The following is a 118,118-nucleotide window of genomic DNA, read 5'->3' on the forward strand; positions in this document are numbered from 1 at the left end:
AGATGAACAATAGCGATCGCCTGGTGAAGCGCTCACTCGCGACTTAACTCACAAGACCTAGAGAGAGAAGGAGACTGATAGAGTCCTTCTCACTTCTGCTCGAACAAGCGCGGAGTAGGTCGTGGAAAAAGCCGCAGCTGCACGATGCCAGGCAGAACTGAAAAAAAAAAAGGTGGCACTGGTTTTTACCATGACCCCAGCAGATATCACACCCCATACTCCTATTGATCGATCTGCCAAAACACTACAGTGCGGAACCAGTGCTCTGGCTAATTCACTATCGATCCAGACATCGGGCAATCTTCCCTTTGCTTTTCTTGTAACTGAGTATCTGTCATGGTTCAACTCACTTAAGGGGATAGAAGGAGAGGTATCCTGCAGTGGGACTCTCAGAAGGAAGAACTGACTCAGAAAAGTTTCAGTCAAACCTGAAGTTGATCAAGTTAAGAGATAACGGAAAGAAAGACAATCCACAGTAGGCAAAACAGGAATTCCGCTCGTGACAAAGATTCTCTTTCATGTTTTAATGATCTACATGCGTACGTATTTTAAAACGAACAGGTTTGCCAGATACTGCAAAGAGACTTAGCACTGCGCAAAAAGGGAAAGCTCGTCTTAGCCACTAAAAAATTATGAAAAGACACAAATTCATCATTGTTTTAAGCAAGCGCTCTGAAAAGGAAGCACATCTCGTTTTTGATTCCACTCATGCTTACACACACGATATTGTCCGATGTAACCTGTCAGGTCAGACGTCCACAGGTATGACAGGCATGCCTCCATCTGATACAGTAATCACTGTAATTGTAACCAAATGGAAAAGGAAGGTAAACAGTGGAGCTGTGAGATTGAGAATGTTTTTTGTTGGTTTTTTTTGTTGTTTGTTGTGAGGGGGTCACCAACTGGGGCTCTGTCTGTATGATGAGGTGACACACTTGTTCCGATTAATTAGAATTGTGTCACTAAGTAAATGTGGGCTGACCCCGGCCACTGACACCCGCTGTCCTCAGAAGGGGGTGGGGGGGGCGGGGGGGGGGGGGGGGGGGGGGGGGGGGGGTTGAGGGAGGTAGTCAGCCAATCTCCAGGAGCTCTTAAACATGAAGACAGCCTCTCCCCTCTGAGACAGCTCCTGCAGATTGTTGTTTGTAGGGGTATTGCTTTTATAGCAGAATGTCCAGCGGTCACACCAGCAATTGTGTTTAGAGGAAGCGTCGCTGGTTTTGAAGTTTGTGGAACGTTTTGCGGAGCGGTTATAAAAAGTTTATTTTACCGTATATCGGCCATTAATCCACTGGCGATTTGTTAAATTGGTTTCCACGTAACTTATTTAGTCAGCTGTACATATGACAAAGAAATCAATGTGTTACACACCTTTTTCATGTTCTTTGCATTATATCTGTTTTCAGAAGTCCACTGGCCATTCAGTGGAATGGTTAAATTATTTACATCTTCCCACAGTTCACACCAGACTTTGTCGTATCCTTACCTGAGTACCTGCGTGTTCCTATTGGTTAGAGGTGATTTTTTTTTCCCTTAAACTGAGTGTCTGCAGTTGGGCACAGTTGCGACAGCAACCTCTCTCTCTTTCTCTATCTCTCTCCCTCTCTCCCTCTCTCTTTTGGTCTGTCTTCTCACCTCTCCCTCTCCCTTCTCTGTCACACCGCCATTCTACAGACTAATTGGAATTCTGTCACTAAGTAAATGCTTTGTGACTAGTTAGTGACAGGTGCGCCAACCTGCCAGAAGATTCCGGGAGACAATCAGCATCACATGGACAGCTGCAGGATGCAGCCATTTGAATCAGTACTGGGTTTGGTTGGCACTGCCCTAACACTCATGTCAACAGCGCAGGGGCAAGAGGAGTCTCACTCTGCACGTCTGGATAATGCACTGTGTGACTGACTTCATACTCACTGCTGCTCATCTCGTTTCCCTGCCAATTAAACAGAGGATATGTGCCGGCCCTCTACACACAATCCCCCCCCCCCCCCCCCTCACCCACCCCAGCCCCCACCACCCACCCCAGCCCCCCGGTCATGTCCTGCTGTGTCCTTGACGTCCATCTTGCTTTGCAGAACTGCTGCACACAGACGGAGAAGAAATCACTGATGTTTTTGTTGAAGCCCACCACAGGTAGAGTGTGAGGTGGGGAAAAAAAAAAAGTAAAAGGAAGATATTTGGAGTGGTGCATTGGAATATGTCCAAAAGTGAGACTGTCAAAACACCTTACCCTAAATATCATCTCATATCAAGCAGAGCACTCTTGTGTGAATGGATACAGAGGCAGAAAAACAATGATCTAAACCATCTGACACAATAAACAAGTATCTGAAACAATCCAGATTATCGAACACTTTTATATACATATATATTAGACTGTCAGGGAGAGTTCTTAAACCAAAATGACTTTCTGCATCTGCATGTTAACCCATCAACCCAACCCCCAAGCCCCACCCCCCCCGCCCCAACCCCACCCCCCCAGCCCCAACCACCCTTGAACCACGGTTTCCAGATATCTAATGTGAGAATACTGCAGTCTAGCAGATTAGCTTGGCGTATGCCACAAGGTTAGTGACAATGTTCATCATGACCCTTTGTGTCCTATTCCCTCTGGGAATTTAGTTTGCTTACTAATTCTGGTTGACATGGGACATGGGCATCATCGCGACGCTTTGGCAGTGGCCAAAGGGTTTATCATGACAGTGAAGTAATGTGTGGCAGCAGCTTGAATGTGCTAATATGCAGATGTCCGCGGCATTGCTCTAATTAGCCAGGAATATCTCGCCCAAGGGGACAAATGCTCCCACTTGACGTTACATGGAGGCTTAAAAAGAACAACGCGGCTCAGATTCCCAGAGGTTCACGCTGCGCGACTTTAAAGGCAAAGTCTTTAAGCTGTTATTTCAGAATATAACAATGAGTCTATGTTGTGAAATTAGCGTCATCTCTCAGTTGCTTCACATTAAAGGTTTCAGTCTTTTTTTTTTTTTTAGTATAACAGTTCAGTCCTATTGATATCAGGTTCGGTTCAGCATCCGTATGACCCGTAACCACACTGATCACAGCGGTATTAGCGAAATGATTTAAATTCGAACTATTTCGTTTCACGAACACATTCTGAGATGCACCGGTAGAATTGTTGGTGTCACAGCGTGGTCTTTAAAGCCAGCACAGGAGTACAGACGTCCGGAGTGTGACCATGCTGCGCTTGAATGGTTTCGGGGTTAAGGTAGGATGAGCAGGGTAATCTGCTGGTGGAGGAATGAGAAGGCCCCCCTGATTAACTCCAACACATCCATCAGTTCTCCTTTCTCCCCTCCACTCACCCACCCACCCACCCCCAGGCTCCAGTCCTATCTCATCTCCCTGTATCACCTGCCTCCTGCCACGCCACACCACGCCGTCCTGCTCCCGGGTCTGATTGCCTTGTGCTGCACGCCTGTAATGATGTCTCTGCTAAAGAGATGGATGGTGAGACGGAGGAAATCGTAGCTGAAATGCGGCTCGCAGGAGGGGCCAAAGGTTAGGCGTCCTCCCGTGACCGGTGCGCCGGCCCCTGTGTGGTGAGAAATTCACACATGCAGATGAAACGCGGGGGGGGGGGGGGCTCAGGAGGTGCTCTAACATAATCAAGCCAGTGTGAGGATGCATAGCCCTCACAGTCCAGAGAGTTATAATCCATAAACACAGCCGTTTGTGAGAGTGTGTTTAGAAGTACAAGGCGGCCTCTCAGCACTGTCCCTTTTTTTTATTATTAAGAAGGGATTTAATGTGAAATTTTTGAGGGGAAGGTTATATTTAAACTGTGAGAGTAATGATTACACTGTGCATGTACCAGAGAGTTAAAGTCCTCGTCAGAAGAATGACAGGCCGTGTCTGTTTAGCTTTAATGACGGGGGAGTGGGCCATCCTGGAACCAAACTAACAAAACAATTTAAATGCCTGTTTTCAAAGCAAATTGTTTGGTCATAAATCTAAATTATCATATGAAGATCTATAGTTAGGGTGGTCAGGTCATGGGAAATCTCTGGCATGTTTACTCACCATGGAACCTAAGAAGAGCCCTGTGCAAAGCCCGCTCTCCATGGGGTACAAAGTGACATTTTCTTCTGTGTGGAAAAGACCAAAAAAGATGAGATGAGTGACGCGTCATGGCATCAGTGAATGTGTTGGAGAATATTTTCTGTACAATAAACAGATCTCAAAAACATCTCTAAGCCTAAAAAGTGCATCCAGACCGCCAAATATGGCCTGAAGGACAACAATGGATCAAGTTCATTTGAAAAGCAGCAGATGTGATAAATTAAAAAATTTATAAACTGTCCTCATTTATTTTAAGGGCCGAAAAGGTGCAGCATCTTGAGAGTGAGGGACAAGGAATTCTCCCACAGAGTGTCGAAGACAGAAAGGAGCCTCTGTTCTCATGGCTGATCATCTCCAGTCTGGGCTTAGGGTGGTAAATTGTGGAGTAGTAAACAGTAAACCTTTAAACTTATGACGTTTTTATTTGTTCTTTACTTAACATGTTTTTGCACATTTTTAAGGTAGTCAGTGTATCAGTGTAAAACACAAACCTGAAATTTTTTTTTTGATGTTATGTATTTTGGTTACTTTAAACAACGATTCAGTGGCTTTTTCTAACGAATTATCAGCTTGAACACTAACATGTATGGGAAAGAGGTGAAGGGAGGATAAAAACGATTCCCTCATACTTGTTTTGAAGGTCAAGGTGATATACATATTCATGCTTTGATCTAGCACACAATCAATGGCATTTAATTGTTTTTCCTAGTTTGTGGAAGGATGTGCCGTTAATTATTGATCCGTCGGACGCGTGGCGGTGACTTGAGACTGAGAGGAGTCTGCCGGCTCGAGCATCAAACAGGACAAGAATGTGATGAGAAACAGGTTCTGTTAACAAGCCATACATCAGTGTCAATCAGAGCAGATGGAGTCAGCAGTCAGCTGCGTATCCCCCGCACACCTGCGAATAAGACGCGTCGCCATGTTCCCCATCATGGCCAGAACACCTGCAAGTCTGAGCTAACGGAGGGAAAAAACCAGAATGTCATTAGTGCCTTGTTAAAAAACACGCCAGGCCGCGAAATTAAGAATAACCAGATGCAGGATTCGTGGATACGCTCCAGCATAAAGAAAATCCACAGGTATTTTTCTTCGGTCTGGTAAAAAAAAGGGGAATCATTTTTCGCCGGGCGTCCCTATTTTTAAGGAGAGGGAGGCAAACTTGACTTTCGCTTGGTTCTTGTATACTAGCAGGAGATGTTGCTGGGGATACCAAAAGGGATTTGAGCGCGAAATGAACACGAAACTGTTTTGATACTGCGTTGTTCTTTTATTGGTCATCGCATCGATCTACACTGGCAGGTTGACCTATGGTACCGCTCTCTCTCTCTCTCTCTCTCTGTCTCCCTCTGTCCCTGTCTCTTTCTCCCCACCCCCCTCCCCTCCCCACCTCCTTGCCCTGGCTCCCCCTCAAAGAGAGTGTAATCAGCGGCAACTCAAGCACGGCAGAAAAACATTTAAGTGAAGTAATGAAAGGAGATTGTGGAGCCACTGAAGAATAACACTGGAGCTGCTTTGCTGCTGTCAAATTGTATCAGACTCCCGGTAATAGATTCTCGGCCAGACACTCAATTCCATTCAAAGGAGAGCCCCTCTTTATCCCACAGCATCAAATATTTAAACACTTGTATTTGAGTCAGTGTCAATCCCTCAACTCTGAGCTTATTGCCCCCGTCCCCCACTTTTATTTTTATTTTTATTTATTTATTTATTTATTTTCCCCTTTCGCTCTCTTTGGCCTTCTTCACGAGATGTTATCTAACTAAAAGCTGCATATACACCGCTATCATTTCATTCTTAACACTCCAAATGGTATTAACTCTTTTTTTTCCCTTTCTTTTTTTTTTTTGAGATATTACGGCCTTTGTTGCTGGCTTGAGTTTTCGATTTGGAGAGGGGACGGCTTAAAGATCACCGGGGGAAAAGACGATAGGAAGAGGCAGAATGAGGGGTGGGGTGGGGGTGGGGGTGGGGGGGTTGGTTGAGGGAGAGCAAAGATTGGAGACAGCAGAGCGTTTGACTGATACTGTTCAGATGCAGTCTAGCTTGTCAAATCTTTAGACGCAAAATGAATTGGCATATCTGGCCTGGGCTCATAGATATCTCTCACTGTGGTTGAGTGAAGCTGTTGCTGCTGACTCTGGGGTGAGCTTGTAAAGGGAGTTCGCGTTCTCTCTCTCTCTCTCTCTCTCTCTCTCTCCCTCTCTCTCTCCCTCTCTCTCTCTCTCTCTCTCTCTCTCTCTCTCTCTCTCTCTCTCTCTCTCTCTCTCTCTCTCCCTCTCTCTCTCTCTCTCCAGCCACAGCCACCTCCACTTTGTTACAAAAAAAAAAAGAAGAAGTTACAGACACCACTCCTCTCTTCCTCTCCCCCATCGTGTCTTCTGCTAGACTCCCTCCCTTCTCGTCTCCATCTATCTCTCTTTTGCTTATTCCTCTCCCATTTCTTCAGCTCACCCCCGCCCCCCTTCTACCCCCCCGCCCCACCTCCTCCTCCTCCTCATCTCCATCTCTCTCCTGCTCGGTGTCTTCTGCGGGGGGACTCAGACAGGGTCCCATTAGTTTAGTGACCAGCGTTGTATGAAAGCCCGCGGTAATACTGTTCCTATTCTCAGCGGACTGTGACAGCCAGCAGTAATGCTGTCCCTGAGTGAATGGAGGGAACTTTTCCATTAGTGGCCTTAACATTTTGACACCCAGCCTAGTCTGCTATTACACTCATACGCTGATTAGGGACTGAAAATTGTGTCGTCGGACCTGGGCTGGAGACTAGCCAATTGTGGCTTAAGAAGAGCTAGAATTGCTTCTGCTACCGCTGCCTACAGGCATCATATGAGTGTTTAATTGGGGGACGGAGAGTACGATTTCTTTAGGGCTGTTTACGTCACCGGTACGGGTTAAAAAGTACTCTGCATGGTATTTAAGAATTCATATTTGAATGAGCTGTTTCATACCCTCAATAAAAGGAAGTTCAATTAAGCCATGGCCTTTATGCCACAGCACAAAGGCAATACTCACAACAATACAAGAGATTTAGCAATAGGATGAAGACGCAGAGAACCCAAGGGTGACTGTAACTAATGAAAATTCTTCCTGCTTGATTTAAGAGTTCTGTCTACAGGCGTGACAGTAAGGTGCCTCTATCACGCAGATTACACCCCATTGCCTGTGATTATTCAACTCTGAAAACCTTCAGCCCGACGGCATTCAGCCCAAACATAATATCCCTCATACATTACCCCAGCCCCCCTCATTATGGAGGATCATTCTGGAATTAGATTCCAGCCCTCCAATATTGGCTCCAAAAGCCCGCCGCTTTGTGCTGTAGTCAAAGGTTAAAATACCAATCAAGATGGCCCTGCCGATGGAGCCAGACATTTTAATATTCGCTTAGCTTGGTAATTGTAAAGGGACGTTATATCCTCTCCTTCGTCCTATTATCCCAAAGGCAACACGTGTTAACGTGGCAGAGGAGAGGAGAAGTCAGGTTGTCTAGGCGGCTTGTGATAGGTGTGCTCGAAAGACACAGAGGTTTTTGAAGCACTGAAGCAGAGGTTCAAACAAAAAGGGATAGAACGACTGTCCATTCGATGTTCTGTGCCACGGCGACTGCGAGAATAATGAAGTTCCACCGCTGTGAGGAATCTTTTTTTTTTTATTTTATTTTATTTCATTTATTTATTCTTTTTTTTTTTTTTTTTTCCAGGAGCTGAAAGCGTCTAAACGAACAAGCAAAGAATCGCGAACTCGTTGTGATTAAAACCAGAGGAACTGTTTCGTGTCACGGATGACAGAGTCGTGAGAAGCGTAGTCAGAAGTAACCCAGATCTCTCCATATACCATTGATAGAGCCCACCGTGTCCCTAGAAGCCCCCCCCCCCCATCTCCTTCTCTGGTGGAGGTGGTGGTGGTGGTGGTGGAGGTGGGAGGTGGGCTAATCACTGGTGACATGCCATTGCGGCGAGAGGCCTGTTTGCAGTCGGCAGTGCGTTTGTTGATAATTATTTTGGGAGTGTCATGTCAATGTCAGCCCAGTGGTTTGGGGAGACAGGGCTCAAAGAGGGAGGCTGCGAGGGAGGTGGGGGGGGGGGGGGGGGGAGGGGGGGAGGTGAAGGAACAGCCTGTCACTGCTTCTCACTGTTAGCCATTTTGCAGCCTCTCCAACCCCCACCACCCCTCCCCTTCACACCACCTCCTCCTGACCCTCCGTCAGTCTGGTGTGGCAGGGAGGTGAAGGTATAGAGGAATGTTTTCTGTTTTCAAAATGTTTATATTTTCGAGGTAGACGAGGGACTTTATAGCTGCTTCCTCTCTGGCTGCATACATTTCCATACGTTGCCTACATCGTTGCACATCTCAAGAAAAACAAGAAAGTGATATGAGAAACATTAAAAAAGTTTTTAACAAATTTATCACAAATGAGGAAATGTATAATATTCAAAGTCTTGTCATTGTCTAAAACCATTTATTAACTGAACACACGTCTGTTAAACTATTAAATGTTGATACTTTCATTACAATGGTGGTTGTTGAGTGGTCTCAGCCAGAAAAGCAAGGATGGAGATTAGTAAATAAATGTGTTACAAAACACTGGTGGAGGAAAGCTGGGTCATATCGGGTTTGAACCCGCTGGCACTGGGGTAGCAGGCACCAAGACTCCTGGGAGGAAGCGATCAATGATAGAGGATGTAATGTGTCTCTCTGTATTCCATGCCACAATCAAGCTGGCTAGCTGTTGTAGGATAACACACACACACACACACATACACACACACACACTGTGATACAGCTACTTCATGTCTCCTACACTCTCTGCTTCTCCGTCTACCTAGACCGTCACTACTCTCTCTCTCTCTCTCTCTCTCTCTCTCAGTCTCTTTCTCTCTCCCTCTCTGTCTCTCTTTTTCTCTCTCTCTCTGTCTGTCTCTCTCTCTCTCTCTCTCTCACACACACACACACACACACACACACAGAGACACACATGCTCTCTCACTCTCACACCACTGCTCTTCCTTTGGCAGCCTGCTCATGCTCCTCTATGTGTTCATATAGCGTGTTTTGTCTCTGTCGACGTATTAGAGTTAACTCACTGCTCTGCTCTGCACTGATGCACTCCATTCTCTCACTCTCTTCATTCTGTGCCACTTCCTGTCACACTGCGCTTAGTCCAGTCCAGTCTTTCTGTTCGCCCCCCCCCCCCCACCCGAAAAGAGGCCGACAGCAAGAGTTCCCAGTGGAAATGATTTATGATTTATGGTTTGATTTTTGAAAAGAATACTTTGAGATATTCTAAATGTTTTTAGCAGCTTTTTTTTTTTTTGGCAACTTAACATTTTGAAACGTTCTCTGTCGAAGGGAAGAGGTTCTCCAAAATGAGGATCTGTTGTGATATGTACATTTTCATCTAGATAATTATGAATCCCTTTATTCCAGTGACACTTTGTTATCACCCAGTGTATCTTTAATAGCTTCTTGAAGCAGAGTCTTATTGTACTGCCATTTGTTCCAATTAAACAGTTTTCCTTGTTGAATGGAATAGAGATCATTTCCAGTCATTACTGATATGTGACTACGAAAGGAAACATCTGTGACAACTGTCTTGTCTAGAGCGCGTCTCACGTCTTTTAAACCTCTGTGACTGCATCGTCCATGACCAAGTCGCAGAGTTCTTAATGCTGCGTCACTTTTTCCTCTCGAAAAACTTAGGACGAGCGATTAGGCTCTTATTACATATAATGGCTCTGTGGAAATAATTGAAGCAATTGGCTTCTCTGCTCTGAAAATGAATTTTAAAAGAGGTAGAGCAAGACTCACTTCTCAGAAAACATGCCTCACAGCTACCAACTGTTTACTTTTTTTTTTCCTTTCATTCCAGCTCTCTAATTATGGAGTGAGAGAGTTAAAAGACTGGATTCATAATCTTAGGCATTGTAATTAGCACATATAGAGCCTCAATTAAACCATGATTTAATTCAGTAGAGCTAACATCCAGTCATTGTATCATCAAAGACTGATGCACAGACCCGCATATCCAGGTCAATCAGTGACAACGAAGCATTAAAATGATACAAATTACTAACTGAGGCCAAAATGGTAAGGAAAAAAGGTTAGCTTAACAGGTTTGAGATTCTGGCTCTTCCAAATAAAGTGACAGTAAATTTGTCCTTTAATATTACAGGGCAGAAGCATTCGTTTTGTGGTGAAACCTTAACGTAAAGATGCAATGCGGGTAGCTAGAGTTTGTTGGAAGCAGGAGAAGCTGCCTGTGACAAGTCACGTTAACGTACAATATGTACATGGTATGTGCGTGTGACATGACTGGTGAAAAGAATGTCAGAATATGATTCATACTTTAACCAAAGAGGAAGACATACAAGGGACATCAAAGCAAATACACATCACTTGCCTAGACAAGCCTGTAATTGGGATTCTATTTGGCTTGAGGAGACAATTTATTCTGAGGCAAGGCGAGCAATGTGGATAAAAATAAGAAAGAAAGAAAGTAACTCCCCTGGCACAGCCTGGCAAAGGGCGAGACATTGTTGACAGTTCAAGCCACGAAAGACTTAAAGATTTGGCAATTGGCTTGTGTAACATATGGCTGGTGCCACACAAGAAGCCAATCAATATATTCCTCATCAGGTACATGATACAAGTTTAAGGCTGTGGAACGTGTGATATGTGTCTCTTTCACAACCCATGATGCATCTGCCAGCACAGATTTTATGCAGTAAAAAAAAAAAAAAAACAAAACAAAAAAAACCCCAAAAAACAAGTAGACAATTATAAAGTGTAGTCAAGATCTGGGCACTAACAGATCGCAGCGTCTCTTGTGTGTCTCTTTCTTTAATTTTAAAAATCAGTTTGATACTTCTGATGTTTTTGTTTGTGCTTATTATATTAAATTCAACTTTACCACAGGGTAAGTTTTTTTTTTTTTCAAGAAGATGTGTAACCACAACATTGTGAAATTCGCTTGTCTGTATTTCTCTGCTAAATAAGACATTTGAGAGAACAAGACCAGAGCAAATGCCAATCTTGTGTCAAGTTACATTAGTGTTGACTGCTTGCTGACTGGTTCAGGGCAATAATGGTTTATTTTATTCAAATGATATCTACAGCTCCAGGGAGAGTAGATTGCTGATAAAATGATTTCCATTGTATAATATTATTATATAATTATGAACTCATGTGGTGAGAGACATTGTTTGTGCAGCTGTATATGCAACATATGCACAGAAAATGTGATGTAGTTAAAAAATTATATATCTTTGTATCATAAAAATACATACTTTATTATTTTTTACTGAAATGTGAATAAAGGTTGAATGGAACAACTCATAAGCATCTCTTGCATTTCAAAATAACTTGAAAAGCTGTATTGAGCATAAATAAGAACACACGTTCTCTCCAGCTAATCATCACATCAGGGTCAGGATTTTATATAAAAATCTCACTTTTTATTCATTCAAACTGACTACAATCTGTCAACAAACTCTCTGATTGTTTGGCTACCTCGAATATTCGTTCATCTATTTCAGGTGCAATTTAATGTTCATCCAGTAGGTGGATGCTTAGAGTTCAACGATCGGGGAAATAAGCAATCAGGGGAAATAAGCAAAGTGCGCTCAACGTTCTGAAGCGTTCATAAAGACCCTTGTCGTCAAACAGTTGCTGTATCTTTAACTGTAGTGTAGCCTATAGTTACTGTATGTCATTGTGCAGTTGCTGTATCTCACGATAAATGAGCCACAGGTCCTTTTAAAACATCGAAATACACGTTCCATCATCGGAAGAATCAACCAACTCACTTGAACCCGTCTGTGTTCAAATGAGACAGTTTTAACTTGGCCTAAGTGTTATTTGAGAGGCGCATGCCAAAAACCCAAGCGAACCGAACTCGAACTGTAGCTTGTGTTCATTTTGCCGGGTATCCAAAGAGGACGCACGTAGATAAGAAATGAAGCGTTCCTAAAACCCAGCGGTAAAGTAAGAAGGAGCGAGAGGGGGAGAGGGGAGAGAGAGAGAGAGAGAGAGATAGAGAGAGAGAGAGAGAGAGAGAGAGAGAGAGAGAGAGAGAGAGAGAGCATTCGGTGAGTAGATCGGGCGCCCGAGACAGCACTGTGCCTGCCACCAGCGAACTACGGATCAGTTCTTAGTTACAGGACTCTCGACCCTTTAATTTTTAAACATAGAACATAGTCGACGTACTCCCTTCCGTTCAAGCAGTGGATATTACGGTTGTTAAAACAACAGAGGGCTTCCACACCTTTTACCCTCAACTAGATCCTCTCATCCGGCAAACCTCGGGCGGCTGTATCACTCGCTGCATCTTTTGGACTTTGTGGGGTTACTGAGCAGAGGTGTAACAGAATTTGATGGTTAAACAAGCTTTTCAGAGTTTCGACACTGTAAGTAGCTTATTTATATTTTGTTTTGTTTTGGTTTTTTTGCCTGTTTGTTTTCTGAAAGAATGGAGTGTTGGTTCCATCTAAGTTAAGTTTTCTCACAGCTTGCAATAAATTTTTAGATATAATAGTCTCCTTAACAGAATATTCAGCAAATTTTCTATTTTCGGAGATTATCACAACTGTCGAACTCACTATTGCTAAACATATCTCTCACATGTCACATCTTTTGATAGAGGAAAACACATGGCTGTTTCATTTTTTGTTGGATCTATTAACTTTTTTCTCTTTAAAGCCTGAAACAATTTCTTAATAATCATATGAATGCAATTAATTTGCCTGTTGAGGTAACCACACGCAAAGGCCAAATATATGTTTCCTCATTGACACTGGCCCGAAAATATTGAACAAATGCGTTTGCTTCATTCCGAATTTCAAACTTTCTTTCGTGCAGTTGAGCAAATCAGTATTTTATAACTGTTGTCATCTAAAAGATCTGGTCGGAAGAGCTGTAGGACATCCGTTCTCCGATTATAAAGTTACAGGATATTGGATAGATACGTGAAAACCAGTGAGGAACTAATTATGACGGACAACTTGGCAAAAAAAGTTTTATGAACTAACAATTCAAAATCAGTTATTTCAACCAGTAACCGGCTGTACTATCTGCAAAATGAAACTAATACACATAATTGTCTCCTGTTATCAAAAAATGTGGCTTTTAAGCTTTCAAACAGAATTTCGGAGAGAGATATGTTGGTGGATGATATAGCCTATACTGAAATAGTTTGTGTATTTTTCCTGATGGGAGAAGATTGTTTACAAATGATCAATCTCCACTCTTGAAATAACTACAATAAAAATAATAAAATAAAAAAACGTATTATTATTATTATTATTATTATTATTATTATTATTATTACTATTGTTATTATTATCATTATTATTATTATTATTATTATTATGTTCTTATCAAGAAAATTGTGAAATAGTGTGCGCGTGATCCACCTTTTCTGTATATTAATACAGTTTGTTGTTGCACTGTTGTTTAAAAAAAGAGAGAAAGAAAAGAAAATTGCAAATATTTTATTCCTGAACTTCTATGTATTTTTAAGCTTCATTGTCACTGGGGCTTGATTTACCTGTAGCTTCATTACACATGGCAGTAATTGAAAATTACTTATATTGCGAGAGAAAGTTCCCGCTCAGGGTTTCTTTTTGACACTCTAATAATTTTGAATCTATGTCATTTCCCTTTAAATTAAGATCGTGTCTTCATCAGGGAAACGTGTCAATAACTGAGGAGCTATCTCTTTAAAAACATTAAAACATATCATAAATATTAAATCCTATAACTATTTTTTATTATTTTTATTATTATTATTATTATTATTATTATCATTATTATCGAGATAGAAACAAACATCTCTTTTTGAATTAGCGGGATAAAATCTCTTTTGACTGTGCTCGTAACCATTAAAACCTCAGTTATTTCTATAATTATAGTTGGAGAGTTGATCTTACGTTGGGTACTGCGGAGAGAACATCTGAGTTGTACTTTTTATTTAAGTGGCCTATTTGTTCCGAAAAGTTCAACTGGCAAACAGACGAGACGAATATAATACACAGATCTTTTATTCCAGCGATTTTAAGAAAGTTCGATTTTGTTGTGAACGTCACAGTCGTCCGTAGCCTACTTAATCAACTTCTTTGCTCAAGCAGTGAGCAAAACATCCATTTGATGCTACTGTCGGCCTCTTTTCTGTGTAAACGTGTAATCATTTTTAATCAACATGTACGGAGAGATATTAGCATGGTGCCAGAATGGTTTTTTTAAGCTCATAAACTGTACCTCTCAGCCTGCCCACTGTCAGCCAAAATTCAAATTCAAATGAGCATTTACCATCTTATGGTCCGGCACATAAATTTATATTTTTAAGTTGTATTTTTTCACTTGGAGAACTGTTTTATGACTGCGTTTTATGAAAACATTGACTTGACATTGATTCGTCAGGTATGGCATGTTGCATAAAATGTTTCATATTAAAAAAAAAAACAAAAAATCTGTCCTTCAGTGTAAAATCAGCAGAAAAAAAAATGCAATCCTCCCATTCACTACTCAAGGTGAAATGTTTTTGTGTCGCTTCTTTCCCCAGCAGATGCAGATGTGAGGATGTCCTGGTTGTAGATCCTTTGAAGTTCCAGAGACATATCTTCAGTATTATTCATCAGCCAATAGGATTCCCCTCGTACAGAGAATGGACCTCCATCGGGCCACTTTCAAGATGGAGAGCACCTCTTACATGCCCAACCCCCTGGCCTCCCCTGCCCTGATGGTCCTGGCCTCCACCGCGGAGGCTGGGCGCGATGCCTCTGTGCCGTGCCCTCCCTCTCGCCCTTTCGGGGTACCGGTCTCCATGGAGAAGGATGCGCACCTGCCGTTCCCCAGCGGCTCCTACACCTTTGCCTCAATGTACCACCGCCAGGGAGCGGTTCCTGGGGGTTTCCCTGGACGAGACTTCCCTGCTTCTGTGCTTCATCTCCATCCCCAGTTCGCCCCACCTAATTTAGACTGCTCCCCGCTTGGCATACTTAACCACGGTGGTGTGGGGGCCTTCCGACCCTTCGCCTCCCCTTCAGAGGAACGTGATGGAGGGGGTTACCAGTCTGCTTTCACTCCTGCCAAAAGACTCAAGGGCTGTCTAGAGCCAGAGGCATCGATCCACCTACGCTACACAGACATCGATGGGAAAGAGTTTGACTTTGCTGGAGCTCATATCCCCTCTGGGTCACCTGGCACACTCAAGACAGGAGAGGATGCTGGGAAGAAGTTGTTTGCCATATCTGGACTGCTGTCTGACCCAGATGCCTCATCCAGCCCAGGGGAGCGCAAAGAGCGCTGTGAGTATCTTTTTGTTTCTTGTCACTCATTTACTTTTTTTTCTTTCTGTTCGAGGTCTGTCTGCCTCTGTATGTGTTGTCCAAACATATGGCTTATGGCGTGTTGTACATGAATCATTGCACACAGGTGTAGTGTGTGTGGTGAACAGTGCATGGTGAACAGTGATCCATCTCAGTGCTTTTCACACCTGCTTTATAAAACAGTGTCATGGTATATTCCCCACCACATACTTGAAAACAGAGTCTTATTGCACTTACCACCAGACTGTGCAGTGTGTATGTGCATTTAGAATTTAGTTCTGTTGAGGAAAGGAAATGAGGAAAGGTAAGGTAGAAATGAATTAAAACGAAATAGAAGGCAGAGGGGCATCCTGAGTAATTTAATATTTTGTTTACACTAAAAGAGTACTAACATAAATTTTTGATACTGTCTTTTTGAATAATATATTGAATTTGTCTAGTGCTTCCACTTTTTGTTTTTGGGGGTAAAGTATAAAAAAATGTGTGTGTGTGTGTGTGTGTGTGTGTGAGAGAGAGAGAGTGTGTGTGCATGTGTGTGTGTGTGTGTGAGAGTGTGTGTTTGCGTGCGTGCGTGTGTGTGTGTGAGTGTGAGAGCGTGGGTGTGCATGTGTGTTTATATGTGTGTGTGTGTGTGTGTGTGTGTGTGTGTGTGTGAGAGAGCGTGCGTGTGCATGTGTGCATGTGTGCGTGTGTGCGTGCGTGTGTTTGTGTTTGCGTTTGTATGTGTTTGCAGTCATGACTGTATTGGGAATTTACTGTAGGCTATGTGAGATACTGTCTTTTTGAATAATGTATTGAATTTGTCGAGTGCTTCCTCTTTTTGTTGTTGGGAATAAAGTATGATAAAATGTGTGTGTGTGTGTGTGTGTGTGTGTCTGTGTGTGTTTGTGTTTGTGCTTGTATGTGTTTGCAGTCATGATTGTATTGGGAATTTACTGTGGGGTATGTAAGCCCTCGGTTCTGGCTTGTGTAAATGCAGTTGTTTGGTACAGTGTCTTTAGTACAGATGTGTGACATTTAAGTTTTTGATATGACTTTTGACCTGCTTTCTTAAAGTTGAACTTGTGCACGCTTTTGGTGGTATAATGCTGCAGTCTGTGGTTCACGTGTACTGACACATGCCACGAGTTCTCCATGCATTAGCTTTATGCATGGAATTACTTTCTCAGCGTCGAAAAAAGAAAGAAATGATGGCGAGATGACAAAGGAGGAGAATGCACGAATCTTTCCGGAGTCAGACAAGCTGTCAATGATAACGAGCAAGAGGAGTCGACAACGCTCTGGGAAGCGCCCTCACAGCGCAGACACCTCCAGCTCAATATCGCCCCCACGCCATCTATCTGATTTGTTGACAAATGAGTGGGAGAGTGTCATTCCGGGGCTGCCTTGGGGAAGACGAGGCTGCTCATTACCCTGTCCTGTAATTGGCCGCCGGTGCGGGGGCCCCCGGCGTTCGCCCCCCTCTCCTGGTGGAGCAGCAGGGTGGGAAACAGGCGGTGGATGCACCAAGGGTACATCAAAAAAAAAAAAAAAAAAAACCCTGGGATGGTGCAGAGGAGATCCTGCGACATGAAAAGCCGCGGAGAAGGGCTGATGAGCGGGCGCCGGATCAGAGGAAGATGCCATGGAAAAATAATGAGTGACAATGACAGGGAGAAGGGGAGGGGCAGCCGAGGGAAAGGAGTCCGCACATCAAGGCTAAAGAGGGGGCGGAATGGAACAATGTGAAAAGTTTGGATTGTTTGCCACACTCGTGCTTAGTAACGCTGATATTATTCTTATATGACTGACAGGCCTTGGATATTGGTGAGCTGGGGGGGGGGGGGGGGGGGGTGGGGGGTGGTGGTGATGGGGGGGGGGTTGTGGAGGATGATACACCATAATAAACCAAGGTGTCTGTGTGTGTGACTTTTGTATGTACGCTTTTGAGTGTGCGAGTGTGTGTACATTGTACATCCATGTGTGCAGCTGTATGTCTGTTACAGAGAGACAATAGAACAGAAGAGAGGAGAAGAGAAAAGATGAGAAATACTTGTTTTTCCTTATATAAATGTGAGTTCTCTGTACTTGAGATATGCTTAGGGTGAAAAAAAAAAACATTGTGAGTGTGGCGAGCAGCTTTTACAGCTTTATCCAATTACAATCCAGCTCAGACTTACCAAAAACTCTAATGCAATTAAACCCCCTGCACTTTTATATAAGAGACTTACATTTGGTTCTCCTTGACTGGCCAACTTGTTATACACTGACAATTCAGGACAAAAATGTCCTATATGCTTAAGCTCCATGTCTTCCCTTTGTAAGGAGTCCTGTCACTGGGTTTCTTCCACAACATGAGTCTCATGACAAGAGTGGAAAACTGAAGGGACAGAACATTGTAGAAACACTGAATAACACAAACGCATTAAAGATGGTTTGCTTTTGATGTGAGTGATTTTAAAGAACATTATATAGCCTATACTTATGCTCACATGATTTGATTTTCATTTGGTTATTTGCTAAATGTCTTTTTTTTTTTTGGTATGTGTCCTACAGAACTTGTTTCTAAATAAATTTAAGAATATCTCCCAAAATGCTCAAAAGCAGGGACTATGATGACAGCTGTACAAACATTCTAGGAGTTTTTTTTTCCCACTGGGCAGATGTCTTCTGTGGGCTGACTCATGTTTGTTTTCCTTTGGGACGTATTTTTAAGTTTTTTGCCAAAGCTTTAGTGAGAATGATGCTGGTGTAACGGCAGTTTAAGCAAAGTCTCCCAGCCTGCAGCTTCTGAAAATTGTACAAAGTGTGTTTGAGTCTGTCTGTCTGTCTGTCTCTCTCGCTCTCTCTCTCTCTCTCTCTCTCTCTCTCTCTTTCTCTCTCTCTATCAGAGTTTGCTCAGCCAAAGTTTTGGGCAGACTCAGAACTATCCGTTACATCATGTGTGACACTGACTTGTGTGTGTGTATTGTGCTCTGTCATAGGGTCACATTATCACATTAGAAGCTCCTAACTATATACATCCAAATATCAACTTTATGCATTTGTACCAGTGAAGCTGTCAAATAAGCTTTAATAAGCAAATATGAACTGGAATGTATTTAAATGTGACATGAGGGTGTGAGAGGGGGGATCTTGAGAAATAGGAATAATATCGTTTATAGTTTCAGGCTGAAGAACAGTCCTGGACTGTAGCTGTATATTACAACTCTATCTATATTACAACTCCCCAACTCTCTGGAACTGGATACGGCTCCGTTGGAAGCCTGGCTAATCGGAACGGGTGGTTGAATCCAATGTTGGGGTAGTTTGCCAGGATAAATGGATAAAAATCAACTTAACTCTCCACAGAGGGGAAGTGAGACCTCCGGGAAGTGAACCACCTTTGCGGCCCAGTCGAGCCCTACAGATGTTATTAGCACTGGATTGCCTGTTAGAGACATGCTGTGATCAGAATACCAAGCTGCCCATGTGGAATCAATATCTTATGGATTCCTCTGGCTTCCCCCCAAAAGAAGCCCTTGAATTTTACAACGTGTTAAAAATATCGAATGCGTTCGTATGATTTTCACATCTTGCAATCCGTCACCTACCATATGTATAGAATTTACAACACGGCCTGTTTCTGCCATAACTGGTAAGGTTTCAATATTCTTGTGGTGCACTACCTTACACATGCACTGCCCTACCGTCCCAATGTTATGAGTTAAATTCTCATACATTTAGTAGACGTCCAGTAAAAGGACAGATGTCAGAGCTGTTGCTATCAAAAGTCATGGGAAAGTGGGAAAGGGACAACAGATTGTATCATAATTTCATCAAAAGCGAAAGTGGATTAGCTTTGTGAGTGGAATGACAATGGAATGGTGATGATTAATGACTGCGAAGACTTCAGTTCTATGACGTCCTTCCTCCTTAGCTGAGATGTAGCCCTCAATATGAAAACCTAGAGCTCAAAGCATAGAGTCAGCCTAATGCATATTGCAATTTCTACCCCAACTACTTTATTTGTTGTGACCCTCTGCTTTTCCTTTCCACATTGAATTTTTTTTTTTTTTTTTTTTGAGCAAGTTATATTTTGGGAGGGTAACAGGTGTAATCATGACTGTTAAGGATAGATTTCATTATTTAAGATTACTGTCAGGTTTTTTTTTTTGTTCGGCGGAGGACGCAGCATGAGCGAGAGACGGCGAGACAGCGTGTTGTACGGGCCTGATTGGCGAGGGAGATTAACCGAGTCATTCACCAGCTGGCTAATGAAAAGGGGACGCTTTGTCGCCGGAAAAGATTCCTTTTATTGTGCTCTTCCGTATTAGAACAAGCCAGGGCTGAAACAAGACAGCAGCAGTCCTGTAATCTGTGGCCTGGGCATTATTTATGGAGCAGTGGGTGTAGAGGAGGTGGTGAAAATCCCTCTCTCACCTGTCATCATCTTCACATCTGGCCATTTCAAAGTCACTGTTGGAAATATGAATGGCGGGGGGGTGGGGGTGGGGGGGCAACACTCTTGCGCACCGATGAAACGTTCACAAACTGTTTCTCCTGAAAAGAGAAACCTATTCATTAACGATGACCACATATGCTGAATGAGCATTGGAGGACAGGGTTTTAATATGAAAGGTGTAAGGGAAGAGGTTGATGCTGAGCTAAAATTATAATGTTGTCATTCTGTGACAGTACCAATGGAGTTAACCACAATAAACATGCATTCACATTATTCAATGCTGAGTCCTGAACCACAAACAGATATTTGACCATTAGAAAGACCACGTCTCCATGGTGATCATTCTGTGGAGCAGAGTGATTGGACACAGCAAACAGCCTCATTAAGGTGGCCTGTTAGGGACAAAAGAGACATACAGGGGCATAGCAGACGAATGCTGTTGGACATGTTCCCGCTTTGAGATCAACAGACTGTGTTTAACTGTCACCAAGGGAGATTTGGTAAATCAGACTAGGTGTGTGCTAACCAGCCACAATGGCCACTATTGATCTGCTGTGTGTTCGCATCCTCATCAGTCCCGTGTCTGTAGGGTTGATGGTGCTATTTCAATATTTAGTCTCCTCCAGTCTTTTCAGTTGTCTGGTAAGTGAGAAGGAGAGATCAATATTTATGGTCAATGCTCATGCATACATATCACCTACACGTTCACCACCCCCATGTCACACACACACAAATAAACACACGTAAGTGCACATACACACACGCACACACACACACACACATGCGCACACACACAAACACATGAAGGAGAGAGTAAGCGAGGGAGGGAGAGCCCCCCGCCATCAAGACCTTTCCTCTTCTTTGTGATCCAAGTGTTCTGCACAAAGACATGGTCTTGCCCTTTTCTCACAGAAAACCCCATATTTACTGCTCCATTCAGACTGTCTATCTCTACACATATCTTTTAAATTTTATAAATGTGTGTTTGTCCTCAATTACAAGATGATTCGTCTTTTCTTCAGGGGAGTTAATTGTCATTTAACCGAACTATGGTATTGCTTTGTAGGCGATGCAGTTTTTCCCTCTGTGTGATTGTTTTTTAAATAATCTGCACACTACCAGAGGGATACTTTAGGAACAAAAAGACAAGTTAGCAGGAAAACCTACATGTTGCAGGAATTAAGGAGGATTAAGTTCTATTTACGTCTTAACTCTTTTATGTGAGATTTTTTTGGGGGTTTTTTGTCCTACTGATACCTTAAATGTTTCTTCGAAATGAGGATTTAATTTTTGTTCGGTATCAGCATTTCAGCATTTTGGGTACAGACATTGTTTCAAAAAAGACAAAAAAAAAAAAGTGAGGTTAGACCATTGGGGTTTTTGTTTGATGTTAAAAGAGCGCAATTTGATTTCTCACCTCCTGTTGAGGAAGTAGTTTGTTCTCCTATTGCGCTCTTAAGTGGAAGAGCTTTCATCTTGGTTGGGGGTTGACTGTTATTATTCTCTTGTTTTCTTCACCCCCTTCATCTTTTCTTTGTGGAAGGAATGTTAAAAGTGAAGGGTGGTCTGTACACCACCCATACACCACGATGGCAGGCACTCATCTCCTGCTATACCTCCAATCTGCCTCACCAAACCAACATCAAATGGAACATAGCACTTTCCCACCACCACCTAGCACACAAACAGCTCAATCAACTCCGTCGAAAGTTATAACAGCCCATTGGCTGTTCAGTGTTCTCTATCTCAATCTTCAAAGATCTTTATTCGGTTTAGGGTTGGAGAAGGTCTGCATTTATCCTGTGAGCTTAAAGCAGAGCGTCCAGTAACCCTTGTCCCTCCCCTCTGCGCTGATAAAACCATTTGGAGGTCTGATTAGGGGTCTGGGAGTTTGAAAAAACAGTGGTGAATTGACCCTATATTTGTGACATTGACCAGTTGACCAATTCCTGTTTGGTAACATTTCACAAATGGCTTGTCATTTTCAAGTTAAATTCAGAATTTACAGCTTAAGTTTGTTTAATAGTGGTCTGAGACCTGTTATTCTGTGAAGCTATTTTGCGACAATATCCATGGTTTAAAAAGAAAAGAAAAAAGAAAAAAGAAAAAGAAAAAAAAAAAGGCACTACACAAGTGAAAGCGAGTTTGATATTGAATAGTGATTTGAGCTGACTTCTGTGCAGATCTCAATCTTGGACATATTAATTCACCCAGAGTTCTGTTGGCCTATTATTGGTGAAATCAGCATGGCAGCCATTTAAGGGTTTCACAGGTATTGAAGGAGGCTCATTAAAATAGGACCCCTCCGCTCTTAGCTTTTATGTATTACTGGCAAAGTGAGGCAAATAAAAAAAGGAAGGTCTTTTTTTTTTTTTTTTTTTTGCCTGTGGGCTCAGCTATAACTGAGGAAACCACTTCCAGCACACCGTTTTACTGAACCAATAGGACAAGCAACTTCAGTGAGTTCACTGGTGTTTATGCATGAGGTAAAGTGAATTGGCATTGAACAGACTTCCCTCACTAAGTTGCGTTATCGTTTTTTGTTGGCCTGTTAATTTCTAAGCCCTGTTGCAGGAGAAAGGGTACATCATTTGCAGTTCAGAGAAGTTTATTAGCAGGCCGCTTATTAAAACAATACACTGCTTAAAGTGTGGCTACGCTGCACCTGATCGACCTGCGCGGTGCGTGCCAAAACGTCCTCTCTCTGATCTCACTTCAAAGCCAGCAGGAAAGAGACTAGAAGCATGTGGGGCAGACCAAGAGCAGAGGTGGGGGGGGAGGGGGGGGGGGGGGGGGGGAGTGGGGAGATGGGATGGGGGGGGGGGTGTCTGTGGATCGCTGGCTCAGTACAAAACAGCACATCCCAGAGTCCCCTGAGCCCACAAATCAGTCAAGCAAATACAAGGGGCAGGAAGGGCAAAGTCTGGGTTTAAACAGTCATTATCGATGGGGCAGCTGAGTCAAAAGACACCAGCCTCTTCGTAACTCTGGACTCAAGCTGGACTCTTGCCAGGAGGGCAACGTTCTTCATCTTCCATTCTGTTTCTTTATTCATGTCTCATAGACCTTTCAGTGCGATCAGTTATTTCTGTGATAAATTATACACCCAAAGGTAGAGGTGTGCATTCATATGTCGCGAACGTTCACGTTGTTCTCTGCTTCAAACGTTAAAAGAGCTTTATTGTTGCCGGAGGATGACAGAAATAGATTTATTACTTCAGGTCCCTTTTCATCTGAAAGCAGAGTCATTATTGAAAATGATTTGAGATGCATGTGTAACATACTGTATCCGGTATATCTGTTTGTAGGGGCCCAAAGGGACCGAGCGAGGGGACGAATTGTTGTTTCTATGAATGACCCGTGAAATAGCATCCTCCTGGAAGCCTCCTCACATCTGGGGCTGTCATTAACCCACAGGGGCAGATGTTTGACTGGTGTTTGACTATAACAATGTCCTAAACTTTTCCTCATAGGTCACACTTAAACGCAAAACAGGCTGTCAGTGCACCAATGTTATTTCACCTGTGTGTGAAAGAACACAGCACCATACCGTATAGTACTTATTCACTGTTAATGGATTTCTATGTCTATGTCTGTGTGTATGTGTATGTGTAATATGTGTATGTGTGATGAGTGTTCTGTACTTTGTCATTGTCCTGGCTGCTATCATTGAATTTATTTTGGTGCCTTTGTGCTCAGTTGGCTGAGGCTCACTGTTGTGCATCTGTAACAGGGAGGAGTTGAGTCACCCGGACACCCCAGATATATGAAAAACGTACTGCTTGAGTGCACGCGCGCGCGCGCGCGCACACACACACACACACACACACACACACAGAAACACCCCCCCCACCCCCACCCCCAGCCAAAGCGCATGATGACTCACTTCATTCTGCCAAATATTCTCTGGCTACACACATAACTAAAACAGGATACCAGCACGGTGTTCTTTCTATGATCCAATGATATCATTACACATCTGAACCAAACAATGCTGTGAGTATCAGCAGGGATGAGGTGAAGGTCAGTGCATGACCCCTCACCTCCCCCTGTTACTAAGCAAGAAGAAACGTGCCTCAAGCTCCCAGAGGAATTCCAATGCATTTCGATCATAAATCAGCACTCTGCTAATTGGTGGGAAAAACAACACTGAAGCAGTATATAACCTTTTATGTGTCTCCTATGTTTTTTATTACGATACTAATGACTGGCTGTATATCTGAGTCAGACAAGAGACCTCTGCAGAGAAGATGAGCACCTGGTAATGGGGCGAACATTTGGATGCGTGTCAGGAAAAAAAAAAAAAAAAAAACTTTAGGGAATCCCCTTGAGTACAAATGCTAATTAGAATGCATGTTACTTTAATTAGCCAAAGGGACCGCGTAAGTACTGCTGCATTAATAGATTTGCTCTCATACTGGCTCCCAGCAGTTTAAGAGGCATGATAATCAAAACGTCATCATATCCTTCAGTGAAACCAGAAATCCATATCACAGCCTCTGCTTTCCCTCCTGAGGTTGGTTATTTCCCTGTTAGCTTATTAAGCGCTGACTCTCTGTTTGTCTGAATGTAAGCGCGAGGCTACGTTGCCATGTGTTTGCCTCATTATTGCAGGGCTCACAATGTCATACAGTGTGTAATACCAAACAGTCCTTTTGCTGAATAATAATTTATACCGGAAAAGAGGATTAGCATTGAATCTAATAAGTTGTAGCACAGCCTCATTCGTTAGCGCTATGCATGTCTACTGACGCTATATCCAGGGGAAGGTTGTGTCTGAAAATGCCCTTAGCAGTGACTCGTCTCATGACCTAAATGAACACGAACAGAGACTTTGGGATCTATATCAACTTTGCTGGCAGTGGCCTTTGTTCCTCTGCATTACTAGACAGGGGAGTATTGGCTCTGGGAATAGCACACGTATTGATGGGGGGGACGACGAGACACACAGGACGATGCTCTCACTAAGGCTACAGGCGCGCGGAGAACCTGGCTGGCGCTGGAGCTGCCGGAGGAGAGGACAGGAGCTATTGTGTTTAGTCACCGCCGTGTGAAGTTTCTGTGTACTTGGCTGCCCTTGACTGGCTGATGGGGTTAGAGCCAGCTCAATACTGACAAAGAACCTGCCAAACTGTTAGCCCTCTATCAAAGAGACTGAAGGACAACAGAAATAAATGAAAGGCTCACAGAAAATGTACCTACAAACATACTGGGGGGGAAAAAAAAGACAGCTTTCCCCTACATCTGCAACATTAATAGCAGTCAACTAATACTTTCACTATAATGAATTGGTTTGAAAGAGTCTTTTCAGTGGGAATGTATACAAAATAGTTGCACAAGTAGGTGTTCAGAAGGTAAACAGACTTTAATTTGCCAGGGTGCAAGAACAAATCTGGCCTTTAATGAGATTTTGAAGCCTCAGTTAACCATCAAGGATATGTGATTGATTTATTTATTTTTTTTCAAATCCTCATTTGTTCTTTACTTTACAAAGCTCCTGTGCTCCATTGGAGACCATGACTTTCACTGTTAACAGCGCTCTGGCATCAAAGAGTCCTGGCAATCCGTACAATTTCTCTGCTTCCTAGACAACCTGTAGTTTAGTGGGGGATCTCTCAGACAACCTCAGAGTGAAAGCCCTCTCGCTGACACTGTGTCCGCCTCTTAACTTGTTAACTGTCTAATTGGCCTTCAGTCCTTAATGAGCTGAACAATACTCAGTTAGCTGAGTGGCAAAGGTAATGTCTTGTTGGAAGATTGAGAGGTGATGGTACTCTGTGGTGGGTATGGCATATTTGTCAGCATAATTTGTTGTTATTGTTTTTTTTTTTTGCTTTTCTTTCTTTGGTGCTTTATACATCTTCAGTTGTCCCATGGCTGAGTTGAAAAAGACTTTTTTTTTTTTTTAGTTCCAGTTTCATTACAAAACAGTGGTAAATCTCAAAGTCAAGTCAAGGTCGTTGTCATTGGACAAGTTGAACAATCCCGAGTGCGCAGTAACACAAACTATGAAGGCCATGGAGCAGATGCTTTGTTCTGGACACGCTAAATTGATCATCCTTGATATAGCTAAGCAAGATCTTTGGTGACGCTAGGGTTCACATTTGCTAGATTTGAAAACAACAATTTTTTTCAGAAAAGTGCAAAGAAATAAAATTCGTGTAAAAAAAAAAGTTGACTGTTTCAGAATAAGGAGCTGACACTGGCCTCAAAGATGGTTCCCTCTCTGTAAAGATTATGGATCACATGCTGTCAAAGATGAAGTCATATTTTTCTTTACTGTGTGAGTTTGTCTGTAAATTCTCTTCAGACTGGGTGGTCTGGTATCCCAGTGGTCTGACTGTAGGTAGAACTGGAGAATCACTGGCAGACAGAGGTCATATAAACAGGTTTTTTCCCCCCATGTTGTTAAAACAGACATGTCTCCAGTTAAACTCAGTGTGATGTTGCTTAGACTGCCAGTACGCAAGTCAATATAGTCTAAATTGCCCAGACTGAATTCTAGAACAGTAGAGATTAAGGCTCCTTTGTTCCCTTGCCCTGGCCGAGGGCTCTGTTAAACAAAGTTTTCATGTGCTACGCCCCAAATCTATGACAGGACTTTTCAGCTTCACAAGGCTAGGCCGTGTAGGTAGACGGTTTCACATTGTTCTAAGCACCTAGATCACATTTTCCAAGTTCTTATCAAATATAGGTGGCTACGATGAATCATTTAAGCAAAGTATTTGGCGCCGCTGTCGATTGCTGAAGTGTTTTACCATCTTGTGTGATGAAAACATCAAATAACCCCCTCGACAGCTGTGAAGCCAAAATTCCAATGAGACATACTGTTAACCTCTTCAAAGAGCCTCTGTTTTAGAAGACACTGTAAAGATAGAGACCCTAACTGAACTAAGATGCTCGCAATGCCTTTTTTTTCCACTCTTCTTTTAATCTAAATTGAGAAACCATAAATAAACTCTTCAAAGGTTTATCGACCGCTGTCGACTGTTTGTTCTGCTCCTGACAGACGATTTGCTTCATGTTTGCCGTGCCCCCTGCCTCCTTCCCTCTCTCTCTCTCTCTCTCTCTCTCTCTCTCTCTCTCTCTCTCTCTCTCTCTCTCTCTCTGAGTCTGGGCTTTTGGCACTGCTGAGACCTCCGGTGTGAAAGCTGTGTGCTTATGCAGGCTGCTGTCTCGCTGGATGGCTCTGAACAAGCCCTGTCCTGTTCTATCTCGGTGGCCTATAAAATGAGAAAATCAGCCACTGTGCCACCAGAGAGGGCCCAGCGGCCGGCTTACCTGATAAATATGTCAGTTTCTCTGTGGCCGTGTGTGTGTGTGTGTGTGTGTGTGTGTGTGTATGCTCTAGTGTTGGAGGGGCTCTGCCTGTGTCTGCAGAAGCTTCACAGATCTTGAGATTACACATAAATGTTAATTTAGAGATTACTTAATGGTATTTATAATAACATCTCTACTGGTTGCAGGTGTGCACATGCCGCTTTCATCATTATTCATTATTATGACTGGACTCTAAAGCTTTCATGTCAGTCAGTAAGCCTTGATCATTAAGTAACACATTCTACATAGCTTGTTTGTATTCCCCATAAAATCGCTGCAAAGTACACTTGGAAAGACCCAAACAATGATGTATGAAAGAATCCAGAATCTTTTATGTTCAGTGAGGTTGACACAGTATGTGTGAGACTGATCTGATCTTATCTGTCTTACGGATATAGAGGCTCTGGCTAATTCTCTCCCATTTTGTGAACCAGAGGAGGAAAGGGAGGATTATGGCTCATTGTAATTTATTGGATTTACCAGCGTGGATCTGTCACACCTGCTCTGTGAGGCCGTATGGGGAAAATGCTAGTCTGAGGTCATATTAAGACAGAAAGAGATCCAAGATGAGGTTTAGTGGCAGAAATTTGTATCTGTGACATTAACATGTTTGTCTGATCTCATCCACATGTTACTCCATCACTCTCTGTGTGAATGTGTGTGTGTGTGTGTGTTTGTGTTTGTGTGTGTGTGTGCGTGTGTGTGTGTGTGTTTGTTTGTGTGTGTGTGTTTGTGTTCTACAGTGGTGCACAGTGCTGCATCAGACCCCAATGCTCAGGGTTTATGAGGTGTTGACCATCACTTCATTGACTCCCAGCTGGACCATTACACCCTTCTGCAGCACAGGGTTAGGGGTTGTCCCATGAACACACACACACACGCGCGCACGCGCACACACATACACAAACAGAGAGAGCAATACAGTTGGTACTTTGTTGTTCCAGAACATCAGCACAGACCCTTTAGGACGTCTAAAACTTTATGTCTGGGGCTTGGTTTATTTGATGTCACTGAGGTCATCTGATGGGAATTCAATACTTCAGTGCTCTGTTTGTTTTAAACCAGGAAGAACACTGAGCAGAGGTTCTTGAAGACTCTTTAAGTTTGGCCATCTCAAGGAGAACATCAGACATCAGCGATGTCACAGCCTTACTCTTGTGTTAAATCATTCAGCTTCTTTTGCTTGAGTTTTGTCCCTGGAGCTGCATCTCTTTTTTTCTCTCATCGCTCTCAGGCCGTGGTCACCAGCACAGGAGAGCAGTTCATTCTATTGATCTGCCTTTACTTTCTTATTTAACATTCTCAGAATGCTTATTAGCTGAGGCTGACTGTGAGGTCGATACAATAATCCTCCACTCCTGCTATCAGCTCTCTACTGCTCTCAATGTCAAAATGATAAGTCCTGTACGCTTACAACCGAGAAAGGGGACAAGGCTTTGCTTTGCCTTTGAACTTTGGCACTGTTTTGAGCGTCCAGTGTTTGGTGCTTCCTTCATTTGGCTGAATTAAGTTTTTCAAGGATGTATGAGTGAGAAATACACATGAACTTATTTTCTGGACTGATGAAACATTACACACTCATCATGCGTCTGTTGGTTGTTGTATGATTCACATTGGCATCTTATAAAATACATTGAATTTGAGTGGGAGGATTCTCAGTTCTTGTGTTTATATATATATATATATATATATATATATATATATATATATATTGTTCTGGCTTTAAAATAAAAGCCATGGGAACTCTTTTAATCTGAACTCTTCTTCCATTGTGCGTCTATCTGGAAGCACCTCATGCTTTTGAACCTGTTGTTACAGGCGGTGCAGGCTAGCCTTATTGATTCTCTCTCTGGGTGAGAACGGGAGAATACGCAGACGTGTCAGGGAAACCACTGGAAGCAGATCCAATCCATTAGACAGATCAATACACCCAAAGTAAAGGGAGAGCACATCCGGAGTGTTGACAAAACAAAATAAATATATAGATGTTCAAGGCAGGAGAAATTAGATTGGCATCAAAAAAAAAAAACCCCAAGTACAACACTTTTAACCTCTGACCGTCAAAGCATTTATTTATTTATTTATGTTTTATTTCGCGGAAAACTAGAACAAAATGGAACGTGTGAAAATGATTCCCCTTGTTTCTCTCTCTGTCATTCTGTGCTTTAGTAATTCGCTAAAAAAACAAAGGGATGTTATATACACACACGGGACTGATATTTTATGAGAACTTTTATAAGTCTTTTATAAGTACATACACTGTATGTATTGTAACGCATGATGAGTGATCCCTTATGCAGTTGCTTTGATGAAACTGACTGTGTCCTAGCACACAGTCTACTGCTGACATATACAGTAGTCAGTTGTATTGGAAGAGACTTTTCCCCTCATTAAGTACTAATTGGCAACCAGGCTGATAGAAAGAAAGAGAGAGAGAGAGAGAGAGAGAGAGAGAAGAAAGAATAGTGGCTGCTGGTCTGTACAGGAAAGCAGTGTGGCTCCTAATGTTTGTTAATCATTGAACCAAGTAATAGTGATGTGTAATTTAGGGCCAATCTAATTAACAGTTAACAAAGGCCTTGATTACTCTATTATTGGTCCCATGTCATGATATTGAAACTCACTCAGGTGGATCAAGATTACATACATTTGCATACTTAAAGAAATTTTTCTTCAGATAATTTTCACACAAAAGTTTGGTTGACTTCAGTTTTTTAATATAACAGAAATGTGGCATTTAAGCTCACTTTTTCGGTACAGACTGATTTTGGCTCAATTTGGGCTAAAGGCCTCTCATTGTACCAGGGTAAAGTTTATCTCTCTCAGAGAGTTATTCTATTAACAAACTGTTTTTGGCTCAATTTGGGCTAAAGGCCTCTCATTGTACCAGGGTAAAGTTTATCTCTCTCAGAGAGTTATTCTATTAACCCCGACATTTTTTTTTTTGGCATGGGATTTCTGACCACTGCTGTCTCTCAATATCTTCCACGATGTCACGTTAGAAACATCTGAAACGTTAGATGGCGAAGGAGCGACAAGTGATTGTCACAGCGTTCCTGGTCTCCTCTCTACGTCGTGACAACTGCTGGCCCATGACTGACGTGGTGCTGTCTCAAAGTGTTATATCTGAGAACCATCACACTTAAAACAAGTGGTCATGTGGACATTCCTGTCATACAAGAGCGGAGAAGACCTTCCTCAGAGACATGCAGTCTAGCGAAGAGAAGAGAAAGAAAAAAAAAAAAAAGAAAAAAAACAAAGCCAATTGTCACCGTCTGACATCTGTCCTCACTCTCTTAATTGACCTTGAGTAAGTCATTCCAGTCAGTGTCTTAAGGGCTAGGCTGAGCTCCAAACAGGCCGTTTGTCCACTCCTGTTGCCTGGGTTTTATTAGAGCTGCACTGAGGCTGAAGTGTCCCTCCAGGGCTGAGCTCCTGGACACTGAGCCCTATTACAAACAGCTATGAGCCCACTGGGGTGAAGAGTGGTAAAACTTAATCAGGCGTCTATGTGAACGTCAATCCGTCATATTTATGGGGATATTTATTGCTGGAGAAATCATTCGGACTCTAATAACTCTTGTGCATAAAGGCTTCAGTGTTGCAAGCACATCCCATTTTCCCAGGTAAGTTAAAGAAAAAAGAACAAATGCATGTTCTTTTTCTATAGGTGAATTCTGTTAAAAAAAAACTGCAAAAAATGAACATGCAAGAACATGCAAGAACAAACAGTAGTGTTGTGGCCACTAGGATTACGTTGTTTTTGCTGGGACAAAGACCCTGTGTGCCAACAGGACACAGTTCTCCTCTTTCCTTTTAGCTCTTCCCTCAAAGCAGTACCATTACATGATTGGACATGAACATGCACCATGGTGTCTGTGGCTGATCAAGTGTGTGAACCTCTGATGAAAGTGTTGACGTGCGGGAAAAAAAACATATTGTGAATAAGTTTGTCTTTTTTTGTCTTATTGATTGAACCTCTGACCAAACATTCATTCTGTTCTGTGCCGTGCTATGAACACAATGTTCAGAGCTGAGGTGTTTCACAATGAATCAATTTGGTGTGAAATAGCGAAGGGATCCAGGAAAATCTCGGTGTGAAGACACACTGTCTTTCAATAGAACTCTCATCATATCTGATTTTTTTTTTTTTTTTTTGATGATTGCTGCCTTTGTCCTCCAGCTGCTAGTGTTCTTTGTCTGGACACAAGCTTGATAAATGGCACATCACACTCAGTGTTCACCAAGTCGTAATACAGTTTTGATTATTCAATAAACCCTAGTCCTAATGAGACATTGATTTGATAGTCAGGCCGCTGAGAGGAGGGGCCAAGGGGAGGATGAATTCATTGATTTGACAGCGACAGTAGTAAAGGGATGAGCATATGATACATTTCTACCAACTGGTCACTGTTTAAACAAGGGGTGATTAAATGATGGTCCTTATTTGAGTGTTGAAGTCGTGATACGTAACGATAAGTGTTATATCACGTTAATGATGCTTTTATTGCCCTGTCGTAATGACCACGTCGAATAAAAATATTAAAACTCCCATTCTGTAGCCGAGCAGAGGTTTTTTAAAGCAGCATTGTAATTTACAGTGAATGGGAATGCCATAACGTGATTGAGTAAATTTGAGCTGATTAAAAAAGAAAGAAAGAGGGGAAAAAAATGAAAGAAGAAAACTGCCTTTGAAAATAAAGGAAATGACTTTCCACAGCAGATGTGTTACTCCATTTCCATTATGATGCTCATTAAATAAGCCTCTCTCAATAGCCTATTATTTCCCCAATAAAAATAGAGTGCAGACTACATACTTTCCCCTTTGCCTTCACTTCGGAAAGCATATTTAAGAAACGATGAAATCCCCAGTATAAAATGAAACATTTGATGTCTTAAATATGAACCAGACTGCTCTGGGTCTGTGATGGTCCCTGATCGCAGGTGTGGAGAGAGCCAATCTTTTTTATAACTGGCCTCTCGTCAGAAAGCTTGCCAAGGAACAAGGCCCCCCGCCACTTGCCTGCCTCCAGTCTGCCCTCTGATTACTCAAAGGTTGCGCCTATTACGACATTATTTAGAGGCGAATTCATGGCAGGAGGCTGGTGACTTCTCCATGCGTGACACCGAATAGTCATGCCCGCCGTTAATCAATAACATTCGAACGTTTCTCAAGTGTTTTTCTTTTGATGTGTTCCAACCAAATTTCAGTGGTGATGTCATTATCAATCAGCAGTAATAAAAATCATGATAGTCATCCATTTCTGATATGTTGGCTGAACTGAACAGTAGAATGTTTAAAATGGTGGGTGGGGGTGTGGGTGGGTGTGGGGGTGTGGGTGAGGGTGGGGGTAAGGTGGGGGGAGGGGTTGGGGCTGGGGCTGGGCTCCAGGCTCTGGATGTGAATCTTCTCTTACACAAAATAACCTAAGTATTATGTCAAGACTCTGAAGCAGAGCGATCTAGACATGCACAAATCTTTATTTTCTTTCTATTTCCACACCCTGGATGTCAGAGCCGCCGGTATTTTGACAGCGTGATATAAAACTATGATAGAACGGACACGTGACTCAAGGTGACCAATCCCGGCGATGTCAATCAGAGTCTCTGAACAGAACACCACGTGCATTTGGCCATGGCTAACGCGACTGGTTTTTTTTTTCCCTTGGTGTATTTTCCTCTGAAAGAGGGGCCTGAAGTGGTCGTGTCTTTTTGTATTCCTGACGTAGGGTTGTAATGTGACAGAAAGATGGGAGGTGACATTTGAAAAAGGTCAGCTCATGCCGCCTCATGCCTCTGTCTGTCTCTCTTTGTGGCGTTGGCAGTTGTCATATGGACGCTGGCATTTGCGATCTCTGTGCTGCACAGCATCAGCACAGCATTTGAACACATCAGCTCTTTTTTTCTTTTTCTTTTTTTTTTTTTTTGCTTCTGTCTGTCATCCTTTCACTTCATGGGGCGGTGGCCCAGATCTTACGGTCAGAGGGAGAGTGCAGCCGATGGTGAAAAGGGGACTTTGAGGTCAATGTGACGTTTAAGAGATTTAGATCGCAAAACGCGGTCACTTTCTTATCAGTAAAGTTTTATTTTGAAAAAAAAAAAAAAATCTTTCACGGAACTACAAAGTGTTCGAGAGAAGATATTTGTTTCACGAGCTCCACTAGATTTGACTGAACTCCATCAATGTTAGTTCAATCTTTTGCTTTGCGGATTTGTCCTCAAAGAGAAATCTGTCCAGCAGGGTAAATGTATCTTTTTTGTTGTATGAAAAGATAGGGAATTGGCAGTATGTGTTGTGTTTGATTGTTCCTCTGGTTCATGTCCCTAGTCTCTCAAGCAGTGTCTCTGATACTGAGTCATATTTACATGCTTAGGAGAGGAGAGGAGAGGAGAGGAGAGGAGAGGAAACAGGCTATGTGAAACCTTAAAAAAAATACCAACCATTAGCTGTTTGTGTGTGTCACATAGTTGTCTGAGACAGAGAAACAAATGGTCACACTGTAATTGAAGCATTATGGGAGCTGAGAAAGGCCCAGTGAGCAGACAGATAGCCTACCTACCCCACCCATATACACCAGGTCATGGCTATGTAATGGGCTATTCATTTGCTTCTCACTCCCATGGGAGGTAAACTCAATTTTTAGTCCCCGCTTACAACGAACAGATAACCAAGTGATTGATTGAACAAATAGCTGTGATTGCTGACTGCTCAAGCCATAGCCACTCGGCTAAAACATGTGTACATACATCTATACGTGCACTCAGTCATCAGCATTTAAAAGAGTTTAAACACTTCCAGTTTTAACAGTCATTTGGAACGTATTCATATCGATGAGGCAATATTTGGTGATAGTTTCATCATCTTTGTATTCTCCCAAAATGTGGTAGAGGGTATGAACTGAATTAACTGAACTGACATCATGATATAACTAAAATAACTAAACTGAATTATGTATTTATGTATGTATATGTGTATGTATGTATGTATGTGTGTATGTGTGTATATTTGTATCTATAGATAGCTAGATAGATAGATAGATTGGTCGAGTCAAACTGACTTTTACAGTAATAGAATGTGTTTTTCAGTGGCAGGAAACACACAAGGAGAAAGTTTTCATGTGCACTGATACATTTTTAAAGTAAAGGGATTGCTTTGAGACAAAGTCATGGGATGAAAGGACCTCCAAAGGTTAGAGTGAAAAATTATACTAACGCTCACCCTCAGAATCCAATTGAATTCCTCTTATCTGGGAATTATTTGGAGACGTTATCTGAGCAGGTAATGCGGTTATAAATTCAATTTCAGTCAAGAGATTTCATTGTTTACTGATGGCAATGCTCAGCAGGCACGGGGAAGGAGGGGGGGTTGGTTGGGGGACAGGCAGAGCGGTAGCACTCCATGCATGTCGGGAAATTCATTTAGGGGAGGCCGAGTGTGATGCAAAAGAGACGGGACACTCAGCGTGGTGAGCCGTCACTTTCTCAAGGGCGCAGAGTAAGGTGACATGCACAGATCCGCCCCCCTCCCTTTTTTTTTTTTAAATCATGCCCATTTGCCCTCATTTGGCTCCTTGTTAGGAACCGTTGACGCCTCTACACAAGGATGGGGCGCAAACCCGAGTTCTCTGATACCCTGTCATGTTTTTCACTGTTACACCATTGACATGTTGCGTCCAGCTAATAGCCTTGTCAGCGTGACCCGTTCAGGGTCGGCTCAAGGTCGCTACGTACTCCCCCAGCTCCTCATCCTCGTTTTTGATGAGGAGCAGTTGAGGTAAGGTAGGAGAACCGCTCCACCAGTGTAATGATCAGTCTTGCCCCCCCCCCCATCACACATCTTCCACCTTCCTCTGTCCATCTTTCGCATCTTCCCATTTTAAGTGATTTCGTTTTCTTCTCTTTCTTTGTTTCATGTTCACCTGTCTCTCGCCGTCTCTTTCCCTCCGTCTCTCTTTCCTTCTCCATCCCTCTCTCCTGGGTCTTAGGAGCGGTGAGTGATAGTGTTGAGAGGGTGTAGAGGTAACTCAGGAGTGTGTTCACCGTGCTTGTCACCTCTGTTAAACATGATAAATGTGGCGTAGCCTTGGAGAGGAAGCACACCACCCACAAGCTCCGGAGACTTTTCCACGTTAATCCTGCTTCGTCTCTCACGCAGCGGGTTAGAGATGGAGGAAGGCGATGAGAGAGAAGAAATCTCAACTGACAAACGGGATAATTCGTTGAAACAGAGAACAGAACGGGTGGAAAGGTGTCGAAATCTCCATGATTTGTACGAGTACAAACGAATGGTCTCTTTGGACCTGCTTTTGATTTTTTTTTTTTTTTTCGAAACAAAATTTCCCAATTCAAATCCTGTCACAACATTTTCGCCTACTTGATCTATGGCTCACGTAATTACATCAAAGACACTGTGATGTCTCCATTCCTACACCTCTGTAATGTCTCAGCTCTATGAATGTCTTTCAGCATCTTTTTTGCTCATTGCATCCTCTTTTTTTCAAACTGTATTCAATCTTAGTATATAGTGTTTTCCCGTCAGGACTGTGATACTAAGTGTCTGCAGATATTTGCTGTTAAAATGATCAAGAGGAAAATCACAGGGATAACGAGGCTTTTAATCTTATTTCTCCATTTCATTCTCTCATTTTCTTCCCTTTTTTTTTCTCTCCAGGCAAAGTCAAAACACTGTATGACAACCAGACACCCGTTTGTCCCATATGTCAGGTGGTACTGAGGCCGGGAGAGCTACAGGAACACATGGAACAGGAGATGGAGCGACTTTCCCAGTTACACTTGAGGTACAGCCCCATCTCCATTCTATTCTATTCTATTCTATTCTATTCTATTCTATTCTATTCTATTCTATCTTTCTTTCTTTCTTTCTTATTTTCTTTCTTTCTTTCTTTCTTTCCCTCCTTTTATCCCCCATCTCTCTCTTTTTGTTTCCTCTTGGTGATCCCCTCTGTCCTCCTCACACCGAGATGATTGGCCAATCAGATGTGTGCAAATCTGATTTCTTTGCCTTGCCTGAGCTGCTCTGCATTGGCTGTTTGAGGCTTGCAGCAAAGTGAAAATGACAGGAAGCATGCTTTTCTGCCACATTCACTCAGATCTTATTGAAACTCATGAAAATGTATATCCAGTTGAGGCAGGCTGCGTCTGAGACAGAGGGAAGCGGAAGCGTACATGAGAGATGGAGGAGAGAGGGTAAACATATTAAAAAGGCAGATGAGACATGTTTGAGTCAGGATAGGAGGGTGACAACAGTTATCGTTCTCTCTCTCTCTCTCTCTCTCTCTCACACACACACACACACGCATGCATGCACGCACACGCACACACACACGCGCGCGCGCGCGCACGCATGCACGCACGCACGCACGCACGCACACACACACACACACGCACACACACACACACACACACATTCCCTCTCTGCCTTTGTTCCTGCAGCCTCACAGGTCCCTCCCTAGGCGTATTAAACTCTTTCAAGCCGTGACAGCGTCTTTATGCTCAGCTGCAGGGCATGAGCAATGCCTCTCTATCCCATCATTTATTGTCTCCTCTATCATTTGACTATAATGTTTACAAGACACTATATTGTTCCTGACATATTTCAAAGTGCCAAGCGCTTCAGGCTATCCTCTGACTAATCATAGCGGGCTAATAATGCATTTTTCTGTATGTTAGCATAAAGAGGGGGAGGGGGAGGGGGAGTTTAGCTGCTCAATCCACATAAAAGATTTCTCCAATAAAGAAATTACAAGGCTAATCTGCTTAATGGCAGTGCTGTGGATGGTAATGGTCGAAAAGTGAATCAGGCCTCGGGGCGTACGACAGGATTTCTACTGCAGAGGACTACGGCCAGGATGGTTAGAGGAAGCACCTCAGCGTATGTGATCGAAAACAGTATGAGGACAGTACATAGGCAGAGTTCCCCTGAAATTATCCATTTCATTGATATATTTTCAATCGTTAAATGGACTCAAAAGCTCCTCAGCTCAGTTCCTGAAATGATTCTATGAAGGTGTGTTTGTCTTAATGTGTGAGATGTGAGTGTGAATTCGCTCATGGTCAGTTTCTCTCATTCCTCCCCCTCCAGTAAAAGTCCCACACAAAAGAACTGCCTCACCCCAGGCACACCTAAGGTAAGAACACCATCTCATTTAGTTCTCCAAGTCTCTTTACCTTGTAAATCACACCATTATTAACTGAATGTGCTAATTCAAACAAAGTGATAAAGTAACATGGAATTTCAGCCACAGTCTGGTTTATACATTTGACCGCTATTTCACTCATAAATACCCATTAATTTCACTATTTTATTTTAAGGAAGGTAAAGATGAACGACATGAATACTGGTTGTTTATCGTGAATTCTGCACACACACTTTCTTCTAACCTCTGCTCCTCAGTCTCTGCTGTTGTCGGCACACATCAAGCGTGAGGGGGACCCCTCCACCCCATCCCCCCGTCCGGCGGACGAGGCTCTGCAGTCAGACAGATACCAGGTCAGCACACAGGGGCACAAGGACACAATGGGTGGAAATACCATTTTTAACGTACAGATGCATCATTTGGTAGCAAGGAGGTTCTTTTGTTCAAGTAAATAGATACATAAAGTAGATTTATGTATTAAAACAGGTAAAATGAATTGAATCATTCACTGTTAAATCCTTATGCTTTTCTTCAATGCCTGGCTACTCTATTACTCAACCTGTTTCTGTAGGGATAGATATGTCCTATCTGTATGGTAAAAAACTCACACTGCAACTCTTGTGGTTTTGTTTCCTTCACTTTTTTCGCTTTCGCTGTTTTTTTGTTTGTTTGTTTGTTTTTTTTTACACGTGCTGAAATACGTTGAAGTTTTTACAAATTGATTATTATCAGCCTCACGTTCAAAATGTTCTACACGATGTTAACGTCCCGTCATCTCGGCAGAGTTAAATACAATTTGCTGCCCTCTACTGGACGTTAGGGTTAATGGGACTCTTGAGAGTCTGTGACAGATTAGCGTAAAGATGACTCCATCTTTAACCTTACGATGGTGAATGACTCAGCCCTGTTTTTTTTCTTTTTTCTTTTTTCTTTTACCGTTTCTCATCAACAGACCTTTCTGCGAGTGCGGGCAAACAGGCAAACCAGGCTGAATGGTGCGTGAGTTTTCATTTTTTTTTCATATGCATGTGTAAGACTCCTGAGGTCGACATGATTCTGTTGACGTGCCGTTTTAGTTTACGGTGCTAAACACAGGTTTGTATTTGTTGTATTGTGCACTTGCCCTCTGGATATGAGGTTGGATAGAATTAATGAAATCACACATCTCACTTCACATTAGAAGATGTCTTTCTGCTCTGCCTGTCTCTCAGAGGGCCCTGCCTGGCGCTTGCCAGGATCACAGGCAGCAATGTGGCCCCGGATTCAAGCACAGCAGAGCTTATAAATAGCACAGTCGTTAATGTGTGATCCACACTGTCCCCTGAGAACACTGTCTGCATCACTGCCTTCACCTGGAAAATTGCACTCTGTAGAAAAAATGTAGGTCTGACACTTAAATACATACATACATACATACATACACAAATAAGAGATTTAGCTCCATTAGACGCTAAGCACATTAATATATACGCATTATACTGTGTGCCTTATTGCCCTGTGGATTTAATCTTCCCCAGTGCCTCTTTTTTAAAGGTTATATAAAGATATACATTTGGTTTAATGCAGAGGGCAGAGTGAGCTCCTAATATAGAACATTATGTTGTCATGGGCACACCTCATCTCAGTAACAGCTTTCATCCTCTCTGACCTAGCGCCCTCACAAGCAGAGGATCTATTAACCTTTCACCTTTTGATATGTTAACAGTTGATGACCTCTGCTGGTGCAGGTGCTACACCAAAGAGATTGTCAAAATCACCCCATTACAGCCGCACAACGGACACCCCCATAACCCCTCCTGCTCGCGATCCGGTAAGAACAGTTTTTTGAACTCAGCATATTCAACGCTTGAATCGACGACTTTATCTCAAATTTTTCCAAAAAAAAAAAAAAATTGTACATAAATTTACCAGAATTAATTCCTAGAGTCTGAAAATAATTGGCTAATTGATCATTCAAATGCGCTGAGCTACGGTTAAGATTCAGAATTATTTCAAAGACACATCGAGAGGTTTTGAAACTCGCTTAGTGTGGGAATAATATGTAATGTTTTCGTAGGGTATTGGACGTCTACGCCAGTCCGTTTACCTTTCATTCGTTCGTTCATTCATAATGAACGCTAATAAGAATTTCTTTACCTCAACAATTTTATGATCTCAAGCAGTTTACAAGGCCCATTAATCTACATTGGCAACCATTAAGATGTAAAAAAAGACACATTTTGTGTGTGTGGAGGTGTGAGGGGGCGGGGTGGAGGGGCGGGGGGGGTCCTCTGGCTGCGGCTATATGATTAGTTTCTCTTTCTCTAACTAATGACCCATTTCTTCCTCTCCATTATCATCAGCTCTACTCTGATTATCAAAATGTCTGGCGTACCTCTGGAGTTATCACCATTGCTCACTTCTTTGGTTGCTCTCTTTGCTCAGTAATCATCAAAGTCTCTTAAAAATTAATGTCCCTTTACATTATTTGCAGTTTATCAAAGAATACTTTGATTTATAAAATAATGGGCGATTTTGTGGTCTGTTCAACGTTGATCACTCTCTTTCTTTCTTTCTTTCTTTCTTTCTTTCTTTCTTTTTCTCTCTCTGTCTCAGTCTCTCTCTCTCTCTCTGGCTTACACACACACAGACACACACACACACACACACTTTTGAAGTCAAAATTTCCTCAATGATTAATGTCCTTTTTTTCTTTTCTTTTTTTCTCACAGCCCGACTTGGGAAGCTAAAAAGACGGAAAGCGGAGGAGGGCCAGGTAAAGAACACCCAAAAAGATGTGCAGCGTCTCAGTCTATGCCTAAACCTGTGATTCGCTTAAGCATTGTTTCGCATCTTGAGATGTCAGCATCGGCAGAAAGCATACCTTGCGCTTTGCGGCTCGGAGACATGCCCCGTATCAGAGCCGTAACGCATGCGGCACGACTCTTTTTTTTTTTTACGTCTCTATTGTCGTCTGTGCTGAAATGTCACACTGTAGAATATTCTCTCATTCACAGATCACAGCTTTTGGATAGGGCTGTGTTTGATAGGCAGGTCAGACCCCGCAGGTTATGTGCTCTGGCAGCTGTCTGCTTCGGCTCAGACTCGCGTGTGATGGATAGGTTATGTACACTGTTCTGAAAACAGGTCCACAGGGGACATGTCCGTGTCCGTCTCATCGTTCATCGAACCTACATGTGGAATCATGCCATCGTTTTCTGTTTCGTTTCACTCAGCGCATAAATACGAAAAGGCCATTTATAGTTTATATTAGGGTTCACTTCCCTCTCTATTCGCAGGTAACAAGAAACCAAAATGGTGCCGCAAGGGGATTGAAGACATACATCGGAAATGTTAAAATGTATTTTGTCTGTGTGTGTGTGCGCGCGCGCGCGTGTGCGTGTGTGTGTGCGTGTGTACTGTCCACAGAGAAACGGTGTATGTGGAGGGGAGGCAGGCTTCGGGGAAATGGGAAGAGAGGAGTATGGATGGAGCGAACTGAAGAGACTACAGATGGCCACTGTGCTAAGAGGTTTCAAAGGTATAACAGACACCAGCATTATGATACTAGTGGAATTCACACCAATGACAACACTGATAATGATGCTGTAATATATTAAACTGGGGAAAGGCTGTGGTTAAGGTTAGAGCAGTTATTTTGTCATCGGAGTGTGGTCTGCGGAGTGTTTCTAGAACATTCTCTCTTATAGCCAGGATGGCCTAGGGTCCTCCTGAAACAGTCGAGCTGACTGAGCTAATTGACACATCCTGCGACCCCTCTTGAAAATCGCAAAGGGGGAGATAAGAGAATGGGGGGGGGGGGGACTTTTATCTGTCAGAGAAAGGAGAAGATTTGGGAAGGAAACGGTACCGAATATGTCCTTGACAATGCTCTCATGTCGGAGCGTCTTATCTGGACCGACATCTGTGGTCCCCCTTTAGAAGGATTACTTGCCTGTAGTATCCATGGTGATAAGCTGAAGTTTATCACGGACATGAACAACGGTTCACAGGAACACTTAAGGATGGACAGCATGAGACGTTGAAAATTGTTGAAGAAAATTCTAAATGTCCCTCACTTTCTAGCAGTCAGTTTCAGGTGATTTATCAGTATTGGCAAGCTGTGCCTTTTCTGTGTCTATACGTGTTCATGGGATTTGCATTGGCACCATCTCAAACTGGTGTTTTCAGCAGTGAACCAGCTGTGACAGACAAGTATTAAGAAGGAAGGTAATTTTTAGCAGAGAGGTTACATAGCCTGAGGTGAAAAGTGTAGATTAAAGTAGAGAGTTGAATTCAGACTCTGATCATTCAGATTCCCCCAAGAACAAGAGATAGGATCTGGTCACACATCACAAGCCCCTAAACAATCACCATTATTTTAGCGTTTTTCAAATACGTCCATGTTTTAAAGGTGCGTTTTGTGATGTCTTGGTCTTCTGGAAATTTCATATTATTTATAACATTTACAAGGAAAACAAGGAAAAAAAAACCCAACAAAAACTTCTCATTGATTTTCAGATCATTGCCTGTATTGTTTACTGTAAACTACAGGGCAGAAAGCCCAAAGAAAGATTATCACAACTCTGTTTATCGGCTATGTACGGCAGTTTTTACAGTAAATGACAAATTCATTGCTCGTGCAAAACATCAGTTGAACTTCTGTTCTCTTCATATATGTCTTCCTCAGGTAGTGGCTTGGTGAACAGCACATCTAAAGAAAATCATGACAGTGATGCTGATCTGGACGTGGATGGAGACGACACACTGGAGTATGGGAAATCCCAGTATCCTTCTCACCAAGTCACAGGATGACTCAACCCATGCCATCAGTACAAGAAGTATAGGGTCAAATCTGGGTCAAAGTTGTCATCATAAATGGATACAAATGATCTGAGATTTAAAGTTTTAATTTGAGTACGTGTGTCATCCCGGAATATTAACCAGTCGGGGACTGTGTGAAAACACCAGTGCCTGGATTCTCCTACTGTGACTCTTCATGATTGTCATACATCTGCAGATTCACTTCCATCATTTTTGATAGATTAAGATTTTTAAAACGTGGGTTGAATTCCTGGGCGTGTTTCCTCAGCGCGTGTTTTCAGATACTCTGAGGCAGATGTCCTTCCATGTTCAAAAGAAGAAACCAGAGAGACAGAGGAGAGAGATGTGCAAAGTGGAGCTGTTTTAAAGTATGCATTACACTCTGTTAATCAACTCTATTTTCACATCACATCTTGGTCTGTATGTTTGTTGTTTGTGTATTATAAAACATGTACCCTTTGTCTTGAAGCGGGGGAACACCAACCAGCACGATGACTCCAGATTACACCAAATGGACAAGCACAGGTAAGAACAAGGTCATCTGCTGACTGTAAAGTGTGTAAATGTATGTTTACAGCTCAGTGGGTGCTTTTGGCCTATTAAAAGTATATATCAAAGATAGTGTGTGTATGTGTCTGTATGTGTGTGTGTGTGCTTGCGTGTACCCATAGATCAATAAAATATGTGTTATAATTCACCACACTCTGCTCTTAATATTTTGTGATTGTAAATGTTTTTGTTTTTTGTTGTCATCTCCAGAAGCTCCATCCACAAGTAGTGGAGACCAGACCAAGCCTGATGGAAGCCCCACAGAAAGGACATGCAAAAACACTGACATAGAGACAGAGTAAGCGCTGCTAACAAACACAGAGGTCAACACACACACACACACACACACACACACACGCAAGCAGGCGCACATGCACGCACATACACACGCACGCACGCACACCGCACGCAAGCACGCACACAGACACACGCACGCACGCATGCACGCACGCACGCACGCACACACATATGTATTAGTTGCTGTGAGGGAAAGGTGATGTGTTGAATCCTTTACCGTCCTCTCCCCATCCATTTTCTGTGTCTGAGAGAAAGAGCAGGCAGAATGCAGTGCCCTGACATGGCCAAGCTGCCCCCCCTGGCCTGCAGCTCAGCTCACTGAATGGGTAATTGGGGTTGGAGCTGTGTGCTGAGGACAGGCTGCCGCTGTGATGGATCGTATATATCTGAGGGGGAAAACACAACGGCCTCCAGCCACCTCCCCTCACGCGCGCTCTCTCTGTGCTATGTTTATACGGATGACTCAGCAAATTTTCATGGAAGGAAACAGGGAGATGCTGTTAATGGGTTATAAACTGGTGGACGGATAGAAAAAGCAGATGAGAACATGACATGTGAGGGATCCGTTCGATTCAATTTGATTCAATTCAGTTCAACTCGATTCAATTTCGATTCGTTTCGATTCAATTCAATTCAACTCAGCAATAGAAATTGTCCATTTTCACAGGGCAGCTTTACACATTATAGGGTCTGAGAACATCAGTGAGCCAACCTAATGGAACAGTGGCTCTTGACAGAGAGCTGCCAAGGCTCAAAATCTGCCCCCTGATATGACCCGTCCCAAACACCCTATCCCAGCCAGCGTAACCTACCTAAATGCATTCTGATAGGAACCAGACTGTGTGATTCATTTGAGGGAGTGTCATCAATCAGCATGATGGCCTCATCTATCAGGAGGATGGGGTCACGTCGCAGTCACCTTAATTAATCATTCAATATATTCTTCAAGATGTGCTTCATACCACTTCTCTGTGTGTGCTTATATGCTTTTGAGAAATTTCCTTGCTTTTGAGAGACAGATGGGACTGTGGATAGTTAACCAGGTGCGCTCTCTCTTTCTCTCTGTCTCTCTGTCTCTCTCTCTCTCTTTCTCTCTTCACATTGGACACCGTTGACATTGTACATATTCTGCTCAGTTCCTGCACATGATGAATAGCAGAGGGAATGATGCAGGCGTGATAGCTGTTAAATTTTGTGCTCAGCGTCTCTGTCGGCCAGTGAATAATTCTTTCTGTCTCAGATTTATAAATGATTCTTGGTGGTCTGACCGTCCCATCGGATTATTTCATCTTTAACATCAGCAGGCCTTTAGGGACTGACTTGAAACCTCTGTAAATTTCCATACTGTAGTAGAACACTTCGGTCTCTGTACGGGTATAGCATTTTGTTCTTTTGACGTCCAAGGTTAAAACCTGAAAGTAAAATATGTTAAAAAAATAAAATCTCTGCTTACTCTGTACTATTTTTAGTCGCCGGTAACTGAGGAATTTGTCGTTAGACACTGGCAGTCAGTGGGTTTCCAGTAGGGAATCAGTCCTAATATAGATAATTCTTTTTTTTTTTCCCCCCCACCACCTGACAGCGAAAACAGCATTCATTTACACTTATATTTGGAAACCATTACCTGTGGAATTTCTGATGGATCACATAAACATCCCACTGTCATAGCTGACTTCCTGAGAGGTGATTAAATGGGGGAACAGTTGTGGGGGATTTCCAGCTGGGATTTAGAGGGTTGAAAATTGCATTATTTAATTGGAGAGAAGTGGATATGCTCGAGTGAGGAGCGGAGAGCGAGTTGGGGAATGAGAAACAGTTGTGACAAATGACTGTCTGCTTCATGGCACTAGCCACTCATGCCTCTGAGGATACACTAATACTGCAATTACAGAGAAACATTGTTTATGGATGCTATGACAACTAAGTCCCAGCAAACCTCCGTCAATGCCAGTTCAGCCCCTCCCTGCGTGCAGCCCCCTTCACTGTTACAACCAATTCACCTGCAAATACCTAATCAATCCTCCATATACACTGGTACATTTGTAAAATCAATCTCCATACCTCTCAACCGTCGTACAGCATTACAGGGAATTGCAAGTGTACAGTTTGATGGGTTTTCCTTTCATTTTGTTTCACGTCTGTTTTTCCGTAAGAATGTCAGACGACTCCGCGTTCACCACACTCGATGTGATGAAGACCAGGATCCGAGAACTGGAGAAACAGCTCTCTCGCGGGGATAGATATAAATGTCTCATCTGCATGGTAAGCATGGCAGGCCTATTCAAACTATCTCAAAATATGTTGATTAATATGAATCGATGAAAGCTATAAGATGCGCAAGGTGTTGTTATAAATGTGCTTACTCTTTGCTTTCTCAGATTTCTGATAAAGTGTTGAACTCAAAATGATAGGTGTTTGCTGCCCTCTAGTGTGAGCTGTTTGCTCTGCATGTAGGGTGTGAATTAACTGGAAGGCCGACTCTGGGGGCCTGACAGTTTTACTGGCTGTTTTATATTAATATTATACAAGACCTGCATAATTTCATTGTAGGTATAAATGCTAAATTAATGGACATTGTTTTTTGTAAAATGTAAGTTATTACCAGTGTTTTTATTGGTAGAATAAGCTGTAGCAGCAAACGATACGCAAAAAGGAACAGAGGCAAATATTTAGTATTATTAAAGCACAGTAATAACTTCTACTCATTTATACTGCATAAACATTTAAGAAATTGGCTTTTAGTGAAAATTGTTTTTAAATTGAAATTATTTTCCTATGAGCAAAGTTTTTGACTCAGGAAATGCGGCCATACGAACGCTCCCAAAAAGATGTAATAATGTTCAGAAAGCCTTTAAACACATCCTATATCATGCTACGTTTTTTATTTCATGTTCAGCAAAATGAGTTGTCACTGCATTGCAGCCAAGTGGCATTCTAAAGGATGTCTTGTTTAGTTCATTAGTTGCGAGAAATATATATATATTTTTCATCACCCTCAAGCATTTCAGTAGAATGCTCTCAAAAGTGCCACTCCAAAAAAAGGCTATGGACTGATTGTACCAGACTCTCTCTCTGTTATACATTTGTTCCTGACTTTGACAGTCTGTTTAACATGCATATAATTATTCTCCACCGTAAGGTAATTTTTTGTGACTGTAAATCATGAAGTTTTAAGAAGTAATAGTTCACAATATATCTCTGTTCTTAGGACTCCTATACAATACCTCTGACTTCTATAGTGTGCTGGCATGTGCACTGCGAGGAATGCTGGCTGCGTACTTTGGTAAGAGCCAAATACAGTCCAATATTCTCTGTTACGCTGCATTTCACTGAGGTCTTGCGTGTCTGAAAGTTTTATTAAAATGACTGACAGTAAGTTAAACCACATCTAAACTGGATGCCTTCAGAATAGCAGCACTTTCTACTTCAACGTACAGTTGTAAGATGTCACTGATTTCTTAAAAAAAAAAAAAAAAAAAAAAAAAAAATATATATATATATATATATATATAGTTCTCAAACCACCTATCTTTACATGTGCAATATGAAAATAATAAAATAAACAAACAGATAAGTAAATAAAGCTTAACTCCTGCAATCATCTTTAAGTAAATACAACAGGATTGATGTCAGACGTTTAGGAGCGGAACATTCATTGTTGTTTGTTGTGTCTCAATTTCCATATTCACAGGGAGCTAAGAAACTGTGTCCTCAGTGTAACACCATCACGTCGCCTGGCGACCTGAGGCGTGTGTACTTGTGAGGGCTGACGGGACAGCTGGCCTGTCACATGTCTGTTTGCACTGCATCAGCCTTCTAAGCTAGAGCGCACAGCACGAACCCACACGCTGAGAGAGGAGGAGGAGATAGAGGTGCTTCCGTTAAAAAAAAAAACAAAAAAAACAGAAGGACAAGTGCAGGATGTACCCTGCCGGTCATTTCCTAATGTGATGTCACCGCCCAGCACAAACAAGTGTTTTAACACCTTCACAAATATGTTTGTGCTTGTTTTCTCACATTCTCCAGTTATGTTACTAAAAATCCATACACATTTTAATGTGAGGACTTTTTTTTTGTTGTTGTTGGGAGTGACTTTGCACTTTGATTTGCTCTAACAGTATTGGTGTCACCAAAAAAAACAAACATTTTTTTTTTCTTTAATAAGGAATATCACTCCAAAAATCCTCTTTTTCGATTTCAGACGATAAAAAGATTATGTAAACTTAACATATTAATGTTTTGTGAATGTTTACAGAATAATGTATATAAGTAACACTCTATGTAAAAGTACGTTGATGGATTGATTTTGGAGCAGGGCCAAAACAAGGTTGGTTTGAATAATTGAAATGGTTTGGATAGTTCTTTAATGGCTTTCTACAGTTGTGTGTCATTGTATTGGAAGTAAGACAATAGGATATGCACAGAAAATTCACCAGTGTTAAACTGATTCATAAACCGTGATTCATAAACATTGATTCAGAGGAAGTAAAATTTCGTAATGGGGGATCGATGCTTGCTTGTTTGGTAGGTGGCATTTGTACGTTTGTCCTCTATTTTCTAAAATATATTAATAATTTGATCTGTAGATTTTATAGACTGGTAAATATTTTCCTAGGGGATTTTCACTATAACATTAGTGATCCTTTAAATCGTACTCTGCCACAGGTAGATCTACATTTTGTTTATGCTATGCAGATTCACTGATTGTTTTTTTTTAAATCACTAAAACTGCATAGCATATCTATAAATGTCTCTGTAAATTATTTTTCATCTGAAGTACTGTTTGATAATGTCTAAAAAGGAATCAGCATCTGGAAACTGTGGAGGCAGCTAAATAAATGCTAATCGGCGCTGTTGTGATGCAGTGTTTGAAGAACAAGCTTAAGGCTGTAGGAGAAGTATAGGAATTGTGCTAAAGGAGAATCTGTTCTCTTTTATCAGTTGTGATATATTAAAAGTAATTTTTTTGTTTGCTTGTTTGTTTTGTTTGGTCTTAAAAATCTTTTTTTTTTTACAGTAACTTACAGTGTTCACACGAACTCAGAGGAGGGAAATGTTCTTTTGTTTGTTTGTTTGTTTGTTTTTAAAAATCAGATTTGTGAACGTTGAATGGTTAGTTTTAAATTTGTAGTGCTTCATTCCACAGCAATATTTGCACACTTCATTGTTAAGTAACTTATGTTTATTAATATGACAAAACAATAATGTAATATCATAATGGTACCACTATCTAGTCACGTGGAGACATGAGGGGGCTCCGCCTGGCTTCACAGGCTGAACAAATAACTTTGAATTCAGTACATCATTGAACAGAATGACAGGGATTGGATTACTGAAAGGAACAAATTCAGTGGCTTTGGACATCTCAGACAACCTTGGTGTAATTGGGTGAAGAGAGACTACTGTTAAAATTCACAGTAGAGAATGCAGACTTTTCTACAATGGTATTTTAGCAATAGCTGTAACATCGGAATGTTCCTATCGATCTACATCAAGTAACAGAGTGATTAAAAAGCACTTTCAATAGTTTGAACAATAATTTAGTGTAAATAAATACTAACTGGAAAAAAAAAATGATTTAAGCATTGTTTCTTAAAAATGTATTTTGCCTTTTGTAAATTCTTTTTTTTTTTTCTTCTTTTGCCGGTACATTAATAAACTAAATTTGTTGTTTATATTGAAACTTGACTTTGATGCTTTTAACTGCCATTGTCAGTAACATCAAGATTACTTCATCATGTGACAATATGTTTGTTTGAAGACCAGCGTCATCTTTACAGCCTCAGTTTACCTGTTTTGTCAAGCCAACAAAAGAGTTGCAAAAGTTCAAAATTTAAGAAGTGTTTGAGCGACTCTAGCCCTGTCAGGTTAATACAGGTGGTTTCAAAGAGGTAGACCAAATACTGCTCCAACACTGACACAGATACTGTTGCTAGCAGCCATACTTGTTTTGAAGGAATTAGGTTAGCACAGGATTAGCAAACTGCAGCTATAGTCAGGTGATACAAGGTGATTAAATCCCTCTGTTGAGAACAGAGCACACAACCTTATAAAAAAGCTGTTAAGAGCACAGATGTGTACTAAGAAATCTGGCACAGGCGAGGGAAAGACAAAGATAGACACAGACACATCTTTAAAAAAAAAAACAAGACAAAACAGTGAGAACTTCCTTGGACTTGGACCTTTACTAAATTATTTCTCCCATCACAAACCTCTATTTATTATCTGTCCTGCAATATACAATATCATATTTATATTCATGTCATGCTTGGTTTATGAGGGCTAGAATACATCTACAGCTTGTAAGATTACTATTTAGCCAGTGAGTAGGGTTAGACGGTGGTGTCTACTGGGTAAAAATGAAAAGGAGGCTACCACACATTTTTCTGTTTAGCCAGTGAGTAGGGTTAGATGATGGTGTCTATTGGGCAAAAATGAAAAGGAGGCTCCCACACATTTTTCACATTTGCAGTTTGATGTTGTCAGTGAAGCCTTAATACCACCTTCCATCCAAAACATACAATGTTTAAGTCTGTTAATGTCCAGTGAGCCACTCATAGCTGCGACTGAGCATTCCCTTTTATCTCCTGTCCCAGTGATGGAAAAGTCATTCAAAATTGTTCTCATATTTTATGAATCTTGTGACCGAATGGCGCAATATCATCAAGCTCTTACTTTTATTGTAGCTACAGCAAAAAAAGAGGACATGGTATCTGATTGGCTGACATGACAGGGAGAAGGTGGTAATTGTTGCTGGCAGTAAGCTGATGCTGTAAATCAGTGAGTTACACAGACCGCTCCTCACACACACATAAACACACACACACACACACACACACACTTACACACATACCTTCATCTGCTGTGTTGTTCCTGCACTGCCTCAAAGGTAAAGACTTTCCATTTGGATTTACTGTTTTGAATCTATAATTTGTTGGCACTGCTGAAAGAATGAGTGTAGCATGATTTTATTTTATTGTCATCTGTAAGCTGTTCATATGACTTTATTTAACAGTTAGTAAATGACTGCAATGTGCAATGTGCTTGCAAAACCTGAAGCAGGATACTGATGCATTATTTCTAATTGCTCTTATTCCTTTACACGTAAATAAATATACATGCTTCGTTTTTCAGCTGCATTAAATTAGCAGTCGGATAATTAAAAGTCAGTCTTCTATTTGAATACTTTTAATGATTATTCATTGTATTCTGACTTAAATGTTGAGGGGGTTATAACTGACCAAATATCAAAAGTCTATATGTATATATGAATTTCAGTAACAGATTATTGTAAAAACTCAACTAAACATTATTTTCCAGACCATTAGAACAATCTTGGGTACAGCGGAAAGGACAAGCATCAGGTGACAATTCCATTTAGCTTATGGTCTGATAATCTTCTTCATTGGCCTAGCCTGACATTATTACATTTTTAAATGCACTTTAAATCAACATGTGCCACATGCTTCCTCGCCACAGCTAATCCCTCTTATGAAATGGAATTTATGGAATTCTGTGTGCATCTTAGGAAACCTATGTTTCTATTCTGAAATCTGAGATCCGGGTTGATTTTTTTTTAGCATTTTTGGTGATTTATAAATGGCCATAAAAAAGTTCAACAAATCACTAAATTTGTCTTTTCAAAAAGCTTTTAATCAAGTAATTAAATCAAGAGGATAGTTTTGAGATCAATACATATCTGTAACTGAAGTAAATCAGAGGAGAATGTTACATGTTGTCAGTGAGGCTGTTTTAATGATTTCATTATATTGGGACTTGAAACATTTCTTTCTTTAAATGAGAAAATTACATACATTTTTCATAAGCTTGGCTGTCCTTAGCCTACACCCTCAACTTAAGCAACAGGCCACTAAGAAACGCTAATTCCAGCATGAGTGGATTAGCATCTGAGCCTTTTTCTTGGAGAGGAGCAACCTAGCAATAAGATCACTGACTGCCCATGTCATTTAGGTTCCTGTCACTGCTCTCACACACTGATTGGCTGACCAGGGCGAGGCTGACTCTTGCCTGTCTTAATCTCAGCTGAGCATTGAGGGATTTCTTTTCTGAAGGTCGCGAGGGACAAAGATTGTCTCACCACTTGACCTCAGTATTCCTATCGCTAGGAGCAAAATTAGCGGGCTTTCTCTGAGAGAGCAAGTTCTGAGGGACAAGTGAGATTGCCGGTGCCTTTACGCAGGTTGATTCGTCTTCTTCAGAAGATCATTACCGCTTCAGCCGCACGAAACCAACACACAGCGAGAGCAGCAGAACTCAAGCTTTCGGTTATTTCTCGTAGAGAGATGGCAGGACCCAGGCCTGTAGTACTGAGTGGGCCCTCTGGAGCTGGAAAAAGCACTTTGCTGAAGAAGCTTATGAAGGATTATGAAGGAGTCTTCGGCTTCAGTGTGTCTCGTATGTATCCATGAGCATTGTGAATAACCACAGAACAAGATTCACATTCAGTATTAATTAACATTATATGGGAGTTAAGTTTTTATTGAGGATCTACATTGTTGTAAGTCTTTTCTCTTTGATTTGATTCCTGTTCTTGTAGATACTACAAGAAACCCACGCCCTGGTGAGGAGGATGGAAAAGGTATGGCTGTTTTTTTGTTTTTGTTTTTTACGCCGGTCACAAAACATAGGCAACACACAAAATAAAAATGTATAGGTTTGGGTTAGATGAGCTGGTTTTCATTTTATTCAGAAGTACTAATGACAGCACTGTAAGAATACTTTTTCTGTCAACTGATGGTAGGTTGTTTTTTTTGTTTTGTTTTTTTAAAAAACACAATTTTTAACATCTCGTGCATTTCCTCAAAATTGGTATTTAAGACAGTATTCATAAAAGAAGACCCAGTGAACCAAAAGATGCTAAGATTTGCTTTTTGGTGAGAGGGATAAGGATTTTGAAAAAAGTTCAACAAAAAGTTTATCTAAAATACTGAAAAGAAAGAATTTAGTCAGATTTATCAAAATGGTGACGGATGACAGAATCTGGTGCAAAATCATCTGCAGAACCTACAAAAGTCAAACATTTTAATATAAACCATTCACAGTAAAATAACTTTAAGTTGCTGAAACAAAGCACATGTCCTAAGTTTTCTTCTACATTAAATCAGTATGCTAGGAAATAGTGCTTGCTGTCTTTTCTTTTCTTGGCCAGACCTTTTTTTTTGAGTCTCCTTTATTCAAACTCCTCTTTCTAAAATCCCTGTCTGTTTGCTCTACCCCATGACCCTACAACAAAGACTGATGACTTCCTTAGGATACAATGACCACCAAGCATTGCTGCTTCTTACTCCCAAGTGTATTGTATCAATACACACAAAATTCAAAAGATACATCTTTTTTTTCTCCCAATGTGCCTTTGTTGTTTTCTCCATAGGCTTGAATTGTCTCCCAATGCTTCTGGGAGCTACGTTACTGCCAGTAGCAGACGTCTTATCTTCTGAGTCATCTGAAGGTGTAGATTTCTCATACTGATTTTTGCATTCAAATCAGCCAGAGCTTCTCATTTATCAAATTGAAAACATTAAGACAGAGTGATGGGGGTTACTTTCATCTTTCGTATATATTACAGATTTTTAAAGAATTGAACATAGCCTGTAAACAAGGAAATAAATTGGATATTCTCTAAGACATAATGCTTGTTTGCACTTTGGAGTAAAAAGCTTTTGAAAATAGCCCCCTGCAGTCCCTAGTTACTCCATGTCCAGCTGAAGGGTTAGAAGGATCCCTGCCCCAGTGTGACTTCATTTCCCCCTTCACAAGTTTCATCTCACTGATTTTTGACACACCATTAGCATCACAGCAAGTTGTCTCTCCAGTTTTCCTTTCTATCTATAGGCCAAACCAAACATTAAAAAAAAAAAAAAAAAAATCTAACATATGTTCCCAAAGCGTGCCTCCCTTATTGCTATATTGTAAATATGAGCATTTGTAAATCAATGACCCGTGTGAAAATCAGCTATAAGCTTTAATGTAAAATGTTTGAATTTTTGGATATTAATTAAGCCTCAAACACATCACTAAGGCTATCGCCTCTGCTTATATTTGCTGCAACAAGTTTTTATAAAACTGTTCACATTTGTGGCTTTTGTGTCTCACAATGAAAATCACACACAAATCATAAAAACTATGTACGAAAAAACTATTATGATCTGTTTATGTGAAGCCATGCAGAAAAGTTCATGTATTAATGTACTGAGCACAAGTTAAAATTGTCTCAAACAAAAGTTTTCCTGCTCATTTTCAGGCAAACAGACAGAATGAATCTTCACAACTTGAAACAGACAAATTCGTGAACTCGTAAATAACATGGATGTGATCAATTGGGACAATAATCCGCTTTTCATAATGTTTTAATGTACTTTTTTGAGGATTCCATCCCTCGGTCATTTTATTGATAATGCTGTCTTGAGTTGGAGGCTTAAATTTCATTATATTTAATGTGCTTTAATGCCAAGATATGTTGTTATGCTAATGAGTACGTCTGCATTGCAGTACGACCGTGGACACTCTGAGTTGTGTCACCCTCCTGTAGGTGTGTTTGTGACCTGGTTGTCTTGTGTTGTCTGTACTGTTTAGATCCCCCTCTGACTGTGATGAATGAGGAATAAGACAATACCAATGGTATGAACACTGCAACATACAGCTTTGCTTGTTAAGCATGGCTTCTAAGCTCTTATCAGAGTACACAGGCATGACAGCATTCAGGGGTAATATTGTACGAGGAATTTAGGCAGCTTTTCCATCAAGGTATTTAATCAACTCATTTCCATCAGTATGTCAGCTTTGTATTATTACCTCAGACATTAATTTTACAGGTCGCTAGGCATTTTACAGGTCACTTGTTTACTGGAATTAGTAATAATTTCACAAAACCCATCAGAACAATCATTTCTTACTACGTTCTTGGAATTTGTCATAGTTTCTGAAAATTATAGTCATATCTGATATTGGAAAGAGTCCATGTCCTGTTAAGTTATTTGGTTCTGGTGTTGATAGAACATTTGATAAATTCAAAAGGTTTTAGATAGTTCTCAAAATGTCACTGACATTTTAATTTGATGTAAATCATGTTTTTCCTTACCTATTCCTCTCTCTATTTGTGCTGTGTGTGGTGATAACTATAGTAGCAAAGTAGACATTGCACTGGGCTTTCAGAACCATCCATCAACAGATCTTAGCAGTCTACATCTTAGCATTAATCTCTGTTTACCCATCTGTTTCTTCCCGTCTCAATCCAAGACTACCATTTTGTCACAAGGGAGAAGATGCAAGAAGGCATTGACAAAGGAGATTTCATAGAAAATGCCGAATTTTCTGGAAACATGTATGGGACAAGGTAAGGCCCATTCATTTGTTAGCAGCAGTTTGTCTGGTGTTGTAAGTGGTTAGAAAACTACAACAAATCAGGAGATAACATGGAGCTGGCATTGGTTCATGCTGTTTAAGGACAGGAGAAAGACAGTCTGGACTGTGTCAACTTTAACCTTGTGTTCTTAATCCAAGATAGTGTTAAACTTGGTACTGTTAGCTGTCTATACTTAAGCTTTCCTTCCGCTCCCATATGCCTTCAATACCCATTTAACTGTCTTTATGGCTTAGTATTACTTTCTCATATTGTTGACAACAATGTTAAAGATTTCGGTCAAGCAAAGTTTAGCAATATTTCAGTATAGCAAATGACTACTGAGGAACGAGGGTCTATCAGCAGCAGAAGAGAATACTTTCATTGTTCATTTTTGTATTTTTCTTCTCTAATGAATGATATAAACGGATGCTCTCCCTTTCTGCAGCAAGCAATCCATTGAGGATGTTCAGGCCAAAAACCTCATCTGCATACTGGATGTTGACATTCAGGGAGTGAGAAATATCAAGAAGACTGACCTTAACCCCATCTATATCTCCATCCAGCCTCCATCCATGGAGATCTTGGTAAGACTCCAACAAATATGGACAAAACGCCATGACTCAGATATGATAAACCTATTTCACTACTACAGTTTTTGATTAAGTAAACTCCATGACCACTGTGATTAAAGACAAATAATCTAAAGAGCTGGAACTATTTCATGCAGGAAAAGCGTTTGAGAGACAGGCAGACGGAGTCAGAGGAGAGTTTACAAAAGCGTTTGGAGGCAGCAAGGATTGACATGGAATTAAGTGAGTCTCTCATGTTTATCACTGTGGAAAGCGAATGAATTTTTTGACTGGCTGTCTAATTCTGTTTATGTTTAAGGATTTTTTGTTTCTTTTGTTTTCTGTTACATTTTGATTTGCTGAAATTGTTTTTAAATCCTATATTCCAAGGTAGGTATAAAAATGTATCATCTCTCTCTCTCTCTCTCTCTCTCTCTCTCTCTCTAGGCAAGGAACCTGGAGTATTTGACTTGGTCATTATTAATGATGACTTAGACGAAGCATATGAGAAACTTAAAAGTGTTCTTAGTGAAGTAAGTCCAAATTAAAAGCACTGCACTATTTTCAATTAAACGGAATAATAGGTCTGATATGACCTTTTTATAATGTAGCTTTCCAACAACACACATTTATATCAAATTCAACTATGTCATTTTTGTCACAAAAAAATCAGCTAAAACAAAATTTATTCCATTCTTACAGGAAATCCAGAAGGTTCAGGATGCCAAGAAGTAACGGGCGTCAAGGCCACGCATCTTACTTCTCACCCAGTGACAACAGACACAAAGCCTTCCTTGCAAGCCTTTAGCATAATGTCCTAACGACTGCTCATTCATCAAAGCCAGTTAACCCCACGTCTATTATCTCAGTTCATCTTTATGTACTATCCTGAAGGGGATGCCTTCCACATGAAAACGGATTGGAGGATATTGATCAACTACTTGTGTTCTGAGTATAGCTCAAAGGAATGTAGTTATTCCATGGACAACCGTTTTAACAATGCAAAACAACAAACACTGTGTTAAGGATGATGACTTTAAAACCTTGTCTGTCTGCTCTCGGTAGTAAGAGTGAAATATAGCATACGCATGAACCTGTCATAAATCTAGAGAGGTTTTCTTGGAACCATGCATTGGATTACTGTTTGTTTAGGAATTTAATGAGTGTACTGCAAAGTAGTTTTGGTTGTATGGTTTGCACAGAAAATGTACTGGTTAAGTTAATGTCTACACGTTTCAGGTAGATGGTCTCAGTTGTACTTTATGTAGAACTTGTTGTGTAGCAGGGGGCACGGTGGGGATAAAAGATGACTTTGATCAGCTTGAACTGAGGTGATAATACCAAAACCTTTTGTTTGGATCTTTTGGTAACAAGAAATCTCCTGTCTGTGATTAGAATTTGTCTCGTATTTATCCTTGATAAAAACAACAATAATAAAAAAAATTCTATACACTAAACAGATCATGTCTCGTGCTTATAGCCCTGACATTTTGCACACAGACGCAAATGACTAAAATAACTCTATTCCCTCCAGTAATATCTTTCAAGTCATCTCTCTTTATCTCAAAGCACTTGTTGTCCCTCAGTGGGCACCGTACGCAAGAAAAAAATGTTTGTTCACAGCTGCTTAGCAACCGTAAACATTGCACGTGCTTAAATAAAATACAGTGAGATTGAAAGAAACTGTCTGGCAACATTAACGGTAAGGAAAGAAAAAGTAACGTAGAAGTGCGTACAAGTGTGTAAAAATTCAGTTTAATCTACTGTTTAATCAATTCTGATAGGCTTTAATTAACCTGTTTAACACTCAATTTCCATTCAGACTTGAGTTGATAAAATCGTGTTTAAACCGTAGATTTTTCACTTGCTTATAAGCCAATACTGCTTGGAAACGTTTGGGTTGTAAAACTTTAAACTGTTTCAGCTATGCCTGTTTACTCGCTAACAAGCAAACCAGTTACTTTATAGAGAGACGTGAAAGATGAAGTAAGGGAAATAGTTTATTATTTCGTTTCTGGCACGCTGTCATGTCGCTGCCAGATCCTAAACAGCACGGATGAATGATAATAATGGTAATGATAATGATATTATTTATAATCCTTTGCCGAAAATCCAGATAGAAATAATGTGACAAATCATCTTATATTTTTTTTTAATCGTTCCATTCAGCTTTTATGAGACCATGCTTACCAGTAAAGAACAAACAGCCATCAGTAAGGTTATGGCTTTCCTTCAAGAATGGGACCAGAGCAACAAGACAGCGCGCAGCCGCATACTGAAAGCTTTCTTGGCGAAGAACACGGGAAAAACATTTTATGAATTAGAGGAGGAGTTTTCATTGGCTGCCAGTCTATTTCTTGCCAGACTCAACGCTTGGTTGAGATTAACGTATCCTTGCACGTGTGCCACATATTTGCTATTTCTGTGCTTCTATTCAAATTAGACAGCTGCTACCGAGATTCTTAATTTGAAAAGATAAAATTGTTGGATTGACGAAATGATTTCTGCTCCATCAATGAGCAAACTGTTTCCTTAATGAGATACCTCTAGTTATAGGTTTGGTACATATCTTGATCTGCAGCTGAGGGCAATAGGTGTCTTCCTCTCTGTGGCACATAGGTAAGAGTAAAAATCATCTTTACTACACTAACACCACACTTTCCTGAAAGTTACTTTTCCCTCTGGTTTTCCACAAAGTTAATTTGACTTTGTCTTTGTTTGGACAGTAAGGAATATCTCAACGAATTCCTTGAGGCTGGAGGAATATTCACCCTTCTAGAGATCCTTAGGCAGAAACAGAGCAAAGAAAAGGATAAAACTGAGGCCCTGCATCTGCTCCAGACTGTATCAAATGCTGCTCGCAAATACAAAGAGCTACTTTGCGAAAGCAATTGTATGTAGAACACACAGTACTAGTGATGTCATTTAAGGTGACTTGATCTCATTGGTTCATTCAGGTTTTTTTTTTTAGTTGTGACAGATGGTGTTTGATTGTATGCTCCCACTCTTTGGATGTGTTCATCATTACAAAGGAGAAGAATGCATTAGCACAACACTGCTTTTTTTTGCATAATTGTTTCATTCAGTCTCATAGAATACTAGGAGGAGAAAAATATAATCAGAAAAAAAATGCTTTTGATTTATAAGTGATCTCAATTCTCTAAATGACTCATATCTATTCTGTTGTGGAGTTAAGGTGAGAGGGCTATTGCTGAATGTTTGGTTACGTCACAGACAGAAGAGACCCAGGAGACAGCTTCAGCCTTGCTTCAGTCTTTGGCACATGGAAACCCTAAATACCAGAACCAGGTTTACAAGGCTCTCATTGCCTCAATGCCCTGTACCTCTCCAAAGGCCCAGCAACTTGTTCTGCAGAGCCTTCGTGTTGTGCAGGTACAGCACCATTGCATGGAAGCAATCCACAATTCGAACCATTTGAGGAATATTACTGAGAGACATCACAGTTCTTCTGCATAATCATTTAAATCAGCTGCGTGCCTTGTCCTCACATAACTGTATTCGGTCTGTGCTTGAACTGTCCGAAAGCAACCTATAGACTTAATATATTTGTAATGAAGTAATATGTGGGTAAAACTGTATTGTTTTGCATTCTTTAACACTCAGGCGATTGTGAAGACAACACATCCCAGTATAGTAGACCCCTTGCTAAATTTGCTGAGATCTTTGCATCTGGAGGTTCAGTATGAGGGTGAGCTGATGCTTTTTTATTGTTTCCATGCTGAGATTGCCACCTACTGTTGTGCTTTGGTTCTGTTTTGTTGTTGTTGTTGTTGTTGTTGTTGATGTTGTTGTTGTTACATTCAGTAAGAGGTTAATATATAATAAGTGTTTCTGCACTGTATATTATGTACTTATTTAACTGATTTGTATATTTACCCATTTAGCCTTTATCTGATGATTGATTTTTTTTTTAATTTGTGCAGAACCAGTGGTATTACTGAGACTGTCCAAAGCATTTGTAATAAATCATCTGTATGTGGTCACGGTACTCATTTTTTAATGGAAATAATGGTGCACAGTAAGCAGATTTATCACCGTGATATATTGTCTTTCCTCTCCAGCTATTGAGCTGATAACAGAACTGAAGGACTACGAGGTGAGACCAGCTCTACTCAGAGGATTGGTGGCTTTGCTAAAACCTGCCAACGATGGGGCCCAGAAGTACAAGATCCTCCAAGGTACCTTATGGCTTCCATTCCTCTCACCCAATTTACGAGTATAATGTTAATTCTTACATCAAAAAAGTAAAAAAAAATTGCATTTTGCTTATCCTGCTGTCTTATCAGATCCAGAAATGGCTGAGATTACTGAGCCCTTACTACAGTTTGTTCAGCAAGCAGCTGCTGCAAAGGCTATAAGGTGAGTTTACAGCTATGCGGCTGTTTGTCGTTTTTGGAACTTGAGCTCAGTAACTCTGTACTGGCTGTAAATGTCCTGGCATCATTCATGCTGAACTCCTAAGATGCAAATGACAGCTCCCTCTGGAGTGTTGACTAAAAAAGTAAAAAGGAAACCAGCAGACAGAGAACTTCAGCTTTGTCAGTATCTTTTGTTTTTCACTTTTTAACCAAGCCGGTGTCACAGAGCCCTAAGGGGACCTTATCACAGTGTTTAATTCACTACACATGTAGGCTGCTTGCCCAGGAGAATCAGGACGTTTCTAAAGAGCTGCTCACACTCCAAGTGGTGCATCACTTACTCTATGCAGTTGGAAACCAGGAGCACACTGATGCCCAGAGGGAAGCGAGTCTGGCTCTGGAGGTAAAGTAAAAATATGCATATACACATATATGAACATATACAACCCCATGCATTTGCATACACGCCGCTGAATCCCCCTTTCCTGTGTTCTTCCCGTGTACTTGAAAACGTTTAAACGGCGACCTCTCTATACTGCCGTTTATTTTCCAGCACTTTGTGCGTACTTACCCAGCTGTGGAGGAGCATGTTCGCCAAGCCATGGGAACCTCCCTGTTTGAGATCTTTATGGTGAGTTGAAACTCATTACGACTCTGTGTCTCATATGGTGTTGTTTGTGTAGTTGACTCTAAAAGGTCAGATACAAGGTCTTCACAGGCACCAAAAATTAAACATTGCTCTTACACGGCCTGTAGATTTACACATTTTTTAATTGTCTAGACCGTGTGAAATGTTGTAACAGCTGTTTTCAAGGCACATTTTGGTGTACTTTCCAGGATAATGCTGAATGTCTTTACACAAAGATCGATGAAATCCATGCAGAAGTTGTGAGGTCAAACACAGTGGACATATCCAGTGGTATGCAAGTATTTGGTCTTCAGTTAATTGTTTTATTAATGTATAACGATCACTTCTTTTTCATAACTGATAATTTAAAAAAAAAAAAAAACTTGGCCTGTACAGGCCTGTGTTGCATTTAATGAATGATTTGTCTTTCATTCTGTCTTTTATTTTAGCTTTTGAAGAGCTGATGCTGGAATCATAGAGTGCACATGGGAAGACTGACAGTTTCCAGTTCAAATTAAAACCATCACATCATTTATTTTTGCCAAATATGGCAGTCTTGAATGAGGAATAAATCTCATGTTTAGCATTATATATTTACTTGCCTGAACAATCGTCAAATAAAAAAATTCTCGGTTTCAAATAAATGCTATCCATCATTGGTCAGTTATTCCAGTAATTCTCGGTGTAGTTTAATGGAGAACGTGACCCACTGAATTGACAAGTTTCACAACTTTTCCTCCCTCACTCCTAAAAATTGATTCAGGAGATCAGCTCACTCTTATGGTGAGGCACGGCTTACTTGCTTATGGGTTATGACCGCACTTCCGAAAATCTGCCATTGGATATCAACATGCCCCGCCCCGCCCCTCCAGGCAACGATACAGATGGCGGGAGAGTGTTACAGAATCTGTGGTATGTGGTGCGGAAAGAAGTGCTAGGATTTACATGAGAGAATAAACGTAACACTGTAAAATGCTGTTAGTTATAAGTGCATGCTTGCCTTCCGGAGTTTGTTTGCAGCTTCAAGGATCGTACATTGTGCATAAATGCAAATAGATCTTGTTATATCCGGGATAAATTTACGTCGTTGGGTGGCTTCCCTGCAGTCTAAACTTGTCAAGCGGACGTAACCATTTATTATCAGAATTTTCCCTGTAACTAGACTGTTATACACACACCGGGTTACTTATTTTTGAAGCATTTTGATCATTAACACAATGAGCAGGTTGAGATCCGCAATACACAAAGGAAAGAGAGCGACGCTTGAGAATACGGAGGCCGTGAAGTCCCCAAAGAAGAAACTCAAACAAGTAGTTAAAGAAGGTAAACATGAACTCTTTATATGAATTACAACATCGATTTGCGTTAATATGACGTATTTTTCTCCGGAAAGAAACCTGTGTCTCGCTCACTTGTAAGAGGTCAGTATGCATAGGTCTCTTGTAATTTTCAAGGAATTAAAGTAATGGTCAAACAAGAATAACTGTTGTTAAATGTTTCTTTAGAGTCCTCAGAAACCAGTGCCTCAGCATACCATTTCTTCGAAGATCCAAATGAGGTCTTGTCTTTTCGCACCCAGCTTCTCGGCTGGTATGACCAGACGAAGAGAGAGCTACCCTGGAGGACTCTGGTGAAGTAACACTGATTTTGTGTAGATCTTACCGTTAGCCTAATGCTCGTTTAAAATCAATTATACGTTCACTTTGTCCTTTCTTCTCATGGAAAAACACAAACTTTGACAAATAGTTTGTTTTTGTTCTCTGACAGGCCATAACAGAGCCAGACGTTAATATCAGGACATACGGAGGTAACCATTTTGTTAAATCTTTCAATGAAAATGCTTTAAACGTTTGACTGAATGAGTGATTGTATTCTGGTATGTGTTCATTTGCAGTTTGGGTCTCAGAAATTATGCTACAACAGACTCAAGTTGCAACGGTGATTGACTATTACAACAAATGGATGAAAGTAAGAAAATTGTTATTTATTATTTATTCATCACCATGTGCAGAATGTGACTACAGTGTATGTCATTGCTCAATGGATCCGTTAAATCAATCTGGATCTATTTCAGAAGTGGCCAACGGTGGAAAAACTTGCAACAGCAACACTGGAGGTAAACACTATTATAACAACATAGAGTTAAAAAAAGACAGCAGTAACACATTTGTCTTTTTGGCACATGGGATAATGCAACGTTTCTTTGCAGGAGGTGAATCAAATGTGGGCAGGTCTTGGATATTACTCACGAGGACGGAGGCTGCATGAAGGGGCCCAAAAGGTGTGTTATTAACAGTGATGACTTCTCTATACATATAGAAAAATCATACACCTCATGCACTTTGCTGTCTCTCTGTCTCCGTTGTCAAGCCATCTATCTGCACTGACCATGCTCCTGTTGGCTGAAGTTTTTAACGAATAAAATGATCTCTTTCAGAGATATAAAGTAAAAGTATGTCTGATCCAGTTTTATTGTTCTTACCCCTGAACCTGTTTGTGTAGTTCATACATCTTTGCATTGCGGTTTGTAGGTAGTTTCTGAGTTGGGTGGTAGAATGCCCAGGACCACAGAGGAACTTCTGAAGCAGCTTCCAGGGGTGGGACGCTACACAGCAGGAGCCATTGGCTCCATAGCACTAGGGCGGGTAGGGATCATTTTACTTAAGTTCAAACTACTTTCATGTCCTGTTCACCACACAGACAGTTCATACATCCTCATGATGTCGTTCTTCAGTGATTGTTTTGTGACTGTTATTTTTGTAACTTGTGTTGTACATTTATGGTAGGGTGTGTCCCTATTCTTACAGCGTTGTTATCGCCTAGGTGACAGGCGCAGTGGATGGAAATGTGATTCGTGTCCTCTGTCGAGTTCGAGCCATTGGGGCAGACAGCACAAGTCAATCAGTGACTGAGGCGTTATGGTATAGTTCAGAACAATTACATCTTTTTCGGGTCGGTCTTTTGTCTTGGTAGATGTTCATTCAGATGTCCAGATGTGGGTGAAATGTTTTTTTTATTGTGGATGCTTTCAGGAGGATAGCTGATACTCTAGTGGATCCTGAGAGACCAGGGGACTGCAACCAGGCAATGATGGAGCTTGGTGCTAGAGTATGCACCCCTAAAAGTCCTCTTTGTAACCAGTGTCCTATTAAGAATAGCTGCCATGCCTTGAGGAAGGTAAAACAAACTTATTTTTGGTCCCTTTTTCCTTTTCTTTTTTTTTTGTCCGTCTGTTCTCTTTTCTCATGATAGTAAAATTCTTGTTTCTGGACACAACTCTCCCAGTAATTAGTGGTTTTGTATAGGTGAGCATCAAACAAGAGGAGGATTCAAAGAGACTTTTCGGTAAATTAGACAGAAAGACCAACCGTTCTGTTCCCGACATAGAGAACTGTAGTAAGTTTTAAGTACATTTTCCTTCAACGTTCATGCATGTTAAGTATTACAGAGCACAAGATTTTGGCAGTTAAATAACACATTCCTCCTGATGTTCTGAAAATACTGCAAATCAGGAAGTACATATCAGGAGGTGTTCTAAATCAAAATACATGTTTTCAGAGAAAGAATTGCATAGAAAATTATTTGTGTTTCTGAAGTCATCATATCACTCCTTGCACGCATTGCATTTCTTAGATTTATTTTTGTCTGCTTAACCACTCAATGTCTTAATATGCAGTGACAGCAGGAGGGTGTAACCTTTGCCTCCCCGAACCCTGGGACAGTCAGTTGGGGGTGCAAAACTACCCCAGGAAACCAGCCAAAAAAGCACCTCGCACGGAGCGCGCTCTGGTCTGTGTGGTGGAGCGTCAGAGTGCTGAAACGGAGAACGAATTCCTGCTCACACAAAGACCAAACAAAGGTATGCCTTCTTAAAAATTCCAGCAATCAAACCTGTTGCAGCTATTAGAATACAAAACGAATACAGCAAATCCTTCTACTTCATTTCGTCCGTCGTAGCTACACACCAGGAGTTCTGTTTATTTAAAACTGCCAAGTTCAGCAAAATGTGTTATCTGTACCTTTGCAACCTTCTTCATTATGTGCGCTCGTTCTTTGGAGCCAACAATGATATTTGCTTTACGTGTGTTTGGGCTGCTAGGATTGCTCGCAGGGATGTGGGATTTTCCCTGTGTACTCCTGGAAGATGAAATTCCAGAGAGTAAACATACAGTCGTATTGTTTGAGGAGGTGAAAAAAATGCTGGGAATATCGTTCAGTAAACTGCCCCTCACGTTTTTGGGAGAGGTGGGTACTCTAAATCCTTTTCCCTATTTTAACAAGTTAGTGTGTTGCCTTTACTTTTTTTTTCCCCCTTACCACCTGCTCAAGATGACTCAACATAAGGATCTTGTATCATTCTGTCTGTATTGGAGCTTCCACTTAATTTCTTAATCCAACATCTTAAAGGGATAATGATGTGGTGAAATTGTCAGATGGACTGAGAGTGACGTTAAGTCATCCCAAGTTCAGAACTCTGTCAGCCATGGTTTATGGATCTCTGTTTCCTTTACGCTCTGAATACTAACTGATCTTTGTTTCTTGGTGCTTTTCTTGCAGTTGGTCCATAACTTCTCCCATATTCACCAGACATACATTGTCTACAAAATGTTTATCCCAGACTGCGTAGGTGATGGACAACAGAAGATGCGCTGGATCTCAAAAGCAGCATTACAGGAAGCAGCTGTGTCCACAGCAGTAAAGAAGGTGGGGGGCGTGTGTGTGTGTGTGTGTGTGTGTGTGTGTGTGTGTGTGTCTGTCTGTGTGTGTGTCTGTCTGTCTGTGTCTGTGTGTCTGTCTGTGTGTGTGTGTGTGTCTCTCTCTCTCTGTCTGTGTGTGCGTGGCTCTCTGAAAGTGCACAGCTATATTTACATTTTTGGATTTATTTTGATAAATTTATATGTGGTGTTTTGTTTGATGCTGTGCTGTACATGCTTCAGGCCAGTGAATCTTCCCTGTATTTCCCTACAGATAATGCAGCTTTATGAGACTACAGAGAATACAGTCAAATCTGACAATAAGGTGAGTTGAATAAATATCCTTGTCTGGTAGAGCAGTGAACTGAAATCCATTTGTACAAGTTGAGCTTTCCAGTCTGTGACTAGGGAATACACAAACCCTACATTTCACTCTTTTGTTGAGTCAGATTAGTAATTCCAAGCTTTATGTGTATGTGTTATGAAGAACAATCTGATTTCATTTCTGTCTTGTTTGTATTTTCAGAATAAGAAGCAAAAGGGAAGCTTTGATGGTGAGAAAAATAAGCAGCAGAGATCGAAGAAAGCTAAGGACAGTGCTCCTAACGGAGGGCCAAAACAGCTTTCTCTGAGTCAGTTCTTTACCCCCTCAAAATAAGTGGAGAGCAAGCAGATGAATTCCTAACTGTCGCTGTTTTGTTTTTTTTAATAGAATGAGTGGAAAATGAAATGTATTATGTATAACGGTTTACCTTTTAATATGTAAATGGGGTCTCGACCAATCTGTCCATATTCTTGTGCTCCACAAAACCCCGCAGTGTTTTAGCTTCCTGAAGACTGATTTTGAATCAGTAATTGTGGTTTAGCAGTCAGCAGAAGCGGTTATGTTGAATTTTATTTGCATACTGTACAACAGAGTGTCTTTAAAATGTATAGAAGACCTGTTGAAGTGCATTGAACTCAACTGTAATAAATGTATCTTTTTTTAAATATACACAGAATATATGTCTCTTACACACACACACTCATACGGTACAGCAACGGTACTGTACTACCAAATTAAAACTAAAAGGTCTTAGAATAAATGTTAGAATAAATATTTCACAAGGTATTGGAATGCAGCCAGTAGGCCTACTGTAGCTATAGCAACATGGTAATTGCAAACATGTTGCTCCAAATTTAAATTGTTGTTTAGTTTTACAGGGAAAATCGACTTGGAAGTTTCAAAATTAAGATTTGGATTTTTATAATTTGTAGCTCTCTTGCCAAATTACGAGTCAATGCAAAAAGTTCAAACCTTTCAAACCGAAATGTATAATATCATGGGTTGTTTAAGCATCTTTGTAGTTTGCTCTCCGCTGATGCCAGTCTAGACTTTTATTATGAAGAAGTTGGATAGGCGTGGCTCTCAACTTTAGTTTAAATTCAATATTTTTCGTCGTACAATAATTCTGGAAATTTACACGTGCATGTGACCTTAGCTCACTCTATTCTTTATCAGAGTTACGATACAAAAAAGATCAAAGTCTAATGTAATAGGTCAAACTTACTGAAGGCTGCGGGGTAGCTCGATTCATTCTCTTCGCACAATTCAGGTAAAGTGTCGACGAGGAATCACAATAAACGCGTTTTTTCTTAATCAGACTTATTTAATATACTGTTTTAAAGTACATCAACTTTCTAGTGTTGCAAGGTTTTACTTGTCACTCACAGAATCACAAGCTCTTCAAGAAGACAACATCCGATTTGCGAAGAGCTGCAGTTAAATACTGAGAACACTGTGACATAGCCGTAGACTACATAGTCTTCACTCAATCAATTTTAAAGGAAGTGAATGTACATTCAAACATTGTCGTCAGATTGGATAGTTTAACCGGTCGAATCCATGGATGGGTTGTGGTCTTTTTGTTTGCCAATCATGATGTAACCTGACGCTATCTTCAGTCTTGGTATTACAGATTTGTAAAAGCTTTTGATAAACTGGCAGACTGACTGCACCGTGTGTTTTTATTCGTTCCAAATTCTTTTGCACTTTTCTCTAATTACTGTAAAGAATATAGGTTTTCTCAATTCGTGTGAGTGTATTTGCAGGAACGGTATTTAGTTATCTTTTAATCAGATAAAATTATCACTATTCAGGTCTTGCAATGGCTTCAGCTTGGCAGAAACTTGAATCCATGCATCGATGGATTCTGGAGAATGGAGGTATTGAGCTTCTTTCAAGTGGTTCAAACGGTTTATATGACATTTAATAAGCCGCCAGCAGAATCCAATACGTGCGTAAAATCACTTTGAAGAGAGTAACACATTCCGTATAGATCCAGCTGTGAAGGACCCGAGTACTGTAAACTGTAATTTTCTGATGAAGAGCACTTAAGTATTTATGTCATACTTCTAATAGATGCACAGGCCCTGAAATATGAACCAGAGGGTCTGTGTCTTAACAATCAGTCAACCCAAACCACTTTCAGATATATGGTGTTATTTTACTGACACTGAAGGTATTTAAGGTGTCTGTTTTCTCTTTGCAGATAAGAGAACAGACCCATGGCTGCTAGTTTATTCTCCCATGCCAGTGTTCTATATATTTCTGTGCTACCTTGGTATTATCTGGATAGGACCTAAACTAATGAAACACAGGGAACCAGTTGACCTAAAGATTGTACTCATTGTCTACAACTTTGCCATGGTTTGTTTATCTGTCTACATGTTTCATGAGGTACTGTACCGTTTCATCCTACTTTTACTGTAAACCACGTAATTGTGATTAGAGAAAGTTTGATACTTTAATGGGACACCGCCACGCAACTACCTGTACAGTAATTTAATCCTTTGTCGATTGTATCGTGATGTAATTAGATTACATATACCCGTAATTTAACCCATGGCACCGACCTGCTTCTTTAACAGTCTAAACATGTAGGCTACTGTCTTGCAGTTCCTGGTAACATCCTGGCTGGCAAACTACAGTTATCTATGCCAACCTGTCGACTACAGCACCAGCCCTTTGGCAATGAGGGTAATTAGATCCTTAACAGACTGTCTGACACTTTTCACATTTCCATTCAAATTCTGCCAGTAGTCCAAAAATAAGACAAATATACAAACTAAATGTGAAACCAAATATGGAATAAAGCTTCTTTTTTTTTTTTTTGTAAACAGTTTTTCCTCCGTAACAGCAAAGCATCAGTGTTCATTATGTTCCAATTTCGGGTGTGCCTTTAAGTGTTGCCTTGTTCCTAAGAGTGTCCCCAAAACACTCCTATCTGACACACGTTGTCTCTTTCTTTATAATAGATGGCAAACGTGTGTTGGTGGTTCTTCTTTTCGAAGGTCATTGAGCTCAGCGACACGGTAAGACTTAACAAACCTGTATTTTCACTCTTTTGTGCTTATTGTCGTTTTTTTTTTTTTTACCGTAACCACATGCTCCTGTTTTTTCTTTCTTTTCCCCTCAGATCTTTTTCATTTTAAGAAAAAAGAATAACCAGTTGACCTTCCTGCATGTCTATCACCACGGCACTATGATCTTCAACTGGTGGGCGGGAGTGAAATATGTTGCAGGTGGCCAGTGTAAGTCACACTATAGATCTCACAGTCTTAGTTCTGTATCAAGGCAGTCTTAATATTTACACTTAAAGCCAGAGTTTCAAATAGATTTTTTTTAGTTATTTGTACCATATGCAATGTTTGCCTGTTAGGTTGCTTAGGTATATCACTGTGTAACGTGTGTGTTGTTTGTCTGATGGTGGAGTTTTGTTTGTTTGTGTTCCCTCAGCATTTTTCATCGGGCTGCTGAACACGTTTGTACACATTGTGATGTATTCCTACTATGGACTAGCTGCACTAGGGCCTCGTGTCCAAAAATACCTGTGGTGGAAACGGTATCTTACCTCACTTCAGCTGGTAAGTGGTATTGTATTTGGGATGAGGTTTCTGATAGATACGAAAGGATTGGAAAGTTTAGCAAGTCATAAGATCTGAAGTATTCACCCAGTTCATTTAAACTGATGTACAAACAGGAATATTCATTCAGAGAGATTCTGCTTATTGTATGACCATTTGAAATGTGACAACATTTGGTTTTACTACTGTATCAGACAAAGAATGAACTGATCAGTACATTGAAACTTACACATCAACCTCCTAGTCAGCGGGATCCTCCTCTTATTATTGCTTAAGGCAAATGACAAACAATGGAAGCTGACCAATATTTCAGAGATGTGAGAATGTGGAAAGTGAATTTAGCTGAATCTGTGCTCTTTTGCAGCTTCAGTTTGTCCTGCTGACAACTCACACTGGTTACAACCTCTTTACTGAGTGCGACTTCCCAGACTCCATGAATGCAGTAGTGTTTGCCTACTGTGTTAGCCTCATTATACTCTTCAGTAACTTCTACTACCAGAGCTACGTTACCAAAAAGAGCAAGAAGTCTTAGTGGAGTCTCAGCACACACAGTAGGAGCTTATGCAAGATATCATAAAGCCATTGTCTGTTCACTGGGCGACTGCTGGCACAGCACTTGGATATTGTGTGTTCTTGCTCTTGTTCATTGCCCCTTGCATTTCTGAATGGCAAATGTACTGTGTTTAGAAAACTAGAGACATTCCATGTGAGGGGACAGATGCAAAAACCAGACTTTCCAGTGCAATTCACCAGTACTTGAATTCTGTGTAATAAGTTTGTTGCTCTGTGATTTTTTTTTTTTTTTGCATTAAATTAGAGTAATTAGTTTTACCCAAAAAGGTTGTTGAGGTTGTTTTTCTGTTGTGTCCTATGACAAAGCTTAACGTTGTTTTCAGTTTTCCATCTCATCACCTCCCACATTGAACTAATTGTTTTTATTCGTTGTAATATCAAGTATAATCCTTTTCATTCTCTCAAAGTTCTGTTTTAAAGTACGCTGATTTGTATGTTTACAGAAGTGATCACCGCGCTCTGTGTTATATCGCATCATCATTCCCCACTAGATGTCAGCATGCAAGCAAATAAGGGAAAAACTTCAATAATACCCGAAATGTCAAATTTTTCTCTGAGTTTGACAACAAGCGCGTGACAGTGGCCGCACGTATTCAGTTTTACCGAGACGAGTCGATGTAGTTGTGCTTTGTCTGTTGTTCTGCGTGCTTGACATGACTGCCATGACAAGTAAATTGCATTTTAAGACATTTTTAAGAGAGTTTGACTGAAATGTTTCAACCATTCACTGTGGTTGTTCATTTTTATAATGTAGGCTATCATGGGATGTACAAGATGGTCGCTTACATCGAGCGTAATTGGATGAAGTCACTTAGCACCGTTTAAGCTTGATGCGCAGTATGTTTCTTTTACGTTTACAATATATCTCTCCTTTGCGTCTTGTTTGCTACACATCATCAGTGTTTCCAAGCTGCAGAACATTGCTGACATGGTGTATTGTAACGGATTACCTGAGACGTACTTGAGGTGAAATGGGTGACAGGTGTAAGATAACGTAATTTATCTTACACCTGTTAGTTCGTGGGTAACCGGCACAAGCGCAAAACAGTAAAGAGGAAGGAAACTTCAGATAGTACTGTCGTCTTATTTTTAATACAAGAGAGTTAGTGAGAGAAACGATGTACAGTTGTACTTTGAAAGACGTCAGTATTGGTTTGTCATTTGGGTGAGAAAACAGGGTTTCAACTCAGCACTGACACATCGGTACTGGAGATAGAGAATGGAAGTCACTTTTTTATTTCTACAGCATCACCAACTCTCCTGAATGAGAAGAACTGTTTCTTTGGTTGATATTATGCTTGCCTCGTAATGTAAATCTGCGAAGGTTTGCCCATGTACTTATTCATCGATGAAGTTCTAATTCCTCCTATCGGATTGGCCCCCGTAGCAACCACACTCTTAAGACTTTGTGGAGGCAACAAGAATTAGTCTCACTGGAAACTTAAGTTGACATTCAGAATGTAGGTAGTATCGCGGTGTTTTTTTCTGCAGTTTCTTCTTTTAATGTCCTTTCAGACCATGCTGCTATGAACACAACTTTGTATGCTGTGCATGCATAAGGGCATGCAACCTATGTACCTATTTGTACCTACCCTATTTGTGTGTATGTGTGTGTACATATATATATATATATATATATATAAACATACACACACACACACACACACACACACATATATGTGTGTGTGTGTGTTTATGTGCACACACAATAGATGTAGATGAATCTGTTAAGGACTGAGGGAAGTGGAAAACATTGCCATCTATCCTGGTTTACACTGTATCCAGAACTGATCAGTGTGACCATACAAATTAATATCTACTGGTAAGGAACTAGTTTACTTTTTAGAGTTTGGCTTTTAAGATTATAGCCAAGATGGGCTATAAATAAACCACCAGATGATGAGAAGAACTGGTAAAAAGCCATTTGTTTTATAAATGGATCATTCTAGTCACGTACATTCTAATGCCCTAACTGTGCCTTGAGTGGCATGAGCATTTTGCAAGTCGTGTAAGACATTTAAATGGAGGCCCATTTTCCCAAGTGTTCACATGAATTTGTTTAAGTTATTACTATATATCCTCCCCTTCACCTTTAAATATAAATTCATTCACTTTATGAAGGAATATTAAAATATTTATTCTCTGCATGAAATGGAATCATAGGGAATAAAATCATACTCATCATACTCATCTCCTCCACTAGAGGGCAGCATCTGTCCACGCTAACTGAGGCTTTTGGTTCAGATAACAGATGATGTTGTATTATGTGTCAGCAATATATAAATTAGGATGAAACAATCTGGCTAGTTAAAGTTAGTCCCAAGTAACTAAGTTCATCACAGTTGAGTTCCCTTAGCTGTCTGCAAGCTGTTATCAGCCACGTATTCTTAACTGTGAGAATATCACAAGAAACTGTTTGTAATATTTAAGAGCCATTTCTTTATTTTAACTTGAGACAACAACATATTATAATTAATTTTTAAACAAACTGTACATTATATACATGAGTTAAGAGGTGGATGAATATTATGACCTCCAGCCTGCAATAAAACATGGTGACCAATTCATTTGGACAGGGGAAAAAAAACAAAAAAAAAACGAAGCAAAGCAAAGCAAACACATCTTAACTGACAAAACCCAGCAACACTAAATATGTCTTTATACACTTCAGCCAACAGTACATAGCAGTTAAAAAAAGGATTTCTAAAAACAGCAAAGAATGTGAATATGAGAATGAATCGGAGAGTGCAGTGACCAGGCCGGCCGACGGAGGAGGTTTGAACAGATGATGGCATTGCTACACAGCGAGTCTGCTGGAGGCTGAGCTGTAGATGTAAACTCCGAATAAAGGATCCCATCGTTTTGTTGGGCCATTGAAAAAGAGGAATGAGAACTATAGAGAGAGAGAGAGAGTAAAAACTCTTGAGGAGGAGGAGGAGGAGGAGGAGGAGAAGCGTGTGCACGTGGGGTTTGCCTTTGACCACGCAGTCCATCAGCAGCGTTTACGTCTCTGTGTAGATGGAGGACATTTGGCTCAGGTTGCGGTCAAAGCTGCCCACCTGAAAGAAAATGCTTTCCTCTGCGCCCGGGGAGAACTGGCACCCAGAACCTGGGATATCTGGTACCAAATTGAAGCCTGCGTGAAGAAAACACATGTAGGGTTGAAAAACGAATGGCGTTATTTAGACGATATGTCAGTCTGTGAGTAAAATATGAACAAAACATTAATCTAGTGCCTCACCATTATCCATTATATAAAGACTACTATTCATCACTGTTATGAAGAGATGGAAGGGAACTATTAACTACACTTTCCATAATCTTTTCTGGTAAATAGTATTTTAAAGGTTGAACTACCATTTAAACTTTTAAAACAGTACTTCAATGATACATTAAATATTTTGTGTGTTATGGTTTCACAGGCTCCGGGGTATGCACATCATAAAATCTGTATGCAGATGAATGACTCAACAGCATTTTAGTTTACAAGGGAAAGGAAACAATAAAAAGACACTGTTTTTTTTTTTTTTTGTTTTTTTTTTAAAGTTCAGTTGTCAGGCCGGGAATGTTTTACCTGCGGAGGAGGTGCTTGTGGAGCTGCTCATGTGAAAACCATTGTGTTGGTGTTGAGTAAAACTATGTGAGTCACCAGGTAGATGAACACTGCTGAACGACTGCTCCATTCTGTAATTATCTCCAAAATGAAAGCAGCTCTGGAAGTTGCCCCGGTAATCTGCAAATATAAAAAAAAAAAAAAAAGAGCAAAAAATGGGAGGAAGGAGAGGAAAAGAAAGGAAATGAGGGCATTAAGGTCCTCGCTGTATAAAAGTAACGGTCCTGTTTCAAAAGTATTCACATAAAAAGTACCCAACGCTAATTTTTTTTCTTTTTTTTTCTTTTTTTTTTATGTGCCATTTAACATGCCTCAACATTGACCTAATGCACCGTGGGACATAAATGCTTTTGAGTGGAAATCCATAAAATAAACTATTGCTAAATGCATTTGCGGCTTTTACGGCGTGAACTTAAAACTTTCTGTAAAAGATGTTTGAAAATCTTAAATTTTTAGGGATACACATGTGAAGCTCTCTGCAGAGGTACTGCAAAATTCGTTGGGGGGGGGGGGGGGACAGCACGACACATAGCAAGGTACTTTAAGATCAGTTATCGGAGTTAAGAGTGTTATTCTGTGTTGACAGGAGAAAATAGGTGGATAGTTTACGAAGCATATTGTCTTCAAAATCTCACTCTCCTGCCCATACTTTATTGTATTCTTATACTACTGCTGCTGCACCCTGACAAACTACTGTATAAATCTGATGTGTCTCAGTAGTGTTTGCTATTGGTCAGAATATGAATATAATATGAACGATGGAACCTGGAATGGTGAAAATGCACAACAATAACTTATAAGCAAAGAACCAAAGAAGTGGCTGGCTATTTGATTTTAATCCCCCCCCCCCCCCGACGTTCTAATCAGCTTAACCATTGCTCCACTTCAGCAGAAACTTTTACATATCCGCAACTTTTCGGTCGTGGAAAAAAAAATAGAATGAAATAAGTATTAAACAATGCACATAATGCACATAAAATGCAAGTATTTCTGATATTACAAGAACGATCCTGACCTTCGCTGACAGGTATGTTGTGGAAATTGGCGTAGGATTTATGGTGGGCATGGATATGTTGCTGATTGGCTGTAGAGTTATGCTGCTTGTCCAGTGTGGGTGGAGGGGAGGCTGCCGTCTTCATTGGACTGATACCAGGTGAGAGAAGAGACCCAGACAACCTGTATATTAGAGAGAAAGAGGGTGAGAAGGGGGGGGGGGGGGAGAGGGAGGGAGAAGGAGAGGGAGAGGGGGAGGGAGGAAGAGATGCTATGATTAGGGAAAAAAATATTTCTGTCCTCTCTCCTTTCCCCAACATTTCTCAACTTTTCCACTTTTTTTTATGTTCACTATGCAATACAGAGTGCATGTATATATCTCCATAATCTTTTGAATATCTTTCATATCCTTATATATGATCTGGGGCTGAGAAATTGTTGTTCCATTTTTAAGTCACGACAAGAAATTCTGAGGATGGTTTTGATCAAATACAAATCCACTCTTGTTTCCAGATGGCTCACTTACATAACATGCCTCTGACACGGAGTACAGTACGAGAGCCTCCGAAATGCTAGGCTAGCTCAGTCATGCTTTTGAATTGTGATTGTGTAAACAAGCCTTTGTTAGTCACATTGGATGCAGCTGTCAGGGGGTAAGTTTTCCAAATATGCGAAAGTAAGTCTTTCCATTAAGATGCACTGTGGTGCCAACCATATAGCCCTGTGAAGTATTCCTACTTGCTCCTAGCCTTCGTCCTTCTTCCCACACATCAAAGAGTCACACTTTGCATTAAACACGCCACATTTCAGAGCAGAGGGAAAACAAAAACAAATGCAATGAACTGCCTTTTAAAACAGATTTATAACAAACAGATGGTATTTCAAGTCATGAGAACACTGCTAAATGCTTGAATATTGTTGAAAGACAAACAGTTTGAAATGGAAAGTGAAGAAGAGCTTTTCCTTAACTGAAAGAAGGAGAATCCAGAGAATAAAAAAAAAACAAAAAACAAAACAACAACCACATACAAAATATAATTGGATTGATATGTGCTTCGTTAGCATCTGTCTGAAGGTTAGGGCCCTGTCACATAAAACATCACATCCTAATAAAAGCTCACAGATTATGCCAAAAAAAAAAAAAATTTTTTGGAATAGAGAACAGTTAGTATTCACTCAGATTGTAATTCTCAGTTACTTTCATCACCAATTTTGCTTTCACTTAAAACAGACATGTTTCCACTTGAATTCAGAGTGACAGCTAAAATTACAGAGCTCCAGTGTCTTTATACCGACTTGAGTACACATAATTCAATAGCTTACAATTTGTTTTCACTCAGTTGCACTATGTTACTTTAATGCACATTTTTCTTTTTTTTTTCTTCCTCTGTTTCTTAAGAGACTTTTTTTTTTTCAACCAGAATTCAGAGTGACATCTGAAATTACAGAGCTCTAATGCCTTTAGACTGACTTAAGTACACATATCTCAAGAGCTTACATAGCATTTATTTGCTGCTATTCTAATCTTATCTATAATCCATAGGTAAATAATAGAGCAGCAAAAACACTGTGCAAACAGTTAATAAAATAGCTTTTATGAGGCATTTACATTAAGTGATTACAAAGATAAGAGTGAAACTATGTAAATTGAGACCAGCTCCCCAAATAAATGTTTTCAATTATAGACAATTAAATTGCTTTGAATAGCATAGCACATGCATCTCACCCCCTCCTAGAACTCTGATAGACTGTGCGCAGCAACAGACAACATGATTTAGATAAGATTATGAAATTATGAAAATTCTAAAAATCTGCATGAAAAAAATGAACCGGTCAGTCGTAAGCTTGCTCATAAATACTTAAAGTGTTTTATTAGTCTTGCTCCCAAAACATAATTGTTTTTTTTTTTTTTTTACATAGAAGTTCACAGAGACCTGTGCAAGCAGTTTGCACTATGTCAATAACTCACTCAGTTTAAACTGAGTTTAATGTTGAATGTTGGGGTGTATCCTAGACTTGTGTGTTTCTGATGGTTTGGAGGAGGAACATATCAAACTTAAGGCATGTTCGTGGAAAGATGAGGACATTACCACGCTTATGACATCAGTCCATGAACGGTTTTCTTTTTTTTAGGGGGGGGGTGGGTTACCCAGAAACGTTTCAATTTTTTCTCATCGTCAAGAGTAACCCATCTCCAGCTCTCTCACAAGTCTCTATACTCACGTAGCCCCATGAGTCATGTGTCTCTCCACCTAACAGGGTGAAAGCCTCAAAAGACGTTCGCGGTAACATTTTACAAGGCTTGCCGAAACGTTGCGCGAGCGTTGCAGTCAGAACGCTGTGCGTTAACGCTGGCTCATGTTCCCAGCGAGTGTGGTTAATCCCGCCGCTGGCAGCGGCCCCGAGCGCGCGGCCATGTGTTTCAGCAGAGAGCAGCTTTCCCTTGGGAGCTGCTGTCAGCACAAACTCAGGAAACAGTTATACTGTTCATATTTTTACAAGCAGCCTCTATGTGCAGCTAAAGTGAATCATAAGATAATCATTGCCAGCTGCCTCTTGCTCAGGCCCAAGGAATGAGGGGAATCTTTCATATGCTGTATAAATCTCTCCCTTGGTATTTACCTTCCATGATCATCCTCCTGCTTTACAGGCTTTTTCCAACCACACCAATGTACTGCTGTGTGAGAGAAATACGAAGCCTGACCCTAAGGCTCCTTTAGGAGACTCAGATTAGATGGACAGACATCCAAACCTGGACAGATCGAGTGGAGATGTTTAGAAACATTTCAACGAGAGGAACTTGGCAGACAGACTTAAAGCTGTTGGGCAGCGGCGTGTGTCTAAGGGCTTGATAAACGGCACAGAGCGGAGGAACGCGAATTTGGTCTCAAGGTGTACTGATATCTCTCATCAAGTCATGATTTTCTGTTGGTTTGATAACTGGTGAAGGGGAATTGGCCCGTAAACGAAGGGGCGGCTGGCTTAGTGAAAATTGTTTAATGTTTAAGGCTGAGTAGACATGATTCATCCTATAATACTATGTGGGTGGATGAGTGAACGTCCCTGAGTGGATATAGCTCAATTAACACTAGTCACTTATCATGACTAAGTGGACTGGACTGAGTGAATGTGACTCTTATGAATATGATTCAGAGGACACAGTCCACGCAACAAAACTGATGTTAAGTCAGTGTTCATCTTAGACAACATATATGACAAAGACTCACAGACTCTCATCAGAAACTTCTTGTCTTTATAACGTGGCTATTTGTGGGAACCTTAGGCAGAGCCAACAGTACACAAAGCAACAGTGATTTTTAAACAAAAGGACAAGGAGAGAACTGAGACAAAATGCCTCACAGTATAATGTTCTATTGTGTTGAAAAGTGAATTATTACTGTAATAAAATAATAAAATGCACAGTTGAGAGAGTTCAGGATGCTAGCGCAACCTCTTTTGTTTAATTTTGTTTTGTAGTGTCAAGTTTCGATTCAATCCTCCTATCAGGGTCACGGATATTCTGGGCCCTTCTTGACATGGGCAGTTGGTGAAAGGTAAAATGACGCAATCCTTTGACGATATATATGTGGAAACAGAGAAAGCTGGGGTTTTTTTTTTTTCTTCCCCCGATGAAGATTCATGAGGACGAGCGCTCTGCTCCTCGTTCGTCTTCCCTCACCTGTCTGCTTCGCTCCGCCGGGGGACGGTGTTTCAGCGAACCCTGTCTGAGGCACAATACTAAACCCCTCTGATGGATGGCAGGTTCTGCTTGGCGCGGGACGCTGGGAATGTCTCTGGTTCTGGTTAGCGAGGTAAAGCCGCTCATGAGAGATCAGGCTTGGCTCGGCTAACCCTAAAGCCAGTGTCTAAACACGGCCGGAGCAGCACGAGAGATCAGAAACCGCGGCGGCTTTTACGTCTTCTAGCTAGCCTGGGAACATTTTCAGGAAATATGGGGATATGTTCACAGTAGCAATTCTGGATTTTGAGCTACATCTTTTTGTAATAAGCTTACCTTAAAAAAAGATTCGCATAATCATATTGGACCATAGGCTTTACAGCCGCAGTTTTCCGTAAATCGAAATGGACGCGCGTAAATACAAACGTAATATGATGGAAAATATATTATCCTCAAAGAAAAAAAAAAAGGCAGGACATGATCTGAAAGAAAGGACAAGTCTCTTGAGCATTTTGAAGTTCTGAAGAAGAAAATATAATATTCCAAGGTGTTTAACAAAAAAAAAAGGCAACTTGTGAGTCTCAGAAACAAATCTAACATCATGTGAACTGAACTGGCCTGTTTTTTTTCCCCATTTATTTTTAGGCAACATCATGGCACTGAAAAAAAAAAAAAAACCCTGACTCGCAGTCATACAGTCAATAGACACAGACACATTGATGACTGAAAACCTGCTTATGCTACCAGTTAGCCAGATGTCCTTTCAGCCCAAGACTACAGCATCATTTCTCTGAGAGTCACAGTGTGTCTTTAACCCTAGACCATATAGTCGACAGCCGGCACAACGTACATATTTTAATTGGCATATTTTAATACTACCTTCAGAAAATGACACTTGTATTTACAAAGTAAAATGAGTCTAAATGGCTCATTTGAGCCAGAGTAAACACATTTAGCGATGAGGTCAGAGCCTGCAGCAGCAGAGTCAAGTTAGTTAGATAATTTTGTCAAAATGTTTAATGTCCTGCTAAACCATTTGGGAAAAACAAGTGCAGCACTGATATTGACTTTGGCACGGGATTGTATACTCAAGGCTTCAAACATGTAAATCAAATGCTCCATCTTCAGGCAAATGTAAGTAGACATTTCATACCTGGCTTGTTGTAGGTCCTGGCAGAGGTCTCTTTCACACTGACACATACAACAAACTGTATGTTTCTGAATGTACACTTTTTTCTTTTTCTTTTTTTTTGCTTTATTCATTTATTTGTTTGTTTGTTTGTTTATTTGTTTGTTTATTTATACCAAGAATTACTTCTTTCAATTTTTTTACAAGATTTTTTTGTTTTTAAGACAGAAAAAAGTGCTGCTGTTTTCTTAATGCAGTTCTGTCATCAGGTTTCTGCCCAGAGGTACCTGGATGGAAAAGTTTGGGTGGGCAACGAGACAGACAGATATGAACAAAACTGTTTGGAAAACGAGGAGAAAGTTATTGAATTTCATGGCTCAGAAACGCTCGTTTCATAAAAAAAAAAAAAAAAAACATAACCGGCTTCAGTTTCTGCCCTTAAATGGAAAATATTCTCATATCACATTATGTTCATGCCAGTGATATATATATATATATATATATATATATATATATATATATATATATATATATATATATATATATATATATATATACCTCAGTCCTCAGGTTCAGTGAAAAGCAGCGCCCTCTCTCAGCTCCAATATGTCATTGTGTCCTTGGATGCCATAGTATTAACGTTACACGAGTATCCTTCAGTTCTGTTCGTTCACTTCTCATTCAACTCTGGGTAGCAGTAATTGCTGGTAAAGCTCTAAAACCACTTGTTAACTATCCGGAGCAGTTCTGCCCGCTTTATGCTGGAAAAACAGATCACCTTCCAGAAATTAAAAAAAAAAAAACAAACTTCTCAACATGACAACTTGCTACAGTTTTAGTAGATTTCATGGCTGTTGCACTGTTTATGCTGGAAGCTGACCTATCCACCATGACTTATCCATAAATCACATGCAATCATATATATTGCCCTGATATTTCAGTCTTAATTCTCTTCAAATTCTACCTCTGAGTCCCCTTTACACACACACACACACACACACATACACACACACACACAACGTTGAATGGAGCCATGATTGTGTAATAGCCCATAACCATTGTGAAATTCTTTGAAATGAGTAGAGTGTATTTAAAGTGGGACCACATTTCAATGGGCACAATTTTTTCCAATCAGCACAGGAACAAATCTATCCCTAGTAAATGGAATTACAATAATGTGTAACCTTCACAAATTAGCGAGAGAAAAGGCAGATGCACAACGTCCTTGGACAGGACAGATGTAACATATTACATCCAATAAAAGTAATTACCTTGTTGATCAATCTCACGAAAATCAGAAGGAAATCCTCCAATATGATACATTCTGATTGTTCTACAGATATATTGCTGTAGGTTTTTATTACACTGAACGATTGCAGTACGACACGAAACAGAACAGAAAATCCTCTTTCACAGCTGTTAACTCTAAACACTTTCTTTTCCTTCCCGATTCTCAGCATTTTGTTTTGTACTGTACACACAGTACCTCGCGATGACACGTTGGATTTGCAGCTAGGCTCAGCAAGGTCTAAAGGGAAATCACTGAGCTTTTAATAGGAAACATTCCTCATCCACTGAGCAGCTAGGGACAGACTGAACCCCATTGTGTTATGCTCTCAATTACAGAACGCAGGGCAGAGTTAAAGGGTAAAGAAGGACAGAAAAGAGTTCCATATTCAGATATACTACAAAGTTCACAACAAATGTTATGCCAGTAGCAGCTACATACTCATACAGCAGCACTGTACAGATACCTTGGCTTTCTAATTGTATTAGTGTAACCCGGATGGGCTGCATTAAAATAAACTACATACAATCAACACAGAAATATATTATGTGGTACAGGGTAGAGAATGCAGTATAGCGTATGTGTTAAAGGGAGTGAGCCACAAAACTGCATTATAATGGAGACAACCTCATGGGCCAAGCACAAATTGTTAGGTGGTGCTCAACATGTTATGAAAATACTGGGTCCTTCATCAGTTTAGCTTATATGAGAAGTATGAACAAGAATTCATTTTTAGAGCACTTGATAAACCACAAACACCGTAGAAAAAGACGTAAAAAAGCAGGCACCTTAAATCAACAGCGTATCAGGCGAACAACGCAAGATAAAATCAGGCCTCGGGATCGGCTGGGGGAAGGGTTAACTTTAAACTTCGCTGATCTTGTGGGGAAATGACAGCTGCTGAGCCAAACACATGAGTCAGAGTGAGCCCCATATCTTCTGCCCTCTCAAATCAACCTGAGCACGCACACACACACACACACGCGCACACGCACACGCACACACACGCACGCGCACACACACGCACGCACACACACACGCACACACGCACACACACACACGCACACGCACGCACGCACACACACACGCACACGCACACACACGCACGCACACACACACGCGCACACCAGCACGAACACACACGCGCACACCAGCACGAACACACTCGCGCAGTCCTGGCAGACAGCTGGACTCATCACTTTAACGTGGAGCTGGGCTAGATGAGCCTGACCTCATACAGGCCCGTTCACACCTCCGTCTCATCGGTCTAATGAACTCTCTTGGCTCTGTGTGGAAGTTAGATATACGCATATCACGTTTCCATACCGATCAACAGAACGGGACTCGGGCCGGACGGTCGGACCGCGTAGCTTTAGAGGATTTAAAATCAAGGCCTTTCGACGACTTCCATACCCTGCTCTCTTGGGATGCCCCCCCCCCCCGCCCCCCCCCAAAAAAACTCCAAACATCAGAAAAATCTCAAAAAAAAAAAAAAAAGGGACACAATGCATTTTCCCTTTGTGACAACCGTGACCGTGAGCGCTGTCCTACTAAGATAACCGTGACCGTGTCCATGTAGGTTTCGCTCTCTCCGCTGTTAACAGGGTTTTTCATGATATCATCCATATTGATCTCATCAAGTGCACATGTACGTGGGAGTGACAAAGGGCGCAGCGACTGTACTCACCCCTCCCGCTGGGTGTTCTCCATGGTGGACAGAGGGGACAGATGGTGGGGGCTGCCGATGTCTGTGTCCAGGCGAGGAGGCTGCCTGGGGGGCAGGTCTGGGCCAGGGGAGAGGATCTCTACTGAGGCTCCATTATGGGCTGTGCTGGAGCCAGTGTACAGGCCTGAAAGACAAACAAAGCTAATGCACAAAATGTGCCAAATAAATCCAAGCGTTCCTCGGGCCCTCCGACACACGTTGACCAAATTAACCTCCGCCCCCCCCCCCCTTTCCCTCAATCCCCTCTTCAAGGCAACAGGCATTTGTTTTGACAACGTAGATCCAATCAGGGCTTTTAGAAAAAATGGTCTGTTTGTGCTGTTTATAATTCTTAGTGCATCATTTATCCTGCCGTAGCCAATGGCTCTGTTTAGCTAGGTGGATCTTGTATTGTTTGTAGTTGAATTCTGAGACACCGAGTAGATATCTACTGTAGAAGAAATCCAACACTAGAATTTACTGACAGATGATAAAAATGGATGCCAAAGACCAGCAAATAGTTTGATATCTGTTTTATCTGCAGATGGCGGTAGGGACAGACTTTGGCCAAACTAAACTAAACCTTGAGGTGTAAATGGTGATCCGTCCAGTGGATATAATGTGTATAACAGTGTATTACGCTGATTCTACCGTGATCCAAATGTTCCCTTTGCCATAGATTATACTGCTATAGAAGCTTGTGCCAAATCAAAATGACGGTCGAGTGCACAGTAAAAAAAAACAACAAAAAAACGAACTTTTCTTTTCGAGCTTCTCATGTTGCCTGAGAGACTCAAAGCTTCCATCCCCGATACTCCCTCTGTAAATCTGCTCGTCCGAATTTGCCCAGTGATTTCTTTCCCAGAGTCCTTTGGGACAGCAGTGCATTGACTGTCCGATGCACTTAGCTGCTGAGGCACTCCTGGTTTTTCCAGTTTCTCCAGCTGCAGTCAAGTGAAAGCAGGGCCTATCTGACAGCTTTCTGAAATGGTTACAAGCTTGATTCATTATGCCGAAATCATCAATCAAACCGCTTAAATGGTTTCCCCTTTACCCTCAACATCTGCTACTAGACCGGGAAACATTCTACCATTAATGACTGCCATTGCTTCAGCTGAATTCCCCCGTTTTGGATGGTTGGGGGTCCAACACGGGGATGAGGTGATATTTTAGAGAGACACTAGGAGGCAGGGTCACACTACAGTGTCCTTAACCTGCCTTGTGTTGTCATTCAACAGAATCTGAATCCTTGCCATAAGGTCCCAGTGAAAGGTTTTTTATTGCTGACTTACAAAATAAGCTGTATTCCAGTATAGTATTCATCCTAACCCTGGTGGTCTGACATGAAAATTTCATGAAATTCAGGCTAGTTTACAGTTTTGTTGAACAATGTCAAAGGTACTAACCATCACCCTTTTAGCCAAGGTCATTTTAGTTTATTTTTGAATTTTGTTTTCGTCTCTCAACATTCATCAGGCTATTTCATATGAAACCGAAATCTCTGATTTAACCTATTAATTATCATTGTGTATAAGAAACAGCAAACTGTAGAAAACACAGTCACAGAAATACACAAATACACTGTGATGCATTTAACAGAAGAACCAGTGAGTCTTTTACACACACACACGAACGGTAAATTGAGTGAAACCTGTTTCTCTTCGTTGGTTTTCTCCCTCTGCTGGCGACAGAACAAAGACTACCCTTAGCTCAGAAGGAGGCAGAGTCCTCACAAACGCCATTACATGCAAGCATCTTGGCGTGCTTTGACCACAAACTCTTCAACCAAACAAGAACACAACAGGTCCTTCAGGCTAAAGACATTTGCACAATGAAGCAGTGAGTATTCTCTTAGAACAAAGGGGGGGAGGAAGAGAGCGAGCCAAGAATTTAGAAATCAATTTCTCCCTGGCAAAGACGAATAAAGACAATTTAAACTCTTGCAGCGCTAAGTGGTTTTTCTGCTGAATTCACATTGCTATCCTTGAGAGAGAGCTAGTATTTTCCCTATTTTCTTCGAAACACAGCAGTGTCTAAGTGCAAAACAGGGATGATTATTACATTTTTTAAAAAAATTAAATTAAAAGGTCACTGAATTTAGGAACAACTTGGTTCAAATCCTGATAAGTCACTGAGTTTTATGACAGGTTTGGGGATTTTAAGGTGAATAACTTTAGCTGGTTATAATTTGCCATTGTTGGAATGAGGCAGGGAGTAACATGGGAAAATGGAAATGTAACACAGACTCCACATAACAGATGTTTGCAATATTATAATAACATATGGTCTTCATAATGTTAAAATCTCTTTTATTCTGTCATGTCCATTTGTGCAGTTAAATCACAGTATATTGGTTTTGGATCTCATAAATGGTCAGTGTAGAGTAAGTATATACTAGCCTACATCTGCTCCTTTAGAGCACTCTGAAGTGAAGCAAAAACTTCACCTTTAAACTTAAATCTTCACTTCACCAGAGCATCACCAGGCCAAAAAAATAAACCAAAACAAAACAAAAATGTTCCCCATTCAGCTCGTCGTCGAAATAAAAAGCTTTATAAGCTCTGTTTCACCCCTGAAAAGCAATATTGGAGGAGTGTGGCATGTTCCACACTGCCATGTCAAATGTGAAAGTTTAGCTGTGATTAAATATACATTGGTAGGCCAGTTACTCGGGTGGATGAGAATGTGAGTATCTGAGGTCCAGTAAAGTGAGACAGTGTTTGTACCTGTAAAGATGTCCTGACCCAACGCAGGGGACCGCCCATCTTTCCCACTAAGAGTGTGCTGAGAGGGAGTGGGGCAGTGAAGATGTTGGGAGGGGGCGGAGCCATGCAGGTGCTGAACTGATAAACACTCACTCAGGGTATCCGGCTCGAGGTGAGGGCAGGCTCTCAGCTGTCAATCAAAAAAAAAAAAAAAACACGCCCGAGAGAATTAGGCCACTAAAATAAATAACTTAAAACATACACAGCGGGTCGGCAAAAAACCACCAAAACACGTACACCAATAACAACACGTAAAAGAAAAAAATGGAAACTGTCCGCAGCGACAGTATTTTACTGCGCTTATAAAAGTTGATGCCTCCACACAGAGAGTAGATACCTAGAGAATCACTTTCTTTTTCTGTGTAATGACTCAATGTGACATGAAAAACAAGATATTCCCTGTTTGGAGGTTTAGTGCATGACTAGGCTGGAATTTGCATCGAGAAATAAGACCTAAAAATAAGCTCTCCCCCACGAGTGCCATTTAACATCATGCCGTGGCCCTTGCGTGGTGTCTGAGGACAGTGACATTTGTTCCAGTTCAAGCTGATGTAATGCCAGAGAAACGAGAGCGGACAGCAGAGGCGCGTGTGTATAAACTGGATGGGGCCCAACCAAAAGCCTTTCATAAAGAAAGCCATCAGTCTAGAGCGACATTCTCTCCGCGGCTCTCTGTATAACGGAAATGATGGACTTGAGGAGACTGATTCCTCACCACAGGCTCCCTCTCTGATTGGAACCATCAGGAAATGAGGAAGGGGAAACCCAGCTCATTTCTCCTGTTTGCAGGCCGCCAACGCTTTGACAAACGTGGATGTGGAGGCGGCGTGGGCCGATCCGCTCATGAGCATTCTTCAAGATTAACATGACAGCTCCAGCCCACAGTGCACCGTACACCCTCAGTGCCGTGTTCTGAGTAACATTTGTAAAGAGTTTGAAAAGAGTTAGGTGCTTTTTTTTTTGTTTTTTGGGGGGGGGGGGGGGGGGGGGGGCGGTTGAATATAGATTGATTTCGAAAGTTGGCACTTTAGAGTGATATAAGAGTTGGTTTGATGCATACATGTCGGTTAAATTGTTCTAAGGTGTCGGGACAGAATCTGGATCCCTGCCTGTAAAAAAAATCACGCGGCGAAAAAAACATGACGTGCACCTTCGAAAAAAAAAAAAAAGGATATTTTCTTTTAGTTCGTCGCGGCCTAGATAAAAAAAATCGGTCAGATGCGATATCTTAAAAAGAAAAACAATGATGAGAGTTTTGAATTTTGAAATAAACACCGCAGAGTGACTCATAACTAACACAAATACTTCATACTTATAATGTTTGTGAGACATTCATTTTGGAGCAACAATAAAGGTAAAAGCACATTGTTCATTGTACTCGTTGCTCTTGGAAAAGATTTAACACAAACGGCTTGTAACCATTCATAAAATCTGATTGTGTTTCAGCTTTTCACAACATGACGCTATTGGAATCCCTGCAAGCAAGATGGAGAGAGAAGCTTTGTTTGACATTTGTCCACAACATCTGGTCACAAGAGTATTGTGCACTGCAGCTTATTAACAATGGTACACGCTCACATGTGTTTCCGTTTACACTACAACGAGAAGTGAAAGGAACAGATCATTCTGCCGCCATGTAGCTCCGAACAACAATGAGTCCTTTCTTGCTCATATTTACCAGCTTTAATGAGGAATGTGCTTTTGACCATGTACATGTTGAAATGTGGTCAAATCTGATCTATTGTTAGGGAAATGATTTTCAAAGACAATTTAAATAAAACCAATTGTGCAAAGCAGTGAATAAAATGCAACTGATCATGAAGAACACCTACTGGTTATTGTTCTTTTTCAAAGCGTGCAGCTGACTAAGACGTTGGTGTTACTCTCGAGCTCTGGATATACAGTAGCCCTCAAAAAAAAAGCGAAAACTTGATTTCATCCATAAAAACTCTTTTTTTTTTTTTTTTGGCTCGGAAGCTTACCTTCCTACGCACCTGTTGCTCTTTGGCGGAGTGGATCTTGACGTGCTTGCGGAGGGAGCTGGGGTCTGTGTAGCGTTTGGTGCATCCAGGGATCTGACAGGCGTATGGTTTCTAAAACAACATTCGCATAGTTTACGTATATGAGAATCTTGATTACATTTTGTTTCCCAAAATACCGCTAAGACCATATTTCAGTTGTTGTTGTTGCTCAGTTTTTTTTTGTTTTTTTTTACCGTGTATCGTGTCAGAATTAATTATGAAACAAGATTACAGGGGCTCTTTAGAAAGCTTTCTCCAGCATCATCGTATGAGACGTATGACGTCAAACAGTCTACTTTCTTCAGAAAACGTTGGATACAAACAAAAAAAAAGGTTTCCAACACACACACACGCACAAAAAATACATCTAAGTTTTCTTGTTTTTATTTGGTTTATTTTGAGAGCTAGAGAAAGCGAGTGAAATGAAAACAGTAGGGGGGAAAAAATGAAAGACAGTACCTTTCAGCTGAGAATTCACAGAGCAGGTTGAGAAAAGAAAAGGACAGATTTCTGTTAATCTCTCAATAAATAAATATATATATATATATATAATGTATATCATAGATCAGTCTTCTTGATATATAAGATAACAAGGCTCTGACTGCAATACTTTACTGTCTGTGAGAGAGAGGATTGCTTTTTATTTTATGAGTGATGGACATTTGTCATCAAAACACATTAGCGAGCAACATCCCAAAGATATCTTTAATCTGTTGTTACTAAACTATGTTGACGTGAATCGTGTCTGATTTGTATCATTGTCATTCTCTGCCTCTCGGCGGCTAAACCCAACTGAAATGAATTAAGGATCTGACTTTTTTTCTCATTTGTAAATCAGGTCCGAATGTGCGCGTTGTGATTTTTTTTTCCCCCCCCATGTATTTTTTTTTTGTTCTAAATCAGACTGAGTCATTAAAATGAAAGTGGATAGGGCCTGCTTTATTAGTTCCTACCTATGCCTGTTCTCCAAATACCACTGTTTGTGCAAGGGGGCTCGCGGGGTAACTCGTTTCTGCGCTCTATTTGTTTTCCCGAGCAAGGCCGTACAATCTTTGCCGTTAAACGCGCCAACGACAGGGAGGGGAGAAGGCGAAAGGAAGCGAAGAAAGGAAAGAAGAAAGTTTAAAACTCTCAAGAATAAATATCATTATGGTCAAACGATTTCTTTCGGCCTTGGCAGACATTTGGCAGAGGAGCGGCACGGGAACCTTAATGTTTGGTGATGGGTAACCGGAGCGCGGGAGCTAATTGGCTGTGTCGGGGCAATAGTAAGGCAGTCAGGCAGTGACAGTTGACTGTGATAAAGCAGGGCGCCTCTGCGTGGACTCTGACTGTAGCACGAATCTGTAATGGTTTAAATTAGATTCCTTTCTCTTTGCCGTAACTTTAGAACCAGCAGAGAGACACAGCCGATCCTTGTCTCTCAGACGCACTCCACCGCTCTACAGCACGTCCCTGTGGGCCTTTACCTTCACTGAAAGACCTGAGCTTTCAATGACCTGTGTCGTCATGGTCTTCATCAGAACCAAGACTTGGGTTTTTCTCAGGTCTTCATAATGCCAGTTTGAATGTATGTTCGGTATGTACCAATCCAATTACTTGCGCACACATTTTTAACTGGTACACAAGCCTAAAAGTGTTTTTTTTGGGGTTTTTTTTTTTTTTTGACAAGGAAGAAAAACCCATTAGTTGATACGAGCAAGAAGCTGAGAATGGCGAGATTTCAATAGGGAGTATTTAATCATAACATTTGTCTAACTGTAGCCTACAGAGACACACACACACACGTGCTTACAGTGTCCAGGTGTGTACGCTGGTGCTTGGCTCGATCACTGGAGTTGCTGAAAGCTTTCTGGCAGCCAGGGTGCTGGCACAGGTACGGCTTCTCTCCTGTGTGGCTGCGCAGGTGAATCTTCAGGTTCTCCAGGCGCGAAAATGCCTTATTACAGCCTTCAAACTATAGAGAAAAGACGAAGAGAAAGGAACAAAGAGAGAGAAAGAGAGAGAGCGAGAGAGAGAGAGAGAAAAAAGAAAAGCATTATGTCCATATGGTGTGCCTGACTTAGAGCACACTGCCCCACAGGCTATGACAGTGACACACTTCAGATATCTTCTGTTTAGCATTTCACAAATTTGAGATGACTAACTACACACACACACACACACATGCATGTATGCACGCACGCACACACACACACACATGCACACACACACACATAGCACATACACATGCACACGCACACGCAGCACACACGCGCACGCGCATGCACGCGCACGCACACACATACTTGTACACACACATGAGAAATCTTGGAATTAATATTACATAGACAAATCATTCTCATTTTGCTTCCATAAGAGTTAGCGTTGTATAGCATTGTGGATACTCCTGAAGGAGAGAGAGTAGATGGTTATTTATGGTAGAATGATGAAATATTAATGACCTCATCATGGTGACAAGACCTTGCAAGATGAGCCACAGGCTGAAGTGACTGCTGCATTGCGTGTTTGTGTGTGCACGTGTAATGTAAAGCACCTGTACTGGTGAGTGTGTATGGTATGCCTATGTGTTTTTGTGTCTACATGGTTGTGTGTGTGTGTGTGTGTGTGAGAGTGCGTAGCATATGTGTGTGTTTGTAAATAATGTACAAGGCTTGATAAACAGCATTTAAAAGGGCTCTTTGAGCCCTTACCACTTTTGTTAATGAACACCCCAGATTTGTTAGTTCAGTCATTATTCATGCTAGCACCGGCATATCCTTTCACTCGGGCAAAACAGTGAAAGCAGGTCATTTTAATTCAGTGACTACTTCATTTTACCAGTGTGCTAGATGCATCCAATTCAAGTTGGGACAATAACGTAATGCCACTGACATTTCTTAAATTGAGTTCAATGCAACAGTGTATCCTCATGTAGTGTATAAAGACTATGTAAGCAGCCACAGAACCCTGACATCAATACATGTGCTCCGTGAGGTCGCCATGGGCAACGACAATTAGATCCTTCAGCCACAGTGCACTACACATGAAGACCTTCCTGTACAATTACTTACCTGTTACCCTATCTCCTAACTCCGCCTCCCAGTGCCTAAATGGACCAATCAGCAGAGTGAGGCACGGGAACTGAAGAGTGGGTGGGAGCCTCTGAGGGGTGTCTCTCTGTTGCAGAGTGGACTGAAACCTGACATTACGACACTCATCTCTATTGTTTCCTGACCTCTACCGGAGGGCTCTGCTTGGCCACAGCTCCAGTTACGCTAAAGGAGAAAGAGCCACCATTCTTCTAATGTGTCTTCAGTCACATTTGGGCTTAATGTTTGTCTCTGGTCTCCTCCATTCAGTTGAAGGGCTTTCTTTTGACGCTGATCCATTTAATATGAGCGAAACCTTAGACTGTCATGGTGCAGCAAGCTCAAGTGACCTCTATGTGTGTGTGTGTGTGTGTGTGTGTGTGTGTGTGTTTATACTCTTGAGAAAGCTCTTGGGAAGAATATTAGGCACTTACTCAGGTTTGGTGAAAGCTTGCTGAGAGAGTAAGTACCAACACAGTTCTTTATCAACAGGTTTTTGGACAATGTTCTCAATAGTAACAGTTCTCTCTCTCTCTTTCTCTCTCCCTCTGTCTCACCACACAAACACACAGACACACACACACACAGACACATACACACACACACACACACACACACACAATAGTAGATTTGTTAGATGAGAACAAACATAAACTATGTGGAAAAAAAATCCTGGAGGCAAAATATGCCATGAGCATTGATGAGCAGCCCACCCTCCAACAACAACACAAAGGCAGAAATCTGCTTGGTCAGGTCTCGTCTGGACGACTTCAAAAACATCTAAAAGTGTCAGACCCCACACTGAGTACTGGGGTTATATTATTGCAGAGTCAGAAAAATCCAAATGTACAGAACCTACAACACAGACCGTAATAAAGTCTGCAAAATGAGGCCATCCATACTCAATTGCTACTTCGGATAGGCACACTCCATGTTGACTTCTAAAATACGGCCTGAAAACGTGAGTTTTCAAAACAAACGGGGAGATTATAGATGTGCCAAATGTGTGTATTTATATTTAAGGGAAATAATCAGTCTTTTATTGCTTTCATGTATGCAATACCAATTTCAGGCGTAATTTAATTTATGAGTCCACAGAGAAAAGCTCCCTAATCATGTACAGCCTTCTATTAGCACAACAGCCCGCACCCAATGGGACAGGATGTTCAGTGTTCAGATTCAGCAAACCCAAACCTAATGGGATATTTTACCCTTGGTCAGAGTATGAGCTTCAATTTAGGGAAGCTTATGAAGCTTGATTAATGTGAACACATAGTAATTTGGGTTAAGTTTAGATTAACGTTTAAAAATCAGCTGCTTCATGGAGTCACGTGGTTAAATTAACTGCCGTTAAAGGAAACTCAGCAATTCGACACACAGACATTCACTTCCTGATAGATATCTGAATATTAACCCAGACATATGAAGACTGGGTGGTGGCTATAAGACCTTCACCAGGCATTTCAGGGCATTAGGTGGATCTGTGTGCATTCAAAATTTACCAAACAATTTAGCGTTTCCTTTCCTAAACACTGATGAGCACAGAAGGGTGGAGTAAGAGACAAGTTTAGGGAGCAAAGCCTTGGGCAGAAACTCAGCAACCACACAGGACAGCTTCTCACTCTACTTTAGCACTTTGATATTATTTATGAAAACAGTTTAGTTTCTCTAATCACATTAATTGCCTTAAACATGTTTTGCTTTCCCCGTGAAAGCCTGCTTGAAGGTAAACTGAGTGATAACCACATGAGCGTACATGGGCGGACACTGTCTGATTTCAGAAGGGGCCTCATGTAGTCGGTAAACATTTGGGGTGACAGTCTGGCGTGACGCGTCTATTGGGGCATGGAGCCGATCACGCCCCGACAGCTTACGGACGGCGGTGTGGGCACAGACTTGGGCCGGAGGAACGCGTTGCGGCCTGATGCTTTTATGGGAAATGAGCTATGACTGGCGCGGAGAAGCCCCAGCCTTCTGGCAACTAGAAGACAGCACAGCTCATTAATACCCCGCGTTGCCCGCCGATCGTCAGGAACAAGCCGGCCATTATCTGGCGGCTCTCGGAAAAGTCCCGCTCATATTGGTTGCTGACATGTCAGACAGAGCCCTGATGGAAAGCCTGGTGAAAAAGGGGAGAGCAGGGTAAAAGGAGAAAACACCGGCCTCATAAGCTCCCATTCTTGCGTAGAACTACTACTCCCGGCCCTTAACAGCCAGGGTCCTGTCACGGGGAGCCTCACCTCAATGTGCTTTTTGTGGGGAGCCACACTGAGACTTTCTCTCTTTTTCTGAAAAGTCAGAGGTCATGCACTGCAACTGTGTCGTGTGAGGGGTCCTTTGAAACTTCACACGTCCCATTATACTGTAATATCCCCCCCGAAACCTGCTCTCGCCGTCAATAGGCTAGTCCCCAAGGACCTCCGAGTCTAACAACAGCATTAGAATGTTGGGCTGGTAATAAGCTGTAAATACATTATTACTCATAATTAGTTTGCTTAAAGGAACACAGGGCTTAATGAGCACCATGGCTTCTTGTAAGCTGCATGCCTTTGCTGTAATACAACGCAGCCCTCAAATTTCTAGAGCGCTCACAAAAAATGATTTTTTTTTTCTTGCAGTTACAATCCACTTCCCATATCAAGCAGTGAAAACGCTGATTCTGGTTCGTGTTCGGTGAACGTGAGGTGTTGCGGGGGTTTACTGTAGTGCCGGGAGTATGGCGACCTGTAAAGAAAACCGTCCGACACTTTAGCGAGCGGTGAGAGAAGCAAAGCTGAAACGCAGTGTTCAAACTGGAGGCTTAGGAAACATGTGCCTTTAATCTGCCAGCTTCCAAATGCCCCCCGGCAACCACAGCAAAGAGCACAGAAACGTAAATGGATGAAATTATATCCATATGATTCAACTAGACAGTTAAAGAGAGACAGGTTCCTCTTGCGCTTCGTCAGGCAACAAAATTAAACACAGCTTCGCTAAAACATTCGCATTACATAGTTTACACATATCATTTCCACATCCCAAAAACGGCACCCCCTTTTAGCAGCCAACTTCATCCGTTGCAAATGGGGCTTAATTTGAATCAAAGATTTTTTTTTTTTTGCTTATCTCTCACTGTTAGATTGTGAGATATTCTCACACTATCGTGCCTTCCCTCCCAGTGCTGTTTCCGAAATGTTTCACTCGTTTGATTTATACGTGGTGTGATGCATACATAAATCGGTAACCCGTGAATGTTATCCAGATGGAGTGGCACACCAATGAGATAGTTGAGCCGATAAATTGTCGGAGGAAGTAGTCATGTAAATGACTGAAGAAATTGCCCCGAACAGTCGAGCAGTTCTCATGCACGCATAGTTAGGGCAGATTGAGACCTACGTGGATGGCACTGCTACAGGAAGCATCCTATGATGACTAAATTGGGCATCTCGTGTAATTATTGCTCAGTTGTGCTCTTTCAAAAAAAAAAAAAAGCACAGTTTGATGGAAATTGAAATGAAAGCAAATGATGGATTTTAGTCCTGTCGCCATGGCAACCTGGCGTTAGCCCTAGTACCGCATGTGGAAACCTGACCAAAGAACAGGAGACACACACAGTATTTTATAGGAACACTTAACCTAACACAATTCTAGGGCTTTCATTTAAATTGTTACCAGCCTCAGGACCCCTTGCCCACTAAAACGCCGGTTAGGATTTCCTCTTGACTCAGGAACTGATGAATATCTGATTGGCTGAGTGACTGGTTAAGGTAAAGAGTTAAATGGAGGGGCAAAAAGAAGAACATAACAGTTGTTTCTGTGCTAACCCTAGTCCTTATAATCAGAATCTTTATCCTGCAATCTGTAAGACAGCACACGCACTAACTGTTATTCGTTCAGACAAAACCTAAGGTTGGGATCCTGCGATGGCACTTTATTCGATACTCAAACACTGACTTTATGCTCACAGAAGAACACGTGCGGAAGGAGCCTGTTTAAAGTAACTCTCGTCGAAGTGCTTGCTTACAAACACGCAAATACAATCATGTTTCAGGCAAATGACCAAAACCATCCTGGTCTGTTCTTTAAAATCAGAGCGGACGTTGTTTAGACAACCGTCTGTATAATACCTTAACGGGAGTAAGACTGCTTGGCAGAACTGGACAACTCATACCTGGCAAATGTATTAGTGTTTTTTGTTTGGTCGTGTGCGTGCATAAGATTCATGTTTTTAGCTCTGCAATGTGTTGAATGGCGGATGCAAGGGCCTTAAACGGTCGTTTTTCAAATGAGAGTGGACATTGTTTATGCATCAATAAGCAAAACACCTTAATAGCAGTAATAGAATTTGAACAACTGTATGGACACAGCGTTGGCATGAATCAGTACTTAAAATCATGCCGCGGGATATTGTTTGCAGTTTGTGTGTTGTAAATGTTGTAAAGGAGTATTTGCTTTTAAGAATACAAAACACATGCACAATGATATAAAACCCCAACAAACTTAGGCTCACTTTACTAAAAAAAAATAAAAAAAATAAAAAAAAGTCCCGTGGTGTTGACACTGAAGTGTCAACTGCGAGCTCTACTTGCAGCAATGCTTGCAACCTGTTGATGGATTTCATGCAGGATCTTTCATTCCTCTAAGTGCCCAAGTACTTAAACTGGTCTAAGTATTTCTAATGGCTAATTAGACTGTATTACATGGCACTGGTGTCGTGACCATTAGAATAGCACTGAGCCATTAATTATAGACCCATTTGTGCAATTTGAAACTGAGTGAAAAAGGGAAAGAGAGAGAGAGGGGGGGGAGATGCAATGAAAATGCTACACATGATACTGTATAGGGGCTGAGCTTCTGACCAGGCGACGTTACTTTTGTTACTTTGTACAAATCTAGTATGTGCTTTGAATAGGCCCGGGCACAACGGAGCCCCGTCTGTCCTTGACCACTCATTCACACCTGCTTGCTTTTCTTCTTCTGTCTGGGTTGCGTTGTGAAAACGTGAAAGAAACTTTGCTTTTAATCTATCAGTTAGAATTTCCCCACAGTTATGTGAAGTGAGAGGTGCAAACTATGAAACAGCGATGGATTCCATACAAATGCAGTCAACAACGACACAGTTTCTTAAATTTATACACAGAGATGAGCTGTAGTCCAGAGGACCCGTGGGTAAGGTTGGACCTGAGGGTGTTTGACAGTTTGTGCAAGTGTTATTCCGACGATTTTATCATACCTTTAAGCCATGGTCATAGCCCTAAATAAGGAACCGTCTAGAACAAGCACAACAGGGTGCCACATAAGGCAAAAATACCCTCTTTCATTTTCCCCTCTGCTCTTGCTTGTACATCATTATTCCTGAACGAAAGAGTTGACACAGCTGAGTGTCTCATGGCCACTTAGGAACTGCACTATATCTCTAACAGGATGACAAATAAACATCCAAGAGAGCCCAACGGTTGCCAAGTCAAACACCTTCATGTCAAAGTCTCAATGCCAGTCGAGGGAGAAGACAAAAAAGTATGAAATTGGACGACGGGCCAAGATGGCACGGTGTTTTGGAGGAGCAGTCATGTATAGAGAAACGAGGAGGAGGAGTAACACCCGTCTCAGAAAACAAACCAAAAGAATGTTTCGCACAACTGAAAACAAGAGTAAAAACGACAGTTAATCAAACGTGCCGAAGCTGAATTAGAATGGAGCCGTCCCACTCTGGTTGTCCTTTGCGAGCCAGCGTTTTACTTCTATCCTAAAATCCACTCCAGTCAAACAGCAACAGTCATGTGATTTTTTTTTTCTTTTTACCACACACACGTCTCCAGTCATTTCAATTTACCTTTTCCTTTTTTTAGTAAAATGGGCCATATTCCAAAAACAAAACAAAACAAAACAAACAAAAAAAAATGAGTATCCTATTGATGATGCTATTTTATAGAATTGTACCCTTGGAATTTGAAATTGCTTTCTTTACTCAAATACCTCAGAGAAAAGGAGAAAAGAAAAAAAAGCTCAAAAAAAAGAACAAGGGCCCACTGTCTCTTGATATTCCACAGCAAATGTTTTCATATTTATGGTGTATTTAACTTGAAATTTCTCATCACACATTTGTTTACATTACCAGTAATGTGAGTCTGGCCCTGGCTGCCTTGTAATGTTTGCCAGTGAAAGTGCTCTGTACATTACAAAACTTTTTTTTCTTTTCCCCAAACGTTAAATGCATTTCCCATCTGCGTAGTAAATTGTGCATAACCTAATCTCCTTTTTGGCATTGTTCTTTGAGATATGAATTTGGCTCACTGAGCAAGTTTTTTTTTTTTACATTTGAATAGGATAAAACACAAGCATTAATACAATTCCATGTAAGTATTTTCTTAATTTTTACAACTGATGAAACAATAGCTGGCATTTGGCAATGGAAATAATGTGTGGTACATCTTTTCTGATTTTTCTGTTTGTTTGGAAACAATACCCTTAGCCCCCCTCTCAAATTTTCTTATTTAATATCAGATCAAATTTGGGGAATAAAGGGATCAAATTTAACATATCTGCTCTGAAGTCATATTGCATTTCTTATTAGAGTTGAACGGGTGCATCAAATAGGAACAAAATGGTATTTTGGAAAAACAGCATGTTGTTTCTTTGTCCTTTGTGATTTTTTTCAATCACTAAAGGAAAATTAGGATTGTGTGTGTGTGTGTGTGTGTGTGTGTGTGTGTGTGCGTGTGCGTGTGCATGTGCGTGCGCGTGTGTGTGTGTTGCTGTTCCTCATTGGATGTGATTGAGTAACTCTACACAATAGTGATGCCAGAGCTGTGGCTTATACAACAGGCCTCTGTTCTCCAACAAAAACCAGCAGTGGATTTGGTGGCAGTGTAAAGCAGTGAGATGAGTAAAGGAATGTTTTTGGAATGTTATCTGGAATGTTATTACAGTGTTGGGAATGTTATTGGGAATTTTATTGGGCATGTTCATGGGAAGAAAGTTAGTGTGGGATGGCGGTGAGTAAAATGGGCCGAACGGCTTTTCGAGAAACCATAGAGATAAATGTTTCTGTGATACAGTTCCATATGAAACAGAGGAATTGCTCTGAGGACTTGACAGTGTAAACAGACAAGCGCCTTTGGAGAACGTGAACAGGCTTTCTGGCCTGGAATGAATAGTTTCGCAGGGAGAGCTCTAATTGCCCTGTTGAATTCCAGCTGTGAGTCAGCGTTACAGTGCAGTGTGTACCGCCAAGAGCCCATACGCTACCAAAATGCTCCGTAGCATTTGCTCCTAGCTCCAGTTAAACTGGATAATTTCATCTTTAAAATCTCCACAATTGGTACCTCTACTATGGAATTATGAAACTTTTTTTTTTTTTTTGATGAACACAACAACATGCAAACAAACCAATAAAATTCATACACAGTTTCTTCATCCCAAAGGCCATCAGAAGACTCCTTGGCAATAGTATCTGGGCCTTAAACAGGCCACTGTGGAGATGGGTCGAGGCTGAAGTGTGGCATTTTTATAAAAGGCCCTGTTACTACAGTGTTTACAGAGACGGTAAATTTGGTCTGGTAGATGTGTGTTCCAGCAGTGTGCGCTGCGTCTCTCTGTGGTTCCCTCTGTCTCTCTCTCTGACCTCCAAGCCCCTGCTTGCATCAGTGTACCTCAGAACACTGAAAGATTTACTACTGCTGTTGCTCTGCCTTTCTGAGGTATTTACTCACGGTGGTTTCAGGGGAATGTTTGTGGAGAGGCTAGATGTGATGCAAATTGTGTCTCGACTCTCTGAGCTCTTACTATAAAGTTACCTGGGGATGGACTATGCCCAAAAAAATAAAGAGAAAACTTCACAATGAAAAGGATGCCCCCACCTATGAATATATATACATATATATTTTTTTAATGATTCAGGCTGTCTTTAAAGTCTTAAAATATGGAAATCCAGGTCAGTTAACTGAACCAAAGCTCTCCCGCTCTATTAAAACAGGAACAGACAGTCAATTAAATGACTAAAATTAAAAAATGTGTTTCCTGCAGATTGATCCAACACAGAGGATGTAGCCTACCTAAAAAAAAAAAGAGGCCTCATAGCATCACTAATGTTATTTCAGAATAACTCCAATCAGAGGTCTTTCCACAGTTCACTGGCCAAATAGCTTGACAAATGAGGGTAACGTTTCAAGTGGCCTTTGACTTTGCATTATGGTTATTAGAAGACTATGGGGAGCCTCCATTGTCCGTATCTTGTATGATCAGACTAAATTACATTGATTACTTTGTACAGAAATCCCTTTGCACATGTTCTAAAGCATTCCCAGTTTGCTCCAAGGTCATGGCGCTGATTCTGTGGAGACCTGAGGAACCAGAGTGGAACCTTAAGCATTGGCTGAATTTGGTCCCCTCTGTGTATTAGTAAACTGATACAGCCCACTCGCAAGGTTAAACTGATTAAGGCCCTGGATCTGAAACAATTATGACACAATGTTGGAGCAATGCGCTATCGGCCTCAGTTAAAACTCCAACATTTCAGAATCATGACTATGATTCAATGTTAAGGAAATTTACGAAATTAAACACTCAGAAATATATTCCATTCCAGATAAATGCAATTATGACAAATGAAATTTAGACTAACAACACTTTGATACCTGGTTACACATTCTGGAACTCCATTGCCCATTTCACATGGACTAAGCCATACTCCACATAATACACGTTTTTAAATGCCTGCAAGCCATTCAAATATACCACTACTACTATGGATCAGATACCTGTTGATAATTAACACATAAAACAATTAAATAAATCTGAGAAGACCACGCAACAAGGAATAGAACAAGAGTTTAAAAAGGAAGAGAGAGAGAGAGAGAGAGAGACTGGATTGCATTACTGTGACGATTGACTGGAAACCTTTTATGACTTGACAGGAACTTGGCCTTGTGTACTCGACAAGGAAAACAAGCAAGATCCATCCATCCCCCAGCCTTTCATTCCCCGGCCAAAACATCAGTCTTCTGACAACTTTCAGACATTTTCTGCCAGAAGTTTCATCATGTTAATATATGTATCACATATGGTCTCTGTTGCTCAACTATTAGCATGACAATAATGCAGTCTGCTGGTAAATAATAACGGGAATGCTATCCCAAAACATGATAAGCTTCTGATTCTAATTCAGCGATTTAATAAACGTCATCATGAAGACTACATCTGACTAATCACTATGAGACAAAATGAAATGACCAAATGGTTTAAAAGGTGGACAGGGTCTCATAAGGACACAGAGATCCAGTGCTAACTACACAAATGTCAGGACAGAAAATCTACACTATCCCATGGGTAGAGAACAATTTAAACACAGTCTCATACATGTGTATGTGTCTTCTTAATTCTTTTTGAAGAAGTGGAAGCTTTTCCTATGTGGCGTTGACATCCCAGGAAACAGAACAAAACGAAACGGCCTTGAATCCGACCCTTAGGCATCAGGTAGCCAGTGCTACCTGCTAGCGCAGGACTCTGAGAGATAGCTGGGGCTAAGCTGAGCAGACAGGCCTGGGATGTCAGCAGCTTATTCTGGTACAAACACATTAATATCAATGTCACTCGCCGCCTCAGCCAAGCGCCCAGACGGCTCTGATTTCAGCATGTGCTCAGGGAAAAGTCGGATCATGCGCACACCTCACTTTTAATTAGCTAATGGCACTCGCCGTTTCATCTCTGGCATCTGTGTTGATTGCTCACAAAAGAGTCCATTTACTCTAAACACGCCATCTTGGCAAACTTCTGTGCTGTATGTCTCAACGTCTGCTTCTGGGGAATTCTGAGGCCCAGCTCAAAAATCGGTCTAATAAATCTTTATATACATACGTTTGCTGGTTTCACACGAGCGAAAAAAAAAAAAAGGAAAAAAGGAAATTCCATGATCTATGCTTTTTTTTTCCAGCAGGTTTCCAATTTTCCTTGAAGCAAAAGTCTGTGTGTTGAAAATGTTAAACTAGAGTGGCTTCCCTCATTTAAGTGAGGGTGGCACCATATTCAGCTGTTGTGAAAATACATTTAAAAAAAAAAAGAAGAAGAAGAAGAAGAACATTTAAAAACAAACAAACAAAACAAAACCAAAAAAAGTATAAAAATCCAATCTGAAATGAGGCATCTGACATTTAAATGTGGGAAACAATGGCAAATACACTCAACTCGGTGGCAAAAAAGTATTTCCTGAGAATGCTGTCAGATTCATGTAAATGTGTTTCTCATAAAAATTCTGTATTTCCATATGCTCCCACTCCTCTCTGACTCAAACCACTGATAACACAAACCATTGCCTGTTTTATAACTTTGGAGCAAATGAAATAAATAGTGCAAACACTGATGATAATGATGATGATAATGGTGATGACGAAAATGGGGCAAGATGACTATTCCAAATAATTTCTTTAATTGGTGTATAATTCATTTCTATGTTAATGGACATTTAAAATTCATTGATTCTACTTTCTCTTATTGACTCAATTTGAAAAGAAAAATACTAAAAGACATAGAGAGAGAAAAAAAAAGAGAGAACTTCCAAACACAAGCCAGGCACAAAATCAACAACCATTATAATCTCTGCAATTTTATCCCTCATTTGCACAAGATATTTGTTCACAGCATAATAACAAAATACAGTGGTTACCACCGTTAATCATTTCCCATATTATTCCCCTCAGCTCTTTAACCAGAACAAGCATAAATACAGCGAACAGTAAAGGCCCAGAGGACGAAATAAAAACGGCTTATGGAGACTGAAATGTTCATGAACTCATATATGGGTGTGTCCTGCAATCCTTATACAGACACTAACCGCACTTAGATGAGGGAAACTAAGGGATGGTTTATGCTTGTGAGTAACTTGCCTGTCACTGATGTCTCATAAGAAACAACTAAATAATTTAAAAAGGCCGCTCTGTACACATGCAACACCACCACACCCAGTACCGTGACCACCTGATACTAAATGATTATGAGAAGATTAATTCAGCCTCCATACATGCATCGTACGTTAAAGCCTAGATATTAACGTAATGAAATTGTATTCCTCCTTTCCGGGGATGGAGGGAATTCAATAAAGTGAAGTTTCTTTGTGTCCTAGACTTGATGTGAAATTTATTCTCCCCAATTTGATCAGACGAATCTATTTCATGACTAACTCCAAAAGACGAACGGATGAATATTCACGTGAATTTCGGGATTCACAGGGTGGTGATCCGAGACATCAAATCCACTGAATTTGCTCAGATAAACCACTAAGATATCAAACCCTGGGACAACGACAGAACCAAGATCAATGGATATATTTTTAATATTAATGCAGACAAGAGAAAAAAAAATGCAATAAACTAAAATAACACTCGAATTAGGCATGAAACACAACAGGATATTGCAGTGAGATTATGTCGTTTCCTCTTTACTGCCTTTCTCCCTCCCTGTCCGACTACCACAAAACAGCCTGAGGTGCTTGTTAATTGGAGGGGTGAACTAAAAGTACCTCTCAAACTTTACAGAACTTTTAAAAGTCTGCTGTTTACAGATGAAGCCGCATTTTACGTGCGGCGATATAAAAACCAAGTCAGGTACGGACAGGGACAGAGACGCAAGTCCGAGAAGGGCTTGTGTTGTGATAATGACTTTTTTCTGCCAAGGCGCCACATGAGACAAATGCAGTGCAGCTGGGCAAGAGGGGAGTGTTATGTTTGGATGTGAGGAACTCTTGCCTCATGAACGCTCCCTGGAATCTGCCGTTGGAAAGATAATAAAGGGATTAGCTGGGTTTTTTCTGGAGCATTTTATCCTAAATCAAAACGTCTCATCTGTTTCCTCTGCGCAAAATAGCTGGAATACCAGGATGCCTTTGTCTATTGCTTGAGTAGCCTGTACACAATATGTATCACTCAAAACTGTCTTCCTGTGGAAGTCACAGAAAGACACAGACTCTACCGGCCAGAGAAGGGCCACCGTACGCACCAGAAAGGGGGTCTTACGCATTCACGTATTTGTATCTTTCTCAAAGTCAAAGCAACTCTTTCAGGGACTGCAAATGTCACATGAAAAACAAAAAGACCTTTTCTATCTTAATAAGTCCTTCAGCCATATTCCTCTGTATGTACTGTGGTCATGATGTCTCAATAAGTTACTTGTATTTAGGAGCAGTGCCTCTTGGTGTAGTAGGCCACACGGTTACACTAGCTCTGGCAACAATTTGGGCCCAGCTCTAGAACAATCATAGCTCCATATGTTTGTGTGTGTGTCTGTGTGTCTGTGTGTGTGTGTGTGTGTGTGTGTGAGATTGAGCTGTGTTTTCTCTCTTACTGGAGTGCGTGGAGTAGCCATGGGCTTTCACCATGCTCTGCAATGGTGTCAAACACATTTGCTACAATACTCTGATTTGTTCCTATGTAAGCATCTGGTAAGCATTCCTCAATTTAAAAAAAAAAAGAGTTTGTTTGCCATCCTGTCTTATCAGTGAGCTGAATCAGAACTGGCTCTTCAAACATATCTCAAGTAAGACTTCCAGACTGGACACAGAGCTCTGAAACACACTCTCGAGAGGCAGAATGAAAGGAAAAAGAAACTGTGAAACTAAACAAGAAAAAAAAACCCCCTAACATATAATGTATACACAGCAACTCTGAAATAACGAAAGCAATGACTTGAGGAAAACAGTGAATTATTTCCAGATCTTCACAGTTTGTATCTCAGTATGTAAACTAACACAGAAATCTGGTGGCACAGGATCGAGGAGATTTACACCGACCTGGACCGACACCGACATCTGGGCTCCCACCAGTTTTAAACCATAGTCCACAAGTTAAACCATAGTCTACCCCCGAGACCAGAAAAGAGAACTCATTATCAATCCAAAAGTACTGCTAAATATGAACAAATAGGAATGTTACCACTCAGACTTATTATACGTATCAATTTACATCTGGATTTTATTGACATGAGGTTGAGACAGATTATTTTAATACAAAAAGGTATCTTGGGACTTTGTGGAATAGGCAGACTTCAAAACAATCTGTTCAAATATCCGTGCAATAAAAGGCTTTTTGGACGACGTTTCAAATATGAAATAGAATATATCTGACAAGAAATCAAACATATCTCTGAGTTGAGCAAGTCAGGGGATTTCAGTGGTCATCTCCTCTATTTCTTTCTCTCTTTTTTTTTTAACTAGACTACTACATTTTTCCAGCTGTTTGATTTGGATGAAAAGCCAATTCACTTAATACTTGTGGGACGGCTAAACATTTAAACCACCCATTTAAAGGGATCAAGTGCATGCATTGTTTGGTTATGTTAAACAGATGTGTTGGTTTTCCAAGATCTCAATCACTTGGTCTAAAAAAAGTGCTTCATGAAAATAAACATGGTTTCACCCTACACAAATTGTGGACTAATTGTGTATTTGGACAAAGTCATTGGTAAGGTTGGAGGGCTTTTTCTGTTGAGTGGGGAATGCAGAGGAATGGCAGTTTGACATTGATTAGTGTGTTGACTTGTGGAATTTGAGAGCTTTACCTGGATGAATTAGGTTTCAGCACAGTTCTGTTTATACATACACAAGCTACAAGTCCAATTAAATGCCCAAAGCACTCGACAGAAAAGTTATGCATGGAGAAGAAATCGTAATTTTGTTCTTGTCATTTTCTGTTTAGTCGTGGAAAAATTGTTTGAGAAGCTCAACAAGGTTTCAGAAACCTTTAATTATTAAGTTCTCATTACTGCATGTATTTATTTATACACTCACATAGTTCTAAAATTGCCTTTCTAATAAGTTACCTACATAATACTTTTATACTTATTATTATTATTAACTGTACATAAAAACTATGGTTATAGTTATTCATTTGTAGTTAAAATTGATGTTTGTTTTGAAGTGATTTTGCTATTGCTTTTAGTTTTTGTCTCTGAAAGTGAAAAAGATCACACTCAATAAAACCTGTGTGATTTCTCAATCCCTGTGCATCACTTTGAAAGGTTACTGTGAGCCACCGCTAACAACTAAATGATTTTAATGTGTGTACCACAGTTGACACATATTACACTCTGCAAATCAGCAGTTATTTCCATGGAAACTCACCATACACTTGTTGGGTTTCTCCCCAGAATGGACCCTCATGTGGATGAGCAGCTTGTAGCGAGCATTGAAGGGTTTGTAACGGCGGATGCACCCGGCCCAGAAGCAGGTGAAGTCCTCGCCTTTGCGCTGGTCGATGTGTACCTTCTCAATATGCCTCACCAACTCCTCCTGCTGCTCGTAGGCAGCGCTGCAGTCAATCCAGCGGCAAACTTGTTTATCGTTGAACGCGCCCGCGTCCTCCCTGTCCCCTGCTTGGTTGGAACCTGTCCCGTGCTGTCCGGCCAGTGGTGAGGGCTTGGGCGCAGGCAGCAGGGAAGATGACGTGGTCTGGCCCTGTAGGTGCAGAAGGGTACCAGGGCCAGAGCCCACATATTGATGCAGGTGGTAGGGTGGGGGCATGGAGGGCCGTGGGGGGGCTGTAGGGTGGGGGTGGACGCGGTGATGCCCACGGGTCGTCAGGTGGTGGTAATGATGGTGAAAGAGCTCCTCCTCGGTGGGGGAGTACTCGTCCAGCGGCTCCTGTTTCAGTACCCCGGCCCGTTGGCAACCCTCCAACACAGAGCCTGACTGCAGAGACCCACTCATCAGAGTCCCGCTCATCAACAGGCCCAGACCCTCCATACCAACCCCGCAGCCTGACTGCATGGAGCCGGTCTCCTCGCACGGCCCTGCCTCGGGCTCCACGGATGACACTGACGAAGATGAGGAAGAGGAGGAAGAGAGTGACAGCAGGCAGGCAGCGGGAGAAGGTAGCTGGCAGGTCTCCTGTAAAGGCTGAGGGCTGGAGGGAAGCGGCAGGTTTTTGGAGGGAGTGCTAGGCGTCCGGTGGAGGCTAGCAGTGGGGGGTGAAGGGTTGGTCCGCAGCCCGTTTACGCAGGCCACCACGGACATCTGGGACGAGCAGATTATGGCGGTGATATCGATCCCCTCGGAGGAGGCGGTGCTGGCAGCGGCCGACTGGGACAGGCAACGTCTCTTCAGGCTGCTCGCGTGGAGGAGCCGCGCTGAATGACGTGAGTTGCCTGGGGACAATGACAGCGGGGAGGAGCCATCTTCATTATTAAATGGGTACGCGGCCGCCGCTGCCGAAAGCGCGCTCGCTAAGCTGCTGCCGCCACTGCCGCAGCTACCGCTGCTGCTGTGTGGAGTTTCCATCTCGGGAGGGGCCCCTCGTCCCGCTCCCATCCCAGCTCTCCCGCTCGAAAACGGGCCCTGGGGGGACGAAAGCCCAAGCCCCGTCGGGATTTTGTAGCCTAGGGAACCCTCCTGTTTGATCGGGTAGGTGAGAGACGCCCTATCACCGTTTAAGCTGCCGCAGTTGCTACCCAGCGAAGGGGAGCTGAGGTTCCTCTGAAAGCCGGCGGACCTGCAGGGAGGGAGCACACCCAGAGGAACATGAGCAGTATTGGGCTAAATGCAGGCGGAGAATATGAGCGCTATTAGCTGCCTGCTGTTGATAGATAAAGGCCAGGACTGTCTGGGCTCTGCCAAGTCATCCTTCCCACAAACTGTACTTTCAGATACTACACAACAGCAGAGCTCTGTACTCAAGAGCTGGCAAACTGCTCACACTCCCTTCTCTGACGTCTATGTTCAAACATGGCTGCAACCGGGCTAAAAGCATCACAGTCTCAAGCATTTCCTACCGCCCCCGATCATGTCATTATACTCTACTCCGGCTTGTTTTTAAAGGCACGTATAACCAATACAGTCTAGAGTGCTTTGGGGAATAGAATTTGGGATGGATTTGGTAACTGTGGCGACATTTAAACAGTGGTTACATCTACTGGAAATGCTCTGGAGCCAAGCCATGAATAAATAATGCAGGAAACTTGGCCCCAACTAGTTATGAATGGGTATTTAAGACTAAGAAAGGAGAGGGAATGATATAGAGAAGCCATCAGCAAGTGCGTTTGACAGCCTTTGATGACACAAGGGGGTTAACCCAAGCCTACATGCTGGATAAATAGGAGTCACCTGGTTTGTTGGTATAATGGTGGCCTCTGAGGGGTCAGCGTTTACAATACTGTGCATTATTGTGGGAATCTTTGCCCTGTGAATGGAGGAGAGGTCATATTTCTCCATGTGTCGCTCTGATCTTTTCCATAATCATTCATGTCAGTTCCCTCATTATGGATTTTGTGCAAAGCTCCTGAGTGATGTGAGAAGGCCCCTCTTTTTCTGTCTGTGAAGGACTCATCTTTGTCCCCCCCTCCCCCCGTTTCCGTACGTGGCGCAGGGAAAAAGCTAACGCTAGCACGTCCGAGGAATTGAGACCACTACTTTATTCGCGGTTCAGAAAAAAGTCACTGCTCTCAGGGCTGCCATATTCTGTCTGGCTACGGCAACAGCATTCAGATACAATGTAGAGGATTCAGATGTTGAACCAAAAGCACTTTGGACTGCAATCAGTACTGTCAAATAGATTAAATGGTGGGTGTCAAGTATATTGTATGTGTACAGAAGCCAGCGGGATTGATGGCAGCTTTTTACAAGCCACTCATCATGGGCTAATGCAAGCCAGCAATCCTTTCACGGCTGCTGACTTTGACTAATTCATTGATCATTTCTTATGTTTTGAGTCAATAGATTGTTAGTCTTCGAGTTAACAATTTTACCACAATAAAAGGTTAAAAAAAAAAAAGTTTTCCTGTTTGTTAGACACACAGAAGCAATTTAATGTGTTGAAAACGAGATGTATGCCGATGTTACATTTCCACAGTCATCGGTCTGTTTGTTTAGCTTGATTCAAGGCGGGGTATTACCTTGTGTCCGGATGTTGCCTCTCCTGAACGTGGAGGTTTTGTGCTGGTTGGTCACAGTGGATGCTGGGATATTGCGCCCCCGGTCGGCCTGCCGAATGTGCTGGAAGGTTCTGTCCACAGTGAAGCAAAGTATCCTCATTCCCTGCCAGCTCAGGCCCTCCCTCTTTCTCTGGACAGAAGGAGTTGCATCCCCCATTCACTGAAACACATCAGATATGACACCGGTATTATTCAGATATGATTAACCAGAGATGCCCTCACATACCAAAACACTCAGCAAAAAATCTTACGAAATGTCGCAAACATAATGAATGAAAATTGGTCAATAAACATAACATGAACTAAGATAAAACAACATTACTTCAATCCCTTTTTATCCCTTTTTTTTTTATGGAATCTCACAAATTATTCTAACTGTAATGTTCATGTTACAATTTGTATTTGTTTAAAGAAAGACTTCAAAAGAGAGTATGAATATAACAGATTAGAACAGAGTGCATTTCAGGGCACATACAAAGTGCCTGTAAGGTCCATAAGCATCCAAAATGTGTAATGAAAAAAGACAATATGAAAAATACAGGCCCAGGGTGCTATACTTTACATTTATCTAAACTAACTGGAAATTACTCTGAAGGTTTGTCTTTATCAACTGCCGTTATATAAACATAAAACTACAAGACAAAGAAGGGGGGGTTACATAGAGCATGGAAATATTTCCTCAAGGAAAGCCGACACTCTATTCTTCACCCTGGTCTGGGTGATCATACTATATTTCCAGCCAACATAACTCAATTTTTAAAATCTAATTTGCTCACACTGCTGTTATTAATGATGTTGTAACACCCAATGAGGGTTTGTCAAATCTGGCACCCACACTTTTGAAATAAAACAGAACCGAGAGTGCAACAAGGTGAAAGAGAGAGGGGGGGGGGGGGGGGGGGGAGATAGAGAAAGGGGCAAGAAACGATTTGGGAAACAGAAGAAAAAAAAATTAATCGAGAAAGTGAGACAATAATGAAAATCTGGGTGAAAAGAGGCTGAGGGAGGGAGTAAACAGAGCGGCTGAGGGGGTCATACGACACTAAGGTCATGTAAAACGCTCACTGCATTCGCTCAAAGCTGTAAACAGAAGGAGAAAAGGTCTTTTACTTCTATTCCATTTCCAGAGAATAACAGTTCTGCTTCAATCCCGGATCATTTATTTTTGGCTGTGCACTATCACAGTTGGAATGTCAAATTCTGTTTATGTATAACATCACCACTGGAAGTGCAAGCCAGGACTTCTTGCTTCATCTGGAGAGGGTGGCGTGATTAAGTTAGGATGATTCTCAGTGACATGGCTTTACACCAACATTGACCAATGTTCCCTTACACAAAGAAACCCCATCCAGATCCTTTTAAAACATTTTGCAGTATATCTCTTTTTTAACTCTAAACAATAGGACATCATGGACCTATTTGTTTTAAGAACGTGATAATAGAAATATTTTTCTAAATATTTACAAAACCGAGCCTGGAAAACACAGAGAGTCAAATAAAGCTAATCTGCTAATATGAATCTTCATATACTGTGAGAACACAGCCAAAACCCACAGGAATGTTACATACAAATCTGTTTCAAAAGATTTAACGATTATCCAACGTCTTATTTTGGACACTGGAATATGAGTAATATTTTTCAAGCTGGGATAAAAGGACAGCTTTGGAGAATATTTGTACATTAGCTCTTACTAAATGCAATACAACAGTGTGGTTTAAATCTCCACAGAGCAAACAACCTTATAGGTCCAGGATGAGCCATACTGTCAGGTCTACAACTCAGGTGAAACCTAGAGGAGTCTCATGAAAATCTCTCAAAACTCACGTAGCACTTTTAGGTCAATACAAATCCCTCTTGCATAGGCAGTGAGACTGAATTCAAATGTGTTTTCCTGCTCGTGAAGCAGTTAGCCAGCGACGGGATTAACACTTCAAAAATGGAAAGCGTTAAAAGAAAAAAGAATTTGAATCAAAGCCACAGAAGGCAGGAAAGACTGGTGTGCTCAATTCAATGTAGCCCATGCCTTTTCGCTTTAAAACCCCTATAATGCCCTGTAACTTTAAAAAAATTACAGCTGCGAAGCCTCAGTTCACATATACGTTCATTCCAAAGCCCAGCCCAGTGGTGTGTACTAAGAGTAGCCACTGATTTAAAGCTTTGCAACATTAATAGAATTAGTCACGGCCAGGAAGAAAGAAAAAGGTTTCTCCGCATATGGTGACTTGGATTGAGACCAGCAGTAAATTCAGTTTATATTGAATGTGCTGTGGTAATTCAGCATTGCATATTTCATTGTGCATCGTTCATGTTTTGGTCAGGAGGTGGAAGCCTGTGAAAGCTCTAGTGACTGGGGGAGAAAGGCAGTGACAGACAGATATGGTGATGAAGAAGGCAGTTTCTGCACCAACGCTACACTTACATCCTAACTGGAACATTCTGCAACGGAGCCTTAAAACCCTCGAGTCTTGTTGCCTCCATGCTGGGGCCTGCCAGTCCAGCACAGCCTGTCAGTAACAAAACCAAACAGCATCTGATACATCCCAGAAAGTGCAAATTATGCACTGTTTTTAACTTCAACTTAGTCTTTTTTTTTTTTTTTTTAATGTCAAGTATCTGTACCTTTTAAATGACCTTTTAAAAGACTTGTTTATTTCTAGGCTGCCCTTTCAGAAAATTTGCAACAATTATAATTATGTAGTTGTAATCATACTAAGACCGTTCTATGCCACAGCAGATAAATGGACAAAGGGCAGGGAGGGTGTATCATTCTTTTGTCTTAAAATTGCTCTAACCGAACAGGGTTTTTCTCGCCTCTGATCCGTTCGAGAATGAAAGAAAGTGGGAGCGTTCAGGGCCCATTGAGAATGACAACCTTTGGGCACGAGATCACTTAAAGTGTTTGACTGCGAGAGCCAGAAGCACCTGAGGGGAGAGTAAGTTCTGATGAAGACCAGGCAGATGTGTTGGCCCAATCCCCGAAAAATCACCAACTGATGTCAGAGCACACAACCAGAGACAGAGCTAAGAAGAAGGCCTCCATTGTTGTCCCCTCTATTTACGCAAGAAACCTTTTGGAAACGGACCACGGGAACACAATTTTTAAATGCTGCTGTCTGCTTATGTGTATTAGTGCATCGCTGATCAAAGGCCTGTGGTTGCACACAGTGAACTGTTGTGGTAAAGAGGAATGATTTCTGCATTATTAATGGGTATTGCTCCATTTTTTTTTTTTATTTCTCTGTCAAAAAAAAAAAAAGGCTTTGTTAGGAGCAAAGAGGAATCCATATTGTGGTACAGTTTGCATTTAAATGTGGATGAAATAACAAGTGCTACCAGCATGTATATATGGTTTTTGATTGTCACTGCGGTTAACACTCAACCTATTTACTGTACAAAACCGCATACTTGAAAATGACCCCAAAAGTTACGGCATGCCTAATATCCATGACTCCAAGCAAACAATAATCATCCAAATAGAGACACACACATGGATCAACTCATCAAAACGGGGTTCCTGCAAATTATACTCCTCTGTACAGCAGGGCATACTCTACTTATCCACTGGATGACAGGCTGGAGGCATCTGACCAGCAGATGGGCTGGCATTATTAAATGTAATTGGTGGTAATCTCAGGCGATTTTTTATTTCGGTGACACTTCATTTTCTATAATTCTCGCCTCTGCCTTTTAAGTCACCTAAGCGCTGTGTTAAGTGCTGGAGTGAGACTGTGCTTGTGCCAGCGTTTAATGTTTTCAAGTCTTCGAGATGCAGGCAATGAAAAGCAGATGTGAGGAGCTGTGCATTTGGAAGAGTACAGTATTGGGAGTGGGGGCTTTCGTGGGGGCAACGGGAGGGGGGGGGGGGGGGGGGGGGGGACATCGACCCTGATGCACGTCAAACATCTGAGCCCGAGGTACAACAAGCTGCCAAAACCACAAGACAGATGCAGCTGGAAATCCGCAGTGACACTTCAACTCAGGCCACTTTCGCTCCATCAATCATACCATCAGCACTTAAAGAGTTAATAATGATCAAGTAATTCTCTCTCTCTCTCTCTCTCTCTCTCTCTCTCTCTCTGTCTCTTTCTGTCTCTGTCTTATCCTCTCTCTCACGTTCTCTCTCTCTCTCCCCCCCTTCTCATTGTGAAGGACCTCAGAGCCATGACCAGCAGACACTGGAAAGATGAACTTTAGTTAGATTCTCTTGCACTTCTCAACGTGTCTGCTGTCCAGGGCAGATGTTGTGTATTACAGTCTTTTCCGTGTTTAAATCTCATAACTCGTGTCTATATTTGAGTCTGCGCATAGGCCCGGAACTTATTTGTTTGCTTAGTAATGGATGTATGATTGAAAACCTGAGGGCACAAGTAAATGAAAAATAACAAAGTCTAGGGAAAGGCTCTTTTTAAACAGGTGCTTGGCTGAAAGGAAGAGGGGAGGGACTCGATTAAATTAGGAGCACAGAAATGTCTCTGTTTTCTTTACAGGATTACTGGTACCTCCAGACATGAGGATTTTCATTAGGATGAAATCAGTTTGTTATGGCAGATTTTGACCAAAAATGGAATACCTGTTTGTGCTTTAGATGTAAAAATCAGTCTATATATAAATATACGTATATATGATTTCGTGTGTATATTCCCACTATACTTCACTTACCACTGTTCACCAACTCCTGTTGAAATCAACAACACAACTGCAGTAAGAAAATGCTTTATCTATGATCAGCATGCAAAATAGTATAAGTTTATTATCGTCTCTAAAAATGGATCCAGCGTTAAAGAACAAGTGGAAAAAAAGTAACATGCCTCAGAGTTCTAAAGTCTAGTGAATGAAAATCCAATCCAATATTAATCTAGTCTGCAGTAGGAGGGATGAGATTCTCATCAGCATAGCAGAGAGCAGTTAGACGCAGCTGATTTCCTCATAGCTGCAGCCCCTAAAACAGCAGAGGCCTGACCGCAGCCTACCGAACACAAACAAACAGTAAGCAGCGACTGCACCACTCCAACAGCCCAATGAGTAAACCGCATGGTTGGACAAGGGAACCTTATAAATCAAAGCTTACACTGGATAAAACATTACATGGCGATTTAAGACCACAGTAACACAACGCATACCGAGCCGAGACACGGGCCCATCAGCCAATCTCTGAGACAAACTGAAGCTCCCGACTGAAGAGGTTTCCAAAGACAAAGACTCCTTGAAACCAATCCAGACGTAATGGGCCACCGTTGTCCTTACCTATATGGTAATTACTATTTTTACACTTGTGCATGCCACCACCTGGTGGTCACTGAATGTCACTGGTGGTGCCTGGCAGTCTCTCCACAGTGGACACATGTGGGTGGACTTGGACCACCGCTGTCCCAGTTTCCAGTAAGCTCTGGGTGTGGCTGTTTCATGGTGGCGCACGACGAAAAAGGCGTCTCGTTGACACAACAATCCAAACTGGTCTGAGTGAGACAGAGTTACCGCACTGTATTGGAAGCATCTTCCCCAAAAGTATCTGACCAACTGTTAACCTGACATTTTGGTATTTATGAGTATCCATGCATGTGGCCAAGAGTGTAATTCAATGTCTTGGACGCATTCACCTGTGGTTTGACGACGTCTTGATCATTTTCATCGTACTGAACTTTATTATCCTCCTCTTCGTCACTGCCATCATCATCATCATCATCATCATTATCATCATCATCATCATCCACCATCATTACCATGATCATGATCTTCAAATCTCAAGAACCTAATGTAAACACAGTTCCAACCTTTTTTTCCAAGGTCCCAGATGGGCACTTTGCTCTGTGCAAGACTAGCCCAGAAAAGGGGCCTGGTGTGAGAGATGGCTCTGGCCTCCAGACGTGACAGCAAGCCCCGGCCTCGACTCCGACAGGTTTACGAGCAGGTGAACGACACAGTGAAAAGACCCGTACAGCAGGGCTGCAGCGTCAGGGCAGAGCACAGATCCAAACGAGGGGAGCGAATACTAGCCGACTGGGAGCGAAACGTAAAATCACCTCAGAAGTACACTACCATTAAAAATGATGCCGCCACTAACCAGGGTTAGGTTTTTTGGGGTTTTTTTTTTTTTTTTTTTTTTGTTCTGTATGACTCATTTTAGCATCTAACAACAAATGTACACATGCTCAAGTGAAACATTTACCATTAAGTTTATTGCTAACTTTGTTCAGAGAGATCAGGATAAAAATGAAGGGAGTGATTTGCTATCTCTTATGTGGTTACAAAGGATAAACATCAAATGAAAGCCCTGAATCCCAATCCTATTCTGCTGCATTCATTAACTTTTCAGTGTCTTCACTGCTCTTCAAGGTTCACTAAAAACAAACGCACTTCAGTTCCTCTGATACCAAGTTATAGAACTTGGTGTGTGTGTGTGTGTGTGTGTGTGTGTGTGTGTGTGTGTGTGTGCGTGTGTCTGTGCGTGTGTGTGTGCATGCGTGTGGGTGTGTGCATGCGTGTGTGTGTGTGTGTGTGTGTGTGTGTGTGTGTGTGTGTGTGTTTTAGACAGGGGAGTTGTGTATGTACATATAGCTGTGTGTGTGTGTGTGTGTGAGTGTGTGTGTGTTCCAATGTATAATCAGTCCTGAGAATCACCATTGCCTATAAATCTGCTGTGACAAAATAAATAGGGCCAAGTTTGTGCAGAAATAGAGCTTTCCTTTGGAACAAAAGGCCTCAGTTTCACCCACTGCCTGCTAAAGCCATATTCAAACACTTTTGTATTCCCTGTGAAACTTGTGCAAAATTACTACCATTTGTAAAATGTCGTTTCACATTAAAATCAGATTGTGAGAATTGCCATAATGACTCAATAATACGCTTCTCATATAATTCTGATTTTAAGCATTGATTTTGTAAAATTGACAGTGAAAGATAGTCTTGTGTTGCATCCAGAATGTTCTGTAAAAGTCTCAGAGGCAATGAGTAATGACTTATATATTTGTGTCTTTTTATTTTTCTGAACATTTCTTAAACTATTCCAGTTAATGGTAAGCAAACATGAACAATGTCAATTAAGAGTGTGATTTAGTGTGCTTATACCAGGGATCTGAGCAATATCTGACTAACCCAAAACTACAGATTTCAGATAAAACTGTATCAGATTCAAAAGACTTGATGCTTCCACTAAGGTCTGGACAAGAGTCAACACGCGAAAGGCCACTCTTGGGAGTGTTTGGTTTGATTGGTGTTCTAGAGCTCTCTTAGCCTAGCACGACGGCTTTGCCAAAATGATGTTCACAGTTTCACTAAACTGGCCTATACTGGAAAGATGGATCCTCTATCCGCCAGTTCCCAATATTTACAAGCAAGCAGAAAACTGTGAGAGAATTCGATTGAATACAGATGGCAGGAAATTCCTCTGAAATGACAGTGGCCAAATTCAACCACAAAACATGAGAGTAACCTCAGGAGGCAGATGCATGGAGCGCATCATATGGATTTCTTCCTTATGCAATTTGCCCGGTCTGTCATTGATTACCGTTTGACATGAGTGAAGATTTACAGGACTTCTGTAAAACAAGTAATCAATTTGCAACAATTATTGTATATTTTTTAATAGTTTTCACAGGGGTGTTGTGTGTAGTGCAAAAAGAAAAAAAAGATTAGGGGGGAAAAACGGCCTCGATGGTCCATGGTCTAGCAAAGAGGTTAGATTTAAGTGGTTCTAATGACATTGCAGTTTAAAGGGAAAAACATTTGAAAATGATTATTTTGGTACCTACACGGTGTATAGCTGTCTAACATTTTCGGAGGGGATGCTTGTCATTGGAAACCCCCCCCCCCCCCCCAAAAAAAAAACGTGGAACCAGATGTTTAGATGGAGAGAGCAACAGAGAATCATATTTCACTTCCTATTTTTTTGTTATGATTGTTTCATTTGGAGGAGGTGAAGGGGTGGGGGGGCATAATGGAACCTTTCATTGTGAATAAGACTGGTTCAAAGTGCCCAGACTAACTGGTTTGGCTTTGATGTGCCTGACTGGGAGTCGAGACAAAAAGTTTCTACCCAGAGTGCACGCTGAGGATTGGGTAGTCAGGGTGATTAAGAAATGTCTCATAACGTTTCACTTTGAGTGGACGACTGTTTTTTTCAGAGACACAATTTGCTTTGACAACAGAGGCTGAGAGGGGAAGCTTTTATTTTTATTTGATTATTCATCCTTGTTTCATGTTCCTATATTACATGCCCCCCTATTACAGCACTCAAAAGATGACCAATTCCAGCCCAAACAAGAAACCAATCCCTCTGGATTTCCTTGAACAAATGTTATCTATAAACTCAGGACAGATGAGTGAGCTGACGTGACCCTGTTCATTGCTTACTCTTGCCATTTTAAACTGAGTCAGAATGGAAGTTCACACTCAATCACAAATCATAACGTTGGACGAAATAACCTCACTTTTGAAGTTTGTGAATTTAGAACAGCCTAAACCTTTAAAAAAAAAAATAGAATAATGACTTGCATCACTCATTGGTGCTGTAAACATTGAGAAATGTGATTAAAAAAAAAAAGAGTGGCAGAGAGGCTTGTGGGATTGATGAGTCAAGAGTTGCCAACTGCCTCTCCTGTAAGTACATACAAAGGATCCAAACACTCCACAACTTCCCAGAAAACATAACAAGGGCCCCAATGTTTCTTCCAGTGTGCAAACCTGTGTTGAGTTTCAAACCACACATATCCAAGGAAGTGAGCAATACGATTCTACTCTTTTATCATGAGGGTAGTCCTCTCTAAGCAAAAGCTTCACTCTGAGTTACCCCCCCTACCCCCACCCACCCCACCCCCCTCCCCCATCCCCCAATCCACCCCATCCAGAGCCCCTGTTCCCTTCAGACTGTCCAGACCCCTGAAACCTGATAGGGGACAGTTCGCCAGACAATATATATCATCACACATCAAACAGGCCCTCACAATGCAGACGTCCCCAGAGAAGAGAAGAGAGGTGGGGTATCAGTCAGCATCACAGGACTGTTCAGGAGAAAGAAAATGATGGTAACTGTTTGAGAAATGATGGTTTAAAGCCCTTACCATACTATATGGAGAGAGGTAGGAGGGGAGTCATGAAAAACTGAGGTGTCAGTATGTGACAGTCATGGAAACATACTCAATCTTAGAACGGCGAGGGAGGGTGTCAGTAAATATAAAGGTATTTATGTAGACGGCCGTACCCAACAGTGGAGACGGCTCTACCGTCACAAAGTTTTACGAGCAAATCTGTTCTCACTATGTAAGCATTTACATGTCCAAGCAGCCTAGGCTTCTGTTTTCTCTCCTTATTTAATGGTTGTTAAAAGTAATAAGATGCTTCATATTTTTTTATTATTGCTCATGGCTAACTCTCTCCGTCGTCCACCCAACAGCAGGGTGGAGCGTGGTCAGTTCTCGACGGTGAAGACTGAGGTGAAATTTTTGATTTATTATTGTGTAGACTGAACTAAGTTACAAAAGCAGAAGGATTAAAAGCTTTAAAAAAAGTTTCTTTTTCAAAGCAGCGTAAGGCATTACACCTGGGTCAGTTGTGGTTGCCACGGTTGCTTAACGAACTTCAAATCTACTTTATGTAGGCTTTTAGAATATAAGAATATGATAAGGATGAGAATATAAGGCCTTTATATTCTTCATAATTTAGTGTTATGAGATATTCATTCCTCACAAGCATATTGGAACCTACCAAAATATCAGTTAATTTTCCCTCTGAATTCCTTGGGTCAGCTGCAGATCTTTTTTCCCTCTGTATTTTAACATGGAAATGTATTCTTGTTTAACTAGGAACGTGTGACCCTAAAGCAAAAGGTTAAAAAGTCATGCAGTAAAAATCTACTTGTTTAAAGCTGGATTCTTGTGAAAACTGGCATGGAAAGCCAAAACACTGAAATTCTTTTCACCTCATCTTTACTTTAGTTATACTCTCTGTAAGCTGAAAGATAAGCATAAGGCTATTTTGGGGGGGGGGGAGGGTTTGTAAGCATTACCATGTGTAAAATTTTTGACATAACATGGCACACAACACCCTTTCTCTAACTACAAAAATATTCATTTCGTTCTTGGACTTTTCTTAAACAAAACCAGACTCCAAAACCAGAGTTTTTCGTTTATTTTAATAGGGACAGCTTTGAAATGCAAATGTTTGTTTCTTTAGGGTTAAAAAAAAAGAGAAAAAAAAAGAACATTTTTTATAAGTGAATTTGAAGTTGGATATGAATTCTCCATGTTTTACATCATCTTTTACACAAATAATAATAATAATAATAGAGAAAAAAAAATTTCGTGGCAAGTTCCCTTCCCCTCTCTTTTCGTGCCCTTAAATGAGTGTTCTTTGGCTAAGAGCAGTGTACATACTCTTATGGCTTACTCGCCTCTTACTGCACTTGGCTCGTGCCTTTGGTTCAGGCTGGCATCTGTACACTGGGCAGATGCTGAGATTTTCCTCCACATGTGAAATGGGGTTGATGGTCAAATGGTAATGTAAATGTATTGCTAACAGTTACCAGCAAGTCCTGATTTTTTTTTTTTATGTACAGCCATTTCATGCAACTTATTCTTTACCTGTTTACCTAAGGGGGAAAGGGGGAGGGGAGTCTAACTAGGTCAAACCTACAAATTCTGAAAAATTTCTTTCATGTATGTTTATTTGTTTGAGGTTATATCCATGGTTTAATTTCAAAGCTTATTTTCAAAAAAAAAAAAGGGGGGGGGGGTTATTTCATTGTGGCCAATCCAGTGAGTTACAGAAAAAACACTGCCCACTAAATTTACTTAGGAGTTTATTAAGGTGACGCCACTATGATTGTATACACCCATGTTTCATACATTTCCAACTGTAACACCAATGTGAACATTCTCTAACCCAATATGGACACAGCCCTTGTAAAAACACTGTAAAAACATAACTCTGAGAAAGTGAAGTAGTTTCAACAACTACAATGCATACAACGATGCTAACGGTGTTTTATTCAGCAAAATGCACTTAGTGCCATTAGAATGTGATACAGCCAATCCCTCATACCTCCTGTCAACTCCTTCATAAGGGATTCTGTGTCATATTGCCTTTAGCTAATTCACCAAGACAATTCTCCCCATTTGTCACTAAAGTCAAGCCAAAACTATATGGAGTCAATTAGAACACAAAGTGGACTAAAGATGTGGCTAACCCCATGTAAACAAAGAGAGCATATGAAAATACAACTCAAAGTTCTCTTCAAGATGTGTGGTTGGCAGCGTTCTGGTAATGTGGAATGAAAAACATGTTTCCAAAGCCCTATGCTTCTCTGAAGAACCAAGAGGATTTCTCAAAAAGGAAAGCACGGGTGGAGGGGGAGATGGGGGGGGGGGGGGGGGGGTCAGTAGGAGAGATGAGGGAGGAGAAGGCCACAAAATGAAACCGTATGTCTTTCATCGTTTTAACCCATATCCTCTGATAAGATGTTTGTCTCAATCAAGCAATAAAAGTGACATATGATATTGGTAAAATAAAGGTTATTTGAGATTAACGTTTGTGAATAAACAGCTCGCAATGACATAGTTGGAAAGTCTGAGTATAAATCGCCCCTTTAGAAAAAGTTGACACAACTGGAAAATGAAGCCTCTACAGATGCTTTGAGATATTATAACAGTAGAATATATCATCTCAGAGGTATTGCCGAAAATACACGGTTATAATCCACATAATGACCTAAACCAAATACTTGCACATCCAATCCTTCTCCGATTTCACTCACTCACAGAGTTCTCCTGTAATCCAAGCAGAAGGTATTTGTTAGTCACTGTTTGTTTGAGACCTGTCTTCAGTTGAGGCCCATTCAGAAGCAGAGGCTGTTTTGTCTCAGCCATCTTTAAGAGGGCCCAGGCTTGGAGACTCCCGGCAT

The 118,118-nt window shown here is 41.2% G+C and overlaps 6 protein-coding genes across 6 annotated transcripts; 5 read left to right on the plus strand and 1 right to left on the minus strand.

Moving 5' to 3' along the window:
• Positions 1–14,746: 14,746 nt before the first annotated feature.
• Positions 14,747–46,722, plus strand: rnf220b (ring finger protein 220b). The gene is made up of 14 exons (XM_030784376.1): positions 14,747–15,389; positions 35,825–35,951; positions 37,256–37,301; positions 37,568–37,663; positions 38,263–38,305; positions 40,022–40,065; positions 40,719–40,830; positions 41,980–42,076; positions 42,395–42,481; positions 42,583–42,638; positions 42,873–42,960; positions 45,113–45,221; positions 46,168–46,242; positions 46,651–46,722. The coding sequence occupies exons 1-14, from the start codon at positions 14,747–14,749 to the stop codon at positions 46,720–46,722; spliced, it is 1,695 nt and encodes a 564-aa protein (XP_030640236.1).
• Positions 46,723–51,262: 4,540 nt separating this feature from the next.
• guk1b (guanylate kinase 1b) lies at positions 51,263–55,625 on the plus strand. Its single transcript, XM_030784653.1, has 8 exons — positions 51,263–51,374; positions 51,517–51,558; positions 52,351–52,428; positions 54,216–54,312; positions 54,767–54,905; positions 55,049–55,133; positions 55,338–55,423; positions 55,593–55,625. The coding sequence occupies exons 1-8, from the start codon at positions 51,263–51,265 to the stop codon at positions 55,623–55,625; spliced, it is 672 nt and encodes a 223-aa protein (XP_030640513.1).
• A 1,447-nt stretch (positions 55,626–57,072) lies between these two features.
• Positions 57,073–60,375, plus strand: armh1 (armadillo like helical domain containing 1). The gene is made up of 11 exons (XM_030784380.1): positions 57,073–57,278; positions 57,441–57,509; positions 57,617–57,783; positions 58,087–58,283; positions 58,515–58,599; positions 58,973–59,089; positions 59,198–59,270; positions 59,543–59,672; positions 59,823–59,900; positions 60,107–60,188; positions 60,347–60,375. Exons 1-11 carry the CDS (start codon positions 57,073–57,075, stop codon positions 60,373–60,375), a joined length of 1,233 nt encoding a protein of 410 aa, XP_030640240.1.
• Positions 60,376–61,114: 739 nt separating this feature from the next.
• On the plus strand, positions 61,115–65,432 carry mutyh (mutY DNA glycosylase). The gene is made up of 15 exons (XM_030783951.1): positions 61,115–61,220; positions 61,403–61,527; positions 61,665–61,704; positions 61,792–61,865; positions 61,972–62,013; positions 62,107–62,178; positions 62,429–62,542; positions 62,721–62,818; positions 62,930–63,074; positions 63,203–63,293; positions 63,574–63,756; positions 63,997–64,142; positions 64,455–64,601; positions 64,866–64,916; positions 65,118–65,432. The coding sequence occupies exons 1-15, from the start codon at positions 61,115–61,117 to the stop codon at positions 65,247–65,249; spliced, it is 1,566 nt and encodes a 521-aa protein (XP_030639811.1). The 3' UTR covers positions 65,250–65,432.
• Positions 65,433–66,136: 704 nt separating this feature from the next.
• On the plus strand, positions 66,137–69,310 carry elovl8b (ELOVL fatty acid elongase 8b). The gene is made up of 8 exons (XM_030783952.1): positions 66,137–66,186; positions 66,731–66,796; positions 67,123–67,310; positions 67,530–67,610; positions 67,889–67,945; positions 68,050–68,164; positions 68,370–68,497; positions 68,862–69,310. Exons 2-8 carry the CDS (start codon positions 66,739–66,741, stop codon positions 69,027–69,029), a joined length of 795 nt encoding a protein of 264 aa, XP_030639812.1. The 5' UTR covers positions 66,137–66,186; positions 66,731–66,738; the 3' UTR covers positions 69,030–69,310.
• A 2,762-nt stretch (positions 69,311–72,072) lies between these two features.
• glis1b (GLIS family zinc finger 1b) lies at positions 72,073–111,630 on the minus strand. Its single transcript, XM_030784381.1, has 11 exons — positions 111,567–111,630; positions 106,186–106,384; positions 103,421–104,786; positions 88,059–88,220; positions 86,225–86,335; positions 84,285–84,372; positions 84,204–84,233; positions 81,460–81,622; positions 73,699–73,826; positions 72,645–72,803; positions 72,073–72,206 (listed from the first exon to the last, which is right to left on the minus strand). The coding sequence occupies exons 1-11, from the start codon at positions 111,628–111,630 to the stop codon at positions 72,073–72,075; spliced, it is 2,604 nt and encodes an 867-aa protein (XP_030640241.1).
• Between the last annotated feature and the right edge of the window lie 6,488 nt (positions 111,631–118,118).

Source organism: Chanos chanos, chromosome 9 (assembly GCF_902362185.1).
Source record: "Chanos chanos chromosome 9, fChaCha1.1, whole genome shotgun sequence".
NCBI classification, from domain to species: domain Eukaryota; kingdom Metazoa; phylum Chordata; class Actinopteri; order Gonorynchiformes; family Chanidae; genus Chanos; species Chanos chanos.

Excerpts from the sequence above, each read along its gene's own strand:
- rnf220b (XM_030784376.1), top strand. The coding sequence starts at position 14,747 with ATGGACCTCCATCGGGCCACTTTCAAGATGGAGAGCACCTCTTACATG. Across the intron at positions 35,952-37,255 it reads CTTTCCCAGTTACACTTGAG|TAAAAGTCCCACACAAAAGA; the intron begins GTACAGCCCCAT and ends CTCCCCCTCCAG. Across the intron at positions 42,077-42,394 it reads CTGGAGTATGGGAAATCCCA|ATACTCTGAGGCAGATGTCC; the intron begins GTATCCTTCTCA and ends GCGTGTTTTCAG.
- guk1b (XM_030784653.1), top strand. The coding sequence starts at position 51,263 with ATGGCAGGACCCAGGCCTGTAGTACTGAGTGGGCCCTCTGGAGCTGGA. Across the intron at positions 54,313-54,766 it reads GGAAACATGTATGGGACAAG|CAAGCAATCCATTGAGGATG; the intron begins GTAAGGCCCATT and ends CCCTTTCTGCAG. Across the intron at positions 55,424-55,592 it reads TTAAAAGTGTTCTTAGTGAA|GAAATCCAGAAGGTTCAGGA; the intron begins GTAAGTCCAAAT and ends CCATTCTTACAG.
- armh1 (XM_030784380.1), top strand. The coding sequence starts at position 57,073 with ATGCTTACCAGTAAAGAACAAACAGCCATCAGTAAGGTTATGGCTTTC. Across the intron at positions 58,284-58,514 it reads AGAGCCTTCGTGTTGTGCAG|GCGATTGTGAAGACAACACA; the intron begins GTACAGCACCAT and ends TTTAACACTCAG. Across the intron at positions 58,600-58,972 it reads TCTGGAGGTTCAGTATGAGG|CTATTGAGCTGATAACAGAA; the intron begins GTGAGCTGATGC and ends TTTCCTCTCCAG.
- mutyh (XM_030783951.1), top strand. The coding sequence starts at position 61,115 with ATGAGCAGGTTGAGATCCGCAATACACAAAGGAAAGAGAGCGACGCTT. Across the intron at positions 61,705-61,791 it reads TAATATCAGGACATACGGAG|TTTGGGTCTCAGAAATTATG; the intron begins GTAACCATTTTG and ends GTTCATTTGCAG. Across the intron at positions 63,757-63,996 it reads CACACAAAGACCAAACAAAG|GATTGCTCGCAGGGATGTGG; the intron begins GTATGCCTTCTT and ends TTGGGCTGCTAG.
- elovl8b (XM_030783952.1), top strand. The coding sequence starts at position 66,739 with ATGGCTTCAGCTTGGCAGAAACTTGAATCCATGCATCGATGGATTCTG. Across the intron at positions 66,797-67,122 it reads ATGGATTCTGGAGAATGGAG|ATAAGAGAACAGACCCATGG; the intron begins GTATTGAGCTTC and ends TTCTCTTTGCAG. Across the intron at positions 67,611-67,888 it reads CCAGCCCTTTGGCAATGAGG|ATGGCAAACGTGTGTTGGTG; the intron begins GTAATTAGATCC and ends TCTTTATAATAG.
- glis1b (XM_030784381.1), bottom strand. The coding sequence starts at position 111,630 with ATGAAACAGCCACACCCAGAGCTTACTGGAAACTGGGACAGCGGTGGT. Across the intron at positions 72,804-73,698 it reads CAACATACCTGTCAGCGAAG|ATTACCGGGGCAACTTCCAG; the intron begins GTCAGGATCGTT and ends TTATATTTGCAG. Across the intron at positions 72,207-72,644 it reads CACAAGCACCTCCTCCGCAG|GCTTCAATTTGGTACCAGAT; the intron begins GTAAAACATTCC and ends TTCTTCACGCAG.